Source organism: Phascolarctos cinereus, unplaced genomic scaffold (assembly GCF_003287225.1).
Source record: "Phascolarctos cinereus isolate Bilbo 61053 unplaced genomic scaffold, phaCin_HiC Scaffold_9;HRSCAF=440, whole genome shotgun sequence".
NCBI classification, from domain to species: domain Eukaryota; kingdom Metazoa; phylum Chordata; class Mammalia; order Diprotodontia; family Phascolarctidae; genus Phascolarctos; species Phascolarctos cinereus.
In genome coordinates this window covers 187,039,021-187,183,199 of record NW_027556402.1, presented here as the reverse complement: position 1 = coordinate 187,183,199, position 144,179 = coordinate 187,039,021, and the positions used below count along the sequence as shown (strand labels likewise).

The following is a 144,179-nucleotide window of genomic DNA, read 5'->3' as shown; positions in this document are numbered from 1 at the left end:
AGTTATTTGTAGTATATTCTCTTTGACCTGACAGCTATGAAACTTAAGTATAATGTTCCTGTGAATTTTCATCTTGGGATCTCTTTCAGGTGGTGATTGGTGTATTTTTTCAATTTCTGTTTTACCATCTATTTCTCAAACTTCAAGGCAATTTTCCTTAATAACTTCTTAAAGTATAGTGTCTAGACTCTTTTTTTGGTCATAACTTTTAGGTAGTCCAACAATTTTTATATTGTATCTCCTTGATGTTTTCTGAGTCAGTAGTTTTTCTAATGAGGTGTTTCATATTCTCTTCTGTTTTTTCATTCTTTTGATTTTGTTTTATTATGTCTTGGTGTCTTATGATGTCATTAACTTCCCCTTGCCCAATCCCAATTTTTAAAGAATTATTTTCTTCCATAAGTTTTTGGATCTCTTTTTCTAATTGGTTGACTTTCCTTTCCTAATTTTCTTGAATTACTCTTATTTTTTTCCTAATTTTTCCTCAACTTCTCTTATTTGATTTTAAAGTCCTTTTTAAGCTCTTCCAAGAACTCTTTTGGGGCATGTGACCATTTGGCATTTTTATTTGAAGTAGAAGTAGCTGTTTTAACTTCACTATCTTCTTCTGAGTTTGAACCCAGATCTTCTCTATCACATAGTAGCTATCTATGGTCAGGTTCTTTCTCTTTTGCTTACTCAATTTTAGTGGCTTATTTCTTGCTGTTAACTTTGTGTTAGAGTCAGGCTTTAGACCTGAGGTGTGGGGATAATGTCTCAAGCTTTTGGTTTTTCATGCTGTTGTTTTCAGAGCTCTACCTGGGGTCCTGATGTCAGGTACTCCTTTCCACCTGAGACTCAACCAGGGCCTGCAGCAATGCTGTCACCATAAAAGCTCTTACTCCTCCAGGTCCCTCTGAAGGCTGCAAGCTTCAGCTCACCCCTCTGCCCTGGAATGAAAACCAGGGACTCTGCTCGCCTTCAAATGACCACAGCCAGCAGGGCCCCAACCTCTATGACTGTTCAATCACTGTTTGCTCCTCCTTGCCCACAGCCATAGTCTAGGACCTGTCTGGTCAGCACTCCTGGGGCCTGGGGCCAGCACCAGCACAGAATCCCCACATCGTCTGTGGAGCAAAAGTTCCCGAAGCTGAGGCTGACCCTGATTCAGCTGTCCCCCAGAACTTGTTGATTCTGTGGTATCTGCACTTCAGGGAAGCCAGACACCACCTTGGGAAGTCACGTTTTTCCTAACATTCTCCCAAGTTGTCCTAGGCTGGATAACTACTTTACCCAACTTTTAACTATTTCTGCTGCTCCAAATTCACTTTGGAGCATTATTTTAAATTGTTTAGGAGAGAATTTGGGAGAGCCAGGTAATTTCCTGTCTTATTTCACCATCTTCCCAGAATCCTCTCTCAAGCAGACATTTTTAGGGGACACTTTGGACAAGTTATATATAGAATGGATCAGATAGCAATTCTTGGATCTGGCATAAGAAATTTCTTTGGAAAATGGTCCAATGAGATGTCCCTCTATTATAATGGAACTTAGGAAAAGAACAACCATTTCAGTTTAAGACTTCTTAGAAGTGTTTTTAAAATGTTTGAGTCGAGCCCCACTGAGATGTGTACCAGGTACACAGTTCCCTCCTTATTCCTCCTCCCTCACTTTGTTTCATTTCTGATAAACTGGATTGCACTTGTTCAAGCAGGGAAGTTTCTTGGTTGAATACACTCTTAAATGGCTCCGTATCTCAATAAAGATTAATTTGGCATGGTGCTGGTACTCTAAGGCAATTCTTTGAATGGTACAGTGGAAAGAGCATTGACTCAGAAATAAGAGGACCTGGGTTCAAATACGACCTTTGATGATTACTACCTGTGTGACCTTTGAGTAAGTAACTTAACCTTCCTTGTAGCTCAATTCCTCATTTGTAAAATAAAGGGTTGAATTAAACGACCACTGAGGTCTCTTCAAGCTTTAGGTCTATGCTTCTTCAACCTCCAAATTATTCCTAATCAGATCCATTGTTAGACCTTTGTATACTTAGCCAACCCATTATTCATTACTCTTAATAAGTCATATTACTATAAATGCTTTAAAGTTGACAAAGCCTTTTTCTCATAATATTACTGGGATGTAGGTAATTCATTCTCCCTGGAATCTATGACCATCTCCTTTATTTGCCCCCAGACATCACTAAACTTCAGTTTCCTTGTTTTAAAATGTATCATAGGATTATAATTGCAGAGCTGAAAGTAATCCCAGAGACCATCTAGTCCACGTCAGCTCATATTTTATACATAATGAGACCAATACTGAGAAAGAAAAAGTAACTTGTTCATGGTAATAAAGTCAGTATCAGAAGGATAAATGACTTGACCTTAGTCTTGTCTCTCCAACTAGATCTTTACTGAGATCCCTTTTAGCTTTGAGATTTTTAGATAAACATGTGATGGTTCACAGGTAGGTAGAATCTTTTAAAATATGCTTGACAAATAGGCATCTAGTGAATGAAGACCTCTAGTGAGAGAGAATCCATCATCTCCTATAGTCTGCTTTTGGCCAGTTCACAGTAGAAAGAGCCATAAACCTGGGAGTCCTGGGACCCAAGGTCAAGTCCCAGATCTGTGACTTCCAAGATGCATCATCTATATGAAGCCTTTCTTGATCTCCTCAGCTGTTAGTTCCCTCCCTTTCACACTACCTTGTATCCAGTTACTCTGCATTTATTTGTATTTATTCTCTCTAGATTTACTTTGCATATGCTTGTACTTATATTTGTCTTCTCCATTCAAATGTAGCAATTTGTGAGTAGGGATTGTTTTACTCATTTTATTTGTCTCTTCAAGGACCCAGTGCATAGTAGATACTTAATATATACTTGTCAACTTTTTAAATATAACTCTTTATGGCCTGTCTCCAGAATGACATCTCAGCTGTTAGCTTATTCTTATGGTATTTTGTAGAGTCATCTTACCATAGTATCCTGTACATAATCAATTTTTAGATGCTAGATAATAAGGGTTAATGGCTGATCACCAATGCTTAGTACATTGACACTTTTTAAAAAAATTAAGATCTGTAATTTCATTGGTCCAGGGAACTCCAGATGTGAAAACCTGCCCTATCAGTGCAGATTGGTGCTGTTTTCCAACTTATAGTCTTAGGAAATTGCCTGAGATAAGTGACTGGCTCAGGGTCACATTGTTATTATGAATAGGTGGGTGGACTTGAACTAAGGTCTCCTGATTCTAAGGCTCTGTGTTTCCCTTCTCAAAAAGTAATATGCATATTTGAGGGAGCAGTTGATCTCTAACCAATTGCTTCCCCTCTTCTTCCCTTCACTGGTTGATCTATTAGTCCCAGAAAATAATAGACAAATAGTGGCTGGTTTGATCACCAAGGGGTTTGTCTAAAGCCAGGTTCAAGGGATTTCCTGTGGATCTGGACTCCTGATGCCATATATAGCTTATGAGATCTCCACCAGTATACTTCTCCATCAGCATCCAGTTGGTAGAAATAATTAGCTCAAAGCAAGAGCATTCACTTAAAAAGCATTGTAAGAACAGAAGTTACAAAAACATAACTTGCATAATCCTGGAGAATCTTCCCACAAATAAGAGTATCCAATGGAAAGGCAAGTACAAATTGATAATACAGTGGTAGAAAGGTGCATATATAGGGAATGCCTGTGGTCAAGGTAATGTATGCCTCTGTTACTATAGACCCTCACTTTCCTTTCTGTCCTTATGAAGTACTTTGTGCAGGTTGACAATTGATTACCAAGTCTAGTTCTCCCTTGACTCCATGACCATCTTTTATTTGCCACCAGACAGCACATTTCTTGAAACTGCTTCCTCCCTCCAGTCAAGGCCTCTCAGTTTCTGCACCAACCTGGAGTGGTGATACTATTCTACTCCAATTCTCTTAAACTCAGTAACTTACCAATTAACAATTTGGGGGTGTCTCCTACAGGCTAAGCAGTTCTTCTGATAGACAACATGGCCCATGGAGAGGTAGAAAGAAAGGCTCCTCCTTTTCTCTTCTCTGGTATACAGGTTAGGGGTCACTCTCCACAGATCTGCTTTCAGCCTGGACTCAAAACTGGGGAGCTTTAAATTTTTAAAGGGCCATCAGGGACATGGACAATGATTACTTACCTAACCTTACTCTTCCAGTCCCACAGAGGAGAAACTTGTTCAGACTTAAAGGGATAACCAGGCTCAGCTGTATCTTTGCAGTTAAAACTCCTCCTCCTCATCTAACCTTTACTTTTAGCAACTACATAATCTAATGAGGAGAGGGTGAATAATTTAGTCAAATCAACTGCCCATTCCTATATTCTCCCCCTAGTTAAACATTTGTTGTCTCCAGCAAATTAGTTTAAACTAGGGGTGCTTTTCAAAGTTTGATATCCCAAATACTGGAATAACTCTCTAGTCATTTGGGAAGATAAACATTATCCTTTGAAGTGCCTTATACAATAGAGTCTCTCCAAAGTCCATGTGGCAAAGTTCCTAAGTAGTTTGGGAATTTACAGTCTTCCAGGCAGTGTGGTATAAGGGATAGAGCATTGAATGTTGAGGCAGGATTTGAAGTCAGGTTTTCTACCTGACATTTACTAGCTGTGTGACTCTGGGAAAATTATATCTCTGACTCTCAATTTCTTATCTGTAAAGTGAGGATAATATTGGCACCTAGCTCACAGAGGTATAAGGCTAAAATGAGACAGTACATTTAAAGCACTTTGCAAACCTTAAAAAAACCTAAATAATATTAGATATCATTACACTAGGAGGCAGCTGGACGGCTCAGTAGATAAACCACTGGGCATGCAGTCAGGAAGGCCTGAATTCAAATTCTACCTCAGACAATTACTAGCTGTGTGATCCTGGGCAAATCACTTAACCTCTGTTTGTTTTAATCCATTGGAGAAGGAAATAGCCATTTCCAGTATTTTTGCCAAGAAAACTCCATGGATAGTATTGGCATGCTATGCTGTCCACAGGGTCACCAAGAGTTGGACATGACTGAACAACAATAACAAATCATAGGGGGCAGCTAGGTGGCAGCTAGGTGGCACAGTGGATAGAGCACCGGCCCTGGAATCAGGAGGACCTGAGTTCAAATGTGACCTCAGACACATAATACTTCCTAGCTATGTGACTGTGGGCAAGTCACTTAACCCCAATTACCTCACTAAAAAAACCAAAAACAATAACAAATCATACACACATATAGGTGGTTTTATGATTTCAGTAAGCAGATAGCATTTTGCAACATTCTCATAGGTTATTGTTTTTGTTCTTGCACAAGATTACCCTAACCCAAAGAAATACGGGGGAAAAAAAGCAATCAAACCTTCCCCTCACTATCTCCTTCCCCCCTCCCGCTTCAAAGAGAAAATCTAGTCAGGACTCATCCCCCAAAAGGGATATAGACCTGGAGTTAACTGAAAATCACTCCTTCACCCTTCAGCTAACTCCTGAATTGATAGATGGGGTGTCTCTTACTGGGCAAGCAGTTATTCTGGTAGATAACATGGATGATGGGGAAGAGGGAGGAGAAAAGCTACAAACCTCTCCTTATGCTTGCGGATATAGGCAAAGGGGTCACATTTCACAAAGCTGCTCCCAGCCTATACTCTCACCTGACTAACTTTCAGGCTACATTATTTGCCTTCTTGGCTGGTAAACTTAGTTACTTGAAGGCCTCCTGGGTGTCCATTTTTCAGCCAGCCAATCTCATGTAGTTAGAGCACTCCATAGAGATGGCATATGAATATGCATGTATGTGTATGCATATACCTACCTTGCACGTGTACATTTTACCTGTTTGCATGTGTATATTGCATGTGATTGCTCTGCAATCTTTGGGGGGAGGTAAAGGGTGAGCTTTGCTTATAGCCTCCTCCCCAGAGGGTTACCTGCTGTGCCAACATAATGGGGCAAATTACAACTTTGCTACACGCCTAGGAGGTTAGAGCTGCCTTGAGCTTTCTTGAGGTCGGGATCCAGAATACAGCTGCACTCCAGGAAGAAGGGAGGGGGTTGATGGCCCAGGGCAGCCTGTTGGCTTTCTGGACACTTGCCCGTTAACTTTTCCATAGGATCTTCCCATCTTGCCTCCAAGACCTGAGTTCTCACAACCACTGTTTTTGGGATGCCAAGCTTTGTGAATCAGGCTTCAGGGACTCTCATTGTCCACTTTACACCCAACACAAACACCTCCAGTTTCCTCCATGTGGATTTTCTCCCTCCTTGTCTCTTCTTGGCCAAATTTTAGAAATCAGGATGGAATGTTTTCTCCCTTGATCTACTATGAATTCCTAAGTGTGTGTCAGTGTGTTTAACCTTGTTATTGTTCTCATTGCAAACTCCTAGGGTGGATTTCCATCCCTGAGTTGGATGGGGAAAGTATCGCCTAATTCCAAATTCCATGTATGTGTACATGGTGTATAGGTGGTGAATAGGTCTATGTGGATATGTATGTATTTACATATGCATCTTTTTGTGGTTGGAGCACTGCATGGATATGGTGGAGGGATGGATGGTTCGGGCAACCTCCAAATTCTGGGTCAAAGCCGTTCCGCTCTCGCTCCCAGGAAGGGGCACCCTGCTCCCTACGCTCAAAGCCAGACCTCTAGGGTCTCCATTCTTCTAGTGGTAGAGGCTAAAACCCGGAGGCAGAGCGGCGGCGGCGTAGATCGGAGCAGGATCGGCGCCTACAGCCCTCCAAACTCCCGATCTGCCGCGAGGCGGCCACTGAGCATGCTCCGAAGGCTGGGGGCGACTCCGCTCGCGGAGTAGGGAACTACACAGCACGGCGCGCGCGCGCCTCCATGACCCACGGCGGCGGCGGCGGTGAAGGAGGAGGAGGAGGTGGCGGCGGCAGCGTCCCGGACGACACGCGTCCGGCTGGTGCGGGAGCTGCCGGCCTGTAGCGAGCCTGCACTGGGCCCTGACCCCGGACCCGGGGCCCCGGATCCCAGGGCTGACTGGCCCGCCGGGTGAGTAGCGTCCGTCCACATCGCCGCGCGGCCCGCATCCAGGCTTTCACACCGGCCAGGCCGTTCTTTTAAATGGCGGAGGCCCCGGCCGGGCTGTGGCCGCCGAGGAGACCCCTGCGCGGGGGGCCGGCCTCGGAGCCCCGCTGGGGCCTGGCCGCGTGCGGCCCAGCCTCCCCGGGAGCCCACGGACGCCCAGCCCGCAGTCCAGGCCTAGGAGCTCGGGCTCCGCCTCTGCCACTTCTCCGGCCGAGGCGGGCGGGGCCGGCGCCGGCCCGGGCCGGGGCTGCAGGAGAGCTGACGGCCGGGAGGGGCAGCAGCGGCCCGGCGAGCGCGCCCTCCCTGGGCTGGGACCGGCATCGGTGCGGGCCAGGAGGAGGAGGAGGAGGAGGAGGAGGAGGAGGAGGAGGAGGGGGCGGGAAAAAGACCTCGACAGCTGTCACTCGTGTGCTGGGGCCCACGGAATTTTCTGCCCGGACTGCAGCGAACCGCGATCTCCAGGCCCGGGCTTTGGCTGCCGCATCCCAGCCTTCTCCAGTGAAGTTGCAGATGGGGTGAAACCCCCGCTCCCTCCTCCCGCTTTTCAGTCTTCGGGGTCGGGGAGGTGGGTTAAGGGGTGAGCCTTGTTCGAGTTGTAGCCTGTTCCCCGAAAGGCTTCCTGCTGTGCCATCGTAATGGAGCGAATTGCAGCTTTATCAGTTGCCTGGGACGAGGTTAGAGCTGCCTTGAGCTCTAATACTGCCAGAATACAGCTGCACTCCAAGAAGGGAGGGGACTGGGGGCCCAGGGCAGCCAGTTGGCTTTCCGGGCACCTGCCAGTAAACCTTTCCAAAGGAGCTTTACATCTTTGCCACCAAGACCCGGCGTTCCTACCCAATCTCCTTGGGATGCCAGGCTTTGTGAACCAGGCTTCAAAGGCACTCATTGTCCACCTTCCACTCAACACAAACATCTCTAATTTCCTACATCTGGATTTTTTCCTCCTCTCGGTTCTTCTTGGCCAAGTTTTAAAGATCAGGATGGAATGTTTTTTCCATTGATATATCATCTATTGTGAATCTCAACCAATCTCTCTCTCTCTCTCTCTCTCTCTCTCTCTCTCTCTCTCTCTCTCTCTCTCTCTCTCTTCTCTCTCTGTCTCTCTCTCTCTCTCTCTGTGTCTCTGTCTCTGTCTCTCTCTCTCTCTCTCTGTCTCTCTCTGTCTCTGTCTCTCTCTCTCTCTCTCTCTCTCTCTCCCCCCCTCTCCCTCTCTCCCCCCTCCCCCCCCCCCCCCTTCCCCTCCCCTCCCCTCCCCTCCCCTCCCCCCTCCCCTCCCTCCCTCCCTCCCCCTCCCCCTCCCCTCCCCTCCCTCCCTCCCCCCCCCCCCTCCCCCCCCCTCCCCCCTCCCTCCCCTCCCCTCCCTCCCTCCTCCCCCCTCCCCTCCCTCCCCTTCCCCTCCCCTCCCCTCCCCCCCTCCCCCTCCCCCCCCCCCTCCCCTCCCCTCCCTCCCCCTCCCCCTCTCCCACTCTCCCTCTCCCTCTCCCTCTCCCTCCCCTCTCCCCCTCTCCCTTGTATCTCTGTGTATTACTGTTATATCTCTTAAACATTGCGAACTCCTAGGGTGAATTTCCGTCCCTGCATTCGATGGGGAAAGTAATCACCCAATTCCAAGTAGGATTGATACCATTTAAAAGCATCATATATACTACGTGGGAGGTAAGTGTTGACATTTTTGGTTTTCATCGCTTTAAAATACAGATTGCTTTCTAGCTTAAAGTAGGCTCCAGATAAAATATCAAACAAAAAATAAAATTTTATTTTTTCATTCAATTCTTTACCCTGGCATATTATTGACCATTTCATAGTGTAGAGAACTGCTGGTGAGGAAACTTCCTTATCTCACTCCCTCTGTTGACCTTATAGACTATTAAGTCCTTATTCTTTTGTATCTTTTTGAATAATGTATATATTTTTTTGCATACAGGTACTGAACTTTGAAATAACTTAACCTGACATAACCATTCTAGGAACTTGTCAAGTGTGTGAGATTTCAGCATTTACCTCACTAGTACAAGAATGCATATTGTCATGAAGCATTATAATGTCAGATTTGTTCAGAATCCAGTGGGATTACATATGTTAAAAAAAAAAAAGCAAAAGCTATTTAGTGTTAAAATTGTATTTAATCTAAAAGGTGAGCCGTTTACAATGAGGTGAAATGTATTTCCTACAAAGGAAAAACAGGAAAAAGCTGAAGTATGTAATCATGGATATTATCTTTTGATAAGAAAGTTAAAGTAAAGATATAAGAAGTGGATTTCTTCTTGATCTCCCAAGTATGTATTCCATTACTTATTATAATATAATAATAATAATAATAATATAATAATAAAAGCTGACTTATAATAATGATAATAATAATAAAAGCTGACATCTGTATAGGTTTTTATGAAACACTTGACTCAGTAATTCCATAATGTAGACAGCATTCACATTAGCTGGAGCTCGCTTTCTGAATTTGAATTCCCTCATTAAGTGTCTTTCCTAGGGTCACCCTGCTTGAATCTAGGTCTCTATACTCCCAATTCCAATTCTTCCAGTATGCCACATTGTATTTGTATACCATATCTGTATGATCTTAGAGCATGTTATGCTACTTTTTTCATTTCATGAGATTCAAGATTATATAACCATATTTTATGAGAAAAGTAGTTTGAGGGAGAAATAAATCCCAAATTAGCAGAAAAAAATATTATGTCTTGTTTAAAAATGGAAATATTGATTTTTTTCCCATTTTAATTACATGGAAGATCATTGTTAGGTTTCCGTAGATCATGAAAAATGAAAGCGATATTTTTGTTTTTATTACGTGTATAATACTTTTTGATGCTCCCTAATGTTTCTTCATCTCCTAGGATTCTATGATCTTCAGGGTATAATGAGTATTAACTGCCATTTTTCCCTTCCCTAAATTAATCTTCTTTATAGATAAATATGTTCCTTCTTCCAAACACATTTTAATCTGAACGGGGGTCAATATTACTGAAAGGAAATGTGCATTACTTCTTTGTAATTACTTCCTTGTCAGCTAGGTGGCACAGTGGATAGAGTGCTGGATTTGGAGTCAGGAACATCTTAGTTCAGATTTGGCTTTACCTTTTAGCTTTAGCTTCTGCTTGCCTCAGTTTCCTCAACTATAAACTGAGCTTTAAATAGCAACTACCTCCCAAGGTTGTTGTGAAGATTAAATGAAATAATATTTATGACACAGTGCCTGGCACATAGTAGTTGTTTAATAAATGTTTATTCTGTTTTTTCCATGTAGTGGCAGTTATCAGGGAATCAATTTGTTTTAAATTAAGTACTTCCTTCATTAAGGGTCCTTTTCTAAGCAACATGGGGTACATAGTTTAAGAAGTCACAGTCCTGTCCTCTGAGGATATATGATCTACATCATAACCAGTGAATGTCAGTATCTGTATTTCAGGGGGTAAAATGCTAGGGGGTACCAAATTAATTTGACAGAAGCTCTAGATTGTACAATATTTGTTAATCATGAATGATTATCAGGCTCTGTTTCTTACCAAAAACAGCCTGATTCCTTTACATTTTTGAACTGTGTTCATGCATACATATATCTGCATATGTATATTTTCCTATCTAATAATGCTTTTCGTAATAGCCCACAAGAGTTCATGCTCTACATTTAAGACTTTTCATAAGAGGTAGAGGCATTATATTTTTAGTTAATATGCTGTTGTCCAAATAATGAGGCAATTCTCTGGTACTTGCCATCTGCCCCAACTCTGCCTTTACCTCTGCGCATCACTGCTCTGTGGCTCTCCTTGCTTATATTACAAATAGCATAGTGGAGAGAGCTCTGGTCTAGGAGTCAGAAGACCTAGGTTTGAATCCTTGCTCTATTAGTTAGCTAGATATGAAATTTAGACACAATTTCTGAATCTGTTTCCTTATCTATAAAATGGAGATAATTATTAACAACCTTAGACAGATAGATGGGTCTGCAGTGGAATGGGTCTGGAGTCAGGAAGACCTGAGTTCAAATTTGACCTCAGACACTTCCTAGATGAGTTACCCTGGGCAAGCCACTTAACCCCTGCCTCAGTTTCCTCAACTGCAAAGTGGGAATAATAATAGAACCTGCTTCTCAGGATTGTTGGGAGATCAGATGAAATGAATAATTGTAAATTGTTTAGCATGGTACCTTGTACTCATGCTATGTAAGTGTTAACTGTCATGTTATTATTGCTTAACTCAATTTTTGTGTAGATCACATAATGTAAGTGAAATTATTTTCTAAGTTGTAATGCACCATAAAACTGTAAGCTCTTAATGACTGCTGTGACCTCTTGGACCTAACGGATTTGAGTCAGTTATGTGTGAGAGAGAGAACAGAAAGGAGAGAAAAAAAGAATAGTCAGGCCATTAAGAGCTGGAACAAAGATCATCACATCCATCTCATAGCTCATGAAATTGGGTCCCAAAGAACAAGTTTCTCAAAGGTGACAAACCTAGGTAATAGCAGAGGTGAGATTTGAGTCCAAATTTTCTCTCTCATTTTAGCACTTTTTTGCTATACCATTGCCTTTGGGCGTACATAATGGTTGATCATAACCATTAACAGCATGCCATGTAATCTCTGGAATGATAGGCACTTCCCATAGAGGCTTGTGGCATTGTCCTTTGTTGTTTTGTCTGACATGACAAAGCTAGCCTAGCCTAGTTTTCTGACACTTGTGCTGGTGCTTTTCCAATCACATAACTGCTTCTTAGTTCACTAGATACAGAATAACATCCAAATTATCAGTGCTATAGGAGGTAAAGTAAGTGGGACATGGCCTATTTGATTCTGGAGATGGAGATCACCTAAAAGTTGATCAGTTAGGCAAATTCATTTCCTAGCTGTTGAATTTTTAAAAATTGGTCCTGGGAGATGTGAAATGATCACTATTTAAAATTCTTGTTTTTGCTGCTTGATACTAAGTAGAAACTTAGTGTACCTTTTACTAATTGTTGTTTGATAAAAAGTTTCTTGCCCCTTGTGTCCGTTTCCTTTTGAGTAACATGGTATCCATGATCATCATGATGGAAAAAGTGTGGATTGAAGCTACAACTGTTACTTTTAAGTGTTGCTACTTGTGGCTCTCCTGCAGATTGATTAGGCCATCTTTGGTAAGTCATAGCAACTTGCTTGGGCCCCATTCTTCCCATCTGTCAAGTAGAGCTATTCTATCTCATGAAGTTGTTATCAAGATGACATGTATGCAAAAACCCCTACACTATATGAATTTGTGGACTGATTTAAGAAGAAAAACATCCTGCTCTAGTTTCTTGGCTCTGACTCCTTCCTTGATCTCTAGGAATCGGGTTAGGTGCATAAGTAAACCCATAGTGGCAGAAGCGCCTTGTCATTATTGGAACTGATCTAGTCCTGTCCCCCAGAGGGATTTTCTTTTGTAACACACAACATAACAGAGAAGGGAATGCATTAGTAGGCAAGAGACTAGGCATCACATTTGACTTCTGTTAACTACATATGAGCTGTGTGGCTGGGGACAAATTGTTTATCTGTCTGATTTACAATTTTCTTGCCCATAAAATGGATATAGTAATCTTTGTACTTCTTACGGCATTGTTGTGAGCAAAGCACTTTGTAAATCTTAAAATATTATGGAGATGTGAGTTATTAAATCAACTTTACTGTCCTCTGGACCCTCTTCCCCTCCCCCCCAAAAAGCTTTGATGATGAACAGAAGAATTAAAAGGCTAAATATATGGAAGTAGTAGTAAACATTGAAACCATGAACATTTAGATTTAGGGTGGGGAGGAGACACAGTAGTAGGGGAGTGGGTGGTGAATGGAAGAATACTTTCACAGATCCAAACCTTTTAGCTTAGTAATACAAAAATGTAAAACTTGCTATGTTAAAAAAAATCACATTTGGCAGCTTTTATTTTAGGTTTATTCAGAAAATATAAATTCATATTTTAATGTTTTCATTGCTGTTGTTAAAAGTGGTTCCATAGAAAACCAAACTTTCAGGATTTCATTATCTTTTTTTTTTTCTGTTCAAACTTTTTTTTAAAAATTCTGTTCAAATTAGTACAAATTGTCCATGTTAAGGTTAAACCGAGGTTATTGATTTATAGACTTAATATCATCCAATATCAAGCAGAAAATTCAAAAAAAGGAACTAAAGAAAAGACTACCTCTCCTCTTACTGAATGCAGCTCTTTCTACATGAAGTTGTTTGGTGTTTTTGAACTATCAATATCAGTCGTTGCTGTTTTCCAAAGACCTGAATTAAAAAAAAATTTGATGCCTTTTTTTTAAACACAATAGACATCTCCTGATAACTTCACACTATAAAAATTTTGTCATAAATATGAAGTCAGATAAAGTTAATCAAATACCATGACGACATCTGATAGAGCATGCAACATTTTATACTTATAGTCTTTACTCCCTTTCCTGAGGAGGAAAATATGTTTCATCGTCTTTTCCTTCAGCTGTTCAAATGAATTCAACTTTATGGACGTCTGAAAACATGTTAATCTCCTCTTCTCAGTTCTTTGTGTCAGATTCATCCATTTCTGAAGATAAACTAGTTCCATGTTTGGAAATATGCCATGTCAAGGAATAAATCATAGCTTCAAAGGCCTTGCCTTCTCATGTTGCTGGAGGGTTATGCCTGGAAGAATCTTAGGCTGTGTTCCTTGATTGAACACCTGAAGAGGTATGTTATTTTGCAACATTAGAAGTCACCTGTTCAAGAATTAAGTTCAAAGCATACTCTTCCACTGTCCAATGTTGTAATAAATGACCCCCCTTCCAATTCTAAATCCTATGAATCTTCTAAGGTTTAGTGCTTCCTCTATTATATTATAGATCCATTGCTCCATTTCTGTTCTGTCTCCTGAAAAGCACTTGCCTGAAGAATGTCTGCTTGCTAAATGTAGTATTGTGGTTTTAGTAACTTAAAGTTTTTCTCCCCATGTTGGCTTTTTATTTCATGCTGTCCATTTTGCCACCTGCCCCTAGCTGCACATATACCATTCATTCTCCAACCCCTCAGTCCTCTTGCTCTGGGAGCTATAGTCAAATCAGTGTTACCAGTGCTTTTGGAAAGGGCATGTCAGTTGACTCTCCTATAGCTTATTTGTCCCTGTGACTTCACAGATTGAAATAACCCTCCTTGACCTTCATTTCACTAAGTTGTGAGCACTTTGAAGGTAGAAAACTGTCCCTTTTGTATTTGTACCCTCAATACTTGTTGTTAATAGTTAATAGCAAGTGTTCAACAAATACTTTTTATTTATTCACACTTATCAGTACACACAGTGACATTCCAAAAGACTATAGGTGGCTTCTTTAAAAACCTGGTAAGATTTCCCTAATATTTATATCATCCAACTTATACATGGAAGTTCTCTTGTGGGATTTCTCTGCAGCTGCTTTCAATATTTGGTTATTTGAGAGTATTGATTGGCAGTCTGGTGTGATGTTTACTGTTGATCAGTGGGGATGACAACTGAGGGGATCCAGAGTACTCAAGAAAAATCCCATCTCCTGTTCATTTATGCCCATGAAAAGCTAAAAAATGTTTCTGTGATCTCTGTTAAAGGGCTATTTGGTCATTTTAGCAAAGGGCTTGAGAATTAGTATTTTATTTTAAAAATTCCACCAAATTGATTTCTACAATACTTGCTAAGATTTATAGAATGCTTTCTTGCAGAAATTCTGTGAGTTAAATGCAAATATTATGATTCCCATTTTATATTAAAAAGAAACAGAGTAAAGGGTTAAGCGAGTTGCCCAAACCTAGTAGGTAGAGGAGGCTGGATTCAAATTTGGATATTCTGACTTCAAATACAGTGCTCTTTCATCTACAAACTGTAGGAGTAAGAGTGTGTGTGTGTGTGTGTGTGTGTGTGTGTGTGTGTGTGTGTGTGTCTGTGTCTGTGTGTCTGTGTCTGTGTGTCTGTGTCTGTGTCTGTACCTTGAGTGGAAATGCTGGAAGCTGGCCCTAGTTTCCATTCTGTGATCTCTAGTCAGTTCTATGGGCTGGTCTTTTTTCTCCTGGGCAAACTGGTCTCTGGGGACACTTTGTTTCTTAAGCTGCTCTTTGGTTCTGTCAGGCTACTCATCTCACTACTATAGTTGGACAAAAGCTCAAAGCAGATTCTAAGTAGGAATTCACTTGAGATTGACATACATCATTACATACGAGTGTTAAAATATGCTTATTAAAAGTTTATCTGTGAGGGGCAGCTAGGTAGCACAGTGGATAGAGCACTGGCCCTGGATTCAGGAGGACCTGAGTTCAAATCCAGTGTGACCCTGGGCAAGTCACTTAACCCCCATTGCCCAACCAAAACCAAAACAAAACAAAACGTTTATCTGTGGCAATTCCTTTTATTTATGTAGTATTGTGTTCAAATCTGGGTTATAGATTTAGAGAGTGTACTCCAAATCTATACCTCTTCTAGAGGTGAGTAACTGGGCTGGCAACCCTGCCATTCAAGAAGTGTTAAAGGAACTGGGGATGTTTAGCTTGGGGAAGAAAAGACTTGGATGACGAGGCATCATAGGATTTGAAGGGCTAGCATGTGAAAGAGCACTTAGAATGCTGCTTGGCACCAGAACAGACAGCAAACACTAGAGTCAGTGGAGAGAAGATACAGAGAGGCAAATTGTGGCTTGATATAAAGAAAGGAAAAAAAACAAAACAAACAAAAAAACAACTTACATATTCCATAGTAGAATGGGCTACCTCTGGCTGGAATAGGTTTTTCCATTTTCAAGTTGGAAGGTGATTTGACCACCCCTCAGGGATTTTGTAGAAGAGGTTAAACATTTTGTTAAATTATAAATTGGATCAAGTAGCCTCTGAGATCCCTTCCAAATCTGGGAATTTGCTAGGGAAGTGTACTTTCCACTCTTTTGTGTGTCTTAAAGTCACATGGCTTGAGTCTAATTTCCAAATAAATCTTAAGGCATTTGGACTCCCTCATTTTACTACTCTGAGTCTTTTACAAAATCTCCTTATATCTAATCTGTATATTAAATGGGTGCTATAGCCAGTGTCTGCTATATTTCTAGCACTTTGAGGCATTGTTGGCAGGACAGGAAGCAGTCACTAACTTTAAAAAAAAATCAAAATTTGGTAAGAGGAATTGCCCAAGGAAAGAAAATCCTGAATTCTTCCTTTTTGTGAGAAAATAGAAATTCTTGAACCATTAAGAACTATACAAGGTAGCCCAAAAGACTAGTGCAGTTTAAAGCTATTAAAACTTAAAGCTACACTAAGACTTTTATGTCAACTGTGTATTTTGAGTTTACATTTTAAGGTCATGTAGAATCACTTGTCCTCGTTGTACTGGTTAGACACATTATAAGCCCTACCGTTTAGGACTCGTGATGATCTACTACTTGTAGTTTTACATGAAGACCTTCCTATTATATAGTTTTTGGATATCATTAAGAGTAAAGGCTAGGTAACAGTATTGGAATATGTCACTGAAGTCTAGTGTACTGCAGTAAAAAAAGGCATTGTGAACTGGAATTGAGTAGATCTGATATAATAACAAATTCAGCTGTTTGATTCACTTGCTCTGTGACTTTGGGGAAATCTCTTGGTCTCAACTGGTAAAAATTAGTGGGTTGGATTAGATCTCTTAGGTAGTACTAAGATACTTTGATTTTATTATTATCTTGAATGCTTTTTCATATAGAAATAATTTTAAGGAAAACAAAAGAAAACATCCTAAGGGTTGGTAAAAGAACAATTTCCTTATTATCTCTTCATTCAGACTTTTGGGGGTCAAGGTCAAGGTGGCCAGTTGAGTGTACATTTCCTGCTAACACAGGCTATTAGAGGTGATTCATCAAAATTAGGTAGTGTCAGGAGCAGAGGAACATGACTTCCCTGCCTAGAAAGGGAATTCCAACAACAGCCCTACCTTTGGATGCAACAGCAGTAACATTTGGGAGAGAAGGACTAGAATCTTTATGGCTACGGAGTTAAAGGTTTCAACAAGAGATCAGATGGAATCTCTCAGGATCAGGAATGTAACTATAAACATCACTTCCAAAGAGCAAGGAGAAACAGAAACTACAAGCCAAGCTGACCAGAAAATGGAGAGAACAAATCAAATTAAAAAGGACATGGGCAAAGCAGAACTGAGAAGCTAAAGTACAATCCTGAAGAAGCCAGTTGAAAATATATGATACCATGGAGGCACATTGTTGAACAATAAACAGTCTTGCCTGGTGACCACACCTAACCTGAGTCTGGAAGAAATCACTATGTGGGCAGCAGGAGAGCTCTGACAGACTACATAGGAACATGATTTTCATTTAATGTTGCATAATCACCAACTTGGTGTCCCAGGCAACTCTCTGCAAGCACAGATGAATTGTTGATTTGCACTGGCACGAGGACTTTCAACATGAAGCAATTCTCACTTGGACGAAATCACAGGTCAAGAGGGATAAAAGAAAATGATGGCCTTATGCAGTGCTCATGACCCTTCAGAGATGATTTTAACCTAATGTACTGATTGGTTTTTAAAAGAAGCCAGTCTTCAATAATATGCCCGTTGTTTCTCTCTTACCTGGCTGTACTACTTTATAACTTCCCTCCAACATTTCTCCATCATGCCCAGGAATCTCATTATTGATATAACCTCATTATTCTGTAAAGTCTCATCAGCATTGGTACTCTACCTCATTACTGCCTTTTTGTCCCTCTGACTGGAAAGTGGGGCAATGAATTCCAAACCTCCATTTGAGAGACCACAGTTCAGACAACTCCTCATTTCTCACCTGGCTGCACTACTTTGGGACTTCTCTCTACCATGCCTCCAAAACTGGCACCTTCTTCATACCACCATCTTTTCAGCTTCTTTTCATTTTATCTTCCCTTTAATAAGGGAAGCTCCCTGAGGTCAGGGTTTGTCTTTTTTTGTATTTGTATCCCTAGTATTAGCACAGTGTTTGGCACAATAATAAGGTGCTTAATAAATGTTTATTGACTTAGTTCATTGTGTTTTTTCTAATACAGCATCTTGAAAGACTAACTTGGAGAGAAAATAAGTTTGTTTTAATTTCAAGGGTAGTAGCTTCACTATTATTGTCCTGAACTTAAATGAAGTATCTGAGTTTTGATAATGTTTCCCACTTTTTTCTCTATTCAAAGTATCAATTTGTACATGATCATAAGCTTTTGTACATAGCTGTGTAACTTTTAAATTTTGTTTCTAAATGCACCATCATGACAAAATGCTCCTGTCAGGAAATAAGTACATTCATTTTTTACACCCAGAACAAAATATGTTGGGGCCTCTTCTTTTGTGGAGGTATCTAAGGGTAATAGTGAACAATGGGCAGGAAAAAAAAATCTATATCACAACTGACAGAATTTGAGAGCATTTGCCCTTTGGAGAGATTCCTGCCCTGTGCCTTTATCCCTGCCAAGGACTCTCAAGTTCGGTGGTATTCTCTGCCCTCTAGAAGGGCCCAGGGGACAAGAGGTACAAGCTGTTTTGCATTGTAGTCTGGGCTCACTTGGATCCAGTTATGTCTGTGAAGATGATTCTCATATCTGCTTATCTACTTCTGACCTCTAGTCTGGAACTTCTAACTGCAAATGGGACATTCTATAGATATCCTATAGGCATCTCAAACTCAAAATATCCCAAACTGAACTCATTATCTCTACTCACAATCTTTCCCTGCTCTAAACTTTCCTCTTATTATTGAGAACACTACCGTTTTCTCAGTCACCTGGGCTTCTAATATGGGTGTCAATTTCAATTCCCTCTTCACACTCAGTCTACATAACCATTCTGTTGCCTCATCATCTCATATCTTTCACCCTCTTCCTTGTCACATAGCTGCTGCCCTAGCGAAGGCTTTCATCACCTCATGCTTGACTACTGCAATAGCCTTTTGATTGGTCTCCCTAATTCAAATTCCCTACTCCTCTGATCTCTTCTTCACTCAGCTACTAAAGTGATCTTCCTAAAGCACAAGTGTGATATCACTGCTCTGCTCCGTAAACTCCAGTGACTCCCTACATAGCGGAGAGTAAAGTATCTCTAGGATCATAAAGAATGACATATAAAATATAAAACTATATATAATTCTCTGACTTCTTAAATTCTTCACAACATTGTCCCTTCTCACCCTTCTAGTCTTCTCATACTTTACTCTCCTTTATAATCCAGTGACACTGGCCTTCTTACTGTTCCTCTTCAAGAGTTATCCCTTTATGTAAATTCACATTATGCAAATCTGACTCCTTGACAGTGGATAGCAGTGCTAGTGCAGCCACAGGCCAGAGGTCTATCTCTTTCCAGCCCGGCTGTGGGAGCCCCAGGCACTGAAGCCACTTGAGCTGCAGAGCTGTGCACCCATGGAGCCTGGAGAGGGGAGGAGGAGGTCTGTGGAATAGTCCATTTACATTAAGGGAGAACTGGCTGTACATGACACTCTTATCTCCTTAGTCTGTGCCTTTTCACTAGCTGTGTTACATTCCTGGAATGCTTTTTCTTTGCATCTTTGCTCTCTCAGCTTCCTTCAAAACTGAGCTCAAATCCGATTCTGCAAGAAACTTTTTCCAGTCCTTTCCCACCCCCACCCCACTCCCACCTTCCCACTGACATTACTTCCAATTCACCCATGTTATTTCCCCTGTTGGAATGTGAGCTTCTTGTAGGCAGAGATTGTTTTTGCCATTATATAACACAGTTGCCACTATATAATAAGCACTTAATCCTTTTTCATTGACTGGTTGATTTGCTTTGTCAACATGTGGACATGAACTTGGGTTTCTGAAAGATTTTGCCATCTGAGCACAAGCTTTTGGCAGGTCACATGAAGCTAGGAGGGCTTCAAGTAGAGGACTAATGATAGCCCATCATCAGAGGATCCATTTTACTGTATAGAAGGTCGCTGGCCAGAAAATTTACCCATAAGTTGACTTTTTTCAGCTACAACTCTTTTCAACTATAACAACAAAGTTCCCTCTACTAATGTAATTCACATTGATGAAGTCACATATTCTTGAAGGGTCAAAACATGTATCATTGTATTCTGTGAAATTTTTTATATTTTTAAAATCACTTTTATATTGTCTTTTTTTTTACTTGTCTTGCCTCTAGTATCATTCCTCTTGACTACTAAAGAAACTGAGTTGCAGAGGTTGTGACACAGAAGAGTGACTTCTGTGATTGAAGTCACAATAAGTTAATGTAGAAAACTTGGGACTAGAATTGAGATCTTTTGCTTTGTAGTCCATTGTTTTTAGAAGTATCAACTATTGGTTTTTTTTGTTTTAAAATACCAATTTTGTTTATGTTTTATAAAAAGACTGACACATTCTGTATTGGTGTTGAATTGAATAAGTTGACATTGCCTATAGTATAGCCCAAAGTTTTAGGTTAAAATATCAACTTTAGAACAACTTAAGACATAAAGACATGCTAGAAATGAAGATGGTACAGTTGCTGTCTCTATCAGAAGGGAAATAAAGTACTGTTCCTGTCTCAGAAAGGAAGTAAAGTACTGTTGGACAGCTCAGTGGTGCAGTGGATAGAGCTCAGCCTTAAGTCCAAAAGGCTCATCTTCCTGAGTTCAAATCTGGCCTCAGACACTCATTAGCTGTGTGATCTGGGCTTGTCACTTAACCCTGTTTGCTTAAGTTTCCTCATCTGTAAAATGAACTGGAGAAGGAAATGACAAACCCCTGCAGTATCTTTGCCAAGAATACCCTAAATGGGGTTATGAAGAGTCAGACATGACTGAAATGACTAAACAATGACAACAACAACAACAAAAGTATGATTATGCCCTAGAAATCATTTGGAATTGGATAGTCTCACTTCAGTGGTGCTTTTGAAGTAGAAATTTTGGGAATTTGAAATTTGGTGGTTCTTATTTTGTATTTGATTTAACCTTTTACATCCTCCCTCCACCTCTCCCTCCAGTTTTAAAAACATTAAAGAGTACATTCTGGTGCCTTACTTTATTGAGATGTTAAATAAACTTGTCCATTGTTAAGAATGCCATAAAATACTTTAAATGAATTTTTAATAAAATGTTAAGATAGCATTGCCAAAAACCAAGATTCATTATATTAATTATACTTTTCTGATTTTGTTTTATTTTAGTAATTGATCGAAATCTTCAGAAAATTGAAGGCCCTTGAATTTTTCAGTCGAAGTCGTGAAGCCTCCCTGGCCAACAAAGAACATTAAACACAGCTGTTTAGGCAGCTGCTTCTATGCCAGGAACGGAATATGCCGAAGATTGCATACCAACGTTATCATTGAGTGAAGGCCTGGAACTCAACACACAATTGTTTTTAGAAATGCAGATTAAAAAAATGAAGGAAATAATACCACAATTATATACAAATCAGGTGATTGACCGAAATAATTCTTTGACTACATCCCCAAAACAACTCAGTGGTAAATATGTGAATCAGCCCAATGGAAATGAAGCTCAGCCCCATGGTTATCAAGACACCAAGGCAGAGGATGACAAGACATCTATGGTAACTTGTGTGAGGTGTAGAAGTGTACAAAAAATCCCACTCCAGGAGCTGAAAAAGGATAACCAACATAGTCAAAATGAAGACCAGATGTTCTTTCTTTGTGTCAAATGCAACTTAGGTGTATCTCCTCCTTTCCCTTGTATGAATGATATACCAAGTGCTATTGATTCAGGAAATAAAGATAACACTATTTCAAGGACTACTACTAACCAGTTTAAAGTAAAAAACTTTCAGCCAGGCAAATATTACTGTGATAAGTGCCGTTTTTCTACCAAGGATGCTCTGCAGTATAAAAAGCACACGCTCCAGCATGAAGAGATTAAATTCTTTTGTTCACACTGCAACTATGTCTCATACACAAAAGGAGAATTCCAGAGGCATTTGGTGAAACACACAGGGACATTTCCGTATCAGTGCGAGTATTGTGACTATGGTGCCGTCAGAAATGATTACATAGTTAAACACACAAAACGAGTTCATGAGACCAGTGGTGAGAAACGACCTCTTAAACAGGCTGTGGAACACCAGCCAAAGAGAGCCAATTTTTCAAAACAGAGCTCTGAGGTTCTTGTAAATGAAGTTTCTAAGTCAAATTCTTTTCTGAATGAGCCATCAGATTTATCTTTATGTTTCTTTGGCCATGGAGATCAGGACAAAGCAGGCCATGCTATTTCCTTACCTGAGTCTAAGGAATGCAGCAAGGATGAAGCAGCCTCAGCTCCTGATAAAGCCTGCCTTCCTGAACCAAGCAAAGTTAACTTTTTCGAGAATGAAAATGTGGAAGTTGAATTGTTATCACCAGCAAAAGAACCTGTGCAGCCAGGCATGCCACTCACTGTGGTTGCACCAGCAGAACTTAAAGTCCCTGATAACTGTTTAGCCCAGTTGATAGATGTTAAGGTAGTCAATGGGACGCAGCAACTTGTTTTAAAACTGATTCCATTGAAAGAAAAAAATGGCCTTAAACCTGGCAGCTCTGATGAAGGTAAGTATGAGTTCGTGAGCAAATCCACAGTGCCAAATGAGCAAGAAAAACCAGTGCCTATTGAACAAAGCCCACCAGCAGTAGAAAGGAGTCCTGAGAAGCCATTGGCCATTGGTAATCTGCACTCCACAGATTACACCCATGTGAAGGATCTAGATTGCAAAAAGTCTTCTTTTCTCCAGTGTTAAAGGCCATGTCAGAGACTAATCAAAGCCAGTGTGAGTCCTGTCCAAATAGTGATGGAATTGGGAACTGGATCAAGAAGTGCTTTCAGTTCCATATAGAACAGCCCTTTCTCCTGTTTGCTCAAGAGATGGTGATATTAAACAAAATAATTATTTTTCTTCATTATCTGCGGTGAATAATGGTGCTTTATACAGTCCTATGAAAAGGTCAGGTGTTTTTCCACACGTGTCTGCCCTCTCCCCTCATCAAGACAGATCTCAGAATCATTTAGAGAAATCACCTTCAGACTGCAAACCTCCTGAAGCTATTGGGGCTTTTGCAGAAAGAGGCATGTTGCCAGTGAGCCCAGGGGCCTCTCTGCATAGGAATGAAGTTGGTACTTTTAAAATGGCTCCTTTCAGTGAGAAACGGAAACAAGCACAAGTAAAAGAACCGTCAGATGATACAAATCCAGTGCAATATTCCTCTTTACATAGTGAACAATCACACATCAACTTAATTGGAGAAAATGATATTAAGACTCAAGATCCTGAGGAGGTGATTTTGGAAGATCTTGTTGGAGTAACTATTCAGAATTCAGGAAGTAACATTACTTCTTCAGATGGCCCTATCATTTCATCAGTGTTTTCTCTTAGCTCTGGGACTGAAAATATCCCCGAAGGGATTAAATGGGACAACATAAATTGTGGGACAAAGCCAGTTGATTCATTGCATAGAAGAATTGCCCAGTTGATTGCTGCTACTGAATCTTCAAAATCTTCATTGTCTCCTTTAAGCACTGTGGAACAGCAGTCCTCAGCCTTGGAAACTCCCATAGACTGTTGTCTAGGATGTAATGTACCAAGTCATGATTCAGCACCACCCCAGGGATTACAAAATGATGCTGCTGATATTGAACAACTTACTCTTGAGCAAATGCAACACCAAGACAGTGAGGAGGAACAAAAAAAAGCTAGGGAAACCAGAAAGGATCCTGGCACTGTTCCTGGGTTCATTCCAAAAGGGACTGTGTTAAAAGCATACAATTCCACTGAGAATGAACGTTTAGTAGAGAATAAATTGCCTTGTGATGTCTTTGGCAATGAAAGGCTGTTACCAAAATCTGTTCCCTTCAATTCTCTTGAAGAGGTAGGTGAAGACTTTTCTTTGACAAATGAAAGTCAGTCAACAGACAGTTCCAGAAATTTTGGTATATCGTTGGAGAATAAGCCAAATCAAGAAGTCACTACCAGTATTGTCTGTAACAAATCAAATTGTGCATGTTCACAACCAGCAGAAGGCCATGACCAGGGTAAAGAGGGAAAATTGATTTTTGGAGGTCCCTCAGGGTCCAGAATTAAGACAAAACAGGCAGTTATCTCCAAGAAAAAATCAAAAATTCAATCTGATTCTAGTCACTTGCTTCCAGATGTTTGTATTTTTATGACATCAAGACATCTCAGACTTATGCCTGTCAGAACAGAACAGTTGATTAAATGCCCCCGCCGGAACCAACCTGTTGTTGTGTTAAACCATCCAGATGTTGACTCAATAGAAGTAATTAATGTGATGAAGGTTGTCAACAAGTACAAAGGGAATGTCCTCAAAGTGGTTTTATCAGAACGAACATGTGACCAACTAGGTATAAAGCGGCATCACAGACGACTTATCTATCAGAACATGGAGGCAGTGTTCCCAGTGAAAAAGCAGACTATGCTGAAAATGAAACTTAAAAAGATCCACAAGAACAGCTACCAGGTAGTGGATTCCTTACCAGGTGAATCAGTACAGGGTATGTTTAAATGTTGGTTTTGTGGAAGGATATATGAAGACCAGGAAGAGTGGATGAGTCATGGGCAGCGACATTTGATAGAAGCAACCAGAGATTGGGAGCAGCTCTCTCCTCCTATGGGGATCCCCAAATGAATAGATGGGATTAAAAAATGTGGCTTTTCTTATATTAGGTAGATTTTTTTTTTTTAATTTTTGAGGGCAGGGGGATGGGAAAGGAAAGCAGTTAGAATAAGAGGGTGAAAAAAAATACAGATAATGTATAGGGATAAAAAGAGTTTAGTAGCACTTCAGAAAATGAAATATCCAGAGTATTCTAAACAGGTCAAAGTCTTTTATACTCTGCACCCTTTTATGGAAAAGTTGGAGACATTATATGGAGATGTTAATAGTGTTCTCTGTTTTCTCAATAGGAAGTAAATTGCCACAGAAGTAGTAGACTAAATTGTCCTTGACAACTTAGCCTTGCTTTTAGTTCTTTGGTTTTTTACCAAAGGAGAATTGGTGAGCAGCAAGAGCATGCCATATAGTGAACCATGAACCACCACTATCCCACCTTCTTCCCCTGCCCCTCACAAAACATTGGTTCCTAATCTGAGTGTAAAGACACTTAACATTATACATACACACACACACCCCTCATGAATATATGGTACTAGTTTCACAATAGTGTCTCATACAGTAGTATGAGAACATAAGAATTTTCATTTGCATTCATGGGACCTTACAATAACTTCATCTGCTACTTCTTTTTCTTGTCCTTTCCCTGCTATAGCCAGGGCCTCTGACATTCTCAGCCCTTGTGTTGGAAATCACTGCCCTAAATGTGATGAAATGCTAGAAGCTTTGCACATTTTCCCAGTTTTTATTTTTAAAGAAGACTGAAGTTGATGGTCATGATATGACATTGTAAAATAAGAAGGGTAGATTAGACGCCTAGTGGTGTGGTGGAAAAGATGCACTAGATTTGGAGTCAGAGGACCTGGCTTCGAATGCTCACTCTGCTATTTGTGTGACTTTGGCCAACTCACTCTTTCTGGGCCCCAGTTTTCTCAGAAATAAAATGAGTTGGTTAGACTAGATATCTTTAGGACTCTTCCATTTCTAAGTCCTGTCACTGGATTCTAGATTATTGCCTAGGTCATGTGAGTGGAATGGACCTTAGACAACATCTGAATTCACTGTTATTTAATTAGGACTAGAGGGAAATGAGCTTTCTTTTTTTTTCTTTTTTTCTAAGTGCCTGATTTTTCCTCCTTTTTTAGTGCCTGGTGCCTATTATGGTGGTTAACAGTATGGGACAAATTATCTCAAGGTGCAAAATGCCCTTGCCTAAAAGGGGCAGTTGGGAGTGGGAGTGGGTGTATGGATGGGAGGAAAGGGCAGAACAGTAAGGAGTAACCTTTTTGAGTTAATCTTAAAATATTTTCCTGGGCTATACACAGGTAGACAAGACCTATTCTTCCTCACCCTAAATTTTCAAAGAAAGTCTTGGATCGTATTTTTTATTTCAGAACATGGTGGCAAGGAGATTGTTGCATTTAGAATTGCCCACTGTTGCAAATACCATTTCGAACAGAATCATGACAGCAATTTTAGTTAAAACAGCTTTAGTTAATTGAGTTTTGCTGGCAAAATGCTTTTTTATCCTCTGTACATATATGTGTGCATATCTGCAGCTAAACACATAAATATTTTTTAAAGTACTGTTTGAAAATGTCAGCAGTACCTATTTTCACTGACCCATTTTGTAAAGAATTACTATAGTCTGGAAAAAATTTAAGTACTTTTTTTATACTCAAGAAATGACACCTTTATTTTGGGAGTGCATTTTTTATAAGTATTGATCTCAACTTGTAGAAAATAAAAGCACAATTTGTGGTGATTTGGATCTGATTTATAAGACAAATACAGGAATCTATGTTAATATATAATTTTATTTCCTCAATACAGTATTAAAAAATATGGATGTTTCAGATGGTGCTTTTAGGAACTGGGTCTTAAATATATTAACTAAGTCAAAAAAACAAAAAAATGTACCATGTGAATTTACATCCTTCTAATGTGCAAGGGGAGGTGTCTGAAATGTCGTGAGAGAGCAAACAAAGTGGTAGGCTTTTAAGTTAGCTTGTGAAGAGCTAGACTTATGGAAGGGTAAGATTTGGGGAGAAGTAGAAATAATAAAAATAAGCTCAAAGTATTGAGAGCCTTCCAGGAATCACATTGGAGTGTTCATTTGTGTTATAAAATACAAATATTTCTTAATATGTTTTTCCTGTATTACATCAAAAGATAGCTTCACCTAATATTTATGAAAATGAGTTTTAATATTTATGAAAATGAGTTTTGTAGGGTACAAGTGCTTGTATGTTTCCATAGTCAAGGGAAACAGTTGGCTCAAAACTAAAATATTTCAGACTATTATTAGATCTTCCTGAAGTGTAATGGACTGCCTTGGGAGGTAGTGAGTTCTTTGAGGTCTTCATGTAGAAGCTTGGATGACCACTTGTCAAAGATATTATAAGGGGATGCCTATTAGGTACAGCCTCTGAAGTCCTTTCCAATTCTTTAGATTCTGTGATTCTGTAACTCTTGTAATTTTCCTAACACAGAAAAATCTGAAAGAACTGTTGAAAATCATTTAGGCTCATTGTTTCCCATACAAAAGCTTTCTTATTTCCTTGAAGCAATCTCCCAAGACTTATTTGAATATAAATATGTTCACTTCAAGAACTTGTATTAATGAAAATCACAACAAAAAATGTTAACATAGTTTTTTCTTTCTTTTAGTACTCAAAGGGCCTACTTAACCACAGTTTATAAGGAGTACTCAGCACAAATTCAGTACAACTTTTTTTTTCTTGAAATGGAACCAGAAAATTGGATGATCTTCCTATATTCAGGATTAAGGTGTAGAGCAGTCCCATGGTGCCCAGTAAAATAGTTAATGTTTAAATTCATCTTCCTCAGAGACACTACAATTTACAAATGGCAGAGTATTAACCCTACAAAACTTAACCTCTCCCTTTTCCAGGATAACTTTTGGATTACATCTTACAGAAAGTGAGGTTATGTTGTTCAAACTTTGTCATCCTTTTGGAATTTGTTTTCTACCTGTATGCATTTATAAAGTACAATGTTCAGAATATTTGAAGGATTGTTTTAAGTCCTGTATTAATGTTTTCTGTGGTTACTGTTCTAATTTTGAAACAAACATTTGTACATAGTAATAGAAGTGTTTACATTGTAAAGTTTGTTAAATAAAACACTTGCAATGGTTTTGCCACCTGATTTTTTGTTTAAAAGTAAACATTTGAAAATTTGGGTTGTAAGTTACAGTCTTGACTTTAATGAGGCAATTTGAGACATTAGAAAGCATTGAATTTGGAGGAATATGACCTGGAATCCAAGTCCTAGCTTTGCTATTTACTACCTGTGTGGTGATGAGCAAGTCACATCACCTCTTTGGGCCTCAGTAAAATGAAGTGAGACTGGATTATCTCTTAACTTCCCTTCCAGCTGTAATTCCTAGGACGTTATATAAAGTCATGATTTCCTTGTGCTAGAATAAGTTAAGACTTCTATAGCAGTTTAGATTTTACATCTTACATCACAGTCTTTGAGATAGGTGATTCATGCATCGTTCTCATGATAATGATGATAACCATGATAACTACAGAATCTTATAGTTGGAAGGAACCTTGAAGGTTGTATGGTCCAACTGGCGCCCTAATCTCTACAATAGACTTGACAAGTGGTCGTTGGGCTGTTGCTTGAAGATGTCTGCCTCTGCTAGCTCAAACCTTTGCATCAAATGATACCTTAATTTTATGAAAGGGTAAACTTGTATTGGTAGATTAAATGTCTTGGATTATGAGTGGCAGAGCTTTAAGTTCCTACCAGAAGAGTAACAGTTCAATGACTTCAGTAGTCACACTTGACTTGCATTTCAACAGTAGCTTGTGAAATGTTTGATTAGGCTTGATCTTTAAAAAAAAGTACAGGAAAGGAGAGTTCTTGTGCAGTAGTTGACCAAATTTGGGAAAAGGGATAGAGAGTAACTAGAGGTACTAACCTGGTTTTACCATTCTACATCACTCAGAAGTACTGCCAGAAAGGAAGTAGAAGTGTGGAGCTTTTCAGACACTGACAGATAAGAAAGCAACCACTGAATTTGTTGGTTGAGAAAGGTTCATGGTAGTGTTGAATTTGGTGTTTTCATACAGGACTATTGCTCACTAAACTTGGTGGATTGCTTCATGGGTAGGATGCTACTAATAATAGCTAGTGTTTATATGGCACTTTTAAGGTTTGCAAAGTGCTTTACAAATATTTCATTTGATCCTAATAACCTTGGGAGGAGGTGATAATATCTCCATTTTACAGTTAAGGAAACAGGCTAATGGATTAAGCAACTTGCCTAGAGTCACATAGCATGTCTGAGGCCTGTTTGAACTCATGTCTTCCTTGCCTTCTTACCTAGGTTAGATTCATATTATGAAAGGGAATACCCTCACATGTGCCTTGATGACAAATGTCCTCAAATTGAGTGGACAACAGTGTTGCCTGTTTTCATAATTTCATAATTCATTTCTATGATAGAAGATGTCCCAACAGATAATTCCTCATAGGATAGGGAATAGTGACTGGACAAGTGCAAAACAATTGGTATTTTAAAACTTGTTGTCAGTATGACTACTATCTTTGGAAGAGAGGTGGGATTATTTAATTATGAACAAGAAAAGTATGTCAATAATGAGGCATTTGTTAAGAAGCAGCATGGTGTAGTGGTGAGAGTGTTAGATCTGAAATTGAGAGAGACCTGGGTTCAAATCCTTTCTCTGATAGTTACTAACTGACTATGAGCAAATCTATTGGCCTTTCTTAGCCCGTGTTCCCTCATGTAGAATGGAGAAAGAATTCTATAGCCCTTATATCACAAGGATGTGAGGATCAAATAAGATCAAGGGGTCATAGATCTAGAGCTGGTAGATAACTCCAGAGGCTGGCTATGTGTTTGGATAATTATGTAAAAGTTCTTAAATTTAATATTATATATAAATATTAGTTATTGAGGGTGGGTCTGGGTTCAAGTCCTGCCTGTGACACTGGCTGTGACCATAGGCAAATCATTTAAACTCTAAGAGTTCTAGGCAACCTGAAGCTATTAAATTATAGAAAAAATGCTGTCCTGAATTGGTAGAGGGAATTTATTGGGAGTTTCCTATGCTCATGAAATCACATATCCAGTTCCAATTCCCATCCCAACTTTTGCTGTGTCAGTTTGTGTTAGTAGTTATTCTTCTACTAAAATCCTGCAGTTTCTCATCATGATGGGAAAGTAACCCTGGTTTCTCAAATGCCATACCAACAGAGTTCAAAGTCTGGTAGGATCTACCTACCAGCCTGGAAAGTTTTTGAGTTCCGGTTCTAGATTACATATCTCATCCAAAGACCAGCCTAGTGAAGTTTTCAAAGACTCACTGGTCATAGAGCAATATGATTTCTTTCCATGGTAAGGTTGCAGTCTGTGTCAATGAAGGGAGAACCTACACCAGTGATATCATAGATCCTTGAAATATGGAAAGAGTAGTTGTGACCCACCTCCTCCCATGTTGATAGTGGCATCTTCAAAAGAGAGGTCCACCCTGGCACAAACTAGGAAGATATAAACATCAGTTTCCCTGATTATACATAGTTATTTCATAGGCTCATAGCTTTAGAGCTGGAAGTGTTCTTAGAAGACATCTCATCTAACCCCCTCATTTTACAAATGAGGAAATGGACATAGACATATTAAGTGTTTCACCCAAAGTCAACACAGATATAAGTGGCAGAGCTGGTCTTCTGATTCTTAATCATGTTTTTTTCATTGCATTATGCTCACTGTGAGAGGCACAGAGATATTTAGTTATTTATTAGGTAATTAAACCAGATCAATGTATTAAGTGTTTCTGCTGTTGATTTTAAGGATTTTTGTTAATATATATTCAGATGTGCTAGGTCTCTGAATTTTCTATCTGTGGAAAACACAATAGAGCCATACTGCATTAGAGTGATTACCTTTCTGACTTGCCAGATGTGATTCTAGGGTTTGTCAGGTGTATCGACAAACTTACTTCCTTCACTGGAGGAGTGATTGCAAATCACTGTTTTGGAATCATGTTTCATAATGATTTCTAAATAAGGTTAGTTGGCACCAGAAAACATGCACTGTCACCCAAGGTCAGGAAAGGGATATCTGGGAGAAAGCTGAGTGGGCATTTTCAGACCATGATTCATGACTGCTATTTTAAACTGTCGCCTTTCCTAAAGAACTTTTATATTGTTTAGTTTTTCCTTTGCTACTTATGTAGAGACAAAGGACTCATGCTTTGTGCCAAGCATTTTACTGTTCTGTAAAATGCTAATGACCTTGGCAAGAACAAGAGGGTGGAAAATATTAATCAGAATTGGCATCAAGTATATTTGGCTTTCACTTAGAAAAATTGGAAGAGTTGGAAGTATATAGTAATAGTAATGTCACCAGCATTTAAATAGTTCTAGGCACAGATCACATTTGAACTTCACAACAGCTTTTGAGGTAGGTATTATCAATATTTTTATTCCTACATGGGTTAGTGGGAAAAGCACTAGATTTAAAGGTAGAGAACCTGGCTTCAGAGATGCTGGTTCTGATATTTATTACCTGTATGACCTGAGGCAAGTCATTTCCTCTCAGTGGAACTTAAATTCCTCTTTTGTATAATGAGAATATTGCACTAGGTGATCTCTGAGGTCCCTTCTAGTTCCCAATCTTCTACAAATGATGAAACACTTTCATTCAAGTGAAATCACTTTTGTAATGTCACACAACTAGTATCAGAGCTAGGACATTGGCTAAACTCTTTGGATTTTGTGTCCAGTCTTCTTTCCTCACTTATACAAAGTATGGCAGCAGGTGGCTTCAGTAATAGGTGCTTCTAGTCAAACCCATGTCTACCTACTATAGTGGGTATATTGCTTTATATAAGGATGGACTAAATGATCCCTTAAGGCCCTTGTAAATACTATACCATGATACTTATACTGCAACTATAGCATTTTTATCTACTTTTTACTATCACATAGCTGATTACCTAGTTCAATATCTTCATTTTACAGAATTAGAAAATCTTAAGAGTTTTAAACAACTTTAGACATCATCTAGGCCAGCACTTCTTAAACTGTGGGTTGAGACGTATGGGGTTTTGAAACATTTGGCAACAATAAATGGTTTCTGAATGCACAATGACCAAAAATTAATTAAAAATTAAATGTGTAATGAACCCAAGGTGTTTCTGGCAGTGCTTGCCTAATGTTGTATCATGCAATTTCACTGCAGCCTTGGTTTTGAACACAAATCATGCACACTTTGCACTGCACATACTGTCATGCCCACACAGCACTAATAAACACTGCCAAAATGCAAAAAAGGGTCACAAATCAGAAAAAGTTTAAGAAGCTCTGATCTAGGCCAACCCATGCCTGAGCATCAGCCAGTGCTTCGCATAGTGCCTGGTATGTAGTAGGGACTTAGTAAATGTTTATTCATTGATTGATTACTGCTGTATCTCTGATAGGCTGTCATATCTTCTTGACTGAAGTGCTCCATTGATGGAACTCATTACTTTTCATGGTAGCCCTTTCCTCTTTTGGGCATTTCTAATATTTAGGGTTTTTTTTTCCTTATATGGAGCCAAAATCTCCCTCTACAACTTTTATTCATGGTTTTTAACCCTGCAAGCATGAGAATTCTAATTGCCTTTCCTAGATTTCAAATACTTGAAGACAGTTATCATGCCCTAAGTCTTTTCTTCTCCATGCTGAATACCTCTAGTCCTTTCAAAATCTCAAGGGAAATGCAAAAGATCAAGTTTCATATCTCACTTATTTGTTCTACAACATTAAATTACTAATGGAATGTATACTTTATGCAAGGACAGAAAGATGAAATCCAAATATGATAATTTATGCAGTGTAAATGATACAGTAGCTCACCTTTTGCCCACAAGTTAAAATATTTCTCCAAATGAGCTTTCATAATCCCCACATCAGTAAGTCCGTAGCTTCAAGGAGTGCTATGTTTCTATCTAAATTTTCTTTTGCTATAATGGAGAGCAGTTGAACTTGGGAGTCAGGTCTGTAGTATTAACTACTTTTGTGCTATTGGGATAAATTACTCTACCTCTCTGGGTTTCAGTTTCTTCCCCTTTAGAGTAGGAGGTATGAATCTCTGTAGTCTGTAAAATGGAAATAATCTCTACCCTATATATGTGAAATCATAGTTGTGTGATAGAAGTGGTATGCAAATTAACAGTGGCATTGAAACCCATCATTTTCTCTAATGTCATTATAAAGGACAGTTAGATAAACTTTTGTTAGGATCATAGGATTTAGGGCTGGAAGTCATGTTAGAGATCATATGTACTATATTATATATATATAGAGGGAAACAGACACAGAGGTGAATTGACATTCCAAATTTATATTCATGCCAATAATAAGCAGTCAGAATTTAAATCCTGTCCTTCATATCCAGTGATCTAATAATGTCTCAAATATGTGACCATATATTTTATTTGCCTAACTAATCCATGCACATTTTCAATCCTTTATACTTCAGTGAAGATGAAATTTATTGTATGCCCCTATTTTATACATTTGTTAGGATGTGGGAGGGGAGATGTCAACATTTTCAATAGAAAGGACTTTGAACACTTAACTATTTAAAAAATAGAAAATAGTGCAGCTATAGATCTCATGGTAGACCATAAAGAAATTTAATCGATAGGACAAGATAAATAGCAAGCATGTGAGCATTATTTAGACTTTTACCATAGAAGAACAGTGTATCAATGTTATAAAACAGTTACACAGATCAGATATGTTCTGTTATTATTTGGGAGGTCAAAATAAAGCCATGAGGAAAAAAGCTAAAATCAGATTAGAGAGCTAGAAATATTTTCTTCTCAATGGTTTAATAATTTTTCCCTCTTTCTGTTCAACAAACTTTTTTCTTTCTTTGCTTGTAAACTCAGTGTCTGCATGGCTGTGTTTCATCAACATTTGTGTTTGCCTCCCCAGAGATAGTGATGATGTCAACCCATCCTGGGGACAATTTTAATTTTGTTCTCTTTGTCTGACCACCTCCATTGTTTTGGAAGCATGTGCAGATAATGGTACTTGGCTTAATTGCCTGATGACAACAGATGTTAAACAAATGGAAAAATTTGGAGCCCAGAGAATTTTCACTAATAGTGTTGCCACTTGGTGAAATACCAATTGTATTTTCTAAGAGAAAGTATTTACAGTTATATTTAAGAAGCAGAAAACCTGGGTTTGAATCCTGGCTCTACTATCTACTATGTGACCTTTCCCCCTCCCTGGGCCCTAGGTTTCTCATCTGAAAAATGAAAAGATTAGACTAATAGAATATCCAGTGTCCTTTCTAGCTTCAAATCCTAAGATCTTCGGATTTATCAATTCTGAAAACCCTGGGACTTACTGAATTTGAGTCCAAGAAAAAAAGGCTCTTGAGACAGGGTGGAGGTCGTAGCTAGTTGTATATTGGTCATAGCTAGTTTATATTGTTCCAAGTTGCCTTAACAATAAAAGTATACATTCCTACAGAGCCAGCTAGTAACAAGAGGAATGGACTCAGCAATCCCCTAGTTATGTGCATTTACCCTGATTTCAATGATGTGTTAAACATGGATGATGGGTGATTTGTACATTGAGGGGTCTTCTTTAGAGGATCTATAGAAATAAACAAGAATTTCACAGTAGTTGGATTGAATACTGTCAGAAGTAGTACTTAACAGTATCAAATTAGTGAATCCATCAATATTTTGAAGAAGTTAATTAACCAAGACTGTCTTCTCTCATTAACTTTCTTATTACCACAGTCTTGAGTTGAATTTCCTGTTACAGGTTCTCTCTTAAACAACTTTCCTGATCTATAGAACTGGCAATGCACTACAGATGGTAAACTGGAAATAAGACAAAATTTTAACAACAAAATATACCTTATAGGATTATTGTGAGGGAAGCCCTTTGTAAACCTTCAACTTCTATAATATATTATTATTTTTGTTGTTATTAAAGTTTGGCTTTATCTCATGTATTAATGTATTTTACTTTTTATTCAGAGAAGATGAAGATATACAAAGACTTTCCATTAACTCAGCTGAAATAAGATCAGAAATTTTACCTGCTTTTTTTTTTTAATTTGAAGAAATTCTTTTGGAATAATACCAAAAATGATTTCTTTGCTTTAAGAAAATGGTGAGAGGGAGAACCCATTCTGATGGTCACAACTGGATTCATTAGAGTGTGAAATGGGATGGAAACAAAGCTCGAAAAGATCTTCTCACAGAAACAGAAATTCAGGTGAAAAAGGATTGCTAGGTCTCAACCCCACACTTGGCTGTGACCCAGATATGGAAAATAACTTACCTAAGGACACATAGCTCATTAGTGGAAGAACTGGGACTAGAACCCATATCTTCATATTAATGGTACATTATTACTTTTACTTCATTAAATATGCCAGGATAATTTAAAAATCTGTACAAATATAAATAATAAGTTTATTAAGAATATTGTATTTATGTACACTTTTGGTTATTTTATGACATGTATTATTAAAGTAAATTTCTTCTTCAAAACATAAACTTCACCAGAATCCTACTCTGATGTCTTAACATGGTGTAGACTTGACCAAAGGTTATATGAGTGGATCCTCAGTTCTAGAAGGTCATACCAAGCTGGAAAGGTTTCAAGAATGGGCCTGTTGATAGATTATAGATATTTCTGACAAAGATCAATCTAGCTAAGAGCTGAGAGGGTCATCACAAAAGTGGTTATAACATGATAAATTTTGCAGTCACAACAACAGATAAGGACCATTGCCTAGGACATAGAGGGCAATTTCACCCTAAGAAATATAGAATCTTTAAAGTATTGAAATTATGTGTGTGTGTGTGTGTGTGTGTGTGTGTGTGTACACGCGCACACAGAATCATCTTTCTCTGTTGTTTTTCTTCTAAAAGGAAGTGGGAAAGAATTGTATGACCAACTTGGATATGTGAGCTCCCATTAATAGTAGTCTCAGTCCTAAGTCTCCTGGATTTAAAGTGGGAACATCCCCAAGACCATTGCTATAAGCATCCAGAGTTCCCAGGAAGCCTGGTATACATACTGGTGGTTGTCGAACTATTACATAATGGTGAATCTTCTCTGCCTGGAAGTCTTGGCATCTTTGTAATGGTTTCTGGGTCTTTGAAAAGTGGTTTAAAAAGAAAATTGTGCATAAATGGCCAGGCTTTCTTTTTTCTTCTTCATTATTTTTACTTCTAAGTGAAATGGATACAGAAGGTGTCATTGGAGGTAATGAAAGAGACATGTCCTTAGAGTTTATGGAATAACTAGGGTTAGAAACCTAGGGTGAGTTGACCTTGTGCAAGGCATTTCCCTCTGGGTCTTTTTTTTCAGTTATAAAATGAGATTGGACTAGGTTTTCTAAGGTGCCTTCACATTCAAATGTTCTGTGTTTCTAAAAACAGGTATTGTACTTGAAAGGTAAATTAGAACATAGAATGTTCAATGTGGAATGAAGCTTAGAAAATAGGACTTGGAGAAACTTATGTTGTATTATGTTGTATGTTTCTTTTTAGCTCTAATATTCTGTGATTTCTTCTTTACAATGATACATTCATTCTTTTAAATGAATTCTTTGTTCAATTATCATCTTTATGCAGATGACTTACAAACCTACATCTCTTGCCTGAACTCTAATAATATATCACCTACTGCCTCCTGGATGTCTCCACTTGGAAGCTCTATGGGTATCTCAAACCCAATCTGTCCAAAGTGAAGCTTATTTCCATTCCTCCCAAACCTATCCCTCTTAATAACTCACTTGTTTTTGTTGAGAGCACCTTCCAGTCACCCAGGTTGTCAACTCTGGAGCCATTCTCTTCTCTCCCTATATCCAATAATTTGCCAAGTACTATTGATTCAATATAAGATCTTTTGTATCTGGCTTTTCTCTGCTCATATAGTAGTCATTCCAGTTCAGACTCTCATCACAAAGCCTATAGCAGTTGCTTACTAATTGGTTTTTCCCATTTCCAGTCTCTTCAGTCCATCTTTCATGTAGCTGTGAAATTGGTCTAACCATGTCACTCCTCTTCAAAAAGCTTCACTGGCTCCCTGTTGCTTCTAAGATAAAATACACATTCCTCTGTTTGCCATTTAAAACTCTTTCCTCCAACTACAGCTCCTCTTTCGATACTTAGTTTACATCAATTCCTCCCATGCACTCACACTGTTCCAGGCAGACTAGGCCTATTTGCTGTTCACTATACATAATATTTCATCTTCTATGCTGATCCCTTCACAGGGCTATCCTCTATTTCTGAAATGTTGTTCTTTCTCTTTTTCTTTCTTTTTTTTTTCTTTTTTTTTTTTAGGCAGTTGGGGGTTAAGTGACTTGCCCAGGCTCACACGGCTAGTAAGTGTTATGTGTCTGAGGCCGTATTTGAACTCAGGTCCTCCTGCCTTCAGGGCTGGTACTCTATCCACTGTGCCACCCAGCTGCCCCCATATCTCTTTTTCTTAGAATCTATACATCCTTTCATGGCTCTGTTCAGATGTCATCTTTTATTTGAGCCTCTCTCAATTACAATATTAGTCTTTTTAAAAAAATTAGTTTGTAGTTTGTAGTTACTTATGTGTATGTGTGTAATACCTTTCCTCCCACCACTAGTAAAATGTAGTCTCATTGAGGACAATGAGCTTTTATTTTTGTATTCCCTAGGACCTAAGGTGCTTGAATAGCTTTGTTCAAAAACAGTGAAGCTTTTTCCAGTTATTACTTAGTATTGCTCACTTGCCAATTGACAAATTCAAAACATAGAGTTTTGAAAATAGCGGGCGATAAAAATTTGCTGAATTTCATTTCATTGGTGGACAGCTTCAGAGGAAACTAGAAAGACTTGTAAGAAGTAATGGAGAGTAAAGTGAATAGAACCCAAACAATTTATACTCCTTTATAATATTATAAAGAAAAACAACTTTGAAAGATCTGATCAATGAAATGATAAAACAGGACTCCAGAGAAATGAAGCTGAAGCATGCTACCCACTTTATGGCAGAGAAGGTAATAAATTCAAGATTCAGAATGAGAATTTGCTTGACTATACATATTACAAGGGTTTTCTTTTTCTTCTTTTGTTTAATTAGGGAAAGGGGAGGGAGAGAAAATAAATGCTTATTAATTGAAAAAATCAAATTAAAAACAGGAAAAAAAAGATTCATTTCTCTGAATTGAATTCCAATGCTACCATTCTATGGTTTTATGGAATGTGATAGGCTATGTGAATAAACATAGTATATGTAATAAAACTAGACTGTTTCCAGGTTCCTCTGCATACCATGAAGGTCTGGATAGGAATTTTTACTGGGATTAGTTTTAAAGACTGGGAAATAAACAAAAGTCTACTGAAGAACACTAATGGTTGAAGTAAAATTTTGCAATCATTTGAGTTCCACAATCCACTCAACTTTGATTGTAGAGACTATAAAATGAATGAGACTTTTGTTGGTTAGTGATGATCAGATTTCCTAGAATGGAATGGTCCTAAAACAGCTTTGTTCAGCAACAGTAAAGCTTCCCTCCCCTCCCCCATTATTACTTAATACTATAACTCTAATTTTACTACTTGCCAGTTGACAGAACTATCATATTTCTATTGCCATGAGTGAATTATATATAGTAAATTTTTTTCTGTCAACAAATATATGCTTGATATGGCTACAATTTTTTTTTCAAATGTATTGATACATTTTGATAGAAAAGATACTTCCCAACAAACACTCAAACTATACCTTTTCAAAAGTACATTCTTAGGACGGTGTTGAGGAGGAAAGAAACATACACACATAACCAATTATTGATTATTAACAGAAGAAATATGTCTTTTGATTTTACCAATGGCAGTATCATTGAACAGTATGGACAACCACGGTTTTGTTTCCTCTTAATATCTACTTTGTTCATAGTGTAGTTATTGTACATGTACCTAAAGGTTCGAAGACTGGCACTAGTGGTAAATAAAACCACTGCCTGGCAAAAGGTCCTGTTTGCTTTGTACCATTTGTTACTCTTTTTTTCTGAATTCTTCATAGTCAACATTGTTTACATCAGAGTAATATGCCATCATAGTCATAGCCCACAATTTGCTAAGCTGTTTCCCAATCATTGGGTACATTTTTTCAGCCCTTTCTTATTACAAATAATGTTGCTATGTACAACTCCATTTTCTGTATGTGGATCTCTTCTTTTTGTCTTTTGGAATTTGTCTTATGGGAATAACTTCCTCGGGAATTAGACTGAGTAATATGAACAATTTAATAACATTCATTACATCATTTCAGCTTGGATTCAAGAATGATTGAACAAACTCATGGTTCCACTGGCCAATTGGTATACTTGTCTCGCCATAGCATTTCCAACAATGAGTTTATCTCCTTTTGAACATCTTTGTGAGTTTGTTGGTAGGGAGGTAGTATCTGAGGTTTGTTTTAATTTGCATTTTTAGTATGATATGAAATATTTTCATATGGTTATTGATAGTTTAAGTTTCTTCCTATAGAAGTCATTTGTTCTTGACATTCAACCGCTTATCTGTTAGATAACAGTTCTTGATCTTTGTGTCAATTTCCTAAAGGGTTTGGATGACAGATATTTTTATATTTGATGCAACAGTTGTTTCCCAAAATATATCTTATTGATTCTAGCTGCATTGATTTTATTTGTGCTAAAACTTTTAAATTTTATATAATTGAGATTAGCTTTTATTTTTATGGTTTCTTCTATATCTTGTCTGGTTCTGATTTTTATTTGTATCCATAAAAGTGAAAGATAAAATTCTAAATTTTATTTTTTTATATTTGATTTTTTTTTCCATGGGAATTTATTTTTCACCAAACTGCTTTCAAATTTCCCAACAGTTCTTGTTCTTGTTACAAAGAGCACCTTCTTTGATAGTTTATGTTTCTGGGTTTAACTGAACTCTAGACTTTTGTCTTTTCCAACAGATTGCAATCTCAGTCATCCCCCATTTGTTCCCAGACCTTCATTGTCCTATCTACTGGTTCCTTCCCTACTGCCTTCAATCATACTCAAGACTCTCTCTTCCCCCCATTCATCCCCTCCAAACACCCCAAACAAAAACACACCACCACCACCAAAAACCATCATTAGACCATAACATACCCTCACTTCCCTTCCTCAGCCTCCCTCCTTGAAAAAGCTGTCTGCATTTGATGCCTTAACTTCCCTCTCTCACACTTCTTAACCCTTTGTAGTCTGGCTTCTCACTTCGTCATTCAACTAAAACTGCTCATTTGAAAGTTATCAGTGACCTCTGATTGTGAAATCTTATGGTCATTTCTTCCTTTTCAATCTCTCTATTCCATTTGACACTGTTAACCACATTCTCCTAGATACTTTCCTGTTTTGGAGTTTTCATGGCACTGTTTTCACAGGTTCCCCTACCTGTGTTATTATTCTTCAATCTCCTTTGCTGGCTCATAATTCACATCATATCTCCTAAATGAAGGTATCCCCTAAGTTTCTATCCTAGACCATTTTCCCTTTTCCCTGTATATACCTTCTCTTGGTGAGGCAGCAAGGTGGTGCAGAGGATAGAGCACTGGGCTTGGAGTCAGGAAGACCTGAGTTCAAATCTAGTTTCAGACACTAGCCATTAGACCCTGGGCAAGTCACTTCATCTCAACCACAAAGTGGTAATAATAATAGCTCTTACCTTACAGGTTGTTTTGAGGATCAAATGAGATAATATTTGTTAATTACTTTGCCTAATGTATTTATACGTGTACCTGTCTTCCCTAATACAAATGAAACTCCTTAAAGTAATGGTTGTTTTGTACTTTGTTCTTATGTCCCCTGCACCTCGTACAATGCCTGAAACATAGTTGGCACTTAATAAGTACTTGTTGGTTAATTGATTTCTAAGTCTTGCTTATCTAGGCTATTTCACTAATCTTTTAAAAAAATTATCTAATACTAGATAATTTTGATAAGTACTTTTGATTAATAATACATATATATACACACATATATACATATATGTATATATACATATATAATATATGTCATGCTGAGCCCCTTTTGTACTTTTAAAAATTATACACCTTCATAATCTTTCTTTTTCTGTTACATCATAGATATTTATTGGATGGATTCACATATATTCATGCATAAACAAAACTCACACACTCCATAGATTACATATAATCTACTGATACCATATTCCTTCTTCCCCATCTGGCATAACTACATGTAGGACAAGACTGATCAGATCTAGTTAACCTCTAAGGGAGATGTGACATCTGCCACCATACATTAATTCAATCCACAACTATTTATTGAGCATATGCTATTTGTGAGATTTTGCCAAGCATTGATATGTGTGGTAATGGGGTTATACTAAAATTTAATTTTATTTTTAAAATAGTATAGTAATGTATAGAGAGCCAATCTTAAAGCTAGGAAAATATGGGTTCAAATCCTGCCTCTCACATATACTGACCATATGACCCCAGACAAATCATTTAATCTCTCAGTACTCTAGGCAACTCTCTAACTCTGGAAGTTACATAGAATATACCTTCATATTCTTGACCTTTTGTGCTTCCAAACAAATTTTATTATTTTATCTAATTTTATAAAATACCCCTTTGGTGATCTGATTGGTATAGCACTAACTTTGTAGCATTATTTGGGTAATATGATTTTTTATTAAATTGATACGGCTCTGCCATGCATGTTAAATACTTTTCCAAGTATTAAGGGTTTTTTGTGTGTGTAAAAATTGGTTTTAGTTGTAGACTAAAGACCTTCATGTGTTTTGGTATGTCAACTCCCAGATACTTACTGCATTTATTGTTGTATTTTGTTGTATTTTTAAATCAAATTTAGTTTCCTATCTCTCCTTCTGGGTTTTTCTTTATCAAAGCCATTAATCACCTTAAATTTGTTACAATTGGTTCTCAACACCATAACTGAGATAATACTGTTTCTCCTCTTTATGCTTATTTCCTCAGTTTATTTTTCTTGTCATTGCTATACCTAGTATTTCTTGCAGGTCAGTTAAATGGGAATGAAGACAATGAGCATGCATGCTTTACTCCTGATATTACTGAGAAAGCTTTTATTCCTTACTTTTTTTCTACAAATATTTCTAACTGCATTTCCTGGAGACATCCCAAATTCAACATTTCCAGGACTGAATTTGTTGTCTTTATCCCCCAAACCTACCCCTCTTTAATATTTATCTATTTCTGTCAAGGTACTACCATTCTTTTAGTCTTTCAATTTATAACCTTGACATTATCCTTGATTCTTCATTTTTCCTCATCCCCCACATCCAGTTGCCAAATTTTACATTTTTTACCTCTCATTTATCTTACCCCCTTCTCTCTGTTCACACAACTACTTTCATTCAACAAATTAAGACCCTTCATCTAAATTATTTTAATAGCTTTTGAATTGCTCTCCCTGCGTCAAGTATTTCTCACTGCTTCACTCAGCTGCCAAGTAATTTTCTTTAAGCACAAATCTGACTATGTCACTGTCCTGTGAAATAAATTTCCTGTTGACTCTAGGACCAAATATAACTCCTCTGTTGAAGTTTTAAAGCCTTCTACATTTTGGCCCCCAATTTATCTTTCCAGAATCATTGAACATTACTCCCTTTCCCATAATCTGTGACCCAACCAAATTGACCTTCTATCTGTTCCTCAGACATGGCTGTCTGTTACCCATTTCCTTGTCTTTGTACTGAATTTCTCCCATGGCTGGACTACATTCTCTCCTCACCTCCACTTCATAGAATCCCTCTTCCTTCGAGATGAAGGTCAATCACCACCTTCTATGTGAAGCCTTTTATGATCTCAAGTTAGTGCCCTCTCAACTACATTATATTTAATTACATTGTACTTATTTATATTTATTTTGTATATACTTGCATATGTACTTGTCTCTCATTAGAATGCAAATTCCTTGAAAACACAGGGAATGATTTGTTACTTGTATTTATATCTCTTGTATATAGCACACAGCCTGAAGAGTAGACATTTAACAAGTATTTATTGATTGGTTGATATTTCATTGGTCTTTTCAAAAATCAGTTCTTATTTTTATTTTATCAGTTACATAGGGTTTTTTTGTTTTTGTATTTGTTTATCTTATTTTTAGGATTTCTACTTTTGTGCTTCTTTTGGGATTGTTTAGTTAATTTATTTGCTTGTGATTTCATGTTCAACTAATTGGTCTTCTCTTTCTCTCTTTTGTTAATATGTGTTCAAAGACATACTTTTCTCCCAAGGATGGCTTTAGATTTGCTCCCACACATTTTGGCATGCTATCTCCTTATTTTCTTTAATATAATTATTTAGTATTCTTATTATTGTTCTTTGACCCACTTATTCTTTAGGATATAATTATTTGGCCTCTCAGTCCTTTATTAATGTTTTATTTATTGGTTATAATGTTTATTGCATTATAATCTATGAAGAATGTTTGGAGTATTTTGGTTTGTCTATATCTGTTTATGGGCTCCTTATGTCCTGTCTTAGGATTTTGTAAAGGCACCATGCAATGCTAAAGAATTGATATATTCTTTATGATTCCCATTCATCAATCACCAAATATATCACATCTAAATCTTAGAGGCATGTTGTATGTCTGTGTGTCTGTGTGTGTGTTCCATTTCTATAGTGCCTAAATAATGCAGTTTCTGTGCTTATCTCTGACTGTATAAACTTTTACTATTGCCTTTTCCTAGAGGATGACTGCCACTTAAGCTTTTTTATATTCAGTGAAAGAATAAGAAGTTTTAGTCTAACCCCTGATTTTAATTCATCATTAGTTTTTATGTTTTAGATGTGCTTCTTGTATAGAGCAAATTATTGTTTTGCTTTCTAATCCATTTTGCCACCATCCTCCTCCTTTTTATGATTAAGTTCATCCTACTCTATTTTACTAACTCCAAGTGCCAGCCATACTGGCTAATTTGGTATCCCTTATACTTGACATTCAATTTTCCATCTCTGGATCTTCGCATTGGTTGTCCCCCAGACCTGGAATGTTCTCCCTCCTCACCTTACTCTCATAGAATCCTTACCTTCCTTCAGGGTCCAGCTCAAATGCTACCCCTTTGGGAGGCTGATCCTAAACTTCCTTACATTACAGTTGTGTTTATTATTGTTATTTGTTTTCTGTCTGCCAAATCTTATTATAATAGGTCTATTCTAAGTCTGTAATAAGTGAAAGAAAAATCAAATATCGAGTGTTTACTGTGTGCAAAACACTGTGTTAAGTGTTAGGGATAAAAATGGAAAAGCAGAGCTAGTCCCTGCTCTCAAGGAACTCTCATTCTATATTGAGTTTCAGTCATAAGTTAGATGGTTAGGTTCTCTTGTACTTAGAGTGCCTCATCAAAGCAGTTTTTAATGTATCTTTTTAAATGTAATTTCCACTGAAAAAAATGATATCTCCTCCTAATGTTGAAACTTATGACAGTGCCAAGGTCTTTGGTGAAGAAGGAGCTAGTTACCATCATCCTCAGTTTCAGCCTGGATAAGATCTACCTCATCAGAAAAGATCTGTGACCCTTTAAGTCTTTTCTGGGTCTTTGGTATCTGTTGTTGCTGAAGAGGGAGGGGTAGTTCATTCTCCAGTTTGATTCATGGACACTGCTCCATGGTGATTGACCTGTAACACCTACAGAAGTATTCTTCAGGTCCTCTCTCCATAGTGTTTGATTCACAGGATGATGGCTTTGGAGGATCAACTGGAAGTAGTACTGGTGGTGAATGTGGAGGGAGCTGACAATCCAAGGGCTCTTGATCTTACTTTCTTGTCAGTGGCAGTTGGTTATCATTTAGTAGTGATGAGGAAGGTAGATCTCTTCTTCACAGTGACTGCTCTTTTCAGTAATGGCTGTAGGGACCACCGACTAGAAGCAGAGCCAGTGGTTTACATAGTGCAGGTATTCCCAAGGCTCTTAGCTTTAAAGTCCTAAGCTAACTTCATTGAGAGCTGAGGGAAGATGGTACTGGTGGCTTGACTCTACTGGCATATACTTCTTACTTTTTCTTCCTCAGGGCACCTTTCAACTTCAGCTAGACCGAAATGCCTGCCCCATAGGTTGAATAGTATCATCAGTGAGTGAGGATGGCCGGACTTTCCTACCTAGGTGTTACTTCCTTGATCTGTGTGTCTTTCTGCATCTATTTGCTGAGAGTTTTTTCCTTTTTTATAGGTTTCTATCAGTAAGCTTTGAATCAGTCAAAGATGTTACTCAATTCTGCACTCTATTTCAATATCACCAAACCAATAGAAATTTCTAAACTAAGAGTTCTAGGTTATAATTGTTCATTCTCCAGTTTGATAGTTCTTGGACATTACTTAAGCTGTTAAGGAGACATTTTTCAGAGCACATATTTCCAGTTTTTACTGGAGAATGTCCATCTTCCACTCATAACGAAATCAACTGGTCATCTCTTGAATTCTCTGCAGAATGTCATGAATACTAGATCTTTTGAAATAAAGGTAAAATAAAGACCTCATTCCCTCTTAGGATGAGTAGATTCTGCTGGGTGAGAGAGGCTCCTTGAGGTAACAGAGCTCTCGGTGGGTTCCTGTTTGATCTTTCCCATCAATAAGCACAATAGGAAAGAATTTGTGGTACTCAATTATATCTTCTACTGAATCAAATTTCTGAAATACAAAAAAAAAGCATTTAAAAATTATCCACAGTTACAAATCATGTCCAAGACAAACCAAACAATTTAGTTCAACAAATTCAACAAATACATCAGGTTCTTGGAGAACTGAAGAGAGATATAAAGAAATGGACTCAGATCTTAAACTTCTTAAGTTAGTCAATGATTAAACATGGTCTGTGTGCATTGGGGAGGTCTAGCATAGATGGATTGCTTAAAAGAGGAAGGTAGAAAGAAATGTAACCCACTGTTATGGCACTTGGCAACCAAATGAACCAACGTTGGAGGAGGTTGCTTCTTGAGAGAGGAAGAAGGCAAGAACTGTAGCCCATGGGCCAGCATTGCTACTTTAAAACCTAGCTAAACTGATTTTGTTTCTCACATGAAATGGGAGGGACTAGCTTCTAGCCAATCCCAAGCCCCTAATTGTTGCCCCCCCTACCAAGGGAGATTTTATTTTTTCTTTCCTTTGTTGTTTTGGGGTGGGATAGGCCCTAAGCAACAAGACAGGCAGTAGCCTATTAGGACTTTGCAGGATGTTTGTCAAGTTGTACCAATATATATGTTGAGGTATGGAAGAATATGAATGACCATGTTTGAGTAGGAACTTCCACATTGGGGAAGACATTTGAGATGGATAATACAGAAGTCAGTAAAAGGCTATCCAGCATTTCACTTGCGTCAAACATATTGCAAGAGATTTTTGGAGGACAGTAAGGAAAGGGTGAGGGGGATACCACCCCATCTCATTTTTGCTTTAATACCTTGACTAAGAGTATCTCAATCAATCACTTATAGGCCTTAGACTAAGTACTAAACAGCCTTCCAATTGGGATGATGTTGCACAAGAATCAGATTCAGAAAGTTGGCCATAGCTCAAAGGATTATTTTCAAATTATTAAACATGCTGAGAAGGGATTGATTTCTGGTAATTGGAGGAAGTATTTCTTTCCAACACACCATGGGGAAGAACTACCAGCAGGTGTAAACCTTTGGTCAAATCTCCTTCCCTCCCTTTCCCCTTTGGCCAATAGAGATCCTTCCCACTAGTGTTCCAGCATCATCTCAAGATCAGCTCATAGTAGTATCTGCATTAGGAGCCAAGATAGATGGATGAAGTTCACCATGCTTAAGGGGAACTTCTTGAACACACTACGCATGGGAGAAAAGGACTTGTAGCATCCCAGAGCTATGAGTTATTGCTTTGCCACATGTGTTCTCTAAGCTTGAGCCTACTTTTTCCTGGATTCTGTATGGGTGGGAGAGTGTATCACAGACTTGGGATGTTTTGTACTAATTTCTTATCATGACCCTTTAGTACATGTTCCTTTCTAAAAACCACTTAAGGCTGAGTGACTAAATTGATTTTTAATAGAAGCTCACTGCTAGGGGCTTAAGCAAACCCCTCAGGGACACCCCTAGAATGCTGAAGAGTGTATTAAAGTTTTAGGGACCTGACATCAATAAGAGCCAAAGTTGTACTAAAGTTATCTGAGACCTTATATAGGCAACATTTTTTAACTAAGGAGAGGGATAAATAATGTTAGATAGATTCCTTTTGCTCATATTGGCCAGGTTAGAAAGGAAGGAATTATCTGAATTATCTGGAAGGACTATGGTCAAAAGATAGATCTGAAAGTCATTAAATAACATTACCTCTTGGACCATTAAGTGACCCCCTTCTGACACTCCCCCCAACCTCAGCTTGGATGTAGTTCTCTGTTCTGGGCATGTTATATTTCAGGGGACTATATGTCTTTTCTGGGCAGGTAGGTGGTGTGGTGTCTCAGACACTTATTAGCTGTGTGACCCTGGGCAAGTCACTTAATCCTGTTTATCTCAATTCCTAATGTGTAAAGTAAGCTGAAGAAGGAAATGGCAAACTGTTCCAGTGCCGTTGCCAAGAAAACCTCAAATGAGGTCACAAAAAGAGTTGGACACAATTGAAATGACTGAATAACAAAACCAATGTCTTTTCTAGTTCCCCAGTACTAGGGAATTGACTGGGGTCCTTAACCACATGTGATCTCTTCCCTATAGGGTGCTAGACAATCAAAACTAATCCTTACCTTCACAGTAGAGGAAGGAGTGAACAACACAGGAAACCCATTTTTTCTCCCTAGTAGAGTTTTCCTCTTGCCTCACTCACCCCACCTAAGCTATTGCTAGCCCAAGTTAATTACTTGCATAGCAGATTCCTTCCCAGCAAGACAGTATGATAAAATAGAACAACACTATCTCTGGAATCAGAGGACCTGGATTCAAATTCTACCTCTGATGTTTACTAACTGTGTGAACTTAGGGCACCTAGGTGGCAATGTGGATAGTGTGACAGCCCTAGAGTTAGGAAAAACTGAGTTTCAATCCAGTCTCAGACCCTTACTAGCTGTGTGACCTTGGGCAAGTCACTTCACCTCTGTTTAGGTTTCCTCGTTTGTAAAATGAGGATAATAATAATAGCGTGTACCTTCCGAGGTTGTTATGAGGATCAAATGAGGTAATATTTATAGGCATTCAGCACAATACCTGACACACAGTAAGTGCCATATAGATATATAAGTGCTGTCATCATCATCGTTAAGCCCACTGATTCCAGTTTTTATGTAGTGAGGTGGTTGTATTAGACAGCTTCTGAGTTCCCTTCCAGCTCTAAATCCATGAACCTATGTGTGGAAGCAGAATATATAAGCTATTTGATAATCAAAACAAAATAGCCTATATGGAAATTCTACAATATCAGAAGATGCTAACTTTTTTATAAATATAATTGAGAATTTAGTGCATAAAACTACTGTTGTTTTGACCTTTGTGATTTCTTCATTCTGGAGGACGATGTATGATACTGACTTATGATTTAATTTAAAACAATGTAATTTTGATTTGTGTTCCTCCATTTGATAAACATTTTGCTCCTAAATTGTAGCTTTAATGTAAGAATCCAACAGGATGAGATTATTAATAGAATTTTTCACAAGAGTATATAAGGCTCAGACTTCTTTTGTCAAGGGCAGCAGGTTGATACATGGTTGATAGGAATCCCTGTGGGGTGACCATCCTCCAAATAGCTGTTTGAATATTTTCTAATAAAAATATTCTTTGTAACAGAGCTGATTGTTAAACACAACACTGAGTGACTTACTTTATTTTCTTTGATGTAAGAAATGAATTAGGGAAAAATAAGTTGTGATCTCTCAAAACAAGCAGAGTCAGCTGTAAGAACAAACAACAGGACTATAGTTTAAGTTCTGGCTTTGCATTATCTGCATGACTTTGATTATCTGCATTGCTTTGGCCTCTTTTTATCTCCTCTGATTTTTTGCAACAATTTAGTGAAATTGGTGATGTGATTATTGTTACATTCCTATTTTGTAGATGAAAATACTGAGGCTCAGAGGGTATATGTGTGTAAAACAGTTTGGAACTATAAATAGTTTAACGTATATGTTATCAACATTATTGTTATTGTTGTTATCATGGGTACTGGGAGGTTTTATATTCTTGCCTAGTAGATACTACTATCTCTGTAGCTTTTATAGCAGCTAAGATATAGTAGGTGACCAATGGGCCTCTACTACTTTTAATCAGGATAATGAAGAATTTCAGTAACATTCAAATTAATCCAAAAAGCATTTATTATGCACCTGCTATTTGCAAGGCCTAGTGTTAGGCAATAGGAATGTAACGATAAAAATTTACATAGCCCCTGATCACAAAGAGCTTATTATGCAACATAAGGAATAAGATACAATGAGTATAACACAAAGTAGACTGAGTAAGTACCAAGAATGAGGCTATCCAAAGTGATATGAGAAATATGATAAAATATAGTTTTTCACCAGGAGGGTATAATAAACAAATTTAATTGATGATCTCTTAGACCTTTCCACCTCTGAACTGCTAAAAGTTCAAGTCCCTATCACTGGAACTGTGCCTACATGAAGTGAATAGAACAAGTCTGTTCTACTGAATAACCAATTAATTTAGTGGAGGTACAGTGTCAAATTAGTCAAAATTTGACAAACAAAAATCAATAAACCCACCACAATACAATGTTTGGCTCATTTTTAATTTTGAAAACCAAGTACACTGTTTCTGTGATGAGATCTTCTGTTCAAGATATATTCACCGTAACAAATCTGAAACTGTGCTTATAGAATCTATACATTTGATGCACAGTCACATCAGAATCACAGAATTTAAAATTGGAAGAGATCCTAACAATCATCTAGCCTAACCTATGCCCAAAATTGTAATTTACAGATAAATGATTTTTTTCAGACTATAATATGGAGTTGGAAGGGTAACTTATAGAGCACCTCCACTCATATCAATTAGTAAGCATAACAATATATGTATATGTCTGTCCATCCATTCATCCATCTATCTTCTGGCTACCCAGTTTTGGACAGACACTACAAATGTACAATGAACTGGTTCCAAAATTGTTGAGGTGGAGGAAGTTGGGATAGATTGTCTTTGGGAAATTACCCTAAGCATCTCCCTAAAACAAGGGTCTATTTTTAGTAAGAGTTTTCTTGCAGTGATCTCTAGTCTCTGAAGAGTTGAAGTTGAAGATCACCCAGAGGACAGAAAAGGCCTCCAAAGTATTACAATCAAAGAATTATAAAGGAAGTGAATTGTAAAGGATGTCATTAAGGAAATGTGATCAAAGAAAGAAAAAGTGCTGATGTTGTACAAGAGATAATTAATGGATATATTGTATATTTCATTGATATCCTTGGGACATCAGAAAAATTTGAGTCAGATCTCTAGCATATTTGGGGAATCTTTTATGGTACATAGCTGGACAGAGAGATAGATATGGATAAGAGTCATGAGTTGCAATTTTCATCATTGGAGGGAATCCTCACATGGATAATAGTCATCTGAATTGATATTGATAGGCTATAGGGCATGAAAGAGTATAACCAAGATGTTGGGAAACTAGACACGATGGCATATGAGAAAATATCAAAGGAACTGAAGATGTTTAAGGTGGAAAAGATGAGGAGGGACATATAATTATCTTCATGCATTTGTTGATTAGAAGGATTAGCCTTGTCCTTGGCTGCAGTGGGCAGAACAAAGTAATGTGGGGAAGTTTCTGAGAGGCAAGTTTTACTTCTGTGAGGAAAAAAAAAACTAACTTTCTAACAATTTGATCTACATGAAGATAGAATGAGCTCCCAGAGGACTTAATGGTTTTGTCTTTAAGTGGAACAACAGCCCTGGATCATCATCTATCAGGAAAGATATTAAGGAACTAAGGACAGAAATTAAAGCTCTGAAGGGAGAAATCAATTTTATGAGTAGAAAAGTTAGAAGACAGTGGATTCTCAGCATTCTTCTCCAAACAACTTTAAAATAACACCTCAAATCAAATTTTGGAGCAGCAGTGCCAACAAAAATCAGGGTGAAACATTTTTTTTTCAGCCAAAGGAAACTTAGGAGGTCAGCAGAAGTTTGTGACATCAGAGTAGAGGCCTGTCTGGAGCTTACACATGTGGCAGCAATCAAAGCAGCAGCAGCAGTAGCTTCAGGAACTCTCAGCCCAGAGATGGTAAGGGGGGCCAGATGACTGCTCAGAAAGAAATTATAGGGGATCTTTTGCTGGCACTGATTGGCAACTCTGTTGCCCATATGCAGTTGTGGGTTGCAATTCCAGGGCAGAGAGGAGCACTGGTGGTTGGTCACAAGGGAGCAGGGGCCCTGGTCACAGTTCCAAGGCAAAGAGGAACACTAACAGGGGACTAGGGTAAAAACCAGAGCACAGAGGAGGAGAGCAATGACCACAATGCTCCCAGTATCACACCATCTTGGAAGCACCAAAAATTTCCAGATTCTCACAACTAGCTCTGAAAACAGCAGCATGAAAAAGCCTGAAGCTTGAGACAGTGCCTGCCTGCCCCTCGGTGAGCAGAACACAACTTTAACATAAAGTTCAAAGTTAAATGGGCTGGAAAATGAACAAACAACAAAATAAATTTTGACCCTAAAAAGATACTGCTGTGGCAGGGAAGGTGAAGACATAAATTCAGAAGAAGACAACAATGTGAAAACAGAAACAAAGCCTCAAAGAAAAATGCTGATTGGACACAAGACCAAAAAGATTATCCTGGAAGAAATAAAAGTGATAGAGGAAAAATTGGAAAAAGAAATGACAGTGATACAAAAAAATTATGAAAAGAGAATTAACAACTTGGTAAAAGAGGCACAATAATACTGAAGAAAATGATGCCTTAAAAAACAGAATTGGCCAAATAGAAAAAGAGATATAAAATCTCACTGAAGAAAATTCCTTAAAAATTAGAATTGGGCAAGTGGAAGTGGTTCCTTGAGATATCAAGACACAATAAAACAAAGTCAAAAGAATGAATAGATAGATGGAAATATAAAATATCTCATCAGAAATACAACTGACTTGGAAAACAGATCAAGGAGAGATAATTTGAGAATTGTTGGACTACTTGAAAGCCATAACCAAGGAAAGAGCCTATATGTATATGTGTGTGTGTGTGTCATATTTCCAGAAGTTATTAAGGAAAACCGTCCTGATATCTTAGATCCAGAGGGTAAAATAGAAATTGAAAGAATCCGCTGATCACATCCTAAAAGAGATCCCAAAATGAAAACTCCCAGGATTATAGCCAAATTCTAGAGGAGAAAATATTGCAAGTAGCCAGATAGAAATAGTTTAAAGATGGAGCAACACTCAGGATCACATAAGATTTAATGGCTTTCAGAGGGTTTGGAATATGATGTTCTGGACTTCAAAGGAGCTAGGATTACAACCAAGAATAAGTTACTCTGAAAATCTGAGTGTGGTCCTTTAGGGAGGAAAATGGGTATTTAAAAGAAGAGAGGACTTTCATACATTCCTGATGCAAAAGCCAGAACTGAATAGAAAACACAAGAGAATGAAAAGGCCAGAGCTGAATAGAAAAATTGCCATTCAAACACAAGAGAATTATGAGAAGATGATACAAGTAATTCCTAAGAACTTTGAGGGCAGCTAGGTGATGCAAGTGGATAAAATGCCACCTGGAGTCGGGAAGATTCATCTCCCTAAGTTCATATCTTACTTCAGACACTTACTAGCTATGTCACTCTGGGCAAGTCACATAACCATGTTTGCCTCAGTTTCCTCATCTGTAAAATGAGCTGGAGAAGGAAATGACAAATCACTCCAATATCTCTGCCAAGAAAACCCCAAATGGAGTCATGAAAGGTCAGACATGACTAAAAAATAAGTGAACAAAAGAACTTTATTATTATTAGGGTAGTTAAAAGGAATTTACCTAGAGGGCATGGATGGGAATCAATTATGTAGGAATGATGTCCAGAAAAAATGAAGGGGTGAGAAAGAGGGATGCACTGGGAGAAGGTGGAAGGGAGAGGTAGAATGGGGAAAAATTTCTCACATAAAGGAGGTGAGCAAGGAAGAGTTTCTACAGTGGAGGGGAAAGTGGGGGGGTGGGATAACAGGCAATGCTTGGATCTTGCTCTCTTCAGAATTGGTTCCAAGAGGGAAGAATACACACACATTGAGTTGTGTATAGAAATGTAACTTACACAATAGGGAAATAGGAGAGGAGGGGGATAAAAGAGGAAGATGAAAAAAGAGAGGCAGTGGTTAGAAGCAAAATAGACTGGAGGGAGGGAAGAGGAGGAGGAGGAGGAGGAGAGAGAGAAAGAGACAGAGAGAAGAAACATAAGAAATGAATGGAGAGAAAAATACAGTAATCATAGCTGTGAATGTGAATGGGATGAACTCATAAAATAGAAGCAGATAGTAGAATGGATTAGAAATCAGAATTCAAAGATACACTGTTTACAAGAGACAACTTGAAAAAGAAAGACACACAGAGTTAAAATAAAGGGCTGGAAGAGAATCTAATATGCTTCAGCTAAACTGGAAAAAAAAAAGGCAGAGGAAGCAATCATGATCTCAGACAAAGGAAAAGCAGAAATAGACCTAATTAAAAGAGATAATAAAAGAAACTGCATTTTTCTAAGAGGTATCATAGAGAATGAAGTAATATCAAAAGTTTTTGCAAGAAGTTTCTGATAAAGGCCTCTTTTCTGAAACATATACTGAGTATAAAACTGAGTCAAATGTATAAAAATAAGAGCTGTCTGTAGTCATATGAAAAAGTGTTCAACATTGATTAGAGAAAGACACATTAAAACAACTCTGAGGTACTACCTTACATTTATCAGAGATGACAAATGCTGGAGGGGATGAGGGAAAAATAGATACACTAATGAACTGTTAGTGGAGTAGTGAAATGGTCCAGCCATTCTGGAGAACAGTTTGGAACTAGGCCCACAGGGTCTATGCATATCTTTTGACCCAGAAATACCAGTACCAGGTCTGTATCCCAAAGAGATTAAAGAAAAAGGACCTATGTGCACAAAAAAATATTTATAGCAGCAATTTTTGTGGTGGCAAAGAATTGGAAATTGAGAGGATGGTTGAATAAGTTGTGATATATGATTGTGATGGAGTACTATTATGCTACAAGAAATGATGAGGGGGTGGTTTCAGGAAAACATGGCAAGACCTAGATGAACTGATGCAAAGTGAAGTGAGAAGAACCAGGAGATCATTGTGCTAGTAAGAGCAATGTTGTAATGATCAATTGTGAAAAACTTGGTTACTCTGATAAATACAATGATTCAAGACAATTCCAAAGGATTCATGATGATGAAATGCTATTCACTTCCCTTTTTCTTTTTCTTTTTTGGCTAGGCAATGGGGTTAAGTTAGTTGCCCAGGGTCACACAGCTAGTGAGTTAAGTGTCTGAGGTAGGATTTGAATCAGGTCCTCCTGACTCCAGGGCCAGTGCTCTATCCATTGCACCACCTAGCTGCCCCAATACCATTCATTTCCACAGAGAGAACTGATGAATTCTGAGTGCTAATTGAAATGTAACTTCTCATTTTCTTTATTTTTCTTGCTTTTTTGAAAGAAATAAGGATGATATGGAAATGTTTTACATTATTTCACATGTATAATTGATATCATATTCCTTGCCTTCCCAGTGGGTGGGGGAATGCAGTGGGAAGGAGGTAAAGAATTTCAAACTCAAAATTTTAAAAAGAAATGAATGTTTAAAATAAATAATAAATTTTTAAAAAAGAATAGGGGATTTAGTACACAAGGCAGTCATTTTTTCAAAACAAAAAGATCCTCTGAAAAGTAAAATGACAAAAGAAGATCACCAAAATGTAAAGACATAAAGGAAATTATATCAAATCTAATGATATGATTTTATAAACACACAAGAGCTCTACAAAATAAAAATATTGAATTTAAAGAGGGAATGAATGTAATCTAAATATTATAGATCTTTCAGAAATAATGGGAAAAATATGTGAATACCATATTTCAAGAACTCATCAGAAAAATGTTCATAAATGTTGGAAACAAGTGGCAAAGAACAAATTGAAAGAATCCAAAGATCTATTACAGAAAGATACCCCAAATTTAACTCACCCAGAAGCATTTTAGTTAGACTTTTGAATTGTACTGCCAGTCAACATATGATGCAGAGTATATGATATTCTGAAAAGCAAAGAATATTGGAAAAGTAACATCTTGCAAGGCTTTAAGAATAATCATTAATGAAAATAATTATTTGTTTAGTAAAAGGGAAGAATTTGGGAATCTTCTTAAAAAAGATGGAGTGGTAAGTAGAATATTCAGTTTATAGATTTGTTCAACAGAATACAAATAAATAGTTCAGATAGCACTGAAAGAAAAAAATTGTGAAGTGTGTTTTTATGTATTTAAAACTAGACAAAATCAATGTGGTTGGGGGGGGGTTGTTTTTTCTCTTGTTTAAAAAAACCCAGTATCCAAAAGACATTGAGTGACCAATGAAAGTATCTATGAGTAAAAGAATCTAAGAAACAAGAAAAACACATGAGATTAAAAAAGAGTGACAGTAGAAGGACGATGTAAATTAATATTTCAGAGACAAAAGTTCTCATTCAGTAAATCAGTATTATTACTGGTGGGATAATACAGAGGAATTCCTTTTAGGTGGAAAAAGGAGAGATAGGGATAGAGGAATCTGGGGAAATAGTGGTCAGGACTTGAAAAGAAAAGTGGAGGATTTTCCATTTCTCTCCCTCCATTTGACGTGGTGAGAGGAGGGAGAGATGAAGGTTAAGTCACACACAGAGCACTGGGAATCTGGTCTCAACAACTGAGAGGAAATGCTCTGGTCCCATCACAGGAGTGGGTAGGGTTGTGATAGGAATGTTTCGATGAGTTTTTTGGTGGTGTGGTTGATTTTGGGGAAGTTCTACCTGCTTGGTTTGTGTTTCTTGGGTCTGCCTCCCACCAGAGTAAGGTGAGAAGTTGAGACCCCCTGGATGCATAGCTGGGAGAGATTAACAGGGGATATAAAGGGGTGAAAATGGAGGACATTAAAAATTATAGGTAGGACAGCACCAGCAAGCAATTTTGCTACAGTTGCTTTTGAAGGAGTAAGGTGACTCTTTCACCAATGATTTCTAGTGAGAGAACCATGCTGTAAAAGAAAGGGGTGTGAAATTTTCCCACCCCCAAGGTCATATCAGAAATGGGCCTGGGTCTTTGGCCTTTTCATTTATTTCTTTTCTATTCTAGGTGCAGAGTATAGAGTCTTCAATCTGAGCCTCGAGCATGAGCAACAGGGATCCAGGAACCCAGGAATCCAGGTCAGATGTTGCCCAGTGGCAACACCTTGAGGAACAAGGGTCTAGGATTGCAGCCCAACAGAAGGAGCAGTGATGCTGGCTCTGGATGTGGACTTGTCAAGAAATTGAACTTTAGTTGTGAGCCTAATTCGCTCCCTGCCCCTATAACCAAAATTTGTGAGACAAGTTTGTACTTTATTCTGGCTATATCTTTGAATTAAATATTCCTTTGTAAAAGCTATCTGATGTTAAGTGCTTAAATGGAACTGGGCTAGTCACAGGGTCCTTAAAATGGGACAGGAGAGCAGCTCTGAGGGGCTGTTGGCAGGAAAAAGAAACAAGCCCCCTCACTTCATCAAAGAACCTGAGGGGGAGATGCAACAGACTTGACTCCAAAAGTGGGACCAGGATTAACCATGTTACACATATATTGTTTCCTAGTGCTGCTTATTTCACTTTGCATCAGTTCACATAGATCTTTCTATCCTTTTCTGTATTTGTTTTTGTTATCAGAGCTCAGTCATGTTCCTTTACATTTATGTACCACAATTTATCTCTTCCTCAGTCACTGGGGGAATTCTACTTTGTTTCTAGTTCTTTACTACCACAAAAAATGTAGTAGCAGCAGCTATAGTAGTAGTAGTAGTTGTAGTAAATATTTTTAACCCTAAAAATAGTTATAGGAGAAGGAAAGCACAAAGAATAGAACCAGATTCCATGGATTCTGATTATAAAGTATTCCTAAATGAACCCCATTGTATCTTCATGGAATAATATTCTAACATGCTAGAAGTGAGATTTATCAAAATATATTTCAAGGGTACAAAAAGATTGAGAAAGGGAAGCAGGGAGATTTCTGAGTGCACTAATAGATGAGTTGATTAGATGTGGGAGCAAAACTTATGTCTACCAGAAGCTTCAGACTATATGGGGGCAACAGAGAGAACAAGAAAGGATTGTGTAAGTACTCTAGAAAGGGAAAGGAAGGAAGGAAGGAAAAGGAAGGAAGAAGGAAGGAAGGAAGGAAGGAAGGAAGGAGAATGAAGGCATTTCTTGGAAAGGGATATTACAAATTAGTGGCACTGAAATTAAGAAAATGGATTAGTGTGTGTAAGCAGAGAGGATTCAAGAGAGAGGGGGAATTTGGTACCATACTCTTACCTGAGCCAAGAATGGGAAGTGGGCTGAAAGGAAAGAAGAGGTGAGTCAGAGAGGACAGATTTAGGGTAAATTAAACTGTAGAGACTAAAGACAATATTAAAAGAGATGGAATAAATATTGAAAGTGTTTAATGGGAAAAATATAAATTTAACATTGTCACCCTAAACACGACTGGGTTAAATCTCACCCTCCACCCCAATTGGAAGAATGAATTTTTAAACTTTCTGCATTAAAAAATACATAAATCCTAAAGATAGCTACAGAATGAAAATGAGAAGATGAGAGGATAGAACAAACTCTGTAACTCTAGCCTTATTTAACTCTAAAATAATTCATTAATCCTAAAACAAATATAAATGAAGAAATGTGGAAAATTGGAAAAGTAATAAAGAAACTTGAAAATAAAAAAACACAAGAACTGATAAAGCTAATAGATGGTTTAAAAAAAGATAATGAAATTATTAGATAGGTTGTTTAAAAAAAGAATAAATCATTTGAACACAAAAGGAAGTAAGAAGAACTATCAGTTACTATTGTACATATAATGCATATGTGCCAACAAAATGAAGAATTCAAATGAAATAATTTGTATATACAAAAATTAAAGAGAGCAAGAAGGGAAGAACTAAAAGAATTCAATCTCCTAAAAAGAAATTGAGTAAGCCATAAATTAATTTCCAAAATGGAAAAAAAATGGCACTGGGATAAATGTATTTACAAATGAATCCTATCAAGTATTTAAAGAGCAATTAGTACCTATGCTACTAAAATTCTAAAAAAATCAAATAAGGAGGTCCTATGCCAATGATGATAATAATGATCATCATGATGGTGGTGGGGATGATGATGCAACTAGATGTCCAATACAAAATGTAGCATCTTTTATGATAGCATATAATAAAAAACCAACTGGGTATGCCTTAATAGGGGAATGACTGAATACATTATTGCATATAATGTAATGAAATATCATGTAAGAAATTATTAATATTAAGAATTCAGAAAAAATATTGGAAGAATTACATGAAAAAATGGAAAAAGGAGAACAATGTACATCATGGAAAGATCACTAAAAGGAAGCCAAGCTGTGTATTTTTTTTTTCAAAAGCAATAATGATCCTTGAGATCATAGGAACTGATGATGGAATATACTCCCTCCTTTTATTAGAGAGATGGTGGACTACAATGGTAGAATGTTGCATACATTATCATATGCTGTTGTATCAATTGTTTTCCTTTGTTACAAAGGGTGGACACTTTATTTTGTTCCTGGGGTAGGATGGGAGACATATTCAGAAATAATTTTGCTATTAAAAACCTTTAAAAAAGAGAGAATCCAGGACCCCTTCTATGTCATTGAGGAAGACTTTTGTGCAAGATCACCCTTTTGGATGATTGATAAATTATATGTTGGTTTGGTTATGAAGAGAAATATGAATTAAAGTACATCATTATTAAGAATCTGAAGTAAGAGCCTGGGAAAAAAATTATATGAACTAATGCACGATGAAGTGAGCCGAACCAAAGAACTAAATCATTTTTTGACCCTTCCTTACAATAACAGCATTGTAAATACAAACAATTTTGAAAGACTTAAGAAATGTAATCAATTTGAAAATCAACTATGATTCTGAGGACCGATGATACCCACCTCCTTAAAGAGTTGTGACGGCCTCAGGTTCAGAATGAGATTTTTTTTTTTTCACATGACCAATGTGGGAAATTGTTCTGCTTGACTATTATCATTTGTTAGAAGAGTTTTGTTTTTCTTTTCTTTTCTTTTGTAAATGGGAGTGGGATGATGGGAGCTATGGAAACTGATTTTGATTCATTTAAAAAAAAGAATGTAATGTAAGAGGCTAATGTAAGGAATATAGGATATATTTATACAGTACAGCCTCTGCATTCAGGAACTTCTCAGGAAGTAGATATGACATTCCATACAGCTTAGTATTTCAAATAGTTAAGCGTTCATGCATTTCAGCATCTCCTTTTGTCATTGTTTTAACCATTTTCATTCAATAAACTGTCTGGTGATCTTTTCAGTTTCTTCCATCCTTCACTGCCTCCTCAAACTGATTATCATTTACCATTTTCTTAATGACTCAGGGACACCAATTATGAATTTCAACTCTTATACCTGGGTATAATATAATTACAGTCATGCAAAATTATATAGCCCCCTTGTGCATTTTATCATACATCAATTATTTTAGGCTTTGGGGCTTTTTTAGTTCTTTTGTTTGCTTCCTGTGGATCTTTCCTCACTTTCAAGCTTTAAGTTATCACTTTTTCTCTGATGCTGATGTAACTGCCTGAAGTAGCCCTTCTCTTCCTTGACCTCTACTAATTTTAATCTTTCCTAAGCTTAGCAACCAGACAACCAAGATAGTTAGAACTATATCTAAAGTAAGTAAGTAAGCTTTCTTATGAGTAGAGTACATGAATTTTACCCTATGGATTTTGTGATAGCCATTTTGACTTTGGTGATTGTGCTTCTTTCTCAGCTATGTTCTCAATAGGTGCTTCTTTCTCAGCTATGTTCTGAATAGGTAATGGAGGGAAGGGAAGAAGCATTTATGAAGCACCTACTCTGAGCCAGGCACTGTGCTAAGTACCTTACAAATTTATCTTATTTGTTCTTTAAAACAACTCTGTGAAACAGGTGCTATTATTCTCCATATTTTGCATTTGAGGAAACTGAGGTACAAGTTAAGTGATTTTCCCAGGGTCACACAGCTAGTGAGGCTGGATTTGAATTCAGGTCTTCCTGACCCCAAGCTCAGCACACTATCCATTGTGCAGTCTAGCTGCCTCTGGATAAGTGAATTCTAGGTAAATAAGGTACTAGTATAGTTGTAAATCTATAGAAAAAAATATTCTAAGGCAACATGGTAAAAGGATATGATTGTTCATCTAGGAATCAGAAAATCTTGATTTGAGTCTTTGCTTTGAAATTACTTGTGTTAGTTTGGATAAGTCACTTAACTTCATTGAATATCAGTTGTCTCATCTGTAGTATATAGGGAATAATACCCTGTTCTCCTCACAGGATTGTTTGGAGACTCGAATGAAATAAAATGTGTGAGAATGCCTTTGTAGAATGTTTTACCATAATAATACTTTGAAAAATTAAGGAATTAGTGGGAAAGAAATTAAGACCTTAAAATTTCTGTAATTAATTTCTAATTATAAACAACCCATCTTTTCTTTTTATTATTTTTTGCTTTTTGAATGTAAAAGTAAAATGGAAAAATGAAACTTTTCATGCATAACCCATTAAAAATATGTTTACTCATATGTGGTATTAATCTTTGGGGAAGGCATGACTATTTTACATTCTAATCCTTGTTTTCTCTAGAATGTCATGACATAATGAATTCAATATTAATTGTTTTTAATATTCTACTAAATGGATGGTATTTTATATGAATGAATAATCTTAACAGGAAACAGAAGCCAAGAATGGTACCATTAATCATTTTGTCATTTCTTATTATTTTTCTCTAATAGTGGGCCTGTAGCTGAAATTTTAACCTAAAGAGATGTTAATAAAAGAAGAATTTAATAATAATCTCTTTCTAAGAAAAAAAATCATTTCAAGTGGATAGCAAATGTCATGCTGATATTAGATATTAGATCTTAAAGGCTGGTTAAATTTTTTTTGTGTTTGACTTTTGGGGGCGATTTTTCATTCATTGCCAAGAAGATTAATAACCTTTGTGACCACACACACACACACACACACATACACACACACTCTCTTTTAAGTTCATTAATATGTTTTTGATATAGCCTTTTACTTCATAAATTAAATTATAATAAATGAAGAAACACATATAAAATGAAATTATAATAAATTCACAGCTATTTTCCTATTGTTAGTTACATTCCATTTATCCAATCAAAGGAGCTGAGATTCAAGTCAAGTCAAATCAAGTCAAGTTCATAAGATATAATTCATGCCCTTCCTTAATGAGAGTTATAGTTGATTAGGGCAAAAAGGCCAAATAAACAAACTATTATAGGGCAAAACATATTTTTTTGGTCATCCAAATTTGTAGCTATTTTTGCCAACCTTGTGCTGTAAGTAAATTTGAAAACCATGCCAAGTCTTCATCCAAATAATTATTATTTCTTAAAAGGTACAAACTATAACATCCTTTTCCATTCTGACATTTAATATTATATGTTCTAAGTCACTTTCAGTTTCAGTAGTCTTTGTTCTAAGTTCTATAGTCCTGTCAAGTTATATTATTGTTATATGTTCTTAAGCCTCATACGGCACTGACATTTCATATTTTAAGGTCCCTCCAGCCATAGTATTCAGTGCCCCACTGATGAGGTAGAAAGGAGTGCTTGAGGCTAATGGAACCAGCAGGATGCAGTCAGAAAAGTGATCAAAGAAGACTATGCATTGAAGCCCCCCACCATGAACTCATCTGTGTGCTTTCACAAAGTACCCCCCCATTACCTGACCTTCCAGAACAACTCTTCCCCTCCCCTTTCCTGTTCTTTTTGATTATCTGTATGATAAAGACATCTTTTGGACTACTTGATATCCCAGGTATTCTAGAACCTTGCCTACCCCTCCTCCCTTCTCCTGTTCCCGTTACCCCTATCCTGTCAAATTGTATAGACCAGGCACCTAATCTCAATAATTGCTCTGCCTCCCTTAGGGGATCAGGGCCTGCAACCTATGCTCTGTCTCTTCCATGTAGAGAGGGCCTTATGGGGCTCTGCCTCCCATAGGAAAGCAGTACCTGTTTGGGTATGCACCCAAATAAATGCCTTTCTTTAACTGGGAGAACTGTCCAAGTGAATTTCTTCAGGACACTGGGCTGGTGGTGCCCCAACATTTTTGGAATGCACCCTGAACCCATCACCATGTTTTAAAGTACTTTCTACACTTCTATAACTCTATGGTTGCCCACTTGGCATCAGTCTCAAAGGGCATGCTTATATCCTGAACAATTTTCATTACTTTTTCTAAACTCACAAAATAATGGTTAATGAGGACATTACCCATTGAAATAAAATATAATTTTAATTTTAAAAATTAACACATGTCTCAAATTTAGCACAGTGTGTACTCCCTGGTTCAATATATCAACACCTAACTGGGTGCTCTTTAAATAGAATGGATGTTCAATAAATGCTTATTGAATGAATGAAATTAATAGATGATTTTCAATTAGTTTTATTATTCCCATATGCCAATTAGCACTGGGTCAGGCATGTTTATATATCGTTCATTTGTCTCAGTGCTGTCTGTCTTTTCATGACCCCATTTGGGGTTTTCTTGGCAGAGAAACTGGAGTGGTTTGCCATTTCATTCTCTAGATCATTTTACAGTTGAGGAAACTGAGGCAAACAGGGTTAAGTGACTTACCCAGGGTTACATGTCTAGTAAGTCTCTAAGACCAGATTTGAACTCAGGTCCTTTTGACTCCAGGCCTGGCACTCTATTCCCTGCACTGCCTGGCTGCCCATGTTTACACATGTACTTTAAGAATTCTATTTCTCTTGCTTACAACCTTTGTGACTTTGAACACATCACTTAACCTCCCTTTGCCTCAATTTCTTCATGTGTAAAGTGAGGGGTTAGATAAGATGGCCTCTGAGGTTATTTCCTATGAATATCCAAGTATGTTTAATGTATTTCAAAGACTAATGATTTCTTCAGTACTTCCTCCACTGATGCAGATGGCAACTTCTATGTCCTTCAAGGGACAGTCTCAATGAGTTGTTAATAGCCAAAAATTAAAAATAAAAATCACCCCAGTGGCCATGATGGGATGCTGGGACCTGGACCCCTAAAAGGAAAAGACCATGTCTTTGAAAGCAACCTAGTCCCTGAATTTCCCCATACAATTCAGCATCCCAGATCACTGGCATCTTGCCCAAGGCATCTGGCCCACCCCAGCCCACCTAGATACTTAACAGTCCTTTCACAGTCCTCTCTTGGCCTACCCCCAGGCTATTTACCACTCCGTAATCCCATCAAGATCTTCTCACTGACCATTTCCCCCCCTTTTTGTATATAAGTATCAGTCTCATCCTCATTAAGCTGCAGATTTACTAGAAATCTTGCCCACTTGTTACAATAAATTGCCCCTTGACTGGAAGAAGGTTTGAGTGTGTGAATTCATTCCAGGCAGACTCACCCTGTACCCTTACATTTTGGGGTTCCCGGCACCCCAAACCACAACAGCCATATTTCCAAACAGTCTTTCCAAACTTAGTTATACTAATTTGGTCCTCAGAAAACAGATAAACAGCCTGTCACTAGGTTCTTTCTTGAAACCTTTATACTGAGATCCCTCTGAACCTTTGAAATTTGGTAGGATCTGCCAACATTTGTGTTTTAGAAGCATAATCTTTGAAGGGAAAAGGGGAGAAAAATTTATTAAGCACCTGTGTACTGTGCTAAGTGCTTTACAGATATCTCATTTGAGTCTCACAACTGTCTTGCAAGGTAGATGCTATTATTATTCCCATTTCACAGTTGAAGAAATGAAGGCACATGGAGGGGAAGTGACTTGCCTATGGTTAGTAAGTTTCTGAAGCTGAATTTGAATTCAGGTCTTCCTGACTCCAGACTCAGCACTCTATCCACTGCAACCCAGAACTGCCTTGGAAAAAATCAGATATTTCCTCACCTTGATAAGTCATTGAACATTAGTAGAAGAGGTGTGGTATGGGGAACATGATGAGACTGACTTATTGGGAATATGAAGAATTGCTAATTAAGAAATGTGAGAGCAGTCTCACAGAATGATAATAATAATAATAATAATAAGTATTTACATAATACAAACTCTGGGGTGAAGGCAGTGTTATTATCCTCATTTTATAGATGAGCAAACTGAGGCAGACAACAGTTGAGTAACTTGCCCAGATATTTACAGTTAATACATATCTGAGATTGGATTTGAACTAAGTCTAGCACTCTATCCACTGTACCACTTAGCTAAGAATGTTAAAAGTAAAGCACCTTGATTTCATTTTGTAGATGAAGAAACCAAAACCTTGAGTAGTAGAGTAACCTGCCTAAGGTAAAACAGCCTGTAGAGCCAAGACTCAAACCCAAATCTTTTGAGCCCTTACACGAAGTGTTTCCCACTACGGCATTTTAATACTGAAGCGGACTTTGACAGAAAAGGGCCCCATGCCTGGGACACCATTCATTACTCCTCAACTCAGCCTGCTTACATCCCAGGATTCCTTTAAGCCCCAACTAAAATCCCATCTTTTACAACCTTTCCCAGCCCCTCTTAATTCTAGTACCTTCCCTCAGTTAATTATTTCTTATTTATCCTGTATGTAGCTTGCTTTGCATATATTTGTTTGCATGCTGTCTCCTTCATTAGACTGTAAGCTCCATGAGTGTAGGGACTGTCTTTTGTCTTTTTTTGTATTCCCAGTGGCACTTAATAAATGTTTATTGATTGAAAGAAAAGGATTGAGAACAATCCTAACAAAGGAGGTATCTTCTTTGATCTTTTACTAATTGCTATGGAAAATGCAAAAAAACCCCAAACCCGTAAATTTGAATTTATTTAAAAGCAAGCAAAAAAAGAAGAGATCTATCTATCTTACAGTCATTCACTACTCATAGTGAAAGAAAAGAAATCCTTCACTCAATGTGGTAATACAAAGCTGGGTTATGATAAATTGCTTAAGCTAGAAAGAAATACAGAAGGAGAAAAGTGAAGCCAATTGAGGAGACAAAAATTGGCACTTCCTATCTGCTTTTCTGTACAGTAGAACAGAGTATCCCTGGTACATGGCAAGTACTTAATAGGTACAATTCAGTTTGGCTGGCAGATGTAGAGGGGAATAGGTTGGGCTTTGTGAAATCACTTGAGACCATTTAAATGCGAACCATAAGTAGGGAAGGGCAAGTAAAGTTTAGCCTCAGGATGCCAAATTTGGAGAACACTGAGCACATTTATAACCCTTAAGTATATGACCTTGGGTAAATCATTTTACATCTCTAACTCTCAGTTTTCCTTGTCTAGAAAATGACTTAGACCAGATGATCTCTGAGTTCTTTTCCAGCTCTAACATTCACTGTTGCAAGGTTTCTTCCAGTTCTTACATTCTATGTGCCACATTCCAAAGTCATTTCTAGCTCAAACACTCTATGTTTTATGTTCCAAGGTCCCTTACAGTCCTAACATTCCATATTCTACTATGTACTAAAGTTCCTTCCATTTCTAATATTCTATTGTCTTTATTTCAAGGAAACTTCTTTCTAATCCTTTTCCTTTCAGATTTCCTCCCATTTATGATGTATATATCTTGCATGCAAATAGTTGTTTGCATGTTACTTCCTCCATTAGAATGAGAATTCCTTGAAGACAAGGACCATGGTTTTGCCTTATTTTGCATCCTTAGTTCTTGGAATAGTTCCTGGCGCATAGTAAGTGTTTAGTAAATGCTTATTGACCAGCTGTCAGTTCTGCCATTTTTGTGATGCAGAAATGCTAGTAACTCCCATCATTTCCCAAGAGTAGTAAGTTGAAATTCTCTGGCTGTTTAGGAAATGTTCCCCTTACTTTCATTTCTATGGAAGAATTACTCAGTCTCACTGAAAACATATCATAGCCCTCTAATTAAACTATTTAAGAAAAAAAAAGCTTTACAGTTGTAGACAATAACTAAGTTTGCTCAGTGTTTTAAGCATCACAATTTAGACATTTAAGCCATAGTCCTTATCATGACAATAAATTGCATACTTAGGGAGAGCCATTGTACTATCAGTTGGAAAAAAAACAAAAACAAATAGAAGGGTAAAGGCATCACATGGGCACCCACACAGGCTTTAAGATGCTATTTCACTCACATTATTTCCTCTGACTCCTGTCCCAAGGGCAAACTGCTGACTCCTCTCCAGGAAACGGATCTTAATGTTATATACTTTTTCCCTATGAAACACCACCAAAACATAGGGTTCAGCCACTGATTTCTTGGAGCCATCTCGGACCAGGAAGGTCCCCTCCTGAAGTAAAGGAATGATAATGTCAGTTCTTTAGTGGTGACAGATTCCTAGCATTTAAAATCTGGACTTGCCTTCTAAAGGCACTGAAGAAACTTGGTCATTTCTCAATTATGAAACCATATCTAAAATCTATATGATAATAATGAGAACACCTTATTTATTCTGTGCCTTACAAAGAATATTCCTCATAACACTGAGCACTGTAAGCATTATTATCTATATTTTGTAGATGAGAAAACTGAAGCTCAAAAGGTGGAATGAAGAGGCATAATATGAGATAGAGGTAGGATACTGCCATGTTGGGTAAGGTCTTGAGTACCAGGTAAAGGAATATGAACCTTTCATTGAAGGCAGTAGGGAACCACAGAAGATTTTTGAGTAGAAAAATCACATGACCAGATCTACGCATAAGGAAAATTAGGCTGGCAGTGGTTTGAAAGATGGATTTGAGGGGTTATGGGAGGAAATGGAAAAAGTGTGATGATGATAATGACAATGACATCAACAATGATGATATCCACTCATATTTGTGTAATGGAAAGCTGAGAGACACAACAGAATTTCAGTGAGAGTTTTCTGAAAGATATAATGGAAAAGCTGAAAAAGAGCTTCACTTGTAGTCAAAAGGGCCAGTTCCATTGTTATGAGGTATTTAATCTTGGGCAGACCCCTCTGAGCCACAGCTTCATTTTTAAAATGATGATAAAAATGCTCATGTACTGAACTCTCATGGGCTGATATGAGGCATACATAAATAATATCTGTGAACTTTTAGGCATTATGCACATTTAAATCATAAATTATTAATGTATTAAAAAAAATCCCCAATGGAGCCCAACAAATGTCCATCTACTAGCAAGCCTGAATGTTCCAGGACTTCAATTTTACTACCACCCCTGGTACAAAATGCATCTACTCCCCCTCCCCAATATTTGAGAGTATCAACATCATGACAGAGACTGTTTCATCTTCTCTAGAGAGGGCAAGACTAGATTTATGCTCATTTCCTTTCAAGGGTGTATTCTTACTGTTTCTCTTCCCTAATAGAGTAGATTAGTTTAATACTCATATAACAAATGCACTACAATTGTATTAAATGATCCTTGATTGGTTAAAAGGACAGAAGGAAACAGTGTTTATTAAGTACCTACCATATGTCAGGGACTGTGCTGAACACTACAAATGTTAGCTCATTTTATCCTCACAACCACCCTGGGAAGTAGGTATTATTATTATTATTATTATTATTATCCCCATTTTTGAGTTAAGAAAACTGAGACAAATAGAAGTTAAGTGACCTGCTGCCCAGAGTCACCCAGCTAGTATCTGCAGCTGAATTTGAATTCAGGTTCCTATCTGTCATACCACCTAGTTGCCTCTGAAAGCAGTTAAAAAGATAGAGAGATATCTAGAAAAAAGTCCAAAAAAAAAACACAAGGTGAAAGTGAGTCCCTTGCAGTGGTATTCTTGGGACCACCATTTTATCTCATAGCTCTGTTATAAACAAGATGCTTTGGGAATAAGGGAACTTTTCCAAAAGTGCTGCTTCATCATATTTTCCCCAAGGCAGCAGTTTACCAGAAAACTACAGACAGCTAGCTCAACTGTTCATCAGAACAGCTTCCTTAAACATCAGTATCCTTATGACTTTACTCCTCCATTATATTATAATCAGGAGCTCTTTAAAATATTGCCAATAGAAATTGGTAACCGATACAATGTCACTTTCCCTCTTCTGATTTATACATTTTACTTCCAAATGTCAAAATAGTTGGTCCTCCTCTTTCCCCTACAGCTGCAGGCAAAAAGGCTTACCAAATACAAGGTAAAATTATCTTTATTACACAAATATTCCTACCACTTATGGGTCTGCCAGCAAGTTACTCTGCAGTGAAAACATTGTGACTTTAACCAGAATAAGCCTCAAAGATTGGGGCCATGGCAAGCAGCAAGAAACCCAGTGAATCATTAAAACAACATCAAGAATTTGTGATGTGAAAATTAAAAAAAAGTAATTAAGTTAAATTCAGTTGAGTGGAAGGGAGAATTAATTACCATAGTGCCTAAAGCATGACATATGTTAAAGTTTTTGTGTCCTTCAAGTTTTGTAGCCACCGATAATGAAACCTGTTCTTTCTGATTCTAAGTCAAATTCTAGCAATACAATGTTGCCTCACAGTTTATGTCCATTGAAATCCTGTTGCACATATAAGCACATATGAGATATTTACAAAGTGTTTGGCACAGAGCCTGGCACATGGTAGGCATTTAAAATATGCTCATTCCCCTTCCTCTTAAACAAATATGAGTTATCATCATCATCATCATCTTGGTTTGCAGCACTGAATTGTGATTTTCATTGAGTAAACAAGCCACACCTTTAAATCTTGCTCCTTTGTTGAATTAGTATGCATTTTCCTGTCAGAAGCAAATATTTATCAAGCATTTTCTATGTTTGAGGTAGTCTTTATCCACTTAGCTTTTCCTGTGTGAATGGCCAGGCTGATCTCATAGGTTGATACAGGTATACCTGAAAGGGATCTCAGAGGCCATCTACTTCAACCTCTTTATTTTACAGATGAGGAAATGGAGGCACATGGAGGTTAAGCAATTTGACCAAGGTCACACAGGCAATAACCATCAGTGGCAGGATTTGAACCCAGGTCCTCTTCAGAACCAGTGATCTTTTCTGCTCTACCACTAGAGTTGCACCCACACCAATGGGGTCGTAGATCCATTGGAATATCAAAATATGTGCAAGGCTTTGTGCTGGGTACTAGAGATACAAATGTGAGAAGAAAAAAAAAAGACCTAGTTCATAATTTCAGGAAGTTTATAATTTATTGGAATGGGAGGTGGGTAGATAAGATACATGTGTGAATAAGTAAAAAATGAGGTAGGGCATTTTAGCAGAAAAGGGATCCAGATTACAGTCTATAGAGAAATTCGAAGAGGGAAAGAACACTTTACTAGGGAATCAGGGAAAAGCTTCATGAAGGAGGTAGTATTTGAGTTGAAAGGAAGAGAAGTATTTTAATAGACAGAGATGAGAAGGAAATGTATTCCATGAGTGAAAGATGACCTGTACCATTGGATAGAGGCTAGAGGGGGCAGAAAAGTACAGGAGAGAGCTAGGGGAAAAAAAAGATTAAGTAACAATTCAAGCAGTATGTTTTTATCTCTAATGAGATCCTCATGTAGTTTTGGATGTTTTTCTTTTAAATATAACTAATTATGTGAATTATCTTCCTAATGTTGAACCATCCTTGGTATAAATCCAACTTAGTCATAATGACTTATTTCTTCAGTGAATTGCTGTATTCTCTTGACAGTATTTTATTTAGAATTTTTGTATTAATATTCATTAACGATATTGGTCTATAATTTCCCTTCTGTACATGATCCTTCCTTGGTTTAGGTATTAGGATTATATTGGTCTCATAAAAAGTAATTAGGAGAATGTTTTCTTCCTCAATGCTTGAGAATAATTTGCATAAAATTAGTGCTAATTGTCCTTTAAAGGTTTTTATAGGATTCTCTTGTAATTCCATCAGTACCAGTAGTATATCTTCTTTGGTAGTTCCTTTTAGCTATAATTCTTTTTCTGAGATTGTATTATATAAGATCTCTATCTGGTCTTTTCTTAGTTTGAGTACTTCATATTTTAGAAAGTATTTCTCGATTTCTTTTGTGTTCTCAGTTTTGTTAGCTTATAACTGTGCATAACAAGTTCTGATGATTCTTTTTATTTCTTCTGGTTTTGCCATGGTATCCCCTTGTTCCTTTGCTATATTGCTAATTTGTTTTTCTGCTGTCTTCTTTTAAATCAGATTTGCCAAAGGTTTTTCAACTGTTGTTAGTCTTTTCAAAGAACCAGCTTTTAGTTTGATCATTTGTGTAGGGTTTCTTTTGTTTTCAGTTTATTTCTCCAATATTTTAAAATATTTCTTCTTCTGTACTTCTATTAATTAGGTTTATTAATTTGTTTAAAAAATTTTTTTAATGTATATTCACTTCAATGATACTCTTTTTCTCCCTATTTCAATTATGTATGTTTTAGGGATATGTTTTCCCCCTGGTTTTCTTTCAGATAATTATCAATTGTTTCTGAGGTGATATTTGACCCATTAGTTATTTAAGATTTCATTAAGTCTCTATTTTGATCTGTCTGTCTCTTTTTTTCTCTCTGAATTGACTTCTATTTTAATTGTGTTATGGTCTGTAAAGGAAGTGTTTACTATTTTGCCTTTTTACATTTTTTTGTAATACTCCTGTGTCCTGATGCATGGTCAATTTTTGTAAAAGTTAAATACAGTGCCTTGAAATATGTATATTCTTTCATAATCCCATTTAGAAGATCTTAAGTCTTTTAGTTCTAGTTTCTCCGGAAATCTGTTCTAAAATTTTCCTTTTGTTTTTCTTTCTGTTAGATTTGTCTGAAATTGAGAGAGACATTAAGCTATCTAGCTACTGTTGTATTATTGTCTATGTCTTCTTATAATTTAGTTGATTTTTCCTTTGCGAATTTAGATGTTAATGCATTTAGAGCATGTAAGTTTAATATTAATATTGGTTTGTCTAAGATTCCTTTCAGCATAATGTTTACTTGTTTATTTCTTTTTGTGTTGTAAAATTTTATTTTCTGCTTTGTTTGATAGCATGATTGCAACTCTTTTGAATTCATCCAAATGCATAGTAAATTATGTTCTAACCCCTCCTTTTTATTTTGTCTATTTCTTTGTTTCTTATATAAGTTCGTTGTAAGCAACAGATTGTTGGGTTTGGGTTTCTTATCCAATCTTTCAGTTTTTTGTTTAATTGTATTATTTAACCTATTCAAATTTTAAATTATGAGAATTAGGTTTATAATTTCATTAATTTACCTTTAATATTTTTGGGTTTATTGGAATTAGGATTTTCTTTTTTATTGTTTTTCCTCTATGAAGGCAGTAGCAGTTCTCTGGCCTTTATGTACAGCTCTTTTCCTTGCCTCTACCCCCTTAATGACCTTTCTCTCTAGTTTTGGAGTTTGGCTTAATTCTTCCTTTTCTCCTCCTCCTCCTTCTTCTTCATTTTTCCCTTCTTTTTTCTTTCAGTTGAGTAGTAAAGTTAAATATTTCTTCCTCTCCTCCTTTTCAACTTGTTTTGGTTGTTAGATTTTTATTTCATTTTCTGTACCTCCCCCCCTCCCCATTGGATTTCTTTCCCTCATTCTCTTTGATATTTTTCTTTCCCTTGTGTATTTTAGATTTTTATTCTTTGATTTATGACCTATGTAGTTATTTGTTCATTCCCTAAGTCTCTGTATCACTAATGGAATTAAAGCTTCTAGGTACCTATTTTGACTTCCTTCTTCTAAAGTTTCTGTATTGTTGCCTTATAGATCTTGTGCCCTCTTCCTCCTCCAACCTTTATTTTCTGTTGTGCCTCACTCTTAGAAATATCAATACCTGCAGGAGATAGAGAGGATAGAAATGTTGCTCCGTGGTAAGAATATTTCCTTTTGATCTCCATATGCTAATTTTCCCTCTTTGGCCATTAAATCTCCTTTCTGGATCTATACATTCTCTCTCTTTTTGGTGTCAGTTGCTTCCAGGAATTCAGATTCCTCTTCTCTTGATACAGGATTCTGTCCACAGAGGCACACAACTCTGTTGGAGGTAATGGTCTCTCTAAGCACCAAATCTCTGCAGATTATACCCAATGTAAGGCCCCCATCTGCCATTATAGAATATCCCTTTTCCCCCATGGGAGCATTCTTCAATGGGACCCCTTCCTTCATACTACTGAATTAGACTCCCTTCTACCCCTTCTACCCCTCTTTCCCCCATTTAAATCTTTCAGTCCTCACCTATTTTTCTGTTGGCCATTGTCTTCCTTAAAGACTATAGGACTTATTTTTCCTTTCATTGTTTATCATTATCTTAATTGGGCACATTAAGTACTCCCCCCAACTTCTTCTTCCCCTATTCCCTTTCTTATACTTTCTCTTTCTGTGGTTTAGTCTACAAAATATTGTGAGGTTTAGTCCATGATGTTTCAGACTTGTTTCTCTATCATCAGTTCTTCCATTTACATTCTTCTTTTATCTTTATATCCTTATGTAGTTTCAGAAAGAAACCTCTCAGTGATCCCAATGTTGTTATGTTGTTGTTGCTGGTTTTTAACCTTATCTATGTGTTTCTCTTTTTAGGTTTTTCCCCCCCTGTTTTTTATTCTGGGGTAATTTATTTCATTATCTGTGCCTTGCTTGGTAACTCATCACTTTCCCTCACTTCACACATCAAATTACTTGCCAAATCTTGCCACTATCATATGATAAGAAATTAAGAAAAAATACAGTTTCAAAGAGACTGGCAAAGACTTGCATGAAATGACGGAGAGTGAAATGAGCAGAACCAGAAGAACAATTTTTACTTTAAGATAAAAATTACAAAAAAAGATCAATTATGAAAGACTTAAGAATTCTAATCAATTAAGTGATAATCATCATGGCAAAGGAGTGATAAAGAGGAACACTGCCCATTTTATGACAGAGTGATGATGGACTAATATGCCAAATAAGAAACACATTTTTGGACATGACCAATGTGAGGTTTTGTTTTGCTTGACTATGTTTATGTGATAGAGAGATTCCATATTTATTTCTATTTTTCCCCCAGTAGATAGGAGGTGGGGGAGGAGGAAGAGAATGCTTGATAACTGTTAAAAATAATATTTAAATTTAAATAAGATTTTTTAAAAATCTTATCATTTCTACCTTCCCAGCATCCCTTTGTTCCCTTCACACAGCTACCTCCTCAGCCCAGGCCCTCATCACCTCTCACCTACATTACTACAACAGCCTCTGAATTAGTTTCTTTGCCTCAAGTCTCTCACACTCGAATCCATTTTGTGCACTGCTGCCCAAATAATTTTCCTTAAGTGAAATCTGACCCCTTCTTAATCAACTCCAGTGCCCTCTGGGATGAAAAAATAAACTGTTTAGCTTGTAAAACTCTACAAAAACTGGCTTCTATCTATCTTTTCAGCTTCACTGGACCTTGCTCCCCTCCCAGCACTCTGTGATCCAGCCAAATTGGCTTTCTTTCTACTCTTCACTCAGGATACTTCATCTAGCCTCTGTGCCTTTGCATAGGCCATGCCTGCAATTCACCCTTATTTTTTTAAACCTTTGCTTCACAGACACCCTCTCTTCCTTTAATAAGACACAGCTCGGGTACCCCCTTCTACATTAAGCCTTTCCTGATTCCCCTCAATCGCTAGTGTCCTTTTGCCTCAACTGTTTTGTATATATTTGTACTTATTCACTTCATATTTATATTATGTATTTCTGTTTCTATGTATATGTAAACTGCACACATGCACATATATTTGTGTGTGAAGCATTAATATATATATATATAATATACACACACACACACACACCTACATATATGTAGGTATATGTGAATAGATTCTCTATATGAAATATATATGAATATATATTTATCATTCACACACACATATATGTTGTTGTCTCCCCCTATTGCAGTATAGGTTCCTTATGGAGAGACTATTTCAGTGATTTTGTATCCACAATGCCTAATATAACCTGGAACTTGCTAAAAACCTAAATTCTTGTTAATTGATTAAACAGCCTTCTCTCCAAATTCTCTAGCCTTCTTTTCTCAGATCGCCTTGCTTCTGCTTTCTCTACATTTTATAGGTACATTTATACTTACAACTGTGTACAACCAAAATAGATCTATATCATCTATCTATCTCTATATCTTCACTGACCGCTACCTGTACCTCTTCCTCTACCCCTGTGCTTACATCTACAGTTATGTGACAAATTGGAGATTATCAGGATAAGTGCTTAATAAATGCTTATTGACTGACTATTCTATCCTTGCCATAAAGGTCAGAAACCCCCAGGCCAGATAGTCCTGGAGCTGTATGGCATCTGAAGTGCAAGCTATACTTACAGTGTTTTCCTCCATCAAAGCTTCTTCCCCTTCCTGTCGGCTTAATTCTCCAAAATACCACTCATGCTGGTTGGAAGCCTGAAGTTTAAGAGGAAACAATGAATGACTTTTAGAGCCTGAAGAAGCCATTGATATACAAATATCAGCACCCTTCTTCAGCTCAAGCTCCTTCTGGAAGACCACACTGCTTCTTTCCAGGGCACTCACTGTCTTGTTTCACTTGTTTGGGACTTGGCAACTGTTACCTGATGGTGTTAGTTCTTTTTTCTGGTGTCAATAACTTGATGGTAGGGACTAAGTTTGGCACATCTTTGTAAATCCCTCAGTAATCAGATGGGACCTTGCACATAACTGGTGCTTACTAGACCTTTGTTGACTGATTAGTATTGTGGAAGAATATTAAAGTTTCCTTTTTAGTTCAACTGAAAATATTATGAAGTAAATATTTCTCTAATCTAAAATCCTTTCTGGACTTACCTGAAGGAAGGAAACCTTATCCCTACTTAATCAAACTTCTCAGTAAAAAATACTCTCGGGGCAGCTAGGTGGCACAGTGGATAGAGCACCTGCTCTGGAGTCAGGAGGACCTGAGTTCAAATCCAGCCTCAGACACATAACACTTACTAGCTGTGTGACTCTGGGCAAGTCACTTAACCCCATTGCCTAACCAAAAAAAAAAAAAGAAAAAAAGAAAAAGAAAGAAAGAAAAGAAAAGAAAAGAAAAAATACTCTCTGATAAAATCCTTTTTTCCTTTTTGTCTTAGACCAGGGATTCTTAAACTTCTTCATTTCATAGACCTCTTTGGCAGACTTCTGAAGCCTATGGATCTCATCTATCTAACAGGAAAGCCAATCTGATACTTTGGCAATTACAAAAACTCATAATTCTATGGTCTTTTGTTGTTTATGAAGTATTTTATTGCATACATTATCTTATTTAACCCTTACAAAAATACTGTAAGGATAGCAACTGTATATGCCAGTTTACAGACAATGGAACTAAATTCAGAAAAGTGGTCAATGATTATAAAACAGTAGGGCTTAGATTTGAACCCTACTTTCTGTAAGTCCAGGACTTTTTCCCCTCTGCCATGCTGACAGAAATATATGAAAACATCATACAGATTTACAGAAATGTATGGTTGTGTTGAATTACTTGGGCCAGAATAGAGAATGTCCTTGGGAGCTTCTAAATCCCAAAGTTATCAAAAGTTATCTGTGGATATCTTATCTCCTCTGATACATTTGAGCTCCTCTATTTATAATCTTGTATTCTAGTACGCAAGGCCTTGAAAAAAGAAGATAATCAAGAGTTTTCTGTTGCATATATGAAGTCCTGAAATAAATCAAAGTCATGAGTTGAGGAACAAAGCATCTTTAATTAAAATGACAGAGTAGCAAAACTACCACTCTGGGGGATGTCCCTTGAGTATAGAAAATAATGGATTTCCCAAACCAGAGACCCACAAAAAGGTTTCTTTATACTTTTCTAAGGAGAGGGGAGGTAGTATGAAGTAGCAAGGCGTGGTCATGAGACCCCAGTTGCCTTTGGCAGTCTGGGCAAGGAAAACCACTTCATTCTGGCTGTTTTGCCCTTCACGCCATGAATCCCAAAGGAAGGGGACAAAGACATTAGAAGCTGAGATGCAGCTTAAGCTAGGTTACTTTATGAGGTAAAATCTCTGGGTGGGAGCATTGAGGGTGTGGTTTAGCACCACCTCATAGACATTAAATATCTTAAGAGTAGGAACTTAAAGACTTTACTGAAATTCTGACATTACTAGGATCATTAAGGGAGTGGCAAATAACATTACATTTGGTTTTTAACAATTTTCTGTCATTGTATTAGCAATTTTCTGACCAATATTAAAGTTATTTCCTCTGGTTGGGTTATCCTCTGTCCATTCTTCATTTGTTGATGTCCTGCTCATAATTTAAAAAGTCAATTCAAATGCCACTTCCTCAATGAACAGGCTTCCATAATTCCTTTGGTGAATAACAATCTTTCCCCTCAGACTCCATATGGTCCTTTGGTGTGTAACTCTCTCATGCACGTAACTTGTATTATGTATTATAGTTTTCTGGATTGATTCCCCTACTGGACACTAAACTTCTTGAATTTAGGTCCAGCCTTCTCCCAGTGCTAAGCACAGTGCTCTGAACAGAATAGTGAATTAAGTATTTATAGAATGACTTGAAATAGATAAAGATAATGCTAAAGAGAAATTCCAGATAGGATCATACACTGTTGGAATGGTAAGGGAGTCTTTGAGATCATTTAGACTTTTTTTACAGATGAGGAAACTGAGGCCCAAAAAGCCTGAGTGACTTACCCAAAGTTACGCAGCTTGTTAAGAGAAGATTTTTTTTTTAGTAGGACTATTTAAAAAATTAGAAATACAGAACACAGGGAAAGGAGATGGGCTAATGATAGGCTAAAGATCCAAGAAAGAAAAAGTGAATCATTTAATAGCAGAAATCACAGATCTAGAAGAGAACAAGATGATTAGATTATTGAAGGAGGTGAGGCTATCAGAAACATATTGTCTGCAACTAAAGGGGTTTTTTTTGCCTCCTCTTTCCTTATGCTTATTCTCTGAATTTGTTTTTCTGGTCTAATTTTGTGTCTAGCATTTCTAATATTAAGTCAATTAATAATGGTAAGAGTGGGTATCATGACTGATCTAAATGGGAATACTTCCAGTCTTTTTCTATTACAAGTCATGCTCACTCTTAGTTTTTGCTAAATACTTTGCTAAATATTTTTTAAAAATCCTTTAATGACTAACCATTCTCATGTTTTTTTAAAAAAGTAAGTTATGCTATATTTCATAAAATATTTTACATTATCCATATAATCATAATATTTTAATTGATTCTGTTTTTAATGTGATTCATAACACTACTTTTTCTTAGCATCGAACTATCCCTGCATTTCTGCCACAAAATAAAATAAACTATGAGTAATTTTTGGATACATTGCTATAATCTATTTGCCAGTATTTTACTTAGTCTTTTGTGTGTGTGTGTGTGTGTGGGAACTGGATATGTGATTCCATTCATATTAGAAACTCTCATTGAGAAAATTCCCTCATATATAGTGTATAGTCTTAGAAAGTTAGGTTAAATAACTTTCCCAGCCCATACAGCCAATATATGTTGGAGATGGGACTTAAACCAAGTCTTCCTGTCGTTGAGCCTGAATCTTGTGCCATTCTCTCTCTGTCCCTCTCTGTCTCTGTCTGTCTCTGTCTCTCTCTCTCTAAATATTAATGATATTTGTCTATAATTCTCTTTCACTACTTAATCCTTTCCTGGTTTGGATATCAGGGCTATATTTGTGTCATAAAAGGGGCTCTTAAAAGACGTTTATGCAGCTAAGGGATTATTTGTTGTTTAAATGAGATAATATGTATAAAATGTTTACAAACTTTAAAATATTTCATCAGTCCTAGCGTTGTTAAATTTTTGATAGACTTCACTTATAAATCTTCCTGTCTTAGAAGTTTGTTCCCCTAACCCCCAGAATTTATGGTTTGCTTTTTCTATGATTCTCTTTCTGTAATAAAATCCTTTAGCTCCTATTATCTTGTACATTTTATATTTTTGTAAATATTTGTTACATTTCATTTAAATTTTAAGTTTTGTTGATACATAATAGGTTATAGTAGTTTATGAAAATTTTCTTTACTTTCCATTAATTGTGAATTCCTCCTCCTTTTTCATTTTGGTTATTTTCCTTATTTTTTTAAATCAAATTAGCTAATAGGATGATGATTTTTTTCTTAAAGAGCTTTTAAATTTATTAATCAACTGTTTTAAAATTGTTCAGTTTTATCACAATTGATTTACAAGATTTCTTCTTTTATGATTATTTTGGAATCAGCAATTTTTTGTTTATTTAATATTCCTTTTTTGAAAAAAGGACTTTTCAGGAAAGCAGTTCTGGATGTTCAACTGGCATACTCATGCTTGATGGGTGGGTACATGCAGAAGTAAAGTCTAAAGCCACAAAGGGAGTGCAGAAGGATACACATGTAGGGGTGGGATGTGCTGAAGCCAGCTCCTTAAGGCAATTGTTAAATTTTTAATGTGAATATATAAACTTTAGAAAGCAACAAACTACAGACTGGAGATTGAGTGTTTTGTTGATAGAGACTTAAGAAAGTGATGAAGAAAATGTCAATAATTCCAATGAAACTTAAAAGTATATAATTTGTTAAACATTTACCAGCACATACCTGTTGTTGGTCCCTGTTGTGTCTGTGATCTGGAGACTCTCTCTGAAGAAGATAAATATCAGATATAAAATTAAGGGGAGTAGATCAGAGGCATGGAATACAATTGAACCAAGATTAAAATGCAATTGGGAAATATTTGATAACATAAATAAAAATACAATAGAATATTTGTTGTTGTTCAGTCTTGTCTGATTCTTCATGACCTCATTTGGGGTTTTCTTGGCAAAAATACTGGATTGGTTTGCTATTCATTTCCTCCTCCAGCTTATTTTATAGATAAGGAAACTGAGGCAAACAGGGTTAAGTGACTTGCCCAGGGTTACATAGCTAGTAAATGTCTGAGGCGGGATTTGAACTCAGGAAAATGAATCAGGAAGATGCTCTATTCACTGCATCATCTAACTGCTCCAATAGATATTGTTAACATATGTTAACATATGGTTTTCCAAGTTGATATGTGGCCTGAAGGGATCCTTATATAGGGTTAGTGAATCCTTAAAGTTTCTAATTATGTTCCAAGGGCATTCCTCACAATAATATTCTGTATTATTTGTTAAAGTCCATTCAGATTTGACATTCAATGTTCTAAGGTCCATTGAAATTCTGACATTATGTAATTTTAATGAATTTATGAAATTGAAGAAAAGCAGAGCCTAAAGGGGCAAGGAGCATAATGATTTGTAATTTGACCCTAGTTGTAGCTAATGCAGATGATTTCTCTTTGACAATAACAGAAGAAGAATGTGAATTTTTATTGTTTCTGAGAATCTAGAGCAAGAGTAAACACACATAAGAACACACACGTGCTGCGCACACCCACGTGCACAATCCAAAGTCATAAAAGTAGAACTAAAATGCTTCAGTATTTTAAACTACAGGGAGAAGAAAGGCCAATGAGGATTCTTGGTCTGTACTCCTGAGTTTTTATAAAAAGGATCATGAGATGGAACTTAGCAAACCTTAGTTCCTGTCACTGCATCTTAGACTGAATATAGACAGTTTAACCCAATCCCTTCCTTTTCCAAATGAGGACATTTGCTTAAGGTTAGTAACTAGCAGAGGCATAATTTGAAGCCAGATCCTCAGTTTTTTGTTTACTTCACAGCTAGAGGCCCTAATTAGTTATGTGACTTTGAATAATTCACTTAATCTCTATGAGATTCAGTTTCCTAGTTTGCAAAAGGAGGATGATAATTCTTAAACCATTTACCTAATTCCTATTGTTGTAAGGAAAGAGCTTTTTAAACTTTAAAGAAGTTACTATTGTTATTCCTCCACCTACCCCAACTTGCCCCAGGAAATTAAGAACAACAATTGGACCAGTGATTTCATTGGTGTGGGGAACTCCCAGAGGAGGAAGGTCCCTTTACAAATGCAGCTAGGCACCTTTCAGCCTTAGAGAGAAAGTGAGACTATGGCAGGGTCACCCAGACACTTTGTGTCTGGGGAGAGACTGAAATTTATGCTTTCCTTATCAAAGGCTAACTCTCTATCCACTATGCTATGCAGTCTCATTTTGTACTTATTGTGTATATTTCTTTAAATTTTACTTCTCCATGTACAAGTTGTTTTTTCCCCTCCAATAGAGTGTAATCTCTTTGAGAGCAGAGACTTTCATTTTTGTTTTTCTATTCTCAAAAACTAGCATCTTTCCAGGTAGATGTATAGTAGATAGTTACTGAATTGAACAGAATGGTTCATTCATGAACTTATTTCTTCTGAAGATCACGTGGCTAACTAATCCAAGGTTCAAATTCTACCCATGTTCATTGCTGCCGGCTTGAATGTGGACAGATCACTTAATGTCTCTGCACTTGTTTCCTCCCCTTTCAAATTAGGGAAATAGACTAGATTATCTTCATATTTTAGGATAAAAGACAGAAGACAATAATTGATGGGAAAACTTCCAACTGACCTTGCTTAAAGTCTGAAAGGGGAATACTACACAGAAAAAGGTTTTTTGAAAAGGATAAGAGGTAACAGGAGAATAGAGCAATGTAAAGGATGAAGGCTGAGGAGTCTAAAATAGAAAACCAGGAAAATACCATATGAAACTATCCAAAAAGAGAAGGATTCTTGGGTATAGTAGAAAGAATGCTGACTTAGGAGTCAGAACATTTGGGCTTAAGCTCTCTGCCATTACTCTTTGTGTGACCTATTTTCACTTCCCCTGTCTGAGCCTTAGTTTCTTGATATATTAAAAATGGGGTGAATATTATATGTGCTACAGAACTCCCCAAGTTACTGTGATTTTGTATGTACTAAGTACTCTAAATAAAGCGTTCTATAAATGTCAACTGTTATTGCATAAGAATATATGCAAAGTATGTGTAAAAAGGTTTTTCCTTCTAATGAAGGAGAAAAATAAATGCTTGTTAATTAAAAATTAAGATGAAAAAAGAGAATACATACAAGTATTCATTGCAAAGCAGAAAATATTACTCCAGCTTAATTGCTGGTACTTAAGGACTCTTTCCAAGATGCTTCCTTGTAAGAAACCCAAGAGAAAGCTCAGGCAGGGATCACATTCCCTTCTCATAGGTTAGGAAAGTAAGGTTCGTAGATGTCATTCATAGTCTATGAGAGCTGAAAAGGGTCTTTAGTGACCCCTAAGGACAACTTCTTCATTTTGCAGATAAGGAAACTGAGACTGAGGAGGAAATGATTTGCCAATGTTACATGGCAGCAACTCAAAGACTCAGGATTGGAATCCAGGTCTCCTAACTTTAAATCTAGTACTTTTCCATTATACCATAAAGAAGTGATATGCTCATTTAAAAACTGATCGATGCAATGACTAGAGGACCTATGATGAAGAATGCTACTTACCTCCTGACAGAGAAGTGATGGACTCTATATGCAAAATGAGACATATATATTTAGAACATGGTCAATGTGGGAATTTGTTTTACTTGACTATGCATATTTGTTGCATGGGTTTTCTTTTTCTTTTTTTGGGGGGGGGAGATAAGGTTTGGAGGGAGAGACAACAAATGCTTGTTAACTAAAAAAATAATTTTTAAAAAAAGTGATGTGCTCAAGATTACCTGACTGGTGAGGGATAGAACCTGAATAATGGGAAGACTGTTTATTGAAGGCTGAGAAGGAAAAGCTGGAGAAGAGGAAAAATCTAGCTGTTTATCAGAATTTTGTTCAAATGCTTCCTCCCGAAAGAGTCTAGTTGGCACTGACTTCCCTTGGAAAAACTCTAAACTTAATGATGAGATTTATTACCTTTTTGTTGGATTTGCCATGACCTGACTTCTTCTGATGCAAACTGGTATGCAAAGGCTTATCCTCAAGAAGGCTGTCATGTGCTGGTTGGGGGGATCTCTGGAGTGAGGGTGGGTGCATGCTTACTTTCTGCCCTTTAAAGATAAATGTGAAATTGGTCACAATTTTGCCAAACGATCAAAATATCAACCCTCATTTTAAATGCAATAGGCCACACATTATTTATACAAGATGTTGTTGAGAAACATTTTTAAAAAATAGAATAATTAATTTCACAGTTCATAGTTTGTAGAATACTTTGAAAATGCAAAATAATGTGTAATAGAACCATAAAATCATTTGACCTAGAAGAAACCTTAGAATATAGAATATTAAAGTGGAAAGGTACCTCAAAGGTAACCTAGTCCAATGAGAGGACATTGAGATCCAAAGGGTAGAAATCACTTGCTCAATCTCAAACAAGTAGGAGCTAAGTTGCTGAGCTGGATTTCCCTCCCTTAGTGCTTTGCCTGGCACATTTCAAAGCTGGTTTTCATTGTCTGGATTGCTTATGGTTTTTATCTAAAATTATCACAAACCAGACATAACTATGAATCATACCAAAGCAGTATTTCAAGTTGCATAATATATTTGGCCCCAGAAGACCTATTCCATATGGACAAGAGAAGAAGCATATTTAGGAGATGAAAATGGAGATTACTGATATATCCTTTCTCTTCTTGTGAGTACTTCATAGATTACTTTATAATTAAAAATATTTCAATTTTTTGTTGATGGTCCATTTTTTGTTTTGTTTTGTTTTGCTTTTAGGCAATTGAGGTTAAGTGACTTGCCCAGGTCACATAGCTAGGAAATGTCAAGTGTTTGGTCTGAGGTTGGATTTGAACTCAGGTCCTCCTGACTTCAGGGCTGGTGCTCTATCCACTGCGCACCTAGCTGCCCCCTATTTTTTTTTTTTGCCTGTTCAACAGTGCTGCTCTAGCAGTAGTAGTCTGACTGTATGTGGATAATTGAACAGGAAATATGGAAACCAGATCACTATTCAGTAATTTACTGTATGTTAAAACAGGGGCAGTTGGGTGGCACAGTAGATGGAGTGCTAGGCCTGGAGTCAGGAAAACTCTTCTTCCTGAGTTCAAATCCAGCCTCAGACACTGATAGCTGTGTGGACCTGGGCAAGTCACTTAATCATTTCCTCAGTTTGCCTCATCTGTAAAAATGAGCTAGAGAAGAAATGAGAAACAGCTGCAGTACCCAAATGGGGTCATGGAGGGTCTGATATGACTGAACAACATATGTTAAAACATAATCAATTTCTTTTTTTGTGAGTTGTCACTTTATTTTCCTCCTTTTCACTACCTCTTGACTCTGAAAAGTGTTTATGACACAAAGTATGGGGCTGCTCTCTAGTCCATGAATCTTTGGTTTCTAATATTTCTTACTCCTGAACCATGTTTTCCAATATATATTTTTACACTCCTCCCATTTGCCCACCTTTGCATAGAAAGTCATAACATTTTCAACTGTATATTCATTTAATATGAAAAGTCTTATAGCATTCTTGGCAGATTTTTCTGTTTTATCCTTTGCAATAGATATTGGCATACAAGCTGCAATTATTTTCACAGTGGCCTTTTCTTTTTTGCAAATGCTTATAATGAATATTGCAACATATAGTGACAGAATAGCCCGTGACTTGACATGTCTTCTTGTCTTTGGATACATGTGCTAAAACCACCTCCACTCTCTCCTTTGCTTCTCCAAGGAAAGCATGGGAACCATCCTTCCATTTAGCTGAACTGCCTTTTCTCCCAGTTTCATTCATATAAAGATGTCAAAATTGCTATAATTCAGTTCCTCTCATAGTACTCCCAGTTGTTAGTCATTGGACGAGGAGCTGACATTGGGAATACTAATGCTTAATATGTAAAGACAGTCTAAAAACTATGTGATCTTCTTAAAAAGCTAGCATCCTCTGTCCCCCTTTTCTCCTTTCTGTCTCCATTACTTTAGAAGCAGAACACCCCATAAGACTGATGGATATTTCTATTGATGACATAGGCTGATCCTCAGAAAGCAGATGTAGGACCACACTTGGAATCTTTCCATGATGGCATCATCTGCCAAAGTTGGTGCTCTGCTAGCATATGCTTTGAGACTCTAGAAGTTTCTAGGTCAGATCACCAGGAAGAACAAGGCCCTGAATGATGCGCTAGAGTACACAACATGGCAGCTCTATCTACTATGCCACTCAGCTGCCCTTATTTTTTTGCTCCTATCTCAACATATAGGAAAGTAATGGGTAGTGATGTGGTTTCTACGTTTCCTGCTCAGTTATCTACATGCAGTCACAAGGTGGTGTGCTTGGAGGGAAGGAGTGGTCTACTAAGATGAGAGAAAGGGGCACAGGGAGAGACTGACAGCTACCTATAATTACTTTATAACAAACTCAGAGCCCCCGACTACTCCAGTTCCAGTCTTGGGCTCTCTGCTTCTGCAGAGTTAAGCAGGAGGGTGACTCAGAATGCCAAATCATAGTGGTTTAATAAGAGGTTCTGGAATTTAAATCAGAAAGCCTAGATTTCAATTCTTATTTCATCATTTACTAGCTGTATGATCACAAGCAAGCAACAGCACCCCTCTGAATCTCCATTTCCTTTTCTGTAAAGGGGGGAGACTGATCTTTGAACTACCTTCCTCATAGAGTTGCTGTTACAGAGTATAAACTATGTGTCACTATCTAACTGTAGGCTGTGCAAGCTGCCAAGATCAAATAATGAGTGAATAAAGAGGGAGAACAAAGCTCCATTATACACACTTGTGTGGTTAAGATTATCTGTTCATTTGGTAGTTTTTATATGAAGTGATCTTACCTTTGCCTTGAAAACTTGGGTCAGCCATCATAAACAGAGAACTAAGAGGAAGATTTAGTTAAAGGTAAAGTTAGTGTTATCCTGGAAGCATAAAATATCAAGTGAGGAAATCAGGGGACCCAAACCAAGAAAACATCTTGAGGGTCATTATTTTGAAATACTTTTTCTTTCATGTAAGTTCTTTCTCTCTTATCATCTTCAAAAAAAAAAAAGTTGGATAATAACCAGCATAAAGGGGATTTCCCTGACGTCTTAAGCTGACATACTCTATAGGTCTTTACTTTCGATATCTAAATTGATCTTATTTCTTCCGCCTGTGGATGGGGGCACATTTGGCCATGCTAGGCTTGTGCTTCCACCAGACATACATATGGATCAAAGCAGAGAAGTGCACAGGGCTAATGGGGATTTGGGAGTTGTCCCCGGAAAGATGTTAGCTGAAGATGTGGGAGTGGATGAGATCATCAAAAGAAGTAGCTGTAAGAAAGATGGAAATGACCTTGACCTCCCCAATCTTATAGCAGTCTGTACTTCAATTATAATATGAAAGGCTATAGTTAAAAGTGCACAAGACTTGGATGGGGGAGACCTGAGCTTGAGTTCTGTCTCTGTCCTTTGCCTCTTGTGTAATTTGAACAAGTTATTTCATCTAAGTCTCAGTTTTCTCATTTGCAAAATGGAGATAAACAAGCGTTTATGAAATACTTACTGTGTGTCATCCAATGTGCTAAGCACTTTTTACAATATTTTCTCATTTGATCCTCCCAACGACACTGGGAAGGAGGTGCTATCACTATCCCTCTTTTATAGCTAAAAGAAGTAAGGCAAATAAGTGACTTTGCCCAGGGTCACCTAGCTAGTAAGTTTCTGATGCTGTCTTTGAATTCAGGGATTCCTGACTGCAGGCCCAGGGCTCTATTCACTGTACCACCTACCTGCTTAATAGTACTTAATGTCCTCCTGTAGTTCACAGTTGTTATGAAGATAAACACTTTGTAACCCATATAATACTTTAGGAATATGTGTGGTTATTATTCTATTGAAATTTGTATCATGTTAACTGTGTGCACCTCTTTTTTTCTCAGACTGGAAATGACATGAAACATGTCTTGGTCATTTTCTTCCTTCTCTCAATTTACCAGTTACTGCTCTTTTTCATTCAACAGGTATTTGTTAAGTATTTGTTACAATGCATCAAAGCTCCTGCTAGGCACTGGTAGGGAGTGGGGGGTGGGAGAAAAGACAATCACTAAGAGGGTTAAAATTAAGTGTAGCTTACAGATCCCAAGAGAAAGAAAGCTTGAAAAAAAAAGAGCAATGTAATAGTCGTAATTATTTTAAACAGATTCTAACACTAAGTTTAAAACCCAAATGAGACAGGACTTTATAGGGATTTTTTTTTTCATAATTGCTCTCTTGAGATATAATTTCACTATGATCTCCCGTGTCATCTGGCCTTCAGTGATCTGCTCCAGCACTTAAATTAAACTGACATATGATCTAGAAATGTGTTTTTATTATTGGCTAGTTCTTTGGCTTAATTAAAAAAACCCCAGCCCAATAAACATACCGTATATTTCTGGTTTCATTATCCTAAAAAGAGACCTGGAGTAACAATGTGCTTATTGTAGATTCAAATGCTAGCAGTTCATACAATCACAAAAATATGGTCTTAATTCTATCTCCCTCTTTCATTACAAACTTCTATTGATTTCAAGACCCATGATCAAAAGGAAAGAAGATAAAAAGATCAGAACCCTTTTTCTTTTTTCTTTTTTCATTTTATTAATTTATTTTGATTTATCAACAATTACTTCCATATGCTTTTGAGTTGAAAATTTTTTTCCCCCTTCCTCCCCCCACCCTCCCCAAGACTGCGCACAATCTGATATAGGCTTTACATTTACATACCCATTAAATATATTTTCACATTAGTGAAGTTGTAAGTAAAAATTAAAACCAATAGGAGGAACCATCAGAAAGATGAAACAAAACTCAACAGAAGGTAAAAATAAGTGATAGCGATTTGACTTCCATAGTTCTTTCTTCGGATGTGGACAGCATTTTCTATCCTGAGGCCTCTGGACATGTCTTAGATCCTTGTAATGCTGAGAAGGGTTCAGTTTAACAATATTAGTCATTGCATAACGTGGCTGTTATTGTGTACAAAGTCCTCTTGGTTCTGTTCACTTCACTCAGCATCAGGTCATATAAGTCTTTCCAGGTTTTTCTGAAGTCAGCCTGTTCATCATTTCTTATAGCACAATAGTATTCCATTACATTCATATACCACAACTTGCTCAGCCATTCCCCAATTGATGGGCATCCTCTCAATTTCCAATTCTTCGCCACCACAAAAAGAGCTGCTATGAATATTTTTGTACATGTGGGTCCTTTTCCCATTTGTTTGATCTCTTTGGGATATAGCCCTAGAAGTGTGCTATTGCTGGATCAAAGGGTATTCACATTTTTGTAGCCCTTTGGGCATAGTTCCAAATTGTTCTCCAAAATGGTTGGATCATTTCACAACTCCACCAACAATGTATTAGTGTTCCACTTTTCCCACGTCTTCTCCAACATTTATCATTTTCCTGTTTTGTCATGTTGGCCAATCTGATAGGTGTGATGTGGTACCTCAGAGTTGTTTTGATTTGCATTTCTCTAATCAATAATGATTTAGAGCATTTTTTGATATGACTATAGATGGCTTTAATTTCTTCATCTGAGAACTGTCTGTTCATATCCTTTGACCATTTATCAATTGGGGAATGGCTTGTGTTCTTATAAATTTGTCTTAATTCTCTATATATTTTAGAAATGAGGCCTTTATCAGAGAGAGTGGCTGTAAAAATTCTTTCCCAATTTTCTACCTTCCTTCTAATCTTGGTTTCATTGGCTTTGTTTGTGCAATTTAATGTAATCAAAATTATCCATTTTGCTTTTCATAATGTTCTCTATCTCCTGTTTGGTCATGAATTCTTCTGTTCTCCATAGATCTGATAGGTAAACTATTCCTTGTTCTCCCAGTTTACTTATGGTATCAGCCTTTATATCTAAGTCATGAACCCATTTTGACTTTATTTCGGTATATGGTATGAGATTTGGGTCTATGCCTAGTTTCTGCCATACTCTTTTCCAGTTTTCCCAGCAGTTTTTTTCAAAGAGTGGGTTCTTATCCCAGAAGCTGGGGTCTTTGGGTTTATCAAATAATAGGTTACTATAGTCATTGACTACTGTGTCTTGCATATTTAACCTATTCCACTGATCCACCTCCCTATTTCTTAGCCACTACCAAGCAGTTTTGATGATTGCTGCTTTATAATACAATTTAAGATCTGGAATTGCTAGGCCACCTTCCCCTGCATTTCTTTTCATTAGTTCCTTTGATATCCTTTTGTTTTTCCAAATGAATCTTGTTATTATTTTTTCTACCTCTATAAAATAATTTTTTGGTAGTTTGATCTGGTATGTCACTGAATAAGTAAATTAGCTTAGGTAGGATTGTCATTTTTATTATATTAGCTCGGCCTACCCATGAGCAACTGATGTTTTTCCAATTATTTAGATCTGATTTTATTTGTGTGAAAAGTGTTTTGTAATTGTGTTCATAGAGTTCCTGGGTTTGTTTCGGAGGTAGACTCCTAAATATTTTATAATGTCTACAGTAAGTTTAAATGGGATTTCTCTTTCTATCTCTTGCTGTTGGGCTTTGTTGGTAATATATAGAAATGCTGATGATTTATGTGGGTTTATTTTATAGCCTGCAACTTTGCTAAAGTTGTTTATTATTTCAAGTAGTTTTTTACTTGATTCTCTAGGATTCTCTAAGTATATCATCATGTCATCTGCAAAGAGTGATAGCTTTGTTTCTTCTTTGCCTATTCTAATGCCTTCAATTTCTTTTTCTTCTCTTATTGCTAAAGCTAAGTTTCCAGTACAATATTGAATAACAGTGGTGATAATGGACATCCTTGTTTCACCCCCATCTTATTGGAAATGCTTCTAGCCTGTCCCCATTACATATAATGCTTGCTGAAGGTTTTAGATAATGCTATTTATTATTTTAAGGAAGACTCCATTTATACCTATGCTTTCTAGTGTTTTTAATAGGAATGGGTGTTGTATTTTATCAAAAGCTTTTTCTGCATCTATTGAGATGATCATGTGGTTTCTGTTGGTTTTGGTGTTGATATGCTCAATGATGCTGATAGTTTTCCTAATATTGAACCAACCCTGCATTCCTGGTATAAATCCTACCTGGTCATAGTGTATTATTCTTGTGATAAGTTGCTGCAATCTATTTGCTAGTATTTTGTTTAAAATTTTTGCATCTATATTCATTAGAGAAATTGGTCTATAATTTTCTTTCTCTATTTTGACTCTTCCTGGTTTAGGTATCAACACCATATTTGTATCATAAAAAGAATTTGGTAAGACTCCTTCTTCACCTATTTTCCCAAATAGTCTATATAGTATTGGAATTAATTGTTCTTTAAATGTTTGATAGAATTCATGTAAATCCATCTGGCCCTGGAGATTTTTTCCTAGGGAGTTCATCAATGGCTTGTTCAATTTCTTTTTCTGAGATGGGGTTATTTAAGTATTTTACTTCCTCTTCTGTTAATCTGGGCAATTTATATTTTTGTAAATATGTATCCATTTCACTAAGATTGTCAAATTTGTTGGCATATAGTTGGGCAAAATAATTCCTAATTATTGTTTTAATTTCCTCTTCCTTGGTGGTAGCTTCCCTTTTCATTCTTGATACTAGTAATTTGGTTTTCTTCTTTCTTTTTTTAATTAAATTAACCAAAGGTTTATCTATTTTATTGGTTTTTTCATAAAACCAGCTCTTAGTTTTATTTATTAGTTCAATAGTTTTCTTAATTTCAATTTTATTAATTTTTCCTTTGGTTTTCAATATTTCTAATTTGTGTTTAGTTGAGGATTTTTAATTGTTCTTTTTCTAGTTTTTTTAGTTGTATGCCCAATTCATTAATCTCCTCTTTTTATTTTATTTATGTAAGCATTTAGAGATATAAAACTTCCCCTAAGAACTGCTTTTGCTGCATCCCATAGTTTTGGTATGTTGTCTCATTATTGTCATTCTCTTGAATGAAATTATTGATTGTTTCTATGATTTGTTGTTTGACCCAATCATTTTTTAGGATTAGATTATTTAGTTTCCAATTATTTTTTAGTCTATCTTTCCATGGCCCTTTATTACATATAATTTTTATTGCATCATGATCTGAAAAGGATGCATTTAATATTTCTGCCTTTCTGCATTGGATTGTGAGGTTTTTATGCCCTAGTACATGGTCAATTTTTGTGTATGTGCCATGTACTGCGAGAAAAAAGTATATTCCTTTCTATCCCCATTCAGTTTTCTCCAGAGGTCTATCATACCTAACTTTTCTAATGTTCTATTCACCTCCTTAACTTCTTTCTTGTTTATTTTGTGGTTAGATTTCTAGTGCAGAGAGGGGGAGGTTCAGGTCCCCCACTAGTATAGTTTTGCTGTCTATTTCTTCCTGTAACTCCCTGAACTTCTCCTGTAAGAATTTGGATGCTATACCATTTGGTGCATATATGTTTAGTAATGATATTACTTCATTGTCTATGGTGCCTTTTAGCAGGATGTAGTTTCCTTCCTTATCTCTTTTGATTAGATCTATTTTTGCTTTTGCTTTGTCTGAGATCAGGATTGCTACCCCTGCTTTTTTTACTTCAGCTGAAGCATAATATATTCTGCTCCAGCCTTTTACCTTTACCCTGTATGTGTCACTCTTTTTCAAATGTGTTTCCTGTAAACAACATATTGTAGGATTATGGTTTTTAATCCATTCTGCAATCCATTTGTGTTTTATGGGAGAGTTCATCCCATTCACATTCACAGTTATGATTACTATCTGTGTCTTTTCCTCTATCCTTTTCCCCCCTTTATGCTTTTCTTTCTCCTTTTTCCTTTCCCCCTTCACTAGTGTTTTGCTTTTGACCACTGCCTCCTTCAGTCCCTCCTCCCTTTTATTATCCCTTTCCCTTTTCTTCCCCTTTACTTTTACTGCTTCTTCCCTCCCTTCTTCCCCCCTTTTCTTTCCCCTCCCTTTTCTTTCCCCTTTTCCCTCCTACTGCCTATAGGGCAAGTTAGATTTCTATACCTAACTGATTATGTTATGCCCTTCTTGAGCCAAATCTGATGAGAGTAAGGTTCAAACAATGCTCCCCCCCTTCCCTCTGCTGTAGTAGGATTTTGTGTCTTTTCCTGTAGTGTAATTTACCCTTGTCTTCCTCCTCCTTTCTCAGTACATTTTTTAAAGGCAATCGGGGTTAAGTGACTTGCCCAGGGTCACACAGCTAGTAAGTGTGTCAAGTGTTTGGTCTGAGGCCAGATTTGAACTCAGGTACTCCTAACTTCAGGGCCGGTGCTCTATCCACTGCGCCACCTAGCTGTCCCTCAGTACATTTTCTAAGATCAGATTGATCCACTTATTTGGATCCGTTTAACCCAGTTGATTAGATTTTTTTTTATCATTACATCAAAGTCAACTAATATCCACCCTCTTTGTGTATACTCCTTTAACATGGTGTAATAACAGTACAGTTCTCAAGGATTGCAAGTGTCATATTCCCTTGTAAGGGTTTAAACAGCACCCCCCCCATTAACAACATATTTTATCTTTCTGTCCCATTTACCTTTTTATTTCCTTCTTGAGTCCTGTACTTGAAGATCAAATTTTTTGTTGAGCTCTGGTCTTTTTATCAGGAAAGTTTGGAAGTCTCCTATTTTGTTGAATATCCATCTCCTCCCTTGAAAAATGATGCTCATTTTTGCTGAGTAATTGATCCTTGGCTGCATTCCAAGCTCCTTTGCCTTACAGAATATCATGTTCTGTGCCCTGTGGTCTTTTAATGTAGAAGCTGCAAGGTCCTGTGTAATCCTGACTGTGGTTCCATGATATTTAAATTGTGTCTTTCTGGCTGCTTGCAGCACCTTCTCTTTCATCTGGTGATTTTGGAATTTTGCTATTATATTCCTTGGCGTTGTGAATTTGGGATCTCTTTGAGGTGGTGAGCGGTATATTCTTTCTATGGTTATTTTGCCTTCTGGTTCTAGAACTTCTGGGTGGTTTTCCTTTATGATTTCCTGAAAGATACTGTCCAGGCTTTTTTTTTCATCATGGTTTTCAGGTAGTCCAATAATTTTTAAATTGTCTCTCCTGAATCGATTTTCCAGGTCAGTTGTTTTCATCTATTTTTTTCATTTTTTTGTTTCTGTTTGACTGATTCTTGCTCTCTCATAGAGACATTAGTTTCCATTTGTCCAATTCTAGTTTATAACAGATTGTTTTCTTCTGTTAGTTTTTGTACTTCCTCCTTCAATTAGCCAATTGTGTTTTTTATGGACTTGTTTTCTTCAGTGTACTCTTCTGTCAGTTTTTGTCCTTCCTTCTTCAATTGGCCAATTGAGTTTTTTTAGGGACTTGTTTTCTTCAGTGTATTTTTTTTTCCAATTGGCCAATTGTATTTTAGAAGGACTCTTCTACCTCTCTCATTTGACTATTAAAATCCTTCATGAGCTCTTCTAAGAAGGCTTTTTGTGCTTCAGACCAGTTCATATTCCCTTTTGTTGTTGCAGATATGGGTTTGTTAACAATGTTGTCCTCTTCAGAATTTCTGTCTTGATCTTCACTCTTCTCATAATATGAATCTATGGTACGTTTCTTTTTACTCATGGTGTTTCTTTATTCCCTGGCCTTTAAAGAGATTGACCTCTCATGCTGGGGAACAGAGGGCACTGACCCAAGCTTCTTGTATTGGGAGCCTATGTCTTGGTCACTGGCTTTGTGTGCTGGGGCCTCTTATGTTGGCAATTGGAGGCTGTAGGTTTCTGGTAGCTTACCTCGTGTTGGGCTGGAATCAGCAAGGCTGGAACTTTCAGGCAATTCTAGGTTGCCTGCTTTTCCTTTCCTTTAGCTTTCTTCGGCTCCTTTTAGATGGGTGGTGCAAGGTGTTTATCTGCCTGGGGCCCCCTGCAGTGTTGTCTCCCTCGTTTCTGCTAATGCACTGGGAGATTCCTTTGTGGTAGAGTGCTGAGGCACCTGGTGGTTTTCTGAGCTGATTTCTACCGGTTTCCACCACCCTCACTGAGGCACTCGAGGTCCAGGTGTTGGTGTTTGCCTGTTCTACCACCTGGGCTTCAGGATTTCTTCACAATTGGAGGCTGCAGGGCTCTGATAGCTCACTTGGTATTGGGTTGGAACCAGCAAGGCCAGGGCTTTAGGAAGCCTTTAGGTTGTTTTCTTCACCTCCTTCAGATGAATGCTGAAGGGTACTAGATACATAATCTTATTAAAATCAATTTCAATGAATTTTTTTCCTTTATCTCCAAATTCAAGCAAACAGATATTTATTAAAGCACCTACTATGTGTGATAGACTCTGTTATGCACTGAGATTACAAAGATAAATCAAAATAGTCTCTGCTCTTTAGGAACTTAGATGAATTCAGAACAATATCAGGAGGTAAATGTCCTTTGAGAAATGATTGAACATTGTAGTGCAAAAAAATGATTTCAAGTAATAGGTGATGGTATTATAGTAATAGCTTATGTTTATATAGTGCTTTAAAGTTCATAAACTACTTTCCTCATTAACTCCCTGTCAAACAATTTTTACAAGTTTGGAACCTGAGACTATCTGGAATATGAGCCCCCTAGAATCCTGCCTTAGATTCAAGGTGATTTAGGGGTCAGTGCCTACTCAAAACCATGATTCACGAGCCCCAACTGGTTTATTAACTTCTACCAGCCATCCAGGAGACAGAATAGTCCAAACAAAAGCTTTTTAATCAAGCAGTATAGCAAATATGGTATATGGCATCCCATAGATTTTCATAAAGCCTGTAAAGGGAAGCATAGACCAGGGGTGGGGAACCTGTGGCCTGAAGGACACTTGTGGCCCTCTAGGTCTCAAGTGTGGCTCTTACAAAGGAGCCTCCAGGTTACAGGTTCTCCACCTCTGGCATAGACTATGTGTGTACCTTGGCCATTCAAGACAGGGAGCACAGTGGATAGAGTGCCATGACTGGAGTCAGGAAGATGTAAGTTCAAATCTGGCCTCAAACACTTACTAGCTATGTGACCCTGGACAAGTCACTTAATCCTGTTTGCCTCAGTTTCCTCATCTGTAAAAATGAGTTGGAGAAGGAAATGGCAAACCACTTCAGTATCTCTGACAAGAAAACCCCAAATAGGGTCACAAGGAGTCAGAGATGACTAAAAATGACTAAACAACCGCAAACAGTGTATTTCCTGACTCTAGGTGCTTTCTATTTGTGTTCTCTCTGTGCATGTGAATTCTTTGGTCACTAATGTTCTCCCCATCCTCTGGCTGGCTCATTAAAATAAACCATCATCTGGGACTCATGAACTATAGTTTTGAGTAGGAGTGCCCCAAGTTCCACATAATTTTTATTCCTGTTTTATAGGTGAGGTGAAAGACCCACATGGCTAGGAAGCATTGGAAGTCTGGCTTAAGGTCAGGTCACCTCAGGCGAAGTCCGCTGCTGTTTCTCTTATCCCAGGCTTCAAAGCCAATTGGGCATTTCCATCTTTTTAGTCTTGTTTCAAAAAGAACTGGCCTTTTCAATGTTGGCAAAAATGTTTGGGAAAGAAACAGTTTGGTAGAGTTCTATGAGGCTGTCATTTTCTTAATAGTGAAATTAAGTTATCCTGTTCAATTTTCAAAAAGTCTTCTGGTTTAAGGAAATCTGATACTATTTTCATGGGGGAAATGGTTATAGCTCAAATAGATAATTTTAATTCAAATAAACACATATTCAATGCTACCATGTGCCAAACATTGTGCTCAGTACTGTGGCTACAAAGACAGATATGGTGCAGGCCCTGCTTTCAGGGAGTTAGCAATCTCATTGGGGACTAGAGGACAAAGACACACATAGCTGGAACAGAAAGGACAATGACAGCAATAAAAAATACACACTAATGTCTAACACAATATTGGAAGAAGTTCGAAGAAGTAGAAATCGCTTTCACCTGGGAGAATTGAAGGAAGACCTGGGGATCGCTTTGTGGAGGTTAAATTTGGATGTTGGACTTTAGAGGAGGGGAGGGACTTAGAGATGGGACAGGGAGAGGACATTTCAGGTCTAGGAGTCCCAGAGAGGCTAAGTCATCTGCCTGAGGTTACCCAGGGAGGAGGGGGCAGGAGCAGGATTTGAACATAGGTCCTCTGACTCTAAGGCCGGCACTTTCCTGTCTGTATCATGCTGCATCTATAGTATGTGTTATTCACATGTGAAAATGGGATAGTCTTACTTGATCGAGCTATCTCCCTTATATGATTATTGTGAAGAAAGTGTTATGAAAATCTTAGGCATAGGGTTAAAGACTGCACCTGTGATTTCAATGTTATAGGGAACTCCTTGAATGAGGAAATCCTTTCTACTAATATAAGTAAGCAATTTCTCTGCAGCTTAGAGCCTCCGAGAGTGGCTTGGGGCACTAAAGGGTTAAAAAACTTGCCCGGGGTAACATAGACAGGATGTATGAAAAGCAAGACTTAAACCCAGGTCTTCCTGACTCCAAGACTATATGTCATACTGCTTCTGGTCTATAAACCTTCATGGTGCTATATCATATCATTTGTTATTAACATTATTACTGCTCCTCAAAAATCCTTTTCTGATGCCTAAATATTTGAAAGAAAAAATTAAACACATTGATCAATGAAATGACCAACCAGGAGGATTCTAGAAGACCAACAATAAAAATCCTATCCACCTCCATCCCATCAGGAAGGTGATGGGCTCAGGATGTAGACTGTGATAGGTATTTTTTGGCACAACCAACATGGGAATTTGTTTGGTTTGATTACATATATTTGTTACAAGGGTTTTGTTTTTGTTTTCAGTGTGTATGTGCAATTTTTTTTTTTGGAGGGGGGTTGGGGGAGGTAGGAAAGAGAGAAAATAAATTTATTAATTGAAAAGACTAAAATTTAATTAAGAGTTAAAGACATTTCCAATCTTTCTTACTCCAATTGCTTAGTGTTAAAGAACACTTAGTCCTTTGAAGAAGTGTGTGTGTGTGTGTGTGTGTGTATGTCCAGCTAGACGACCTCTGAGTCCTCAGAAGCCCCATATTAATCACCTATATTATAGCAAGGAAATTCAGTGAGACTGACTTTAATAACCACCTTTCCTCATGGCTTTCTAGGGCAGGCAACCATCACTAAAGCTTTCTGTCTCCTTCCCCTTCACAATGTAGATGTCCATAGTTGTTTTTTTTTTCCCCAGTTCTTCTCATCAAGCATTTGGCACATAATTATGAGACACTGTAAATTCTCATGATCCCACAGGCCATAATCCAGGAAGGGCATTTTCAGGTCCTACCTGGCAACAGGAACAGAATGATCCTTCAGATGATGCTGTGTTTGGCAAGGCAGAACAGGCCTCTTCAGGTGATCTGGAACTTCATAAACAAATACAATTCCATCCAAATCACAAATGACAGATGATTAAGTGAAATTATAGAGCACATGGGAGATAGTATAATTTTGACCAAATGCAATTCATATCTCATTGGAATAGCACCTCCAGCTTCTGGCAGGTCTATGGAGACTCTAAAACATCCATTCGAAACTCCCCTTGACTCCTGGGCCATAGGCAATAGACATCCTTAGCTCCTAGATGCTTTAGGATTTTTTTTTTCCGACAAGTGTTCCCTAAACTTTTTTGGTCCAAAACATACATTTGGCCTTGCTAGGGAAGGAGTATTATGCTAACTTGAACTCAGTGGTCTCTAAGCTTTGAAAAAAGGGTCTGCACTTTTAAACTGGAGAAGAGAGGGCTTGGAGGCTTTGTGATTACAGCTCCTCAAATATCTGAAGAGACTTCATATGTCAGATGAAATAGAACTATTTTGCTTGGCCTCCAAGGACAGAAGTAGGAGCTATGTGTGGGAGGTTCAGGGAGACAGATTTTTGCGACAGTTTACGGGAGAAATTCCTTACCAATTAAATCTATCCAACAATTGAATGGTCTGCTGTGGAGGTGGGTGAGTTCCCTGTCACTGAAGGTGTTTAAGCAGAGGAAGGATGCCTATTTGCTGGGGATATTATGGTTCAGTTGTTTCAGTTGTGTCTGACTCTTCATAACTTCATTTGTGGTCTTCTTGGCAAAGACAGTGGAGTGCTTTACCATTTTCTTCTACAGCTCATTTTACAGATGAGGAAACTAAGGCAAACAGGATTAAGTGACTTGCCTGGGGTCATGTAGCTAGTAAGTGTCTGGGGCCAGAGTTGAACTCAAGTTTTCCTGACTTCAGGCCTGGTGCTCTATTCACTGTGCCACCTAGCTGCCCCAGGGATGTTATAGAAGAGATTGTTTCCTCATTCAGGTTAAAATTGGAATAGATAGCCTATCTGATCTTTTCTAGTTCTAAGATTCCATGGTTTTATGAAAGTCTCTGATCCCTGTTCTCATATGATTAGGGGAAGAGAAGAAGATGGTACCTATGTATAGATTCTTGCAAGCAAGGGGTGGGGAGATTCCTTTATAGGAGATTAGCAATGGTGGGAAGCTACCTTTGACCCTCACATATAATGGGAAGCAAGAGAGCTAGTAACAACTAACCTCTGTCCTCTTGCAAGTTGGCCTGCATGTTATCTTTAGTGAGGGTGCCACAGATTTCTGATTTTATCTTGTTGTTCAAGAGTCCAGCCAGCTGTTTGTCCACTCTACCACACTGTCTCTTTGCTTACACCCCTCTTCACACCCCCAATTATACCTCCCTACCTCCCAACCCCCACATTATATACCCTTTCCCCTTCCACCCTAGCTATCACTACTTTCACGATATCAATAGAATGTGATTTAAAATCTAACCTATTGACAACAAAAGGACCTCATATCTCTATGAGGATCAGAAGTGTGGTGGAACACTAGCTTGGAAACTGTCTGAAGCAAAGGAAAAGAGCCCCTGAAGCTGGAGGCTCTCTGAAGGTAAACATTTGAATGTGGCCAAATTGTTTAAAAGTAGGAAGTGAATAGCTGGGGTCTAATGATTCTTGAGTTGTGTAAGACAAAGTTGAAACTAATGGATAGAGTATGGGTTTTGGTATATGGGTAAATTTTAATTTTGTTTGCCAACTCTTTCTTTACATAGATTAGAGCTGGTTGCACACTGAGCTCTAGGGATGCAAAGACAAAGTGACACACATATACAGGTTCTTCTGTGATTAAAATAATGAATAGGATTCCTTGACCTGAACCACTAATAATCCAAGTATGGAAATGTAAGAAAATATTATATCCAAATAATATAATGAATGTACCTTTATTTCCTTGATGCACCTGTATAGAAAGAATCAGAACAATGATGCTGAATGACTCACAAATAGAAATTCCCAGCAGATTCAATAATAGAAATTTGAAAATACATAGGTAATAGAAATATTATTCAATAATAGGAATTTCAGAATAGAAATAATAAAATGAAAATTCAATAAGAGAAAAAGAGTTCAGACAAAACTGACCCAGACATATTTTTATAACCAGGCAAATTGTCCTGGTTAAGAGAGATTACTTTGGGAAGAAAAGTGGGTTAGTCATTTTGATTCCTAGTATCTCCTTTCTGATAATCATTAATTGGGCACCTTAGGGTTTCTAAATGCTTTATAATTGACATGTACTTTCATTTAGAATTTGTAACCTTAGGCTTGGAGTTCCCCACATGGATGAAGTTAAAAAATTTTCAAAATGCAGATCGGGTGAAAAAAAAAAAAGAAAACCCTCATGCCTTATTCCATTCCCTGAAGTAAGTTTCATACTATAAATTGAAATGCAAAATCTTTGATGTGACCTTCGTCTTTTGTAGTGGAAAGAGCCCAAGACTTGGCTTCAGAAGAGCTGGGCTCTAGTTTTTGATCTTTCACATACCAGCTGTATTACCATGGAGCCTCAGCATAGTTCAGCAGAAATAGTGCTCAATTTAGAGGTAAAGTAACTGGGTTCAAATCCTACATCTGCTAATTATTAGCTTAGTGATCAAGCCAATTAATTTCTCAGGACCTCAATTATAAAATGAAGGGGTTGGATAAGATGACCTCTAAAGCAGAGGTATGAAAAGTACAGCCTGTACCACTCCCAAGTGCCACAGAACCCAATTAAAATGTAATTGGGAAATTATAATATAATAATTGTAAATAAATAAATTTATTATTAAATAATAGTGAGTATAGAATTAGTAAAATAAAATAAATAATAAAAATAAAATGGAATATTGTTGTTGTTCAGTTTTTTCTGATTCTTCATGACTCCATTTGGGGTTTTCCTGGCAGAGATACTAGAGTGATTTGCCATTTCCTTCTTCAGTTCATTTTACAGATAAGGAAACTGAGGCAAACAGGGTTAAGTGACTTGTCCAGGGTCACACAATTTGTAAGTGCCGGAGGCTGGATTTGAATTCATGAAGATGAGTCTTTCTGACTCCAGGCCTTGAGCTCTACCCACTGTGTCACCTAGCTGTCCTACAATGGAATCTATGATATTAATATGTGCTTTTCTCAGACAATATATGAACTGCAGGTATCCTCATGGATGATTTAGTGGCCCCCATTTCTGTTTGAGTTGGACACCACTGCTCTAACATATTCATTCCAGCTCTAAATATAGGAATTATAAACTGGATTCAACAAGCAAAATACCCTCGGCAGTGCTTTATATACTTTGTCATCAGTAGTTGACATTAATTTTACATTTGCTGAGGATGAACACAAGACTAATTGCAGTGAATGGAGTATATTGGAAATGCTCTATACTTGCTGTACGATAATGGGCCAGTAACTGAGTCTCCATGACTTTCACACAGTCCATTGAAGCCAAGTGCTGTCTTGGGAGTCAATGAGAATTGTGTCTACATTCCAGCTCTTCTCACTTTTATGGTGAAATTCCTCAAAAAGGCCATCTACAGTAGGTGTCTCCACTTCCTCTCCTCTCCTCTCACTCTTAACTCCCCTAACTTTGACCTCATCATTGCACCAAAAGTTACCAGTTGCCAAATCCAAATGCCTTTTCTCAATCCTCCTTCTTGATTTTTTCTGTAGCCTTTGATATTGTTCATCACCCTCTCCTCCTTGACATTCTCTTCTCTCAAGGTTTTCAGAATACCACTCTTTCCTTATTGTCCTCCTACCTATCAGACTTCTCCTCTGTCTCCTTTGCTGGATGCTTTTCCAGATCACACCTTCTAATTGGAGATGTCCTGTGGGGTTCTGCCCTGGGCCCTCTTCTCTTTTTCTTCTGTATTATTTCACTTGGTGATCAGCTCCCATAGATTTAATTATCATATCTATGCTGATGATTTTCAAATCTACCTATCCTGCCCTAACGTCTCTGCTGACCTCCAATCTCACATCTCCATCTACCTTTCAGACATTTCAGATTGGTTATCCAGTAGACATCTTAAACTGAACATGTCCAAAACTGAACTCATTATCTTTCCCCTCTATGCACCTTTCCTATAACTGTAGAGGGCAGCCCCATCTCCCAGTTCCTCAGGCTCACAACCTAGGTGTTGTCTTCAACTTCTCACTATTTCTTATTACTCCCCCCTCCCACCCCTTGCCCCATAGCCAATCTGTTACCAAAGGCTTTAGATCTCATCTTTGTAACATTTCTCTACCATACCCCCTTTTCTTCTCTAATATTGTCACCACTCTGGTACAGGTCCTTATCACTTCATATTTGGATTATTGCAACAGCCTGATGTTAGCTACCTGCCTTAACCCTCTACCCACTCCAGTTCATCTTCCATTCAGGCAGCAGAGGGATTTTCTTAAAGAGCAAGTTTGATTATGTCACCCCACCCCTCTCATCCTCCGTTAAACTCTAGTGGCTCCCTATTGCCTCCAGGATCAAATACCACATTCTCTGGCATTCAAAGATCTTTTTAAACTAGCTCCCTTGCCTTTACCTTGCTAGTCTTCTTATCCCTTACATGCACTCTTTGATTCATTGACACAGGAGTCTCCTCACTGTTCTGTGGACAAAATACTTCATCTCTTGGCTCTGGGAATTTTGTCTGGCTATCCTCCATGCCTGTAATGCTTTCTCTCCTCATTTCAGCCTAATGGCTTTCCTGGCTTCTTTTAAGTCTCAGCTAAAATCCCATTTCCTATAGGAAGCCTTTCCCCAAATGTTGCTAATTCCAATGCCTTCCATCTTTTAATTATTTCTTATTTATCCTGTATATAGTTGGTTTGTACACATTTATTTGCTTCATGTCTTCCCCATCAGACTGTAAGCTCCTTTCAGTCAGGGACTGTCTTTTGCTTCTTTTTGTATCCCCAGAGCTTAGCACAGAGTCTGGCATGTAGTAGACACTTAATAAATGATTATTAACTTTTATTTACTGCCATATGACTTTGAGCAAGTAATTTCTCTTTTTCTGGCCTCAGTTTTTTTCACCTCTAAGATGAGGAGGCTGGGCTAGATGGTTCTAAAGTTTCTTTAAGCTGTAAATCCAATGGTGTCCTTTTAAAAATTATTGCCTTATTAGAAATAACATTTAACATCAATATAAACAACTAAACTTGCTTATTAACTTTTAACATTTAATTTAATTGGTTTCAACACAGGTATGGTTACATTTTTCTAATCCCTCCCTCTAAGGACTCATCACAATTTTTCTTGAATCATCATCATTCACTTTTTATCATATGACCCATAATTATTATGTACTCTATTCTTCTGGTTCTTTTTTTTTACACCAAGGATCATAAAGATCTTCTCAGATTTACTTATATCCCTCATAATTTTCCTTCTTAATTATATTATAAAATCAAGCCTAGATGCAAACTGGCCATTTGTCCCTAGGCAAGTCACTTAAACTCTATCTACCTCAGTTTCCTCAACTGTAAAATGGGGGTCATCATAGCACCAATTATATATGATAGTAGGTACAATATTTTATAGTCATATCTCCTCACATCTGCAAAGAAGGGAGGGAGGTGAATTTTGTCAATTTTTTTTTCTGGATCCAAAGCTTGTGACCAAAGACTTTTTAAAAAGGGACCAGGATTTTTCATACACACACACACACACACACACACACACACACACACACACACACATGCACACTCACTTAAGGTGTTTGCTGGGGCCTGTGTACATTTACATTCGTAGCTAGTTAGTACAAAGGTTAAGATACACACCAAATTAAAAAATATGTCCTGCACAATGTCCAAGGAGAAGATGGAGTCTCTATTATTAGAGGAATTCTCTAGATGCTGCTGTCCAAGGAGAACATTGTTCTAATTTTATCAAGTCCTGGGAGCACTGCAGTACCAGGTACTGCCCGAAGTGCTGAGGATACTAATATAAGAAAGCAAGACAGTCTCTGCCCTCCAGAAGTTTCCATTCTAATACAGGTCTTCCCTTAACATAATAAAGGTTCCCCAACACAAATAGGACAGCTAGAAGGGATAAGGTGGGGAAAGGTGGGGAGCTGGGGAGGGAGGAACCTGTTGTGGTATGGACATGACCAAGAACTGAGAAGGAAACCAGAGTCAGACAAGATAAGGCAAAAGGTCTCTGATTAGAGCCCAGGGTGGTTTCAGGGGCTAATTGTGCCCCTTGACCTCATCATTATCACTGATGGGAGAAGCCAGAGCTAGGCACCTCTTCTCACAAGCCTGACCAAACGTTATGGTGTGGAGGAGTTGGAAATGTTAGCCTGGGTGGGAATAGTAAGAAAGTGAAGTGGAAGCCTGGATCGAAGCAAAATAAGGCAAAACCTTACCAGTCAGAGCTCAGGGTGGTTTGGGGGATAGAGTCAATGAAATCTACCATCATTCAAAAGAAATAATCCTAGTTATCCACTATGGAAAAATAAAGTGGATAAAAATGTGTATTGCCCAGGTTATGCTGTGCTGTTTGATAACTCATTGAACTAATCCAAGAGCATATCAGAATACTAGTACATTAATCTATCTTGGATGTATTGTCAATCTGCAGTATTGACAATAATAGGAGCCCAAATTGAACAGGATTAAGAAATCCTATTTTACTGCCCTTGGAAAATTGTACAGTAATTCTAATGATAGCAACCTGCTTGCTGCTACAAAAGCCCATCTTTTTAATGTAAATATTCTCCTGTTGATTCTCTGTAGTTGCAAATTACAGAACACCATGATCTCAGAAGAATCAAAATTACAAGAGACTTAAGGAGCAATGGAAACACACACAGTGGACCCAAGTAGGCTGCAGTGTAATCTGAATGGTTATTTATATGTGAGAAATGGGATAAAAGACATAGTCAAGTTTATATATGATTGAGAAAAGAGATGGGTTTTGGTCTGCTTATAAGAATAAGTGATGGAAAACCCAACTGCTGCACTGGTATTCATGAAATATTGAAAGAATCAGCTCAAGTGCATTGGTGAGATACTCTATGTAGATTCTGCAAAAAAGATGTAGACAAGATTTGTACTAGGGATAAAAAAGGATGGAGGTTTTACTATATGTACCAGCTGCATTAGTATTACCCTGTTATCAGTGTAGATCGATGATATGTTAAGTATCCCTGAGACAATAGCTTCCCTTTTTTTGTTTTTTTATTAATAATTTCTATTAGTCAGCAAGCATTTATTAAGTGCCTACAATGTGCCAAGCACTGTGCTAAGTTCTAGGGATACAAAGAGAAGCAAAAGACAGTCATTGACCTTGAGGAGCTCACAATCTAACATGCAAACAATTATATCAATGGTATGTATGCAGAGTATTGGAGATAATCAACAAAGGCAAGGCGCTAATGTATAGAAAAAGGAACTTAACTGTAGTTTTATGAACCATAGACATTATAACTAAAACTCTTGGTCCTAATTGTAATACTGTGCAAACTGTAGGACCACCTTTCCCAAAATGCCTCATTAAGGTGACTCTTTACCTCATTTCATAGAATCAGAGAATGTTGGAGATGGATGAGTCTCTGGAGATCTTCTAATGTAACCCCTTCATTTTACAGCTAAAGTAACAGAGGACTTGAGAGGTTAAATGACTTGTCTCAGGCCATGTAGTCCACACTGGACCCATTGCCTCTGACTCCAAGATTAGGGGTCTTGCCACTAAAACACATTGCCTCTATACTAGCCCTCAACAGATGGTATAATCCATGACTTACACTGAGTTTTGTGCTATGCTGAATAACATCATATGAAGGTTTCCAGTATATTTGATGTGTCTCTTGCTGAAACTTCTGCGACATTGAAGGATATATTTTCTGTTTACTTGAAGAGGTCTGTATTATGTAATGGTATGTTCTCTTTAAATCAGTTTAGTTATAGATACCTAGACTACTGTAAAAGCATGTGCTTTCATAACATAGAATTTGTTCCCCTTTACCTTTTTTTTTATGGTACTGAAGGAGATGGCTACTTACATCGCTTAAATCCTTCAAACTGATCTGTCTGGAAGAGAAAGAAATATATGGTTACATAAAATATTTCATAATAATCAAGCTAAAATTATTCCAAGTCCTTAAAAACTTTGATTACATTTTCATTGCCAAATTAACAACCCTTGGTCAGGGTAGAAATTTATAGCTGCTATATAAAAGTAAAGCCAGGTTATTTTTCCCATAATTTTCTTGGAGAAAAAAGTTATGATCCGCTATAAAAGGTGGTGACAGAAATGAAATTAATCATGAGAAATATAAGATGTCCAAGTTCATTCGTTTGGGAGAATTTTAATACCTTCATCTTTCCTTCTGACATTTTGTTCACCATGTCAAACTTCATTAGAAAAATCATGCCCACTCCTGTCACCATGGTTTTAAAGCTCCTAGTTATTCACTTTGGGGAAGTGTAAATAGTTTTCAAAATGAAACTGTCAAACCAGGCAGAATGGGAATGATAAAATGTTAGAACTCTAAGCGATGCAAGAGAAAAAGATTATTAGGTTCAGTCAGAAGAACTGGGTCTTGCCCCATTTCTGCTACCTACTGGTTTTGTGTCCTTGGGCAAAACAGTAAACAACCTGAGTCTCAGTTTCTCCATATGTCAGAAGTGGATCATAATACTTATATAATGACTCACGTTAGGTTTATAAATGACTTTCCTCAAGTACTGGAATCCATGTTTAGGGGATGAGGGAGGGAGGGAGAGAGAGAGAGAGACAGAGACAGAGACAGAGACAGAGAGACAGAGACAGACCGAGACAGACACAGAGATAGAGACAGAGAAGGAAATGGAAGAAGAGGGAATAGAAAAAATAAATTCAAGACAGACCCCTAGGATACATGTGGGCTCTGGGGCAGGAAAGGGATGATGATATGATGATAATGAACAGAAATACGAGGAGGACTCGTCAGGTAGATAGGAGGAGTACCAGAAGACAGCATTTTTCCGAAAGTTGAAGGATGTCGGTGTATCCTGAAAGAGGGAGTGGGGGTTGGTCAATAGTATCAAAAACTGAAGAGGGATTTCAAAGGCTGTGGCTGGAGAAAGGCCATTAGAAGGACAAAAGTTCAGTCAAACATCCTGCTGTTTTGCCTGTAGAGTGTCAGAGGGAGGATTTGAAAGATATTTCGACTGAAGTGTGTGTGTGTGTGTGTGTGTGTGTGTGTGTGTGTGTGTGTGTGTATGCCCGTGTGAAATGAAATTACAGAACTGGCCAATCATGTTTTAAAGATGCGGAGATTTGGCTTTAAGCTAGCAAATCACATGGGAATCGGAAAGCTCCTCTTTTCTCACACCTTCAATGTCACCCATACAGGGTGAAAAACGATTACTCTAACAGCAGGGAGACAAGGCGACCATAGCCAGTTGACCAGGATGCAGCTGTCTGGCTGACTGCAATTGATAACAGTTGATTTCTAGATGTAAACCAGTCCCTTAACAGAGGCCACAACTTGTTCTGATTGCCCAAAAGCTATTCAGTTTTTGCATAGAGCAAGAGCTTGGTTTTACAGAGAGCAATTCATGTTAAAGTGTTTTACATAGCAGCTGTTGTGGGTGCAAAGACAGAGTGGCTGCTGCTGGTCATGTTGGCTGAGGAGCTAGAACCCAGCTGCCAGTGTCAGGAACCTTTTGTTCAAGATGAAAATAGACCAGAGTGAGACAGTGGCAAAAAATCATAATAGGGTTGTTGGTGCCTGAACTAGAGAGCAATTAAAAGTCAAGACTGCCTAGCAAAAGGCTTTGTTTAGAAAAAGCTAGAATAGTTCCAGTTTCCTTCCTTCCTTCTTTCCCTCTTTCTTTCATTCCTTCTCTCTCTCTTTCTCTCTCTCCTTCCTTCCTTCCTTCCTTCCTTCCTTCCTTCCTTCCTTCCTTCCTTCCTTCCTTCCTTCCTTCCTTCCTTCCTTCTTTCCTTCCTTCCTTCTTTCTTTCTTTCTTTCTCCTTCCTTCCTTCCTTCCTTCCTTCCTTCCTTCCTTCCTTCCTTCCTTCCTTCCTTCCTTCCTTCCTTCCTTCCTTTCTTTCTTTCTTTCTTTCTTCTTTCTTCTTTCTTTCTTTCTTTCTTTCTTTCTTTCTTTCTTTCTTTCTTTCTTTCCTTCTTTCTTTCTTTCCTTCTTTCTTTCCTTGAATTCACAGACTTTTAGAGCCAGAAGAATCTCTAGGAGATCATCATAATGCTATCCTCCTTTCAAAGATGAGGAGGAGGGCTCAGAAAGCTACTGACCCCATGGAGTGGAAAAAGTGTGAGGACTGGAGACATACAACCTAGGGTTTCCTCTTGACTCTGCTATCACAGAGCTGTGTGACATTGAGAAAGTCACTTGCCTTTTCTGAGCCTTAGCCCCCTTGGATGGGATGTTCTCTTAGGTCTCTTCAGACTCTGGTATTTGTGCTCTATGTTCAAGGGTCCCCTTTCTGCTCAAACATTCTATAGTTCTAAAACCAGGAAAGTCAAGATTTAGAGCTGGAAGGAAGCTCAATAGCCATTGAATTCATACTCATATTTAGCAGATGAAGAAACTGAGGCATAGCTAGCAAGTACCTGAGGCAGTTTGAATCCAGGGCTTCCTGACTTAAAAAAAAATAATTCAGTGCCCCATCCACTGGGATACATTGCTTATGAGACAGAATTGCTTATTGATTTCTAAGGGTTTAAATTTCCTCATTGGTAAAATGAGGGGCAGTAGGTGGTGCAGCCCATTGGGCCTGGAATTAGGAAGAAGACTCATCTTTGTGAGTTCAAATCTGGCCTCAGACACTTACTAGCTGTGTGACTTAACCTTGTTTGACCTAGCAAGTCACTTAACCCTGTTTGCCTAAGTTTCATCATCTGTGAAGTGAGCTAGAGAAGGAAATGGCAAACCGCCCCAGTATCTCTGCCAAGAAAACCTCAAATGGGGTCACTGAAGAGTTGGACATAGCTGAAAAATGACTGAACAACAACAACAACAAAATGAAGAAATTGGATTAGATGATCTTTAAGAACACTCCTAGTTCTAAACATAATTTTCCTGGTCACAGCAATGGAATCTTGTCTTAAAAATGGAATAGGGCCTTAGAGTTTAAATTTCCTTTTGCTCTCTGGAATCATCATAGTCAATGTCTTGGCTTATTATGCATCAGTTCCTTTAATGCACTCTGCATTCCTTATATATGACATCATTCCATTTCCTCTCTCAGTGTCTTTGCCCAGGCTGTCCCTCATGCCTGTCATACACTCATTTCGCAATTCAGACTCTTAGCATCTCTCACTCCTTTCAAATCTCAGCTCAAGAGCCGCCTCCTCCCAAATCTATGGCCCCTACTCCCCACAAAAAACCTGGCTGATGGGATTCCCCTAAATTACTATTTATTTACTTTGCATATATTCTAGGTTTATCTATTATTTATTTATCTGTTTTTGTATTGTCCCTCCCCAATAGAGTATATGCTCCTTGAAAATTGGGACTGTTTAATGATTGTCACTGTAGGCCTGGGGACCTTGCTTATTGAATGAATTAATGAATTCCTTTTAATAAATCCATTATGAGAATGGAGAAAGAAGGGCTCTGAATTATTGATTCTAGGCAAAGTTAAATTAACAAGCTATGATTCTTTTCAGCTGGGCAATGGGGTATAAGTGGAAAGAACACTGAGTTTGGAGTCATAGGGCCTAAGTTCAATTTCTGGTTACTTGTTAGCTTTGTGACTTTTGGCCCGTGACTTGTCTTGCCTGTCCCTGAGTTTCCCTTTTTATTTTACTAAATTTTATTTATTAATTAAATTATTAAAATTGATTAAATTTATTTTATTAAAATTAAAGGGTTACTCTAGATGGCTCCTGAGATCCCTTCCAGCTTTTTTTCAGCAGGAATAGGAGAGGTGGTGTAGCACCAGATTGAGAGGCAATGGACTTGTATTCAATTTTTGGTTCTGCTATGCATTAGCTTTGTAATCTTGGGCAAACTCACTGAATTTCAACCAGTATCAGTTTCATCATCCCCACAGTGAAAGGGTTGGATTAGCTGACTTTGAAGGACCCTATGTATAATCCTAATCATATTAAAAGAATCTTGTTTTATAAATAGCTCTGAAAACAAATGGTATATGTGGTTGTGGGTTTCCTAGCTTGGGACTTCTCCCTTTCTCCCAAAACAACAACTCCTCACCCCAACCTTTCTCCTGGGGCTCTGATACAAGAGGAGAAGGCATATGTGAAGTAAGCACAGAGACTCAATGCCCTATGTGGTGATGGCAGTTGAAGATCAAAGATGCTGCCTGTGGAGAAGCTCTAAGGTACTTTCGATCTTCTATGATCTGTATTTAGCACTCAGCAGGCCAATGATAATGAGGTACTAGGGCCTGCCTTTTTTCTCAGCCACCCTCATCAAAATGGAGGGCCAATATATAATCTCTCATATGTGTTTTACAGTTTAGAAAGCTCTTGCATGGTTAATCTTCACTATAACCCTCTGAAGTAGATTCCCATTTTATTGATCAGGAAATTGAGGTTCCAGAGGTTAAGGCCATATGTCCCCCAGTTAGTCAGTTACAGAGCCGTTTTTGGCTAAACAGCCATACCCCAGAAATAAAACTAAGTGCTTCACATAGTGCTAACCACAATGGAGAATAATTACAATTACAGAGAACAAAAAACTTGACTGATTCACTATATTATTAGAAGGAATCTATCAGTAGCTCATATTTCTATAGTCAGTTAAATTTAACATTTAACAAAACACTTTCCTTACTATAACCCTGTGAGGCATGTATTATTATTATTATTGGTGTTATAATATATTATTATAGCATCACATGGGATCTATATATTTATATATCTATAACCCTTTGCAAACTTTAAAGTATTGTGTAAATGTTGGATAAAATTTGTTATTTTTATAATGATTTTTACTATGACCCTCATTTTAATGAGATACCTAGTGGTCAGGTTACAGCACATTATAAGTGAGGAATTACATAGAAGCAACATGAAGGATGTCATTGACCAGAAAAGAATATGAGCCAATCAAGAACAAGAGATGATGGGTGGGCAGTTCATGTGTTCCAGTGAACAGGGATATCAAGAGACTGTGAGTGAAGTCCCCAGGAGGTCAGATGAACTAATTACTGTGAACTTATGGGAAGACAATGGATACGTGATGGAATGGATAGAGGGGTTGGATTTGGAATCAGGAAGACTCAAATTTGATTTCTCTCTTAGACACTTAGGAGTTCCGGGACCATATATAAGTCAATGAACCCTGCTTAGCCTGTTTCTTCATTCATAAAATGGGGACCCATCACACCTATGGAACAGGGTTGTTTTAAGGATTAAATGGGGTAACAAATGGAAAATACTTTATAAACTTTAAAGCTCTATATCAATGCTATTATTCTTATTGTTATTGTTGCCATTGCTATTATTGTTAATGGCAGCCTGCATCATTGGTTGGGAACTTCCAAATGGAAGAGGTCACAGATCTATTGGAGTATTAGAGTATCTCCATTTTAAAGATAAGAAAACTGAGGACTGATGAGATTAAATGACTCCCTCAGGGTCACATAGCAAGTAAGTGGGGGAGCCAAGATTTGGATCAGTTTTCTGGCTCTGAGACTTACACTCCTTCCACAATTGCTTTGTTATTTAGCATCTTAGGTTGCAAATAATTTTCACATTCATTTTCTCATCAGATTCCCATAATACACCTGTGAGATAGATTGTACAGGTGTTAGAATTTCAATTTTTAAGATTAGGAAACCGAAGATCAGAAAAGTATGGATGGAGAGCTGGAAGGGGTCTTAGGAGAACATTCAGCCTAGCCCCTTAACTTTACAAATAAAGAAACAGACATAGAGATTTGAAGGGACCTGCCTAAGATTTCAAAGTGAGTAAATGGCAGAACCAGGATTCATACCCAGATCATCTAACTCCTCAACATTGCCTTCTCATGGGAACTCAAAGTGATGAAAACATGATTTAAATTTGTGGCTCCAAGGGGCAGCTAGATGGCACTTTGGATAGAGCACCAGCCCTGAAGTCAGGAGGAACTGAGTTCAAATCCAGCCTCAGAACAAATATTTGACACTTACTAGCTGTGTGACCCTGGGCAAGTCACTTAACCCCACTTGCCTAAGACAAACAAACAAAAATTTGTGGAACCATGAAGAATATTTCTACTCTCAAAAAATGAGATGTTTGTTGTTCTTGTGTCATGCCCAACTCTTTGTGACCCCATTTGGGATTTTCTTTGCAAAGATACAGGAGTGGTTTGCCATTTCCTACTCCAGCTCATTTACAGATGAGGAAACTGAGGCAAACAAGATTAAGTGACTTGCCCAGTTAGTAAGTGTCTGAGGTCAGATTTGAACTCAGGAAGATGAGTCTTCCTGATTCCAAGTCTGACACTCTATCTACTTTGCCACCTAGCTACCCCCTAAAAAAGGAGATAATGATTAACAAAACTGTACAGCATTTTTGAAGCTGGGAAGGGTCTTAGAATATGGAACTACAGAATGAAAGGGAACTTTAGAGCTCATCTACTCCAAACTTTTTTTTTTAAGCAGGTTAAGAAACCGAGTCCCAGAGAGAGTAAAAGACTGCCTACACTGAAGTTACTAAGAGGCATAGCTGAGGAATGGGCTCAGGCTCTCTGATATCAAATCCAAAGCTCCTGCCATTACAGGTCACACTGGCCCAGTGAATCTAAATTGCTTTGAAGATATATTCTGTGGTGAAAAACAGCAGAAAGGGAGCTATTCCTACACCCCAAAGAAATTCATTAAAAACATTCTTACCAAGTCTCTTGGGGAGATGTTGCTATTTGGACTTGTTGCATTTTATGATCACAGCAGGGTAACAAATATTCTTTGAGTGATGAGAGAAGTGATCTATCATGGACACTTAATATTAGAGGTCTGGATTTTTCCATATCTATTTGTCAAAGAAGCAATAACATTTTTGACAAATGTGTTTTTGTGTGATGTTTTCACTTCCTGTAATTTAGTGATTGGGAATTGAGAAACTGTACTGAACCTAAAACAATAAGTTCCTTCTAGTTTGTGAATGCGGTTTCCTGATTCAAATTCTTGGAGTTTCTGGCATCTTAAGGGATCAAATTAAACCCTGACCATGTCTCTTTCTTGAATGGCTGCAGGATGTCAAAAAAAGTGTAGAGGATTTCGAGAAAAGAAATCTGGGTTTGAGTCCTGGTTCTTTCTACTTGACTGTGTGATTGTGAACAGATCAGTCAACCTCTCTGAGATTCAGTTTCCTCATCTGTAAAGTGGCAATAATAATTTTTGTCCTGGTTACCGCACAGCTAACTACTTGGTAAACTGTAAGGAGTTATTTTAAATGGGAATGGGAATCATTGAATTTAGAGTTTCAAGGGACTTTGGAGAACATATAAGTAGAAAATAAATACCTTAAGGGTAGGTACTATTAATCACTTTGTTTTCTTATTTCCAAAACTTAGCGCAATGCCTTATTATAATAAATGTTTAAGGAAGGATTTTTGGATTAGATGAAATAAGATCGTCTAGTTCAATCACCTCATTTTACAAATGAGGAAACTGAGGCCCAGGGAAATTAAGTGTTTATTAGTGTTATTAGTTAAGTGTTTATTATTAATACTTATTAGTTTTCTTTAACAGCAACTTTAATTTTAGAAAGAAATTAGGCTGACATTTTCCCAAGATTATATTTCTAGTGGTCACTTAATTCTTATAAAGATGTGTTGAATGGAAACTTCCCTTTTTTTTCTTTCTCCTATAAAGGCAGTTCTGACACTTGTCTGTAGCGTGTACAGCTCAAAACTCTTACCTGGTGCTTCTGTCAACTTTTGGGAAATCATGTCTTTGGTTTAGAATGAGCCTACTCTTTTCTGGTTCAGGAGGAAGGGGTTGATATTTCTTTGGAAGGCTGTTTGGAGGCCTGTTATTATAGAGAAACAAAAAAGATCAATTTGGAAGATCACAAGATTAAAAAAAAATAGTTCTTACAAAATAGGAAGTAGATACAGGAAATAAGACACTGTTTCTAAAATATGTTTTAGAATGTTTCTAAAATCAGTTGCCCTTCCACAGCCATGAGGAAATCTTGAGAGAGGTATAGACATTGGAGCTACATAGCCTTTCATATTCTGTCCTCTTGGTTCAAAGTTCATTCAGCACCCCTTTTTGTTGGTGGTGTTGTTCTTAGCTTTCCTTGACAACCTCACACTCATTCTTATGATCCTATTCTTTCTTTTATTTTCCTTAAAATCTAAACTTAGCAAAAACATGCCAAGTAGAACAGAGAAAGAATATTGTGGAATTGTAAATCTGTATTATGTACAGCTTGCTTTTCCTTTTAAGCATGTAATGAATTCAACACAAAAATTTTCAAGAGTGTCCAGCTTGTCTGAGTTTTCTTCTAATCTTTTTTCTGTTTTCTTCTGTATATTCAAAAATGTTTCAATGAATTTCTCTCTTTCCTTCCCTTTTTTTCTCTTTCTTTCTTTTTTCTTTCTTCCTCCTTTCCTTCTTTCGCTTCCTCTCTTCCTCCCTCCCTCCCTCCCTCTCTCTCTCTTTGTCTCTTTCTTTCCTTCCTTCTCTTTCTCCTATTGCTCCCAGCTCTCCTGTTGGAAAAAAAAAAGAAAAAGAAAAATGAAAACCGTGTCCCATTCTATAACTTGATCCCTCAGTGTCAGGAAATGGGTGGTATGCTTCCTCATTGGTCCTTTGGAATTGGGGTTGGTAATTGCATTAAACATAATTCTTACAATCCTGACTCTATTCCTATAAGACCATAATACCCTATTGTATTCTTCCTCTTTCATCTGCCCTTGCTTCCCATTTTCTGCACGTGCCCTTCTTATTCTAAACTGGTTGGTGAGTTCCCTGGGCTTCCACATTTGTCTCTTTACATAATAGCCCTTTTTATTCCTCATCAGAATTGGTTTCCCTTTATGTCACCAGAATTTCATTCTTGAACAGCTTCCATCCCCCTGGGCTGATTTCTGTAGTAGGAATTTTAGTCATAGGATCCTAACTAAGCCCGGCTCTGAATCCTCTAAAATCTGAATTACCAAGTGAAGGAGAAAATGCTTTCATGAAAAAACAAGCAAACATATTTTGAGTCTTACCTAGGAGGTGGCAAAGGATTCTAGAGAAAAGAGAAATGGCAAGTAGTGTGAATGGAAGCATTGACAATCTCAATTGCATCTACGTTTTATAATAGACAAATATGAGATTTCATATTTGATATCATCTTAAGATTTATAAAGCACTTCCCTCAAAAGGGCTCTGTGAAGTTGTAAGTATTCTGTCCTGCCCCACAAATAACTCTGTATTTACTTTGCATATATATATATACATATACATATGTATATATATATATATATATATGTATGTATGTATGTATGTATGGAAATAATATTACTTATCTTTGTACAGATTGTTTCCCCTCAGTAGAATGTAAGCTGCTTGAGGACAGGGACTCTCATTTTGTCATTGTATCCCCAGTGCCTGGCACATAATAAGTGCTTGATCTACTTTATGGAATTGAATTGAAGCAGGTAGTTTTAAGATTATAATCTCCATCTTACAGATGAGGAAACTGAGGCTCAGACAGAAGTAAGTCATTTGCTTATGGTCACAGAATAGTAAGCATCAATCACAGCTAAGATTCAAAGCCTGGTCCTGAAACTTCACGTCCTCTGCTTTCCCCACTGTTCGCCACTGCCCAAGTCATGTGAGCACAGCAAATAAATCTTAACAAAACTTATAGAGCGCATTTCACCAATGGGCATTTAACACTGACATCATTCTATTCCTATTGCCAAGTAGACATGCACATCATCAGTAACGATTCTGTTTACCTTGATTCGTTTGGCTTCACTTTCTCCTGAAAAACAGCAACAGAACACATCATTGAAACACTGGCAACATAATAATGATTCCATTTACCCTGACATCTCTGCAGATATCATCATGTCCTGTGTCAGGAGAGAAAATATGGGATTCTCAAAGGGGCAATGGAAACTAATGGAGGGTCTACTGCACCCATAGCTGGAGTACACGAGTTCAAATCCTTATTCTTTTACTTATAACTTGGGACCTCAGAAAAGTCACTTCCCATGTCAGGGTCTCAATTTTCTTTTCTGTAAAATGAATGAGTTGGACTAGATGACCTCAGATGTCTCTTCTTGGCTCTGAATTTATGATTCCCTCAGTCATTGCGGTTCAGACTTAGAGATGAAGACCATTATAGTAGACAGAGTCCTAGAGTAAGAAAACCTGAATTTACATGCTGACATTATTGCCAATAGGTGAAAGTCACATGTAAATGCTTATTAACAAAAAAAAATTAATGAGAATTTTAAGAGGATAAGAAGTAATAAATTGCATTTTTTCTTTAAAAAAGTTCTTTTTTTTAATCTTAACATCAAAAAAGAAGAATATTTTCATAGACGAAGTAAAACAGAAAAAAGTTTACATGTGAAACTGGGAATCTCTATTATGTATAGTAGAGGTGTCAAACTCTAGGCCAGTGAAACTCCTCAGTGCAATCCAAACCCAATTAAAATGTAATTGGGAAATGTTTAACAAAATAAGAAAATACAATACAACAGAGATAACATTAATTTGTGATTTTCTAAGTTAATAAGTGGCCAGCAGGGATCAATTTCCATTTGAGTCCGATGCCACTGATGTACAATTTGCTTTTGAAAAAGAATGTGATAAATTTGACATGTTACTTTTCACGCTGTCCTGCTTGTCTGTATTTTCTAATAAAAGACATTCTTCTTGGTAATACTAATATGGTTTAGTGGAAAAAAATCTCTGGATTAGATGACAGAAGACCTGAGCTCTTCTTGTCCTAGTCTGGCTGCTATTGTCTTGTGTGGTCGCATTCAATCCAACACTTATTTAGTCTTTTTTTTTTTTTTTTTTAGCAGAGCTCTATGCTAAGCCCTAGGGAAGGTTTGCAGTTTGGATCACCCATGCCCCACAGGACTCAGAACTGGAAGGGATTTAAGCAGCTCTCTAGATCCAGTAGTACTGGAACAAAGTTTTTCTTTACAATATAACCCATAAAGGAGCATCCAACCTCAGCTTGAAGACTTCTAGCTAAGTCCAGGAGAGGTCATGCAATAGAGGAATGGATAATTATAATGCACAGTAACAATAGCTTACTTTTGTACAGTTCTTGACAATTCAGTTCATTTTATAACAGCCCTGTGGGGGTGGATAGTTATTCTCATTTTATAGGGGAGTAAACTGAGCCTTGGAGATGCCCATGGTTTCAGGAAACATGTCAAAGGACCCAATCAAGGAGAGTTGGGATGTTGACATCTATTGTCAGTGTCCTTTTTGCTACTCCACACAACTCTGTGACTCCAATTAGTAGAACAAGAGCATAAAAAAGTGCAGGTGCTATGTTGTGTCTAGGGAAGGAATAAGCATATCTAACTGAAGGATCAGCTCTGTAAGCCTCAGTTTTATCATTTGCAAACTGAGGATAATAAATACACTTACCTCAGGGTTGTTATGAGGATCAAATAAGATAATATTTGTAAGATACTTTGTAAACGTTAAGCACTATATAAATGTGAGTTATTTTTATTGTTGTAGAAATTCAACAAAAGATGGTGGGAGAAAGAGACATTCTCCAAAGACAGGGAAACATACAATCAAAGGTAAAGAGGTAGAAAGTAACAGGGCACATTCAATGAATCAGCAAGTAGCTCATTTTGGCTGATCACAGAATATGTAGAAAGTGGTTGTTTGAAATAATGCTGGACAATTTGTTGAAGAATTTGAAATTTATTCTGTAGGTACTAAGGGAGCCATGGAAGCGGTTTGATTAGAAAAGTGACATGATCAAATTTATATATAAAAAATAATAATTTAAAATGTAGAGGACATATTAGAGGGAGAACAGATGAGAAGATGAGGGATATAACACTTTACAAAATACTATAGACATACATCATCTCCCCCAGTCCTTACAACCATCTAACAAAGTAATTACTGTTGCCATTTTTTTTGGGGGGTGAGGAAACTGAAGCTCAGAGAAACAAGTAATTGCTTATGTCCACACAGCTAGTCAGTGTCACAGGAATGATTTAAACCTGGGTCTCTCCAGACTCCAGGCATATCACTCTTTCCACTGCTCTCATTTGCAAGAGTTCTTAAGATATCAGATTCCTGTTGGATAATATTATTTCTAAGGTCCCTCCCAGCATATTGAGGTCTATGGATACTGCCAAATTAGAGAAGGATCATGAACAATATTTTATTATTGTATTTCCTAATGCTGACACTTGGCTTTCTACATGCAAATTTGAACCACGGATTGAAATCCAAAAATCACCAACATTCTTAACAACATAGGAACATAAAACATGCCTGAAGACACATTGACTGATGCAGCTCTAAAATTTACACACTTGCTTTTTAAAATTACACTGCCCAGAAGTCTCTTTCACACGAGGATTTATGTGGTGCCAAATTGGAAGATATAGCATTAATTTTCCCCTTTTCTGAGAGTCTGGAAATTCACAGGGATGCTCAGGGGTCTCCCTTCCCCTGGGACACTCAGTTTGGCCATGGGTATAGTACTCTGTTGTTCTTAAACTGTCTTTTTCAACCCCATCACTGTGACTATCAAAAATCAATGTTCCTGCTAAATCTTTCATCAGGGTCTAACTGATTTTCCTAAACCATAAATATAACTGTCACTCCTCTACTCAATAAACTCTAGTGACTTGTTATAGTCTCCAGAATCAAATATAAACCCCTTGGGGTTTAAAACCCTTTGCATTCTGGCCTCAACTTACCTTTCTGGTCTTGTTGCACATTAGCCCCCTATATGTACTCAACAGTCTTATGTTGAAATAGATACACTTTTGATGTCACTTATTATTTGTAAAGTTCTTTTCACATACACATCATCATTTATTCTTACAACTGTGTGAGAGAGGTGCCAATTATTGTTGCCCTTTTAGTCAGCCAACAAGTATGGATTAAGCACTTACTGTGTGCCAGGTATAGTCCCTGCCCTCAAGAAGTTTGCTTTCTTATGGAGGAGATAATAGGCAAATAATTGTGTGTACAAGATATGTAGAGTATAAATGGAAGTAATAGCAGAAGGAAATCTTTTACAGATGAGGAAGCTGAGGCTTGGAGAGTCTAAATGATTTGCCCAGCATCACACAACTAGGGAGTGTCTGTGGCAGGATTTGAGCTCGAGTCTTCCTGCCTCCAAGTCCAAAGGTCTATCTAGTGCACCACCGAAAATCATGGAACATTAGAACTATAAGGGAGCTTAGAAGGCATCAGTGAAAATCCATTAAACTGAGACCCTGAGGTGGTGACTTTTTCAGAAGAGGGAACCAAAGCCTGAGGAAATGAATCCCATGATATCCTGCTGATTTTAATTTATTTATATTTTTAAGGTATTAGTTCTTTGCATACTTTTTATTTATTTATCTATTTTTTTGGGGGGGAGGGGTAGAGATCAGAGTTTGCACCTGTGATTGCATTGTTATGGATGGAAATTCCTCCTCCTTTTCCCACTCCCAATTATGCAGATTTGCAATTCCTCTGTAATTTATAGTCATAGAGAATTGTTTGGAACACGGAGAGATTAAACAACTTGTCCATGGTCACATAGCATACATCGGTATGCGATAGGCAACAGGCTCTTAAATATTTACTGTGTTCTGTTGTTCATTATAGTGACATTATAGATAGGGAGATAGTTTCAAAGCCTAAAAGACCAGGGTTCAAGTTTCACTTTTGGCACCCATGACCCCACAACAACTTGCCTAGTCTCTCTGTGCTTTAGGCAAATTGCAGAGAAGGTGTCAACCTGTTTTGGTAGAGAAGTGTCTTACTGGGAATTCCCTGTACCAGAGAAATAACAGATCTGGTCTGTGTCTGTCATGCATTTCATTTATCTGCATCGAATTCTTATCCCTTTACAAGACTGTGAACTACATGAGAGCAGGGGCAGCGTCAAAATGATTTTTTAAAATTTCCCTCAGCCCCTAGCAACATAGTGTTTTGCATGCTAATTCTAGTGCCTTCTCTCTGTTAATTATTTCCTATTTATCTTGTCTATAGCTGGCTATATGTCTCTCTCTCTCTCTCTCTCTCTCTCGTACATATACATATATACATATATACACATATACATATACATATATATATATATATATACACATATACATATATATATATATATATATATATATATATATGTTTGCTTGCTTCCTCCCCCATTAGATTGAAAGCTCCTTGAGGGCAGGGACTGTCTTTTGCCTAGCACTTAGCATAGTGTCGGCACATAGGAAAGTGCTATGTAAGTGTTAATTCTTGTTCTTCAGTTTGTTATTGTCAACTCCTTGCTTATTGAATGAAATTCAAACAAACAAGCATATTTAACAACAGGAACAACAGTAACGCCTCTTAGCAGCACCTTAAATTTAAAATTCTCTTCCTTATGATAGTTGTCAGGTAGAGAGTGTAAGTATTCATCTCTATAATACAGAAGAGGAAAATGAGGCTCAGAAAATTTAATGATTTGCCCAAGATCACACAGCTGGTATCAGCTGCAAGATTTGAACCCCTGTCTTCCCACACTAAGAATAGCGTTACATCACATTCCTCCAACCAGGGCATCTGGGGGAAGAGACTTATAAGGGTTTTACTAATGGTATTAACCTCCTAGGCACTTAAATCATTCCATGTCTCCTAGCCATTTGTGAAGTCTCATTAGTGCAATAGTCTTGTGTATACTTTTGCCTATTGGAAAATCAGCATTAATACTTTTCATTTATTTACATAATGAAAAGACACTGGAGGATTTTTAGTATTCTGAAACGCTGTAAAAGACATGTGGTCTTAAGAGCCCAACAGATTTTGGTATGTTGTCTCTGAAGGTTTGCCTTCATGCCATCTGGTGGCTGATAATGTTATCGGCACAAACTAAATCAAGTCTTTGCTGCGGATTTTTCACCTGCTGCCTTAATCTTTATTCCTAAACCAATTGGTCTTTTCCAACGGTTGTTACCTCACATGACACATGACGTAAGATGGCTCTGCCTAGCTGTTTGTTCTCTGTTCTCCTCCTTACCAGAGTGACTCATAAACTCAGAGCTGAAAGGAACCTTAGAATTCATCCAGCCAAGCCCTGACCTAAAGAACAATCCTCCCTGCATTACTAATGGTCAATAGACTGTTCCTCTCACTAACTACTTCACTACCTCATGAAGCAATCTGTTCCATTCTTCTTTTCCTTATTTTTTTTTTGGCAATACCTCTTACTAGAAAGTTTTATTTTTTCTCCCATAAAACTAAAATCTGTCTACCTATAGTCCTGTCTCATTTCCAGGCCTTTCTTCATCTTGGTCATTCTTTTCTGGACACATTGTAATTTGTCAATACCCTTCCTAAAATGTTGGGCCAGTCTATTTACTTGAAAATATTTTTCTTAATCTTCTTTCCCTCAGTTCTAACAAAATGATCTTGGTGGTCAGTCAGTAAGCATTTGTTAAGTGCCGACTGTGTGCGAGGCACTGTGCTAAATGTTGGCCATACAAAGAAAGGCAAAAGACAGTCTTGCATCTTGAGAAGTTCACAGTCTCTGTGACCTTGGGCAAGTTACTTAAACTCTGTTTGCCTCATCTATAAAATGACCTGGAGAAGGAAATGGCAAACTACTCCAGTATCTTTGAGAAGAAAACCTCAAACTGGGTCACAAAGAGTCAAAAATGAGTGAACAACAACAAAAATTGAGGGTGGGGACCATGTTATATCTATCTTTATATTTGCCCCAGAGTCAAATCAAGAATATGCATGGTGTGTACTAACATTTTATCAATATTTATTAACTAATAGAGCATGAACACATGGTGCAGTGGGATGCATCCTGGACACTAGTCCTTATTTTGCCATTAGACAATTGTATACCCTTGGGCCAGGCAATTAACCTTTTGAATTTCATTCATCTTTCCCCTTCTTTTTCCCTGTAAAATCTGTAGATGGGAGGTACAAGGTAAACTTGCTGATCTTTGGAGCTATCTCCAACTTTTAAAACAATCATATAGTTTACTATTTGTAAATGAGGAAGTAAATCTCAAAGTGTTTCCAAGTTTAGAGTGATTGAATAGTAGAGCTGAAGAAACCTAGAACATAGAACATGGAATGTTAGATCTGGAAGGGAACTGATATCATGCTATCCAAACTCTTCATTTTAGAGCAGTAGAGCCTCAAGAATATGTTATCACTTTAACTGGAAGCTATCATTTTCCCACATATAGCTGGCATTGTTTGCTTCAGTGGGGAGAAGATTCTAAACCCAGGCCAGGTAGCTTGTAAGCAATATTCTTGGCTTTTCATCAATGTTTTAAACTCATATGCAGATAAAGGAGTGGGCAATAGTGAATCAGGGAGACCTCACAGTTACAGAGACTCAAGCCATTCCTTAGTTAGTTTTTGGGACCATGAAATTCAGTAATTACAGTATGTTACCAATTTGGGCCTATTACAATTGTAATGTAGAGATGTTATGCAGAAATTAAATATTAAGACTTTATATCCCTGTGATTAATTATGGATGAGTCAAAATGATGAGAAGTTCTAGGGACTTAATTTTCTATGCAATTGATGAGGCCTGATACAGAAACTCCTTCAAGCAAGGAGATAGTCTGAGAGAGGAAAGAGAGAATGGAAAAGCCAAAAATGGGTTTTTGCAGGCTGAGGCTAAAGAGCATAGGATTGCGAGTTGGAAGGGGCCTTTGGGATCATTTAGTTCGACCTTCTTATTGCACAATTAAGGAAACCAAGGCTCATATTGGGGACATGATTTGTCCAAAATAACACAAGCTAGAGAGGATTTGAAACCAGGTCATTTGACCACAGATTCTGGTGTCTATATTGTTTCATGAATTAGGAAATTGAGTGATGTCAGAAATTAGATGGAATCTTTTGGTTATACTAAAAGTGTTCAGTGTTCAGATTGCTCCTCAAAACAAGGTGAAAAAGGCAGTGTGAGAAGTGGAACAGAGTGCTGGGCTTGGATTCAGAAGACTTAAAAGGGTTAAATTCCACCTCACCCAAAGCCTCACTGACAGTAAATATCTAGGATTCTTAACCTCTCAGACTGTCAATTTTCTAATCTCTAAAATGGCGGGGGGAGGAATACCTCACAGGATTGTTTAAATGAATAAATCATATAGTAGTAGAGGATAGAAGAGCCTGGTATGCTAGGGTCCGTGGGCTCATGAAGAGTCAAGCATGATTGAATAACAACAATAACAGTAATAGTAATAATAATAATAATAACTAGCACTTATATTGTACTTTAGGCTTAGCACAGCTCTTCATAAATATTATCTCATTTGATCCTTACAACAACCTTGGAAAGCAGGTACTATTATAATTCCCATTTTACAGATGAGCAAATTGAGGCAGACATGTCAAAAGACTTGTTCAGAGTCACATTATGAAAACCTTAAGTACACACACATGCACACAATCATCATTATTATCTCAAGAATAATAATCTAAATAATTCCTAGAAAATATCATTGCATAGACATGAGGTCAGACAGTTAGGTTTAGGAGCATCTTAGTGTCACAGTAACCTCAATTTATGAGTGGCCATCTAGCCCAATCCTTACCTGTATAGAAATGCTCGCTGTAGGGGGCAGCTAGATGGCACAGTGGATAGAGCACTGGCCCTGGAGTCAGGAGGACCTGAGTTCAAAGTCAGACTCAGTCACATAACACTTACTAGCTGTGTCACCCTGGGCAAGTCACTTAACCCCATTGTCTAGCCAAAAAAAAATGCTTACTATGGTCTTTCTAACAATCAGCCTCTGATTGATGGCCTCTAGTAAATGGGAATCGGTTATCCCCCAAAGCAGCCCTTTTTACTCTTGGGAAATCCCAAGGTATTGAAGACCAAACCGATCCCTGAAACTTCTTTACATTACTCCTAATTCTGCCCTCTGAGGCAAAGCATGCAATGTCTAAACCTCTCCTTGAAGAGAGTGGTCATGCACACCTTAAGACTCCTCTTCTGCCCACTGACCATCTCCAGTTCTTTGACTTCCTCCTGAATGGTCTCTTCTATTTCAGCCATTCTGATCATTCTCACTTCCATTCTCACTTCCATTCTGGAATAGCTCTAAGAAATTGCTGTGTAAGTTGTGCCAAAGACATGGCGGGAGGAGGCGGCAGATTTGGAGTCCTAGTACTCGGGTTTGAGCTTGGCCTCTGTCATACACAGTATACCCATGCGACCTTGAGCAATCGCTGAACTACTTCAGTCCTCAGTTTTCTCATCTGCAAAAATGAGAGGTTTGGACTTGATGACCTCCAAGTTATCTTCAGCTCTAAATTTATGATACTAAGGATCTTCCTCCCTGTTATTTTTACCCATTGTTCCTCATTCTGTCTTCTGAGACTGAACAGAATACTCTTAATCTTTCTTGGCAAAAACAACAACAACAACAGCAAAGCCCCCCAAAAACCCAACAACTTCAAACTCAACAACTTCAAAAACTTCCAACATCTTCCGTGGTCTGTGGAGACCAGAGAGAACATGCCACTAGCTTCCGGACAGGAATGAGTAATCACAATAATAGGTCATTTCGCTAAGGTTTGCAAAGAACTTTCTTCAAAATAACCCTGGGAGGTTGTTATATTCTCTTTCCTATTTTACAAGTGATGATGCCGAGATCCAAAGAGAATAAATGAACCTGTGGTGGCACAGGTATTTGAGCTGAGATTCAAACTCAGATTTCCTTATTGCAAGTTTTGTGTTCTTTCCACTATGCCATGTTGAATGGCATATGTGCATGTGTAAGGAGACAAAGATTAGAGTTCAGGGATCCTATAGTTATCATTTTATAGATGAAGTAAATAGTTGAGGTCTTAAGAGGTGTTAAAGACCTAGGTGGTCTGACTCCTAGTCTAGCTTTCCTTCTTCTACCTCATACATACGTACACACAGGTCCGCACACATGTGTATATATATATATATACACACACACATATATATACATGTATGTATGCATATATGCACAAACATACATGTATGTATATATATGTGTGTATATGTAAAGGCCACCCACAGAATGAGAAGACAGAATTACCCAGCGGGAGACCAATGTGTCAAGGTCAAAGGATAATATTGGTTTGAATTTGTCTTGTACAATAATTAGTCACTAAGTGGATAGCTGTCACTCCCATGAGTAAACAGCTAAAGGAATGAATTTCAATACAAGAGATTCTAATATAATTAAGTCAATTTTTAATTGTTAAAATGTGGGCATCAGTAATTAGAGTTGGGAAAATTTCAGCTCAGGAGCTAAAATGGAAAAGCTGGGACAGACTAGGAAAGAGGGTAGAGGGTAGAGGGTATTGTTTCTTTCTTTCCTTTCTTGCCCTCCATCCAAGGACTTTAAATCTGCTGACATAAAGATTTTGCTTTTGAGGTCTGGTAAAATAGTTTGATCATTGAGATTTTTAAGTGTCCCAGGGCCTAATAGCATGAGGTTATTGGTATCTGTATTCCTTTTGAATTCCTGGGTTTTACTTTGTGTGTGTGTGTGTGTGTGTGTGCGCGTGTGTATGAAATTCCCCTTGCTGTATGGTACATGTCGCAGTGTCAAAGGATTGCTGGGCCCTTTGCCTGTTTTACTGATACCCTAGCTTATCTACCTACTAGGTTCTTAAGCTAAGGTAGAGAGTATTTTTTTTTAAAATAATTAATTAATTTAATTTTAGCTTTCAACATTCACTTCCATAAGATTTTGAGTTTTAAATTTTCTGCCCCTCCCACTCCTCTTCCGGCCCCTCGAGGTAGGGATTATTTCTAATGAAAAGTTTGTGTCTCTTTCCATGCCTGGTCTAGCCCTACATAGTAGGTACTTAATACACTTAAATGAGGAGAGAGATGGCTTAGAACTAGGCCTGTATTTTTTTTCATTGAATTAATAACATGTTAATATTGGAGAAGGTACCCACTTAGACCAGAAGTAGCATATAAGTAGCTTTTGAGTCAGTTTGGGGTGGCCTTGGAGTGAAGCAGACCTGATTTCAAATCCAGCTTCAGATACTTACTTGTTGTGTGACCCTGGGCAAATGGCTCATGGACTGTATGCCTCAGTTTCCTCATTTATAAAATGGGGATGATAATAGTCCCTGACTTCCAGGCATATGAGGATAAAAGGAGATCAGTATCTGCCAAGTGCCTGACATTTTCCAAGAGAGCATATATGACTACAGAAAGAGCTGTGTAACTGCTAGCTCTTATGCTGTGTGATATGCATTTTCCTTTGTGGAAATTTTGAACAAAACTCTCATGTAGAAGTACTGTGGGGGAGCAGAAAGGGAACAGGACTGAGAGTCAAAAGCTCTAGATTCTAGTCCTGGTTTTTCTACTAATTAGTTATATGACCTTGGGTAAGTCCTTTCCTTTCTCTCTTTTTCCAGTTCTTTCATTGGAAAATGAGAGAATGGATTAGATGATCTTGAAAGTTTCTTCTATTGCATGTATTTGTGGTCCTAACATGAGTTTGTGAGCATTACCCCAGACTCCCCTAGCTATTAGTTGAACAATAAGTCTTTATTAAGCACAGTGAGATATAGTAGACATGAGGATGGCCTTGAATCTAGGAGGACCTGAATTTGAGTAGCCCCATCTTTTGCAGGCCATGTGGCCCTGAGCAAGTCACTACACCTCTGGGCATTCTGGACAACTCTAAGATGGTCAGTTATAGAAGTAATTTCCTCCCTTGGGAGTTCCGCCTATACACTGAAATCACAAGTCTGGTCCTTGACCCTCTCCTTTGTGTCCTCAAGGGCAAAGTGCCAGTGGTACCAGCCCCCAACAGTTGTAAGGTCCCTTATAACCTTGATAGTCTATGTTCTGTGGTCCCTTAACATTCTCCGACTGCTGCCATGTTAAATACTCTTATGTTCTACGGTTCCCCCTAACTCTGATGTTCTAAGATCTCTCCCACGCTTAATACTCCATGTTCCAAGGTCCCTTTGGTTTTGGAATCCCAATCTTCTTTATGGAAACAAATATATGGCTGTTTTTTGTCTTAAGATCCTCTCTTAGTATTTCTATGCCAAGTCACCTGTACATAACTTCATCACTGTGTTTGCATTTTTCCCCTTTCGCAAATTCATTCTTGTGCCAGGCGTTCTTGTTATCACAAAAGAAATTGGTTTTAGTTTTATGTTTTTGTTAACATCCAAGCCTAGAAAAGAAATACTGTTTAGCCTTGTTTTTCCCATCAGTGTCAGCATCTATTGTATCAGGCCTGGATCATTGAGCACTAGTGATATCCCTTTCTGAAAATGAAGCTGTCTGTTTTTGTCCTAGGGACTAATCTTAGCCGATCAGCAAATGCCCCAGAATGTATACTTTCTGAAGGTGAATTTTTTATTCCATAAAATATGCACAAAGCTGATTTTTGTACAGTGGCTTACAACTGAAGACGCAAGAAATTCTAAAAGTTGATACATCCTAGATGGTGTCAAAATACGACAATGAAAAAGTAGCATGAAAAAGACATTAACATAAACCTAAGTGCTCAACTTGATGACAAATATCACTGTAAAAGTCTGCCATTAGTGAAATCCACCAATATGTTTTCTTTTCCCATGACATTTGGTGAGGATGAATAAATTATCTGAGAATATATTTGCATCAAAAATATGGCATTTTGTAATGAGCGTATAAATCATCTTAGCATTTTCCAGGCATTGCGTATGGTCCCATAAATGGGGAGTATTTTGATTAATTTTCATCTCCCTCTTGCCTCGTTGTTTTGATATCACCTTTCTATTCCTGGATCTTACTTGAAAATTGAGAAATTGCCTGTATAGAAGAGATGTAGCTTTGGGACAGTATTAAATTGAATCCCGACTCTAGCTCTTACTAGATATGTGACTTTGGTCAATTCACTTGACCTCTCTTAACTTCAGTTTATTCATTTGTAAAATGAGGGTCATCATACTTGCATTATGTACTTCAAATCTTTGTTTTTGAAAATGAATAGGAGGCAATGTGCTATGGGTGAAAATACTCTGGATATGGAACCAGAGGGTCTGGGTTTAAAGGGTCACTCTACCATATACTCTCTGTGTTACTTTGGGTAAGTCACTTCTCTGGGCTTCAGTTTCCTCTTCAGCAAAATGAAGAGTTTAGAATAAATGAACTCCAAGGTACCCTCCGCTGCAGGTTTCCCCCAGTGCTCTGTTCTAGGCTCTCTTTTTCCCCTGTATGTTATCTCAATTGGTGATCTCATCAGCTCTCATGGATCCAATTATTGACTCTGCAGATGATTCTCAGATCTGTTTAACCAGACTTAATCTCCCTCCGGACCACCAATCTCACATCTTCTAATGCATATTGGATATGTCAAAGTCGATGTCCCAAAGAATTCTTAAACTCAATCTACCCAAGACTGGACTCATTATGTCTCATTCCAAAACCTTTCCTCTCCTAAACTTTCCTGTTGCTGGCAAGGGCACCACCATTCATTCTTCCAGTCACCAAAGCTCACAATCTAGGTATCATCCTCATTTCCTCACTCCCAGTAACTGCTCATATCCAATGTGTTGCTAAGTCTTGCTGCTTCTACTTTACGTCTCTTAGATATGACCTCACCCCTATCACATCACACCTGGATTCTTTCAGTAGTGTTCTGGTTGATCTCCCTCCCTAAAGAGCCTTCCCACTCCAGTCCATCTTCCAGCTACCAAAATGATCTTCCTAAAGCCAAGTCTGACCTTGTTATTTAGTAGCCCTGTCCCACCCCACCCACCCTACCCCTCCAAGCAATAAATTCCAGTCGCTCCCTATTACCACCAGGATGAAATATAAAATCCTTTGTTTGGCTTTTAAAGCTCTTCTAACCCGGCCCCTCCCCAGCTTTGTGGTGTTTTTACACTTTACCCCCCTTTATGTGCTCCATGATCCCATGACACAAGCCTTCTTGCTCTTCTTTGAAAACGACACTTCAATTCCTGAGGCTGTGTCTTTTTTCCTGGCTTTTCCCCGTGTACACGAAGGGCTTTCCATCTTCATCTTTGCCACCTTGTTTCCCAGGCTTCCATTAAGACAACTCAGATTCTACCTTCAGCAACAGGCATTTCCTACTTCCCCTCAAGGCTAGCCCCTACTCTTGAGCTCACCTCAAATTTAGCCTGCGTATATCTTGTATGTACATGACTGCATTTTGTCACCTCCAACTGCCATCAGAATGTGAGCTTTGTGAGAATGGCTCAATTTGGTTTTCCTTTGTGTTTCCAATGCTTAGTACGGTGCCTGGTATATAAACAAATGCCTAAATGCTGTTGTTACAGATGCTTTCTATCCTAGGGCCTATGGGACTGCAGAGAAGCTTTAGAGAGATTATTCAGACACATTACTTTGGATAAAGTTGTTACAAAGTAATTGATAAAGTGGACACCTCCCTCCACTCTAGTATTTCTGCAAGAGACGGAAACAAAAACATTACCTTCAGAAACAATGTCCCATGGTACAAAGCAGTGTGACAGGAGATAGGTGTTGGTAGGGAGAGAGGGAATGTGGTGATCCATTATGAGAGCCAAGGGAGACAGTGGCAGAGCCCCTCTTTTTCCCGTTTTTCCCCTTACCTTTCTATCCGGTTCAGAGGGATTGATGTTTCCTTTTTAACTCTCCCCCTTCAACCTTTTCCTCCTTCTATTTCTGTTGTTTTTCTTTAATTTTCTTCTCCATTCTTTTTTCTCTTTCTCGACTTCTCTTGTTTTATTCTCTTTTTCATCTCTCTCTCTCTCTCTCTCTCTCTCTCTCTCTCTCTCTCTCTCTCTCTCTCTCTCTCTCTCTCCCATCCCTACCCTTCCCCCTTCCTCTCTCTATCTCTCCTTCTCTGTCTATGTCTGTCCTTCTCTCCCTCTATCTCTCTTTTCGCCTCTCCTTCCCTCACTTTCTCCCTCTCTGACTTTCTCTCACAGTAGTGGCTAGCCATGATTTTTACACACATGAAAACTCAAGTGAACAATATAGGCACAATATAGACATATTTCATTTCCGCATTTCCCACATACATATTTACCTTTAAGATTTAGATCTCGGATATCTGCTAGAATCTGCATTTCCTCCTGTAAAACACAATGTAGAACAATGAATAGTGATCTGGACTGCAGAGTTAAGAATAGAAATCAAGCAGTCAATAGATGGGTACTTATTAAGTGCTACTACACACCAGGCACCAGGCTAGGTAAGGGGCGTATAGAAACAAAACAGAGTTAGCATTTGCCCTTCACGGGCTTATATTCTATCAAGGAAAACAGCATAAAGAGATCAAACTTTCTATTCTTAAGAAAATGAAGGATAAATGCAATTAACATAATATATATAATTTAGGCATTAGGCCTCTGGAAAATAATCCTAAAGTCAGAGTAGGTGTTTGACGAACACATGTAGTGGTGATGGCAGTGGCAATGGTAATGGGAAGGATGGTGATTGTGTTGCTAATGGGAGCACATTGTTTAAAGCTCCAGTCCAAAGTCAAGCTGTCAACTCCATGTGTCTATCATACCAAGCTAAGGTAGTCTTCCCGTCCTCCAATGGTACCTTATGGTATAGGGTGACCCCGGTATCTCAAAAGCTAACCCAGAATAAAGCTGGCATCTCTTGCTAAGCTTTATGTATTACTCCAGTGACAGATGGTCTGCTTTTCATGTACCATTTTATCAATTTAGTTAAGTAAAGAGTTCATCTCCAGAAAATTGGCAACCAGATGATGAATTTTTTTTTTGACCACAGCAAATAATAAAAGCCATTTATGAAGCAATGGAAATATTTATATCAGTGGAGGGAGTGTTTACACTTATGGAATCAGGGATCAAAGATTTAGAGTTGGGAGGGATCTTAGAAGGTATCTAGTTTACTAATTTCATTTTACAGATAAAGAAACTGAGGCCCAGAGAAACAAAATAATTTGTCAAAAATCAGAGAGGCAGTGGTAAATGGTAGATCCGTAAGTCAAACCTTTTGATATAATGAGGGTACAGAGGTTAGGCAAGTGTGTAAGGCCCCAGGCTTGCTGGGTTATCCAAGTGGCCCTAACAGTTCATCGTTCAAAGCCGTCTAAAGCTGCCTCCCATGACAGAGGAAGAGAATGTAAGGGTTTTTTTTAGGGCAAAACTTGTCTTATTTTTGTCTTTATAACCCTCATGCCTGGCACATCAAAGACATCTAATACATGTTTGTTAAATTGAAAAGAGACTTAGGCACTGAAAGTATCTGGCTCATTTATGAGAAATGTCATGGTACAGTGGGTAGAATTCTGGACTTGGAGTCGGGAAGATGTGGAGTGAAATTCTACCTTTGATACATACTGGTGCATGTGTCAAGACTACACAAGTGCAAGACCGTGGCTACAAGACCACTTAGCCTCTAGCATCTTTACTTCCTCATCTGTAAAATGGGGATAGTCCTACCTAGACTATCAACCTCTGAAGGCTATTGTGAGTCTCAAATGAGATAGCCTATGTAAAGGACTTTGCAAATTTGAAAGTTTTATATGTGTCAATGAGTAAAATAACTATTAATAGTGATATCACATGAAATTTAGAAATCAAACAATCCGAGAGTAGTGGGAGTACCATTCTGATTCACTGTGATATTTATTTTTAGGTCCTCTTTCCCTATTCAGTTGCTTCTGAGATGATATTAAATTACTGCCAACATCATGGCGGCAGGGGTATTAGTTACTTTTCTAGCACCCAAGAATCTGATGGGATACTGAACAGTGGTGCCAAAATCTAAATTGATGGGGTTGGTTTAGAAGGGAGAACCAATAAGCAGAACAGTTTTGAAGCTAATGAGTAGAATTTATTACATATATATATGTATATATATGTATATATATGTATATATATGTATATATATGTATATATATGTATATATATGTATATACCTACATATATGTTTATACATATATATATGTATATATATGTATATACCTACATATATGTTAAATATAAATATATCTAGATATTAAAAGTAAGTGGTACAAAATGGAGATTTATGGTTTTAAATAGAATCTTATTTTTGTGCTCTGCCATGTGTATGGAAATGTTCTTTTCTCTTTTTTTTTGCATTTAAGTTCAAAATTTTTAAAATGGGAAAAACGTTAAGTTTTTTTTTTTTGGTGAGGCAGTTGGGGTTGTGATTTGCCCAGGGTCACACAGTTAGTAAGTTTCAAGTATCTGAGGTCAGATTTGAACTCAGGTCCTCCTGACTCCAAGGCCAGAGCTCTATCTACTGTGCCAACTAGCTGCCCCAGGAAACTTTTTAAATAAAAAATATTCTGAAAGAAATATTAAGCAGGATACATTGGAAGGAGGGAGAGAATAACATTAGGAAGCTATTGTAATAGTTTAGGAGTAGTAATGAAGGTCTTGACAATTCAGAGGACCAATAGTACCTAGAAATAATAAAAATTGAAAAAAATGGAGTTGATATTACTGAGACAAACATCTATCTATCTATCCATCCATCCATCTATCTATCTATCTATCTATCTATCTATCTATCTATCTATCTATCTATCTATCTATCTATCTATCTGTATATAAACATTCTAGAGATAATTCTACAACTTAAAGTGTCTAAAGGAATTCCTGACTCACAAGCCACAGGACAAAGATCCTTTGATCAATATAAGACAAATCATTTCAAGTCAATTTAATGCCTCACCCCCCCCCCCATACAAACACATTTTATTCCTTTTGCTCTGGTCAAAGAAATCAAATCAATACTTACACTGCTTTTGGAAGTGTGTCTATCATTTGCCCTATGGATCAACTCTCTTTGCTTGTGACTCCCCAGGGCAAAGCTGCCTTTCCTGGACACCACTCTACTACGTGTGTTTTCTCCTCACATTAGAATGTAAGTCCCTTGAAGGCAAATATTACAAATCTAGGCTTGATATATTGTTTTGTTGATTGTCTAGACTTAAGAAAGTGATAGAAAAACATTAATAATGCAGATTAAACTTGAAAGTGTGCTATGCAGTTTTGGAGATCCAGTTGTTAAACATTTACCATCACACCACTCATGACATTGTCTGTATTGTAACAAGCCCTGGAATACTATGGACCATCCTAAATGAGATCCATAGCCACTTAAAAGAAATCAGACTAATAATTCACACAAGGGAAAAATGTTGGATAAAAAAAAATCTTATTATCTATTGCATGATAAATGGTTGGAAGGATAGCCCACTAAGCTGATCCAACAATACTTATATCTTGAACAGAAACTATAGATGGACAGTGAATTTGGCACAGAATTGAACAGGAGGATGAGAATGAGCTGAAGATCATTTGGGAAACATTTTGATTGACTGCAGGGTGCTCTCTAAAATAATAACCCATGTTTTCTTTCCCTTTTTTTTTTAAAATTCTGAACCAAACAAACAACAGATAAGGTGATCATTTCCATACATAGAAAATGTGTAAACATAAATTTATAAAAATCAAACTGAAAATAAGGATCATACATGAATCCAATGATTCATATGTTCAACACCAAGATTCTACCAGTGATGCTCTGTATCTGTGAGCCATGGGGCCCTGCAGTCTCTGAAAAATCAAAATTGTGGTTGTGGTTATCAGAGAAATAGAGAAGTACATGATGAGAAAGAATAGGCTAGAGGCTAACATAAATATTGATTTGAACATAGGAAGATGTGTAAAATTTATCATTAGGAGACACATATGATCAGTAGTAGAGGCGGGTATTTAAAGTACTAATGTGATGAGAGAGAGAGAGAGAGAGAGAGAGAGAGAGAGAGAGAGAGAGAGAGAGAGAGAGAGAGAGAGAGAGAGAGAAAGAGAATTTATGTCCCCAGTGGACAATGATAATGTTCAATTGTTTTCAGTTGTGTCTGAATCCATTTGGGTTCTTCTTGGCAAAGATACTGAAGTGGTTTGCCATTTCCTTTTCCAGCTCATTTTATAGATGGGTTAAGAGACTTGCTCAGGGTCACACATCTAGTAAGTGTCTGAGGCCAGATCTGAACTCATGAACATGAGTCTTCCTAACTCCAGACCCAGCACTCTGTCCACTGCGCCACCTAGCTGCCCCAATGCACGGTATCTGAAGCATTAAATAAGTGCTCAGATATTTGTTGATGAATTGATGCATGGTCTCTGTGCTCCATTGATCCACATAAAGTTATTTAAACTATTGCTAGCATTGTATTTCATCACTTACATTTTCCATTTATCCCTCCTTATTCTCCTTCCTAGAGTGCAATCTCTTGTAACTAAATATAACAAAAGGAGGAGGTGGAGATACACAAGCAAAAGTGAGATAATCACAGCCCTCAAGGAGTTTACACTCCAATTGGACATGCTAGTATGTACAGAAATATGGACCAGGGAAGGGATTTCCAAATGGGCACTCAATTGTCACACCGCTCCTTTCTAGTAGCCATGGTAGCACTGATTTGATTATTAATCCCTAAGCAAGAGCAAAATTTAGAAAGGGACACGAGTGTGTGTGTGTGTGTGTGTGTGTGTGTGTGTGTGTGTGTGTGTGTGTTGGGCAGTGGGGGTGGGGTAGGAGAGTTCAGCATAAATGCCTATACTATTTGATCTGAGGCAATATGGTGGATAGAGTCATGGAGACCTGGATTCATAGCCTACCTCCAGCCTTTACTAGTTATGTGATCACATTGACCACTTTGTGGATGAAGCCTTTCCTGATCCCCTCCACTGCTAGTGCCTTCCTTCTCATACTAATGCATACTCTACTTCATATTTATTCTTTTTTTTCCTTTTGTATATACTTTTGTAGTCTTTATTGTCTTCTCTGTTAGAATGCAAGCTCTTTAAAAGTAGAGATAATTTTATTCACTGTATCTGTATCCCTAGATATTAGCACAGTGTTTGGCAGGCACTTAATAAATACTTACTTATCGATACTTTTTAATTGACTGTGGGTCACCTGAAGTAATTCATTAGATTTTTCTCCTAAATCATTGACAGACTGTGATCTCTGTTGATAGGTGTTCCCCTTGCTGACAAAATCATGGATCCTTTGGATATTTTCATATGTTGTTAATACAAAAGAAAATTCTGCTTTCCACAGCAGATTATTTTATTTTGTAATATGACCCATGCATTGTGGGGAAAGTGCAAAACCTCTGGTGGGTAGTAAGAAAGAAGGGCACAATTTTTTATTCTTATCTAGGGCACACAGATACTTTGGTTACACCTGCTTTGGGCCAAAAGTGGCTTCATCACTTGCCTTGTTCACTGGACTTGGTTCTGAAAAGCTTTTGATTTGTTATAAAAATCAATCCACCTTTAAAGGACAAAGATTATCCACCAGTGAGAAGACAGAAAGGAAGGTGCTGCAGACTTTGAATGATTCTCCATATAGTCACTCATCCCACCGTATCCTCTTCCTTACATATATTCTTTCCCTTCTGGAGGACAGAGGCTTTCTCACTTGCTTTGTATCCCCAGCACTCAACACAGTACCTGGCATATAGCAAGTGCTTAATAAAGCCTCTGTCTAGCCCCATTAAAATATAAGCTTCTTAAGGTCAGGGACTCATTCATTTGCTTTATATACCCAGTACTCAGCACAGTGCTTGGCACACATTAAGTTCTTAACAAATATTCTGTCTGATCTATCTATCTATCTATCTATCTATCTATCTATCTATCTATCTATCTATCTATCTGCCTTATCTTCTGTATATTAGATTTCTATTAATTCCTCCCAAGCTTACAATAGTTCATTCGGTTTCTAAATTAACCGGTCAACACAATCTATTAAATCCCCCAGGTCCTTTTTCACATGCATTGTGGTCTAGTGAAGTTCCTCCCATCCTATGCTTATGTAGTTGATTTCTTAAATTTCACCTTATTAGAAATTTAAGAATGATCACATGACTTTCACTTACTTCTGATCTCATCTGGAAGTTCCAAGGCTGCATGGAAACACTGGTCTTGATGTCTGTAGAAATGTGAGAGTTCACCATTTCTTGGAAACAGCGTGTATCTGTGAGACAAGAAAATAAAAACTCAGCCTCTTAATTTGTTCACCTTCTAAAATGCAAGGAGCAATTGTTCATTCTAGGGGAGTTCTCTGTGCTGCTATTATTATCATTAACATCCTAATAGTTTGCACTTTGATAGTGCTTTCAGCATATAAAGGCACATTTTTCATACTTGAGACTGTATGTTTCATGATTCATAAACACACCAGCAAAACTCTGATATTAGAAAGATGAGTTTTTGTGTCTGGAAGCAGACTGGGAAACTTTAAAGTACTTCACAGTTTTCCACTTGCAATCTATGTTCTCATGCTATTTTTTTTATCCTTGATCTTGTACACTGGTCATCTGCTGGGATTTGAACCCGTGTCTTCTGACTCAAAATCCAGCACTTTTTTCACAGTACTATGATATTGACAATTAGCCTTTCAACTCACTCTTACAAAGTGGCAAACATGGTGTATCCCTTCCACTGGGGTTGTTTTCACAGCCTTACTGTGAGCAACATGAGGTTTGAAAATTATTACTCTGTAAGTGAAAATTATATGACCATATGTTACTATCCACTTGAGGCTTTCAGCCTTTGTGGTAACATGTAACTTGATGTTAAGATGAATGTAGCACACAATGTGACATGGAAGGCATTAAAATACATACTTTAACCAAAAGTCCATGGAAAACTATGTCTCATGACCCAGTGTGGTATACCCTTTCTGACTACCCACCTTGCCTACCACTGGTTCTGGCTCTGGGGTCTATGGTTAAAGATGATCAATAATTCATCTGGTTGAGGAAATAACTTATGTCTTCTTTAATAGCATCATAAGAAGCCATGTGGAGCTCTGGTGGTTGGGGATTATTTGGTTGGGATGTTGTTAGCTCTTTGATGCTGGCTTATGTAGAGATTAGGTTTGGCTGCTTTGAAGCCTAGTGACCTATGGTGTTCAATGGTTCAGCTTCATTTGAATTACATCAGAATACAAGCGAGTCTTTCCTTTACAGAAACATTGCATATTCTTCTCCCTTTGATAAGGCTTTTACACCAGTCTAGAGTAGAGATCTGGGGCAGTCAGAAATAGAGGGAGCAACTTCCCTGCTGATCTGGGGACCAGATGTCTTTTAGGTAGGGACACCCCTTCTCTTTTTTATGAAACTTGCGTGAGACATTTTTTTTTTTTGGTGAGGCAATTGGGGTTAAGTGACTTGTCCAAAGTCACACAGCTAGCAAGTGTTATGTGTCTGTGGCCAGATTTGAGCTCATGTCCTTCTGACTCCAAGGCCAGTGCTCTATCCACTGTGCCACCTAGGGGCCTGCTGTGTGAGACATTCTGGTGGGGAATTCTGAAACCTCTTGGCCAGTGTGTTGCTCATTGTGGGGTAGTGAATTTCCTAATCAATAGCAGAAAAGATAACTATAGGCATCATGCGTTCTAAGCAAAAGGGAAAAGGATTGATTCTATTCAAGAAATATTTATTAAGTGCCTTGTATGATGCAAAAGGCACTGTGATATATGTAGGGGAAATAAGGGGAAAAAATCCAGTACTTGTTCTGAAGAAGCTTTCATTCTACTGGAGGTTATCTAATTTGAACACAAAGTAATTTCAGGAGGCAGAGAAGACCCACATGAGGTGGAAGCTAACGTAATAGTCCAGGAGAGAAGTGAAAAGAGTGTGATCTAAAGTAATGACTTCTTGAGATGTGAGAGGACAGATGTAGGAGATGTTGTAGAGACAGAATGGATGAGACTTAGATTTTGTTTTTTGTTAAGGGATGGTGAAATAGCTTCAGACATACCCAGAGAAGTGAGGTTGTATGGACAAAAAAGCACCAGATATAGATACAGAAGAGGGGCAGCTAGGTGGCACAGTGTATAGAGTGTTGGGCTTGGAGTTTTGAAGACTCATCTCCCTGAGTTCAAATCTGGCCTTAGACACTTACTAGCTGTGTGATCTGGGCAAGTCACTTAACCCTGTTTACCTCATTTTCCTCATCTATAAAATGAGCTGGAGAATAAAATGGCAAATCACTGCAGTATCTCTGCCAAGAAAACCCCGAATGGAGTCATGAAGAGTTGGACATGACTGAAATGACTGAGCAACGAAAACAGAGACAGAAGACCTAACATCTAGCTCGAGTACAGATCTGGCATGGCCCTCAGTAGGTCATTACCTGTTCTTAGCAAAATGCAAGAATGGATCTAGGAGTTTGTTGATTTGTGAGTTCCCTCCTTTGCTGGAGGTCACAACTCATCCATGCCAGCCCGTTCTGTGGGCCTCCTGTCTATAGCCTTCCATGTTTACCATGGGGGTCCACCCAATTGGCTGGGGTCTTTTTGCTTTCTCCTAACATCCCAAGCATATCAGTGGATATGCTTGCACAGGCTCTCTGGTTGTCATCTCTGGCCCTCTCTACATGACAAGCTGATGTCCTCTTCTCATAAGTAATCAGGAGGGAAGGGAAAAGGAACAAGCATAAGTTAAGTACCTACTAAATGTGCCAGGAACTGTGCTAGGTGCTTTACAAATATTATCTCACTTGATTCTCAAAACAATCCTGCCAGGTAAGGTGCTATTATGATCCCCATTTTAGAACTGAAGAAACTGAGGCCAACAGAGATTTAACTGACTTGTCCAGGGTCATACACATCTAAGGCCAGATTTGAATTCAAGTCTTTTTGACTATTATAGGTCCAGTGCTCTCTCCATGGTGCTTTCTAGCTGCCTAATATGGGGATATCATACTTTGCTATTTCCCTCACTCCATGAATAGGTTCAGGGGCAGCTAGGTGGTACAGTGGATAGAGCCTGGAGTCAGGGAAGACCTGAGTTTGAATCCAGCCTCAGACAGATACTTGCCGTGTGATCCTGGGCAAATCACTTAATCCTATTTGCCTCAGTTTACTCATATGTAAAATGAGCTGGAGAAGGAAATGGTAAACCATTCTAGTATCTTTACCAAGAAAACCCCAAATGGAGTCATAAAGAGTCAGACATGACTGAAAGACAGCAACATCAGTTATGAAATTCAAATGTATGTGAAAAGTTCTTTGTCAACTGAGAAGCCATATTAATGTAATTTATTTCAATTTTGTGCTAAAGTACACAGCACACTTAGTAGAGAGTAGAGATATCCAGGTTCTGGCCCTAGTTCTGCCTATAACTAGCTGTGTGTTCATAGGTAAGTCACTTCATTTCTCTGTGCCTTGGTTTCCTTATCTGTAAGAGGATAGGGCTAGAGGTTAAGAAATTCTCCTGTCTCTGTGTCTTTACACTGAAGGTTCTTCGTTCCTGGAATGCTCTCTCTTCTTCCTTGTTGAAGACTCAACTCAAATATCACCTTCTCCAAGAGGATTTTCCTGTCCCCTGCGGCCGTTAAAGTCTTACATTCTGAAGTTACTCTTGTATATACCTATGCATGTGAATTTTATGTCCCCCATTAGAATGCAAGCTCCCTAAAGGCTGGAGCCTTTGACTTTTTCTTTGTATCCCTAGCACTTAGTACAGTGCCTGATTCAACCCAAGTCTTTCTTAAATGCTTATTGACTGTTGACTGACTCCTCCATGAGCTGTAAGATCCCTTCTGGCTCTAAAGCCAGACTTTATATAAACTGGATGATTTGGAGGGAGCCACAGATCCTGCCTCAGTCTACTTACTTGTAATATGAAAGACACTAAAACTGGTACTTGTCCTTCCCTTGGGAAATTTATGGCTGACAGCGCTAATCTCTCTGAAGTGATTAGAACCCTTCAGGAGAAAGGCATGATGGCCATTAATGTGTCAGATATCAGAGAGTGGCTCTGGGGCTACAGATTAATGAGCAGGTGGGTAGAGGCAGCAGTTCCATATTTCCCATATTCAAAGAATTCCAAGCCCCTTGTGGATATTTTTCAGAGGGTCATTATCTCAGTAACCACAACAGGTGCTGTGTACCTGTGTTGTCTAAATCTGGCCTCTATGTGGGCATATTGTTTCAATCAGCAGCACAAGGGAGGCATTTGGGTATCATGGAAAACCTGCTGGATTTAGTCAGGGGACCAGCATTTCTATTCCAGTGCAACCTCACCTTTTTAGATCTAACATTCTATGATCCCATGTGCAGAGCACTGTGCTAAAATGGAAGGGAGTGGGGAGGAGATGTAAAAAGATAAATGAGACAATCTCTGCCTTCAAGAAACTGATCCTCTGGGTGGGAGAGATAAGCCACCTCCACAGATAAATAGAATATAAATTCGAACACAAGATCCTAATAGAAGTATAAAGTGCTATGAGATCAGATGGGGAAGAATTTGTTTAGACTCGAGGTGCTTTCTGCAAGAAATTGTGTAGAGTAGAGAAAGTTTTAAAATCACCAGAGGCTGCTTACATTGTCATCTCGATTGGAGCAAAAATAATTTCCACTGGTAAGCAGGAAAATAAGATTTAATGGGGCATAATAGCTAGAAAAGTGCTGTCTTGAATTTTCCAACCAAATCTAGCAAATAAGTTCTGAGAGCAATGCTTAGCAAATCTCTCAGCCTTGCCTAGATAGCTTTGTTTGAAAGCAGTGGGAATTCCATTTTAAAAGGGGTCAGTTCTACTCTGGGTTTTTGACAAACACCACTTTTGTTTTGAAGACCCCACATACAGTTCTGCTGTCAATTGTTTTTGATGACTCTGGGGTGAAGACAAATGAACCCAGAGAAATAAGAGAATGCCCCTGGGGCTGCTGGGAGGCTTTGGCTACCCCTAATTGGGAATTAGGCCTGTCTCAGAGTCCTTTCACTTGGGAGATAGTGTGACAGCTGGAACTAAGCCCAGGGGATCTCTAGAGCTCCCCTCTAAATGATACACCTTCAACCCTCTGTTCGCTTTGGTTGGTTGGCTGGTCTGTCCATGGGTAGCCCATTCCATTGTCTCTGACTCAAGTGCAACCAGTTGAAGAGGAAGTCTGGCTAACTGCAATCATTTCTTTCCCTCAAGGCTCAGCTCAGGGACTGTTTTGTTCATGAAGCATACTCCAGGTCAGATGATCTGTCCCTTCTCAAATTTTCCTGAAACACTTTGTTGATAACCCTTCTTTGTCCCCATGACATTCTACCTTGCCTACTGTAGTGGATAGGACACAGGCTTTCAGGACATAAAGCCCTGGTTTCAAATCCTGTCTCTGACACATGGGCTTCTTGACCCTGGGGAAATTACTTAAATTCTCAGTTTCCCCAAACTACTCTCTAAGACTGTAAGTTGCAAAGAAAGCTGTTTTGATAGAGGGAGTTCTTTACTCGAAATACCTTGCAGCGATTAAACTATAGGTCTGATTCAATCCCATTCCTATATCCCAATAGTAAATTATAAGGAGTTTAAGAGCAGGGGCTGTGCCATTTTTTAATTTTCATATAGTGCTTAATAAATATTTGTTGAAATGAATTGATTTGTGCCATGGAAAAGAGAAAAGATCATATCTATGTGTCCTAGAAGCAGTAGGACCTGAGCTGACCTCGTAGTTAGAGATGGAAAATTTTCAGATGCCAATACCTTCAATAGCTCCCCATCACCAACAGTCTGACATTCAGGGCCATCTACCCTCTGGGATCAACCTACCTTTTGAACCTTATCTTATACTCCTCCTCCTTCTTTGTCTCATCCATTTTTTCCCTGTCTTCATGCTTATGTTAGTCCTGTGATTGTAATGCACTTCTGTCTAATCTATCTTTGCCTTTTGGAATCCTTCCCTTTCTTCAAGGTCCAATTCAGGTGGACCTCTTCTGTGAAGTCATCCCTGATCCCCCAGTTCAAGCGCAACTCCCTCCCTCCTCACATTACTCACAGCCCTTTGGTTGGAACCCTCCTTTGTACTCCCCCCTTAATTTATATTCTAGTTAACTATGTCCATGTCTCATTTTGATACCAGATTCTCAGCAGCTCAAGACAGGGACTACATCAGATTTTATCTTTGCCTAATTCCTAGGGCCTGGGGGCTTGGTACAGTATCTTGACCATAATAGATAGTTTAACAAACGTCCATTGACTTGAATGAAACAAAATCCCTGATCTTTAAAGTACTGTGGTCCTTAAGTGTCTGCTGAGCTAATAAAAGTCTGTCCCAAAAAGACAGCGGGAAATCTTCTGAAGGCTGTGAAGAGATGTGTTCACTTTAAGTGAGTCATTACAAGTTGTTAGGTAGAAGACACTGTTCTTAAATTGTTGCAATGAAGAATTTAGTTTAGTTGATTTCTGTAAACTCAGGTTACATATACTTCAATGCTTTCATGATCTCATGGGCATGGTTATTCTCTAGGCAGTAAAGATCACAATCCATCCTAGCCTTATCATCCTGTGCAATCCTTGCTTATGTCTTCAGTAAATCCCACATCCCTTTCTCTTGTGGGTTTGGCTCATCCCCTTTTACAGTTCCACATGTTCCTGGTGATATACTATGCCACTTATCATACAGAAATCATTGTTGTTAATACAAGGGGATTCTAAAAGTCTTAGAGAAGTTTCAAGAAACTTAAATTTTAAAACTGCACTAAGACTTTTGGGACACCCTGTATTTGATACTAACAATTTGTATGATGACTTTATTTTGTACATGCTTTAGTCTTTGAACCTTGAAACAGAAAAACAAAAAGTTATTCTCATAGAGATGTTTTTTAATAATCATCATCATGAATAGGTTTAGGCACCAGACCTGTGATTTCATTGGTTTAAGAAACTTCCTCAACCTCCTTCATATTCATTATGGACCAGAGAAAGTCAGTACCTTCTCTATATCTTACAGTCCTAGAGAATTCCCTAGAGCACTGAAAAGTCGGGGTAGCTAGGTGGTGCAGTGAATACAGTGCCAGATCTGGAAGTCAGAAAGATGTGACTTCAACTCTGGCCTCAGACAGACATACTTGCTGTGTGACTCTGGGCAAGTCACTTAACCCTGTTTGCCTCAGTTTCCTTATATGTAAAATGAGCTGGAGGAGGACATGGCAAACCAGTCCAGTATCTTTGCCAGGAAAAACTCCAAATGGGGAAACAACTGAACAAGAGAAACAAGTGGTATAGGTCAGAGGTGGAATTTGAATCTGCAAAGCCAGCTTCCTGTCCACTACGCCACATCATCACCTCTGGTCTAGATGACGCGTGCATAAATAAAAACAATGCAAAGGAGAATGTGACTGGTCAAAGGAAAGCCTATGACAATGTATTTTGGCAAAACTTGAGCATGGAGAGATTATTTATTTGCAGCTGTGGAAATCAGGGAAGCCTTCATGGAAAAAGCAGCCAGAATGTTCTGTTCAGACACAATGAGACTGTCAATTATTGTTATTACCCTCTGACTCCCAAAGTATTTCAGCATCTTCAATTTCCAAACTATGCCCAAAGTTACCTGCATATTGTGACTCCTCTATAGGTCTGGCAGGTAAGATTTTCACCGACTGAAATCCTCTCATGGGGAATGTCTCGGGATCTTCATAGTCTTTCCCTCCACTGCCTTTTGCTCCATCAGCTACTTTGGCAATGTTCATGTCCTAAGCAGAAGGGAGCAGCCAGACAAGTGAGATGAAAGAAGGCATAACATTGGTGAAGACAATAGCTTCAGAATCAACTCGGGAAGCAAAAAGAGATCTCAGAGCCTGCCCAAAGTCAAGGGTTGGTTTCCAAGCCTATCCTAGAGCAACAGAGGATAAATGATCCAAGGCCGCACTAATGGGCTATAATTTAGAAAGTTTATTTTTGTAAGGCTCAGCTGAAACTAAATACGGAGCATTGGTAATTGGACAGAGAGAAGGACTCAGATCGTACCTATGTTCTCAAATTCACTCCCTGGCAACCCACTGTGGAGCTCCTGGAGTTCCCATCAGTTTCCCAACATTAACCCATTTTCCATGGCTACCGAGGCAGAAAGCCTACCCTTAGTTTATGAGGGGGCTCAGTACTCCAGAAATAGTAAGGACTGGCTACTACAATACATTAATGACTTACTCGAAACATAATAAAAGCACTGGGCTCAATGTCAGAAGGCCTCACAAGTGAATGAACTCACTTTACTGACTTGTAGTTTATCCGTCTGTGTAGGGTAAGGAGGGTTGACTCTAGAGTCAGAGATCCTGAGTTCAAATCCCACCTCTGACTTTCTAAGTGTGTGACCTTGGAGATTGGACTAGATGACTTCTGAAGTCCTTTCCAGTTGTGGATCAATGAAAACTCAGGGTAAAAGAGGTACACACACACACACACACACACACACACACACACACACACACACACACATACACACAGAGTATAATGGAAGGAGGATTGGTTTTATAGTTGGAGGCTCAGGCATCAAACCACTTATTTGACCTTGAGCAAATTAACTTCTATAGGCCTCAGTGTTCTTAGATTTGTAATAGGGATAATGATATCTTCCAGGGTTATTGTGAGAAAACTAATTTCCATCTAGGAAAATGTTTCTCTGTCTCAAAAACCTCATGGATTTTCTAAAAACATTATACTTTTTAAAAAAAGGTAGAAGTAGAGAATTGAGTAGACTTACATAGCTGGAGCAATTCTCAGATACAGTTCTGTGCTGACCTGCTAAAGGAAAGATATTAAAATGGGATGGTGTTTAAAAAAAGTCCATAACCTTGAGATGATAGAAATGATGTTTGCCGTTCTCTGATTTTTCTTGGCATTCTATCTGCCTCCTTCAATCCATTACAGCCAGGCTTCCTCCTGGGCCTGAAATGTGTTCTCTCCTCCTCTCTGCCTCTGAAAATCTCTCAAAGTCTTTTCTATGTGCCACTTCTTACAGGAAGCCTATCTACAGCCTCCTAGTTCAGGGGCACTTAAACTGGGATCTGTGACCCTGGGTTTTTGTTTTTTGTTTCAACTATTTTGATTGCCTTTGTAACCCTATGTTATTCTATTCTTTCCCTTCAAGGAAATTATTTTGAGAAGCATTGCTTTGATTTCACCAGACTTTGGAAGAGGGTCCAAGGTTAAGAATCCCTGTCCTGGTCGCTTTTGCTTTCTAATTCCTGAAGAGATCTTTCATCTTCTTATCTGTTTACTTGTTTGCACACCCTAGGTTGGTCCTGTCCCACCCCCAGTAGAACACAAGCACCAATATAATTATCTCCCCTCACACCTCATTTTACAGTTGAGGAAGAAGAAGCTCATAGGAGAGAAATAAGTTGTTCAAAGTTGCACAACTGGTTTGTGGCCCAGCTGGGTCCCACAACCAGGACTCTTGATTCTGAGGCTTTCCATTCTACCATGATATCTCTCTGTTTTTCAGATCTGGGATATACATTTCTGGCTGTAGTGACTGTTCTTCCAAAAAAGCAACCAAGAAAGAGGATACGAAGCATTGAAAATCAACCTAGAAACCTCCATTCTGAGAGCTCCACCAGCTAGGACAAAGGAAGTAGAACTCAATGGTTTTTAAAATTTTTTACCCCATGTAAAAACAAAAACCTAAGTAACTGACTGTGCCAACTAATTCATGTGAATCTCAAGTTCTCATCTGGTACTAGTCAGCTACTGAAGAGAAGTGGGTTATTTTGACTATGGTACATGGAAAATAATCGTGAACTTTGAGTCAGTAGATTTGTGTTCCAGACTTGGTTACCCCAAGTTGCTAAATTACCCTGTGCCTTGTTGTCTTCATCTGTAGAATGGGAATAATGATATTTGTACTATTGAACACACATTTCTATGAGGAAAATACTTTTTTTTCAGATAATAATACTTGACATGTGTATAGTGGTTTACAAGGCACTTTATCTACATTTTATTACTTGACTCTCAGCAGCCCTGGTATCATCTCCTTTTTATAAGCCTGGAGCATCACATGGCTATTTATTGTCAGAGATAAAATTTGAACCCAGGTCTTCCAAATATAATCCTTCTATCCATGTAGAATTGTATTATATTATTATTATTATTATTTACCTGGTTTTGCCATAGTTCAGTCATGGACCTACATACATACATAGGTGTATTTTGTTTGGCTATACAATCCTACTATGGAATTTAACTGGGACTGTGGAAATGAAGGCAACATTAACTCTCAAGACCCTATTAGGGACAGTGTTTGAAGCCTCTTCCAGCTCATTAATTGATATGAAATAATGATCACAGGAGAGGAGGAATTGACTGCACCTGTTCCCCATTTGTATCCA

At 37.8% G+C, this 144,179-nt stretch overlaps 2 protein-coding genes across 2 annotated transcripts; one reads left to right on the top strand and one right to left on the bottom strand.

Moving 5' to 3' along the window:
* The first annotated feature begins 6,777 nt into the window (after nt 1-6,777).
* Nucleotides 6,778-26,813, top strand: ZNF518B (zinc finger protein 518B). The gene is given in 4 exon segments (XM_020992075.2): nt 6,778-6,994; nt 21,167-22,708; nt 22,711-22,791; nt 22,794-26,813. Coding segments are annotated over 3 exon segments (3,345 nt in total). The 5' UTR covers nt 6,778-6,994; nt 21,167-21,279; the 3' UTR covers nt 24,629-26,813.
* A 15,862-nt stretch (nt 26,814-42,675) lies between these two features.
* On the bottom strand, nt 42,676-142,583 carry CLNK (cytokine dependent hematopoietic cell linker). Its single transcript, XM_020992077.2, has 16 exons — nt 142,550-142,583; nt 141,401-141,542; nt 133,950-134,047; nt 128,076-128,121; nt 113,823-113,848; nt 113,088-113,107; nt 111,785-111,895; nt 103,970-103,997; nt 97,866-97,884; nt 95,923-96,001; nt 84,508-84,548; nt 81,635-81,768; nt 78,401-78,442; nt 74,160-74,237; nt 66,034-66,189; nt 42,676-45,326 (listed from the first exon to the last, which is right to left on the bottom strand). The coding sequence occupies exons 2-16, from the start codon at nt 141,537-141,539 to the stop codon at nt 45,183-45,185; spliced, it is 1,161 nt and encodes a 386-aa protein (XP_020847736.2). The 5' UTR covers nt 141,540-141,542; nt 142,550-142,583; the 3' UTR covers nt 42,676-45,182.
* Nucleotides 142,584-144,179: the final 1,596 nt, after the last annotated feature.

Bases quoted from the DNA above. Each gene is read 5' to 3' on its own strand.
- CLNK (XM_020992077.2), bottom strand. From the start codon at position 141,539: ATGAACATTGCCAAAGTAGCTGATGGAGCAAAAGGCAGTGGAGGGAAA. The intron at 113,849-128,075 runs GTAAATATGTAT...GCTGTTTTTCAG, and splicing joins CCGAGATCTAAATCTTAAAG to GAGAAAGTGAAGCCAAACGA. The intron at 45,327-66,033 runs GTGAGTGAAATA...TTTGTATTTCAG, and splicing joins CAGGAGTCAGAGGAAATAAT to AAATTTGATTCAGTAGAAGA.